Source organism: Indicator indicator, chromosome 23 (genome assembly GCF_027791375.1).
Source record: "Indicator indicator isolate 239-I01 chromosome 23, UM_Iind_1.1, whole genome shotgun sequence".
NCBI lineage: Eukaryota > Metazoa > Chordata > Aves > Piciformes > Indicatoridae > Indicator > Indicator indicator.
In genome coordinates this window covers 7005767-7143062 of record NC_072032.1, presented here as the reverse complement: position 1 = coordinate 7143062, position 137296 = coordinate 7005767, and the positions used below count along the sequence as shown (strand labels likewise).

The following is a 137296-nucleotide window of genomic DNA, read 5'->3' as shown; positions in this document are numbered from 1 at the left end:
TCTCCGTCCCAGGTACCTCCATAAAGCACAGAGACCTCACTGCAAAGTCGTAGTGCCACTGCTCTGGTGTACATAGCCCTCTCTTTCTCCAGGCGTGAGGTAACGTAGCGATGCATCCACCATAGCGCAGAAATCTTGAATACTTGAAACGCCGTCTGCAGTATTCCACACACCGGTGAAGTAGAAATTCACACTCGTCTCACCCTTACTTACTGGTCAGTAGTCTTCAAAGAAGAGGTGTGGTGGGGGACAAGCCTCCCCCTCCCCAGCCTGCTTGCTCCACTGCATGAAGAGGACAGCGCGCTGCACGCCTTCCGATACAGCACTCCACCACCACCCCAGCGTTGCACTTCCTGGGTTGTTCGTTCTTTTGGAGATGTGCCTCGTTCTGCCAAACCTCTGAGAGACCCTGGGTGCGTCCAAGTAACCACAACTCCATCCCCCCAGCCCCTCTCCACCTCCTTCCTGAAGCCAGCACAGACTCCAGACTCTGAGCCCCGTTGTACCATAGTGTGAAGTTGAGATCAATACCCAACCATCTCCTGCGCTGTTCCGTAGCCACGTGTTAAACCTGCAGCCCTGGGCCAGACTCCGCATGTGCGTTGGGACTTTCTCTTTGCTGCCTTTTTGGGGTTTGGGTTTGGTTTGGTTGGGGTTTTTTGGTTTGTTTTTTTTTTTTTTGGGGGGGGTGGTTGGGTTGGGTTTGGTTTGGTTTGGGTTTGTTTGGAGTTGTTTTTTTTTTTTCCCCTGTTTGTTTTGTTTGATATTTTAAGGGCTTTTTGTTGTCGTCGTCGTTGTCGCCGTTCCTGGGGGTTTTTTGTGTTTAGTTTTGGCTTTAGCTGAATGGTGTCATTGAGGCGTAATGGAGGCTGCAGTTCCTATGGCAACACATTCTGCACAAAATTCATGTGCACACCAAACCCAACCGCTTCAGAGAAGCAACCTGTGACAGATACTTAGCCTTTTTTTGGGTGGGGGGAGGGGGTAGGGAGCTCCGAGGGGTTTGGGGTAGGGGAGCATACTCACTATCTTAACCAGCTGCTTGTTTGATCAATGTAGATGGCCTCACTGCAGCCTGCCATCCAAGGTAATTAACTGCTTTAATGATGTCAGATTTGTGAATTGTACAATGCAAAAAGCAATGCAAAGCAGATTCGGCATGTGTCTGTACCCGGTATGTATGTACAGTGCCTGCCAACTAAAGAATAACCAAGACTACAAGCTTCTTCTAGCCTGAGATATCAACTTTTATAACTTATTTAAACAAAATAGCAACTCTGCATGAATTAAGTCTTGGGGGTGAAAAAAAAAGGAAAAAAAAAGAGAGAAGATTGGTAGGTATGAAATTTGTGAAGCGTGGTATCGGAGGTATAGAGAGAACCCTTTCTGGCTGCACTTAATTGGGGGTGGGTGGAGGGGTTCAGCTCTGTTAATACATTGAAAGGGAAAACTCCTTTAATTTAGTTCCTGGGGGGAGGAGGGGGGGAGGGAAGTTACTATTTTATGAAGTATTAAATAGGGATGGGGGGGGATGACAAGCACCACCTCTCTCATGCTGAACTTGGGGAAAGGGTAGAGCACGTGTTAAGCAAACACAACGGGAGCATCAATGGGAGAAGCCCCAGAAGGGAGGTGGGCTGGGTGGGGGGAGAGGGGCTGTGGGCTGGACTCGGGGGAGATGGCACAGACCCACGCATGGGATGTCACCTGTGTCTCACTGGGACTGAACTGTCCCTTTTCCTCTCCAGCCTAAAGCTTTCCCAGCGCTGAGCTGTGGTGATGCTGAATGAGAGCAGCAGGGAGGAGGTCACCTCATCCCTGCCAGGGCTGTGGAGCAGGCAGCAATGCCAGGGATGGAGGAGCTGTTTGGCACAACCCCAGCAGGTCTCAGTGCTGGGCTAAGCCTTGGTCCAACCTTTCAGGAGCAGGAGGTACAGAATCCCAGTGTGTGGGGACAGAATCCCTGTGTGTGTCCCAGCAATAAGGGGTGGGGGGGAGGTGAGGATGGTGAAGGGCACTGTAGCAAGAGACCTTGAGTTTAATTAACAAAATTTGTGTATTGGGGCACTCTATTTTTAAAAGTCTTTCTATGCTGTACATTTGTCCTGAAGCTGAAAACCATGTACTGTTGGGAGGGGGGGAGGAGGGGGTTGTACAGTGTACAGAAATGGGCAGAATATTTTCTTGCTGCGTTCAGTGATTTATTAACCGAAGTAAAATAGACAAAATATAAAGTGTTAGCAAAAGCTAAAAGAAAAAAAAAAAACAAACCACAAAACAGTTTGTGCCTTTTTTTAGTTTATTTTTTCTGTTGCTATATGATCACTGCACTAAAACCTTTCCAGATAAAAAAACAAACAAACAAATGAACAAAACCACAAAAAAACCCAACAAAGAAACAAAACAACTACAAAGCCTAGGAATAGGGAAAGCCTAAATTGAGCATTTTTATTAATTATTAGGGTATTTAATTAAAAGAATATTGCTGGGTTTATTTGCAACCTGTGCCTTTGTAATCAAACTCCACATCCTGTCAGAAAAGGTAAACCTGGAATCAAGCCCACCAGACCCCACAGCTGCAGAAGTACCATCAGGTTAGCAGGATTTTACTTTTTTAAGCTATGTAAACCTCAGCTGATGATGTTGCAGTGTCTGTTCGTGATGCCTGTTGAGTTCCTGGGCCAGGAGGTGGTTGGAGGGGTGCAGCTCATGGGGTGCTGCGTTCCTCCCTGGGCACGCCGGAAGCCGGCGATGCACCGATAAGGGTTGAGTCATTGCCACTTGGCCGGTAGCTGCTGAGCAAATTTCTTCCCTGAAGCCTTCTGCCAGTTTGTGACCAGGCTCCTTGGAAAGCACCCAGCTGCTTGCTCCCAGCTCTCCAGCCAGGACAGCTCGTTTCTGAAGGAAAGGGCTGCCTGCCAAACCGGCTGTGTTTCGCCTTCCCCAGGAGGAGGAGAGGGCTTGGCAGGGTGAAACACCACTGATCCCAGCCTGGTTTTTCATTGGCAAGCCCATGTGGTGGCCAGAGCTTCATCCCTGGTAGCAGCAGTGGGGGTGAAGGATCTCTGGCATTGCTGCTTCCCCCTACAAGCTGTTCTGAATAGGATTGGATAAGGTCAGGCTTAAAAGCAGCAAGTGATGCTGCTGTTTCTTCTGCACTCATGGGAAGTGCACCCTGTGGTAGGACAAGGGGCAGTGGATATAAACTACAGCACAGGAGGTTCCACCTCAACATGAGGAGGAACTTCACTGTGAGAGTCACAGAGCACTGGAACAGGCTCCCCAGGGGGGTTGTGGAGTCTCCTTCTCTGGAGACTTTCAAGACCCATCTGGATGTGTTCTTGTGTGACCTGTGCTAGGTGCTATGGTCCTGCTCTGGTGGGGGGAGGTTGGACTCACTGATCTTTGGGAGTCCCTTCCAACCCCTAGCATTCTCTGATCCTGTGAAGTGTCCCTAAATGTGGTGGCTCAGTGCTGGAGCCAGGTTGTCACTGCTCTGCATGGCCTCTGGACCACACCAGGTTCACTCCTCGGGGCCCAGCTTGTCTTGCTCCCACTGCCTAGGCCAGTGTGCTGGTAGAGCATGGTGCAGCTCACAGGGTGGCAGGCTGAGGGTGGGCAGCCTTTGGCAGACCTGTGTCTGCCTCTTCAGGGCCTGCTTGTCAAGCAGTGCTGCCTGGAAAAGATCCCACAGCGCATCACTTGTGCCCCTTCCCAAGTGGCTTTGCAGATCCCTTTGGGAGCTTCTTGCTTCTCCTGCACCACATCGACATGGTCAGTTGGGGCCATCCCATCACCTTGTCTCCAAGCTTTAGCATCACCTCCTGACTCTTCCATCCTAGCTCAGGGGCTGGGTGGGTGCAGAGCAGCACAAGATGATTATTGGTTTGGTCCTGAGTGTGAGAGCTGGTGATCTGGACCTACTGCCAGAAATCCCTTGAGATCTTCCTTCCAGTTGCTGACTCTTAATTCCACCAGCAGTGTGAGGTTGGGGGGGGATGCTCCTGATTTATTTTGATGTTTGTGGTTTCTTTTTCCTTCCAAGGACACTTCTGGCTGGACTGTGGGACAGCTCCACCTCTTGATGTGTTCCAGCAGCACCCATCAGCAGATGCAGGGGGTAAAGAACCCTAGGGACATCTGTCCTAAGGGCTGGGACTTGGACAGTCATTTCCCCCACTGTGTTCATCCCCATGGATGCTGAGGGAGCTGGGGTTGTTTAGCCTTAAGAAGAGGAGGCTTAGAGGAGACCTTACTGCTCTCTACAGCTACTTGAAAGGGGGTTGGAGTGAGGCCAGTGTTGGCCTCTTCTCCCAAGTATTTAATGGCAGGACAAGAGGAAATGGCCTGAAATCATTCCAGGAGAGGGTTAGGTTGGATATTAGGAACAATTTATTTACAGAAAGAGTGGTCAGGCACTGGAACAGACTGCCCAGGGGGGTGGTGGAGTCACCATCCCTGAAGGTGTTCAAGTAGATGTGGCACTTGGTCTAGGGGTCATGGAGATGGGTGGAAGGTTGGACTTGATGATCTGAAGAGGTCCTTCCCTAATCTTAATGACTCTATGTTGTACTCTGTGAAGACAATGGAGGGATGCAACTGTTAAATAAACTTTAAAATGCAGAAAGGTAGTTTTCTCTCTTCCCCCCTCACCTTCCCCCTCAAATAGATCCATCCAGAACCTTGGAAAAGTACAATAATGGTGTGCTCCTGCAGGCCTCAGTAACAGGCACTCTGCACAGAGGTTGTGCTTCTCTCCCATCAAAATTCTGCTGCCTGAGTGATCATTTGGAGAGCCTGCCATTAAAAAGCATAAAAGAATAACTGGAACAGGTTCTTTGGCTAAAGCTCAGTTAAACCAACAAGCTGCAAGTCAGCATTTGGAGCTTGGTCACTGATTTGAGCACTGTTCAGAGCTGGCTTTGTGTGACTGGAGCAGGGCAGGTGGAGAGTGGACATTAGGAGGAAGTTCTTTCCAGTGAGGGTGGTGAGACACTGGAACAGGCTGCCCAGAGAAGGTGTGGATGCCTCACCCCTGGAAGTGTTTCAGACCAGGTCCCATGAGACCTCGAGCAAGCTGGGCTAGCAGGAGGGGTCCCTGCCCATGGCAGGGGGGGGTTGGAACTGGATGATCTTGAAGGTCGCTTCCAAGCCAAACCATTCTGTGATGTGACTCTATGACATGCTGGTGAGCTGAGGGAGAGACCAGGCTGCCAGCATCTACATAGTGGAAGGTGGACTTGTTGAGACCAAGAGCATAACCACTACATGGTGCATGCAGCTGTCAGTTCAGTTAGGAGCAACACATCTGGGTGCAGAAGCAGCTACAGCTATGTATGTGTGCCAAGCACAGAGCTAACCTTGCTTTCAACCTTCTTTTCCTCCAGAGTTAGTCCTTTTGACTTGTAATAGGTATCTTTTGCTTTTTTTTTCTTTTTTTTAAGAAAAACAAACAAACAAACTACAATTAGGTTTTAACAAAGCCTCAGGTGCTTTATGAGTTGTACTTATGAGAGCGTGCTGGGCTGTTAGCTTGAAGCAGTTTGTGTGCTTGTGTTATTTTATTAAAGCAAAAAAAAAATAGAATATCTTCTTGAGACAAATGAGGTAATGGGAAAGAAAAAAACACAACTTTTTTTTTTTTTTGGTAGTGCTAAGCAGATGTGTGGTATGCATTTGGAAAATGTCCGATTTCAGTTGAACAACAACAACAAACAGAAAAAACAATAACTTGGGGCTGAATTGCTAACCAGAACTGCTCCTGTTCAAGGCAGTGGCTTTTTTGTTCATGGGTTCCAATAAACTCAGATTCCCCCAGCCAGCCTCTTGCTCTGCATCTCTTCACCCCTGTACAAGACCGATGTGAGATGAGTCTTGTGTTTTCTGTGTTCAGCACAGTGTGTACTGTACTCTGTCATGGGAAGTGGCTACAAGTCCTCAAAGAAAAACCCATCCTACTCTAAAACAGCAATAATTAACCACTGGAAAGAGGTGAGCACGGGGAGGGAGTGAAGATGATCCCATCAGGAGCACGCTGGTCTCAGTGCTGCTGCTCCACCTGGGGAGCAGATTTAAGTGCTAAGAAAGGCCATTGGCACCCTGGGACTGGACTTCACCTCAGCAGAGGCTTGCCCATGTAGGATCCTTCCCTCATGGGCACTGTAGGCCCTCAGGCAGCGCCATGGTTTGAAGGCTGAGTTGCTGAAATTGACTGTTCCTAGTGGGAGAGACTCCAGAGGAGCTGTCAGCATCACACAGGAAGGTGCATGATCATTCCTGCAGTCTCACACCCCAGTGTGCTCTGCTGCTGCGCTGCTGGGGCTCAACAATGGCAGAAAATAAAATAAATGAGGAATTTTCTTAGGGAGGGAAGCAGGAGCCAGCTCTGGTGGAAAGCTGATGGGTGCCATCAAGGAACAAAGCAGTTCCTCCAGCGTGGCAGGACATGTGTGAGGTGGCCCTTGGTGTGCTTGAGGCAGGTGAGCTCCAGCCTGGAGGGTTTATCCTGCTGCAGCCTGGACTCTCCAGCTTCCATCAGGAGCCAGCCAGCTCCTGAGGGCCAGCAGGGTGTCCTTGGGCAGGGTCAGGTGAGGACAACTGACTTGTAGGTACTTCAGTTCTGTTCCTGATGGCCGCTGTAACTGTGAAAATTAACCAGACCTGCTGTGATAAATTTGGTTATATAAGGTTTATTTGGTTAATTTTTTATAAGTGAAAATTGAAAAGATGAAAGAGAATTGTAATATGAGAGCAACTGCTGTAAATAATGTACCAATAAAATCTCAAACTTATGTCCTTTTTTTCCTAACCTGCATCGCTGTCAAGTTTCTGACGCCGCGGTGCTGCATCTCCCCCAGCTCCCACTCAGCACAGGCAAGCACCACCCTTCCTCTGCTCAGGGATGAACTGGCATGTCCTTGTGGCTGTGGCATGTCCTTATGGCTGTGGCATGTCCTTGTGGCTGTGGCATGCATGTCCCTGGATTGCACTGCCACGCTGTTCCAGCTCCCAGGCTAATGCTGACAGGCTCAGAGTGCTGCAGCAAATGTGGAGCCATCTCTGGGTATTGCATTGCTGGTGCTGCCCCACACAGTCATAGGAATGGTTGGGGTTGGAAGGGACCTTAAAGGTCATCTAGTTCCAACCCCTCTGCCATGGATAGGGACACCTGCCACTAGACCACATTGCTCATAATGGGACCCTGCTCAGCTCTTGCCACCCGGCACAGCGCTCTCTGCGGCCATGTGCCTCTGCCCATTGAGAACTTGCACCCAAAATCCCACCTGAGACCAGAGATAGCCCTCAGAAATGTCCTGTTGGAGCAGAGGGCAAAATAAACTTACTTTCTATGATTCCCATTAAGTTTTGTAGCTGTTAACACAAAGATGAAGAAACCAAACCCCAAAACCAACCCCCAAATGGGCTCTGTTCATCAGGTTCTGTTTGAGATGTCCTGGGAAGGGTAGAGAGCTGAAAAAAGGGTGAGCAAATGTAAAACTGAAAAGCCTTGGGAAAAAAAAAAAAAAAAGAAAGAGGAGAGGAGAAGGAAAAGGGTGAGGAAAGAGGAGAGGGAAAATGAAAGGAAAAGGGAGAGTAAAAAGGAGAGGAAAAAGGAGAAGAAAGGGAGAGGAAAAAGGAGAGGAAAAGTAAAAATTGCCACACTGAAAACTAATTTCTACAAATGCCATGATGTGAAAACTTCCAGCAGCTGTTTTGTACACAAAATCCTGCATGGCTGGCACTTGGGCACGTTAAACTGCAGCAAAAATGCCCTTGATGTGCTATTACATTTTCAGAAGGCTGAGGTGTTTCTCGCTGATGCTTGCTCTGAACTTTTTATCAGTGCAATAATAGTTTCCTAAATGTCAGCTCATACCCAAGATTATCACACACAAACCTCTTGAGTGTGGCCATAGGGAGGAGGACTGCAGTTCCTCTTCTGCTTCAGGGCTATGCAGTGTTTAAAGCTAGCACTTTTGGATTTGGGGCATCCTGGCAAGATTCCCTCACTGTGACTTGCAGAAATGCTGCATTTAGTGGAGGCAGATGCTGGGTTTTGCCTCTCATTCTAACAGCAACACAATGGATTTTGATCTGAATAGCAACAGTCTCTAGAAATACAAAGGACATGATTCAGCTGGCTAAACATAAGGACCTACAATCATTTGAGACACCCTATGTTTAGTCGACTTGAACTGAGCCCAGGCAGACTGTGTGCATTGCTTTGGGAGAGCTAATAAGCTGGAGAGGGAAGCAATGTTGTTGTCTTCTCCTTTACTCTCACGCTGAGTCATTTAGGTTTATTCTATGTTGTGTTTGCATAGCAAAGGGGGAGCCAGTCACACAGGCAGCTTGAGCACTTGCAAGTTATGAGGCCTACAAAACAAATCTTTCCAGCTAAGGGATTGCTTCTCTCCCCAAACTCTGTCTGGCTGAGAAGCACAACTCAGTCTCATCAGAGAATCACAGAATGGCTCAGGTTGGAAGGGACCTCAGAGATCATCTACTCCATGGGCAGGGACACCTCTCAACTACACTCAGCTGCTCAAGACCTCATCCAACCTGGCCCTGAACACCCCCAGGGAAGAGGCAGCTTATTCCAGAGTCTCACCACCCTTGTACTGAAGAACTTCTTCCTAGGATCCAGTCTAACCCTGCTCTCCTTCAGCTTCAAACCTTGTCCTGTTGCTAGGCACCCTTATGAAAAGTCTTCTCCAGGCTGCACACCCCCAGCCCCTTCAGCCTGTCCTCACAGCAGAGGTGCTCCAGCCCTTGGATCATCTTTGTGGCCCCCCTCTGGACTCATTCCAACAGCTCTGTGTCCTTTCCATGCTGGGGACACCAGAACTAGATGCAGTTTTGGAGGTGAGGTCTCAGCAGAGCAGAGTCAAGGGGCAGAATCCCTCTCTTGCCCTGCTGCCCACACTCCTCTGGATGGAGCTCAGCACACAGCAGTCTTTTGCAATGTGAGGTTGATGTAGGCAGTGAAAGGATTTCAATTCCACAGTTGCCTCACTATTACTAATGTGTTTAACTGCATCACAAACAAGACAATTCTTTAAGCTGGCAGATTTGGAAAAAACAACAACAAAAAAACCCAAGCAACTATAAAAAGAGATTTTGCTGCTGCTGGGGAAAGAATGTCCTTGGGCAGAGAAGCTATGGAAGCTCCAAGCCTGCCAGTGTTCAAAGCCAGGTTGGATGGAGCCCTGAGCAAGCTGCTCTAATAGGAGCTGTCCCTGCCCATTGCAGGGGTTGGAACTAGGTGATCTTGAAGATCTCTTCCAACCCAAACCATTCTGTGATTCTAAGAAATAAAAAAAACCCATCCCTGGCAACTGTTAAGCACAGAAGAATCAATGAGCAAAAACAAAGCAGGAGGTGGAGTGGGCTGGGGAGCGAATAACACCTACTGCAAAGCTCATCACTGAAAGAACTGAAATGTAAGGAAACTAGAAATAAATTTTAAGGCCAAAAGATCACTTTTGAGTTCAGTTTAAATGCTCGCTTTTGAGTCAGAAGGTGACAAAGTGGAAGCAAGGAAAAGAAGGTGCATCCCTGTCTCTGTGCAGGCAGAAGGCCATGGAGGGGGCAGAGTGCAAGGAGTGATGCTAAATGGAAAAAGCCTTCAGCTGAAGAGCAAAAGATGTGCACTGAGTCCTACCTAGGGGCAACCACACTACAGGGACTTGATTCTACTTTCTTCTGGTTCCCACACAGTGACGTGGGAGCCAGTCAAACAGGCAGCTTGAGCACTCAGAGGTGATGTAGCCTACAAAATAAATCTCCTTTCAGCCTGTGGGAGTGCTTCTCTCCCTACACTCTGGCTGGCTGAGAAGCACAACTCAAGCACATCATTATCTCCAGCGGCCTTTTAACAGTGACATGTTTCAAACCATGCTGAATTGGAGACTGGAGACAGAGTCTGGGCTCTCCTGTGGGATATGGCCACTTGGGGGCTGGACAGTCATGCTCTTTCCCTTTTTTTCTTTCAGCATTCTCTCTGGCAGAGCAAATATTGATTAGCTGATATAGAGAAGCCAGCCCCAAGAGGCAGCAGAGAAAGCTCCTGGGCAGAACATCCTGTAATCTGGTGGTTCATGTGTTCCTGTGGATGATGGATGTTGAAAGCCTTTCAGGGTGAAAGGTTCCCTATGCTTTGAAGATAAAAGTAGAACAGCAGCAGCAACATCCACTGCTCTGGCTGCCCTTTGAAGGAAGGAATTGCCTCCTCAGCGTCAGCATGGAAAGCCACGAGTGTCACTTGTTGGGAGGTGAATCCCAGAAGGCAGCACTTAAATCCCAGAGGGGCAGAATCAATCACACCTCCCTGTGCAGTTTTTCTGTGCACTTAGGTATTCAGAGGCCTGGCCAGCACAGGGCAAGGCTCAGGCATTTTATGGAGTGCTAAGTGCATATTTGATCCTAAAAACACAACGTGGCACCAACTGTCTGCCAGCTCCTGCTTCTCCTGCCAGGCTGAGGAACACTCAGCAATCCTGATGTTAACAGCTGGTAAAACAAGGGCTCAGAAGTTCATCTGACCCAGGTTTGGCTTCTAGATAAGCAAAGATAAATTGCCCAGCTCAGTAGGTCATTTACAAAGTGGAGTAGCTCCCTGCAGGGCAAGGCTGCACACACCAAGTGCATGATCAGGCAGTGGGGTGGAAGGGCTGGGTGGGGGACACAAGTGCAGTTCATGGCCAGCCAGGAAGATGCCTCCTTGAGACTTGCAGAGGGAAGTCCCATCACCCTCAGCCAGTGACCACCCATCCTATCCAAGAGCTTTTTGACCAAGATGTGCCCCATTTCCAAGGTCCCCCTATAAAGCTTGCTCAGCAACACAGTGCTACAGGCACTGCTATAACACATTGGCAGTGAACATTCACTGGCAAGTTGGGAGATGTGGGGAGAGAAAGGGAAACAACAAAGAGAAAAGAGAGGTTTGAAATTTTTTTTTTTTTTTTGGCTTGATCAAAGGAACAAAATCCTTTAAAGATCAGTGGTGGGTCAGAAGAACACCCTTTACCAATTTTTGGCAGTATGAAGAAAAACCCCACCTGTGCTAGTTGAGACAGACTCCATCAGAAAATTCTGATTTTTCCATCCCAGTAAAATTCCAGTGTGGACTCTTTCTCTGATGAAAATTGGAGCCCGACAGTGTAGATTGCACAGCCTGGAACAAGTGGGGAAAAAAGCAGAGTGCTTCAGGTCTTCTACTGGTGACTATTGAGCTTCACAGAGGAGCTGAGGTTGGTAATGATCTCTGATGGTCATCAACACCAAACCCCAGCTCAAAGCAAGGACAGCTTCAACAAGGGGTATGGCAGGAAGCTTTATTTACTTTTACAGAGCCTGTCCAGAACCAGTGATTCCCTGGCAGCACCATTTGGCCTTAGGGATGTGAAGTGAGAGCCTGGTTTGCTGGTCTCATTGAAGAGCCAATGACACCAGCACCTTTTCTGGTGCTATGTGCACTGTTCTCAAGGCTTTAACCCCAGGAGCCAGAACTAGAGCTGGAAAAGGTCCCAAAGGGCTGCTCAGCCACTATCAGTGTCTTGAAGCAGGATCAACTAAGCATATTGTGACACACAGTTGTCTATGTATGGGCTAGAAATGTAGAGTAATGGAGATCCAAAAGCTCTGCTCAAGTCCATTCAAATGCTTCATAACCACTACTAATCTTTAGAAGACTTGCTTAACATCTTTCCTCTGCTGAAATGCTGCCATGTAAGCCTCTATCTCCTCATTCTATCTCCAGAGGACCTATAGAGCAGTTTATTGCCATCGTTATGGCAGCCCATCTCATCCTGGATCACTGCTTTTAGGTCTCTCCTCAAGGTTAAATGACTCCAGTTCCTTCAGTCTTTCCTCACAGGTGATTGTATCTACAGCTCTGCTCATCCCTGTTGCTCTCCTATGGCTTCCTCTTGCTCCACATCATTTCTGAGAGGCAGTGCTGGAAACTGGGCAGAGCATTCAGCTGAGCCCTCGCTGGGGCTGAAGAGAGTGGAAGGGTTCACTGCACCCTTCTTGAGCTCTGTGAAAACACCTGCAGTCCCCAGGTCTTCTCCTGGTGCCTAACCAGCTGTTCCCTACCTCTGGATAGCCAACTGGTTTGGCTTAGGTGTGAAGCTTTGCACTCACATCCTAACTGAACATCTTTTTTCCCCACATTATTATCCCACTGTGTTTAAATCCCTTTGAATCATCAACCAGTTGGGCAGAAGCACTTTAAAGCAAGATTTAAACTCTACAAGAGCAATGTAAACCAGACTGAGAAGCTTCCCAGAGTAGAAAGAGATGACTCTTGATCAGAAAAAAACCCTTTGTTTTATCGTGCAGTTATCAATATCTGAGCAACGAGTGGCCCAGACTGGAGGGGTGAGATGAATGGAGGAGGTTTGCTACCAACCTGATTGCCAGGGAATGGAAAGAGCTAAGGGGTATGGAGGATGCCAGGAGAGGGTTAAGGTTTAGGGCACATATCAGAAGTGAAAGGACTAAAACCAATCAGCTCCAAAGAGAAATCCAATCTACCATAAACCATAGCAGCAAGAAACAGCACAACACTGCCAGAAAATCTGACCAAAACCCAACAATTACAAAGCTTTTCTGACCTCATCTGTGACCCACAGAAGCCCCAAGAGAAGGTGCTGGCTTCTCCCAGCTCATGTGTTACAAAAGCTCATTATATTTAAAGGGAAACCTCCCTGGGAAGCTGATTTAATTTAACCCCACAGCTGAAGGGGATGGATGGGAAGACAAACAGAGGTGGAATTGCCTGCAGGAGACCTGGGTGTCCCAGCTGTCAACATGCTGCACAGTTTATTCCTCTTGGAGAAGTGATGTTCTTGGAGGTGTCCTTCACATGCAGTTTGGAGTCAGTCACCACTCTGAGCTGGCTTTGGGGCACAGCTTAGAGTTAAAAAAAAAAAGAAGGAAAAAAACAAACTTCTGGCAGAAGCCCTGAGGAAACCTGTCTTCAGCTAACCAGGTACCAATGAGACATTGAGGATGAATCAGCAATTAACTAATTTCTGGACTCAGCTGGATGTGGACTGATGGATGGGTGCAAGGAAGCCAAGGTAATCCAGGGAGATGTTTGGTTTTGCCTCAGCCAATTACTCTGTAGAGAAGTGCAGTGGAACAGGCAGTAGCTGCTGGGGGTAGGGGGATGGAGGCTGATTCTCAGGAGTTTAGTTCTCTGCTTGACACACAAATTGGAAAACGGGATTGTAATCTGATGCATGACATTGCTGAATAATTAGAAGTGAGAAATTCAGTGTGCACAGCAGAGGAATCTGCCAGAAAGGAGAAAAAAAAAAAAAAAAAAAAAAGAAGGGAGCTGGTGGGGGGAGGAAGGGATAATTTCTACAGGCAACATTTGATACCATGAAAAATGGAGCCTGAAATGAGCAACTACAGTGAAAATGCAGTCAGGCAGAAGATGCCCAAATGGAAGCAAGCTGAGGGTACAGAGGTAGGAGGTTTAAGTTGGATACTAGGAAAAATGTCTTTGCTGCAAGAGTGGCCAGGCATTGGAACAGGCTGCCCAGGGAGGTGGTGGAGTCACCATCCCTGGAGGTGTTCAAGAAACCTGTGGCCATGGCACTTTGGGAGCTGTTTTGATGGCCATGGTGGTGGTAGGTTGATGGTTGGACTGGGTGATATTAGAGGTCTTGTCCAACCAAAACAATTCTATGATAGCTTGGTCTTCAAAATGTTTCCGTTTTTCTCACTACCTATGAAGAGGTTCTGGGAGAATGAGAAGCAAAAGTCCTCTTTGAAGTGCAGAACCCTGCAAGAGTCCTGATCAGGGAGAGTGGGAGATGGCAGAGTAGATGGGGAGAGGGGAACAGCTGCTCTGCTGAGCTTCAGTTGTCTTTCATTCACTGATTCTCTGAAGACAGTAAAACCCCTTTTGAACTGATTTGTGCCTTTGGGCTTTGTTTCAGTTGTGCCTTTGATGGCCTGGATCTTCCCTTAGATCATCTGCCACCTGGAGCAGTGGGGAAGGAGCAGTACTGGGAAACACTTGAACTCAGTGTCTGTGAGAAATGGAACAGCACAGCTGTTTGATGGCACTTGCATGGGCATGGCATGACCACCCCTCATCTGCTCAAGACTGTAATCTTTTAATGTCCACACACCACTGTGGAACAGCAGGACTCTGATCTTAAACATTGGCCCAACTGGATAACAGCCATAGTTCAAAGGCTGGGCTCAGATCTTATGTGAGCAAGACTCTGTAATTGTGAGGGGAAATAAAAACCTTTTGGGTTTCGAACACTGAGAGAAGCTGAAGAGAATTAATCAGCTAAAGCAGACCCAGGACATCATCTGCTTCTGGTTTAAAAAAAGCCCTCAAAAGGAAACCCATCTCAATTTTGGGTGTCAGCAGAACCTGTTTGGGTCATTTTCTTGTTTATTCTGATTCAAAAAGGAGGCCAAGGAACGGGCTGACAATGCCATCCTGATATATTTCCTCTACTATAACAGGAGGAGAAAGTTCTTCATAGAAAGAGTGATCTGACATGGGAATGTGCTGCCCAGGGAGGTGGTGGAGTCACCGTCCCTGGAGGTGTTCAAAAGAAGTTGGGATGTGGTGCTTGGAGCCATGGTTTAGTTGTCAGGAGGTGTTAGGTATTAGGTAATAGGTTGGACTTGATGATCTCTGAGGTCTTTTCCAACCTTGTTAATTCTATGATTCTATGATTCTATCTCACCTCACTTCACCACTAGACAACCAGTCTGGATAAATCCCTCAGTGACCAGGTCTTGACCTCAGACTTACCTTGGACTAGAGTCCTCCTGAGGTCCCATCCAACCTGAATTGTCCTATGATCCTGTGTCATTCTTCAGCTGGACAGCAGCAGCTGCCTGGTTGAAAGACAAACAAGAAATTCCCTCCCAGTGTTCTACTGTTCCACATTAAACCACACAGTGCTGCACCAGAAGCAGCCCCAGAAATGTTTTGGGATTGGATTCCTCCTTCCCACCTGTGTTGCCTCACTCAGTGCCAGCATTTACTACATCCCCTGGCTCCCTGGCATGCTTCCTGTTGGTATTAGCAGGTTGTCAGAGACATTCCAGGAGCAGAAAGGAATCGGCTCTTCTGCAGCAGCTTCAGTAGGCAGGCATCTGGGGTTGATGTTTCAACCACGTCCTGCTTTTCCCTTCCTGGGAAACTTCCCCAGCCTGCTCAGCTCATCTCTGCTGAGAGCAGCAGCCTACAATCAGCTGGTTCTCCTGAGACTCTTTTGAGATGCACTTCTACCCCACACTTTGGTGAGACCCTCTGATGCTGTCCAGGCTGTCTTCATTACCCACTGCAAGTTCAGGTAATGTGCTGTCCACTCTGCATGTGTTTGGAATTCTGGAGGTCCAGCTTCCAGCCAAAGTTTACACATTTCTGGTGCATTGTTCCATGCCACCTTCTCCATTCAAGGCTTATTAGTCAAATAATTTTTAGACACTTTCTTCCTCAGCTTTATCTACATAGAATCACAGAATGGTTTGTGTGGGAAGGGACCTTCAAGATGATCTCCAGTCACCCTGCTGTGGGCAGGGACACCTCCTGCTAGACCAGGCTGAACACAGCCAGGCTTGGAACCTCCACAACTTCTCTGGGCAACCTGTTCCAGTACCCCACCACTCTTACAGGGAAGAATTTCTTCCCTCCATGGCAGAGGGGTTGGAACTAGATGGTCTTTAAGGTCCTTTCCAATTTAAGCCATTCTAGGATTCTATGGTTCTTTATGTTGAGTGTGTGATTGTTGTTAGGCTGAAGTGTATCCCTAGTATTGCTCAGGGCTTTTAACAAAGCACATTGTCTATTTAACTTCAAATTATGCCTCTTAAGGAACATACCCAAGGTGGAAATCAGATGGGACACGTACAAAATACTGTTGACTTCTTCCATATATAAGTACAGGCTTCTTGAAAACAGTAGGAGTGAAACAGATGAGAGAACAGAGCATTCCACACTTACCCACTGCCACTGCAAACAGGAGGCTTGAAAATGGCCAAATCCAGAAGGAAATTTGTGCAACCTCTTCTCAGCTGGAAAGGTGGAATCAGACTTTCTGCTTGCACTGCCTGGACTGCAGGCTGGACTCTCCCCCAGCCCAAGAGCTGCCCCCTCCGGTTAATATGTAGAAAGTTCTGACTTTATTACTATCAGGACTGACTCACTTCAGCTGACAGATGACCTTAAAAGTCCCTTCCAACCCAACCCATTCCATGTTTCTATGACAGGTGACCTATGATTAATATGCACCACAGGAGAACAAGGTTTGAGAGTTTAATGCCTTTAAGAAAATGCAAAATTGTTTAATGATACAAGTTAAAACTGCAGTAAAATCCCTGTAACTACACACTTCTAAACTTTAAATGGCATTACTTTGATCATTTGAGGTCTAACACTGGAAGATAATGAACACCTCTTAAAAGTTTTATGCTTGACTTCTAAATAATTAGTAGACTTTGAGGACAGTTTCATCTTTCACAAGCAAAGAGATAGAATTTGGCAACCAGCAATGTCGTGAAACAAACTCATTTAAAGAGCAAATTCAGCACAACCCCAAAATATCTATAACAAATCCAAACATTAAGCCTGAATCCAAAAAGGGATGAGGTTGAACCCTCACATTTAGCTAAGAGCATTTAACATGACATCAGTAATCAAATAAGAGAGTAGGCAAAACTAGAATGCTTCCTCTGATGTATGCTGAGTTCAAACTGAGCTTGCAATGAGTTGAATTGACGACAATCTGATTATTTTTAAGGCACTTAGGCCCTAAAAGCATTATAAACAACAACTTTGTTCACCTGTTTTGCTCCAAAATCCTAAATATAAATGAAGTCATTTGTTTCCAAATAACTCTCTGGAAGGTGACATTTAATATGTGACACAAAGCAAGCAGCTGCCTTCTACTCACCAAACACAGAGTATCTGAACACAACAATTACAGCACTTGCTGCATCTCAAATCCTGCCAGATCAGAGGTATTTTTACACAGGCACTTCACAAAACATTTCAGATGCAAGTCTGAACATCTGTATTTGTCACGTTCCCAAAGGGTTAATCTCGTCTTGCTTCATTTCTTACTTGTAGTAATTTAGCTCAGAACAAAAGCAGCTCCCTGCTGGTTACCTTGGCTAAAGGAAACACAATGAACTGGTAAAAACCAGTTTTATCTCACTGCTGTTGCCTAGGGCTACAGACAAAATGAAGTAAAAAAATTCACATACAGAGTATTAGGTGCTTATGAAAGATCCAGCAGCGCTGTTGCCTAGCGATTGGGGGAGGAATCAGCACAGGCCAATGTGGTGTATGGGGACTGAATAACATCCCTGATGACTGCTTTACAGCTCCTGCAATTCTGTCATACACCCCCATGATTTCCCAGTGGTGAGAATCACTTTCAAGGGAACCTGTCAGAAAAAGGGAAAAGAAAAAAAAACAAAAAGACAAAACCCATAAAAATTTAAACAAACACATCCCATACAGCACAATCCCTGGTTTTGCTTTTCCCTTTGGATGCTGATGCTGCTCTAGGTTACAGGCCTGCCCAATGTGAAATGTTCTGCATGCCTGTTAATACTTCATTAGCACTACAATGTTGATTAAAATACCTGAACAATTAAGGCTGACCTTCAGTTCTGCAACTGCAAGTAAGGTTACTGAGTTGCAAAGCAAAATGCATCTCACCACACTTTTCAGAAGTGCTGCAAAATCAGAGTCTTTCTAGCCTGCAACTTTGTCAGTAATAGAAAGAAACTAGGAGGGGAGGGGGTTACCAGTTTGGGGGTATTTTTGTTGTTGCTTTGGTTCTGTTTCAGTTTGGTTTGCAGTTACAGCTGCTCTGTTACACAGTAGACTTTCTGACATGAAAGCTGCCTCATTAGCAAGGACCTTATTTTGGAAAAGAAGCAACTTCAAAGATAAGGCCTCCCTCTCCTCAAAGAAGAAAAAGAAATCTCTCCCCATTAAGACTCTGTGTGTGTGTGTGCTCTACTTTAGTGACATTTTTTTTCCCTCTGTATTAAAAAAATAACATTCATAGCACATAGTACAGATGGGGGTGAAGCAAGTGTGCTGAAGGGGAATAGGAGCATTTTACAGAATCATGGAATCCTGGAATTGTTTCAGGTGGAAAATACCTCTAAGATCATCCAGTCCAAGCATCAACCCAACACCACCATGGCCACTAAACCATGTCCCCAAGAGCCATGTCTGCAGGTTTCTTGAACACCTGCAGGGATGGGGACTCCACCACCTCCCTGGCCAGCCTGTTCCAATCCCTGACCACTCTTGCAGCAAAGAAATTTTTCCTAATCATCTCCAACCTAAACCTTCCCTGGCACAATTTCAGACCATTTCTTCTTCTTGTCCTATCACTTGTTACTAGGAAGAAGAGACCAACCCCCACCTCACTCCAACCTCCTTTCAGGGAGTTGTAGAGAGCAATGAGGTCTTCCCACACATTCTTTTTCTCCAGGCTGAACACCACCAGTTCCCTCAGCTGCTCCTTACTAGACCTATTCTGCAGATGCTTCCCCAGCTCTGTTGCCCTTCTCTGGACAGGCTCCAGCCCCTCAATGTCCTTCTTGGCGTGAAAGGCCCAAACCTGAATACAGTGTTCAAAGTGTGGCTTCCCAGTGCTAAGTACAGAAGGACAATCCCTGCCCTATTCCTGCTGGCCACATTTCACAGAAAGCTTTTCATCTTCACTGCTACAAGACACATCCTCACTGGACAGAAGGGTAAACCACATCCACAAATTAACAGATTCTTTTGAGTTTAAGTATCACTCTCGATTTCTTCCCTGAGATCAAGCTGTTGGTTCTTTATCTTTTTTGTTTGGCCTCTGCCATCAATCAATTTGTGCTGCTTCAGAGGAAGACGAAGTATCTTCATGATGCATGTGGTCTGATGTGCAGTAGGAGTAAAAGTATGTCATGACTCCTACAGCAATTTGCTCAGGAAAAGGAGAACAAAACAAGGCTACTAAAAGCCTCCAGATACTTCCATTGCCTATTCCAAGTCCATTCTACAGATCTCGTAGTTTTCTTTTCCAGTCATTTCCATTAGTGCAGGTCTGTGTGTTGTAACCATGTCTGAAACAAATAAACAACTTTCTGTCCCTGTAACACTGATGAAGGAGTGATCTGGCAGCACCAAGTACTCCATTTCTCAGAAAACTGGGAATCCTTGGACTGCTGCTCACTTGATAAGATTAGGGAGTCCCAGGAATCCTTTATGAAGCAGCAAAAGCTGAGCAATAGGCTAGGGTGAAGGGTACCAGTCTTGTAGAATCAGAGAATCAGACAATTAAGAATTGTTTGGGTTGGAAGGGACCTTCAAGACCATCTAGTTCTAACCCCCTGCCATGGGCAGGGACACCTCCTACCAGACCAGCTTGCTCAAGGCCCCACCCAACCTGCCCCTGAACATTGCCAGGCTTGGAGCCTCCACAGCTTCTCCATGCAACCTGTTCCAGTGCCTCACCACCTCCATGGGGAACAATTTCTACCTCATATCTCATCTCAATCCAGCTTCTCCCAGTTTGAAGCCATTACCCCTCATCCTGTCGCTCCACACCCCTGTAAGAAGCCCCTCCCCAGCTCTCCTGTAGCCCCTTCAAGCCCTGGAAGGCTGCTCTAAGGTCTTCCTAGAGCCTTCTCTTCTCCAGGCTGAACAACCCCAACTCTCTCAGCCTATCTCCATAGGCAGAAAAATACAATTATTTTATGAAATAATTATAGTTAGGTCCACTGCACAGCTAGAGCCAACAGCTGTGTAGCAATCACCCACTCATTTTTTACAGATGATGTTCTGGTAGATGATGTCCTACACTTTAAACAGTGACCAATGATTTTGTCTGCTTTCTGTCTTAGGCACTCACATGAAAACATTAAAGAGACCAATTTTCTCAGTGAAAATTACTGAAGAAAGATGTTTTGCAATAATTTTTCAGCACTAATGAATGCCTGGCACATTTAGAAAGCCTCTTAGGGGCACATATTTCTCACTCTACCACACCCAAGAGAAACTTCATGGCAATGAATGAAATAGATTTTAAAATCCCCACATGGCATCGCTGAGACAAAGAGCAGAGGCCAGCCACACTTTCCAAAGTGGAAGCTCAGTTTCCTTTAATTATTCTCCTTTAGAATTTTTATAGTCATTGAAAAAAAAAAAAAAAAAGGCAATTACCTGCCAATATGAAAATGAAACTATTGCAGTGAAAGGCAAAATAAGTTGCCTCTAGGTTGCTAACATGATGATGTACAAAGCTAAGTATGGCTGAGACAGGAATGGAAATCCAGAGTTATCCTTACCTTTAATGGCACCTCCATAGCTGTGGTGTGCTGCAGGGACTCCATTGTTCTTTTTACCAGGGCTGCAAGGTAAATTTGAAACCCTTCAGCTTGATTTTCCATGTTGGAATTGTTAGAAAATAAACAGTCACATGCTTAGCATTCACAGAATCATGGAATGGGAAGGGACCTCCAGAGATCATCCACTTCAACCCCCTGCCAGAGCAGGGTCACCCAGGACAGGTCACACAGGAACACATCCAGATGGGACTTGAAAGTCTCCAGAGAAGGAGACTCCACAACCTCTCTGGGCAGCCTGTTCCAGGGCTCCAGCACCCTCATAGCAAAGCTTTTCCTCATGTTGAGGTGGAACTTCCTGCATTCCAGTTTGTGTCCACTGCCCCCTGCACTGTCACAGAACAACAGTGAAAAGAGCCTGGCCCCTTCTTGACACTCACCCTTCAGATACTGATAAGCATTCCCCTCTCAGACTTCTCTTCTCCTGACTGAACAGCCCCAGGTCACCCTGTTATACAATGCTTTCATTTCTACATTAAAGAAACCCCAACATTTACAGTTTCTTCAGATTTATTTTAAGTTCAATTTTATCCCTTGTGGAAGGTTCAAATCCATATTTTAAAATGAATTTTAGAATGAAATGTGGAGGATTATTTCAGTTCTACATCCCATAAATACAGAAGCACAGCACTAATATGTTTTACAGAGAGGCACAGCATCTCTGAGTGCTGTATTTCTCAGCTCTTAAGGTCAGTGCTCTTAACTATATGCTTCATGACATTTTATAGATTTTTAACTTCCTTCTGCAGCAATAAAACTCCACCTAAAAATGAAAAAGCAAGGAAAAAATATCCTAGGAGTCTGGATTGTCTAAAATACATTATTCTTCAAAGTGAAAAGATCAGAGCCAAACTGAAAATGAATTTTCCCTGTGGGATAGAGGAGTTACCAAGAATTAAACAATTAAACTTCAGAATGATTTATGGAACCTAACAACTCACCATGCCATAACACCATGGGCACTGCTACTGGGAGAAAGCATCTATCATTAGTCCAAATCATAGAATCACAGTATCCTAGAATGGCTCAGGCTGGAAAGGACCTCAAAGATTATCTGCTCCAACCTCCCCACCAAGGGCAGCATGAACACCTCTCAACCTGACACAGCTGCTCAAGGCCTCATCCAGCCTGGCCTTGAACACCCCCAGGAAAGCTGCAGAGAGACTTTTTCATAAGGATGTCTAGCAATAAGACAAGGGGCAATGGTTTGATGCTGAGGGAGAGCAGGGTTAGACTGGGTATTAGAATGAAGTTCTTCAGTGTGAGGGTAGTGAGACTCTGGAGTAGGTTGCCCAGGGACATTGTGGATGCCTCCTCCCTGGGGTTGTTCAGGGTGAGGTTGGATCCTTATCCAACTGCTGAGTGTAGTTGAGAGGTGTCCCTGCCCATGGTGGGGAGGTTGGAGCGGAGAATCTTTGAGGTCCCTTCCAACATGAGCCGTTCTGTGATGCTATGATTTTATGAAGTCCAAACTCTGGAGTAAGTCCCAAGATCAGCAGCTGAAGTGCCAAGGCTGGGGAAACTGAGATGTTTGTTGACACACCTATGGACAGCCACATCTTTATACCTGCTTCAATTAGACTGGAGGGAGCGTATGGTCCAGTATAGGACACAGCATCGTTTTCAGAGAGCAGAAACAAACATTGCAACCACAGATGGTGAAAGGGGAAGTGTTGGCCTAAATAATTATCCATTTAAAATCCAGTCCATGCCAACATGGCTATTAATAGACAAGTGTTGGATGGCCTCCATCTCAAGAAGCCCCAGACATCAGGGCACTCCACCCAGGTGGCATGGCTTCAGAAGGCTGAGGGGATTGCCAGGCAGGCCCTGGGTAAACATTTTTTCTATCTGTAAGCTCCTTACCAGGCTATGACTGCACAAAGCTTTTCTGAGAACATAACACCTGGATGTTACCAGCTCCCAACACAGAAGGACATGAGTCTGTTGGAGAAGGTCCAGAGGAGGCCACAAAGATCATCAGAGGGATGAAGCACATCTCCTGTGAGGACAGGCTGAGGAAGTTGGGTCTGTTCAGCCTCGAGAGAAGAAGGCTCAGGGAGGACTTTACAGCATCCTTCCAGGATTTGAAAGGGGTCTACAGGAGAGCTGGAGAGGGACTTTTTATAAGGGCTTGCAGTGACAGGACAAGGGGCATTGATTAGCTTAGACAAGGGGCAGAATGAGATTGGCTCAAAAATACCCTCCAGGAAGAGTAGGAGAGGAAAGTAGGAAGGAAAGTAGGAAGAAAAGTAGGCAGAAAAGTAGGAAGAAATTCTTCCTCATGAGGGTGGTGAGGCACTGGAACAGGTTGCCCAGAGAAGCTGTGGAGGCTCCAAGCCTGGCAGTGTTCAAAACCAGTCTGGATGAGGCTTTGGTCAGCTTGGTCTAGATGGAGGTGTCCCTGCCCATGACAGGGGGGTTAGAACTAGATGATCATTAAGGTCCCTTCCAACTCAAGCCATTCTGTGATGATTCTGTGATGATGATGATCTGACACATCTCATGCAGAATCACTGATCTCTGTGGACCTACCACTCTTAATTTCTTGTTTCTTTCCTAAGATTTAGACTGGAGGCTTTGGGGATAATGATTATTTCTGTTCACTCAAGTCTATGTAGGGCACATAAATTATTAATTTGGAAATGTTCCTTTGCAGCCAGCCATCTACTGCAATGGCATCTGTAAAATGCTCTTCTCCTAACCTCTGCAACTTCTCTCTCAAAACCCAGAGTCAGCAATGATGAGATTTGTTGATTATCCTCATCCTAGAATGCTTTGTAAAGTGCTAAGTATGTCGTGTTAAAATATTAGGTATTAAAAATAAGCCCTGGTGACAGCAAAGTGAAGAGCTCAGAGAGGAAGTGAAATGTGAACATATGTTTTAACATATATCAGATTTTCTTGTTACTGGCCAGAATAAATATGCTCCTGGGAAGTGTTGTAAACAGGAGCAAAGCAAGGCCATGCCTGCCTGCTGGGGAACAAAAGCTCATTTGTCCCTACCACACCAAAGACATTTTTCCAGCTCACTCACCTATGAAATGATGACTCCAGAAACATGTCAAAGCTGGCCAGACAGATGAGCTATGAGAGAGGGGGTTTGCATGTTGAAAGCTGTCTGGAGGCATCTTTAGTTTAGGCACCAGTGTTTCTCAAGGTAGAAGAAGGCAGCTCAGAGGACAGAAAATGCCACTGCTTTGTGGTCACTTGAGTCTCCTTTTGAACACGACCACTTTTTTATGCAGCTGCCTCAGGACACATGAAGTGGAAAATTGCAGCAGAATCAAATGAAATTTCATAGAAATTGTACATGAGCCAAATATTTGTATCAGTAGATTTAAAAAATACCTAAGATACTGTTCTTTAGGTAGGAACAATCTGTGAGTGTGCCCTGGCAGTGTTCAAAGGCAGGTTGGACAGCCCCTTCAGCAACCTGGTCTAGTAGGAGGTGTCCCTGCCCATGGCAGGGGGTTGGAACTGGATGATCTCAAAGGTCTCTTCCTACCCAAGCCAGTCTAGGATTCTATGAATTGATCAGGTCAAGGTGATTCTTCCCCTGTACTCTGCTCTTGTGAGACCCTCACCTCAAATAGTGCAGCCAGTTCTGGTATCCTCATCACAAGGGGACAGAACTGTTGAAGCAAGTCCAGAGGAGGGCCACAAAGATGATCCAAGAGCTGGAGCATGAAGCTGAGGATCAGCCCAGGATGTGGTTAGCTTTCTGGGCTGAATGTTGTAAAGCAATACAAAAGAGGCACTTCCATAAGGGAAATGCTGTTGAGAAGGCTTAATGTTCTGTGCTGGGATCTAATTGAAATGATCCTGTTTAGCTTCATGTTCTTCATTTATAGGTCTCAAAAGTATTTTGAAATTTTCTATCCATTCTGCAAATGAGAAATCTGAGACACGCACATTTGTTGTCACTTCCCTGAAAAAGCAGATCAGAAGCATGACTGGAATCAGAATGCAAACATGCTGAACAGGAGGCCACTGCTTCTTGGATCACACTAAATGCAGGAGACTAACCCAACGCTGAACTGAGTCCATTAAAGCCATCAAACACCACTCTCTAGCTTTGAGTCCACATCCCTCCCTTTACTGAGCTTTGTGACTGGACAACTGAGATTTCTCTCTGGATCATTAAGCTGCAGGCTGGAAACTGCAAGTCAGCAGATTCTGTAATGTAAAGTTTCTGAATGGGCAAAAGCTCATTAGACATGTAAAGCCAAAGCTGACAGCTAAAGAATATCAGCAAATAAAACTAAGAGTAAAGGCCTAAAAAAGGGAGACAGAGCTTTGGGTCAAGGGATGAAAACTGTCTTTGGAGTTTCAAAGCACTCAAGTGATGTAGGAACACATCCTCCGGTTTCAAACTAATTTGTTACCTCACTTAGCAGCTCCTGAATTAATTGGAAAAGATTAGGAGGAAAGAGTCTTCATGTTTAGTTTCATCTGAAAGGAATCTAGGTCAACCACTCTCAGACTGCTCTGTAACGTGAGGCATGGGCTGGGGACAATAGGGAGATGTGCTCCACCATCATACTCCTGACTGGAAGTCCCATGCTAGTGCAGAAGCACCCTTTGCTGCCTGTTCACATCAAGCAAATCCTCATTAATGAGACTGAAAAAAGAACCAGCTTCAGACAACCACTTCTAAGACAACTTGGATTAGTTCTTTTACCAGCAGCAGAATTATTTGCAAAACACAGAATGGCTGAGTTTGGAAGTCTTGAAGGTCATATGGTCCAACTCCACTGCTCAACAGGGTCACCTAAAGCCAGTTGTCCAGGACCATGTCCAGATGGCTTTTAATTATCTCCAAGGATGGAGACTTCACAGCCTCTCTGGGAACCTGTGCTCAATCACGCTCACAAGAAAAGAGTTCCCTGATGTTCAGAGGGAACCTTCCATGTTTCACTTTGTGACCATTGCCTCTGTTCCTGTCACTGGGCACCACTGGAAAGACCCTGGCTTGATCCTGTATGCCTCCTCCCTTCATGCATTCATGAGACCCCCTTGAGCCTTCTCTTCTCCAGGTTGAACAGCCCCAGCTCTCTCAGCCTTTCTTCACAGAGAAACGCTGCAGCTCCTCCATCATCTTTGAGGCCCTTTGCTGGACTCTCCCCAGTCTGTCCATGTCTCTCTGATAATGGGGAGCACAAAACTGGATGAAGCACTCCAAGTGTGGCCTCACCAGTGATAAACAAAGGGAAAGAAAATGAATGAATTGAGAAATCAAGATGGAAATTAATGACTTTGGTTGGTCTTTAGCATTAAGTAAAAGCCATTTTATCACTCTTCTGTTCTGAGGTAAAGGAGTTTAGCTGAAAGTTACTGTCATGCAGAATTTCTCTCTCAGGGCAAAGTAGAGATAAATCTGAAAAGCAATCTTCAACCAGCAGAGTGATACAAACTTCCACCCTGAACACTCCAGCTTGGCAGCCTATGGTAAGTGCAGTGGCAACTTCCACGGTATCTCAGACCTGTAGATTGCCAAGGTCCAGTGCAGAGCTGCCTGGGCTTAACACAAACTGATGTAAAATAAGATAATAAAAATCCTTCTCTGCTGTCCTCCAGATCTCATTGCACTTTCTGACTCTGAAACCATGGCACTTTTAGAGAGTGGTCTTTTCTGAGCTGTCAGTGCAGTCTCTGATAAACTGTATGGAGGGGGTTTTAATTTAAACCAGATTTGAACTCCTGTATTGAGAGGTCAAATGTTAATATATTAACCTAATTCATTGCATGCCCCTAATATACTGAACTTCAGTATTTCCCAGATTCTTTGTTTTGATTAGATGGAGGTTTAATGTTCTCATTATGAACTAATACTCACAAGAGGGATCAGTGATGAAATGAGACTAAGGTGGCAAATTGTACTGTTTAAATGAAAGCAAGACAAAAAGGTGAAATTAACTTTTTTCTTAGATGATTAGGTTAGAATGGAAGATAATAATTATTTTTATTGGTTCAGTTCAAATGTTTGTGACACTATGCTAAACGGTTTAGCCAAAGGTATTCCTGAGCTGCACTCAAGACCATAGTTTGTGAATAAACATTTGGTACCTACAGGAGTAAATCCTGGGGAAGAAACCCAACAGCCTCCTGTGTGTCCTCATTTCCTAACTAAATTTGTACCAGATGCTGAGACAACCTCTGATTTAGGAGATAATGTCTGGAAGTAAGCCAGGTGACAGGATAAAAATCTAGGCAGCAACATTTACTAACCCTTAACCTTGAAAGGTCCATCATAAGGGTCTCTTAATATTAAAAAAAAGGAATATAAAATACTTTAGAAATGACAGAGCTTTATATTCTTAAGAAAGTCATACTTCTTTATGGAGCCAGCCCCAGTCAGAAGTATTTAGGAAGCTTATGAATCTTAAGGCAAATTCTATCCTGAGCTGCATCAAAAGGGGGGCAAAAGAGGGGATTCTGTCCCTTTATTCAGCTCCCGAGACCCCACCTTGAATACTGTGCCCAGTTCTGGTATCTTCATCGGGAGGAGGACACAGAGATGTTGGAGTGAGTCCAGGGGAGGACCACAGAGATAATCCAAGGGCTGGAGCACTTCTGCTGTGAGGATAGGCTGAGGGAGCTGAGGTCCTAGGGAATACTTCAGGGGGATGTCAGAGCTGCCTTTCTCCAGCTACCTACCTGAAGGGGTCCTACAGGAAGGCTGCAGAGGGATTTTTCATAAGGGTGCCTAGGACAAGGGGGAACGGTTTGAAGCTGAGGGAGAGCAGGGTTAGATTGGAGCTGAGGAAGAAGTTTGTCAGTATAGGGTGGTGAGACTCTGGAATAGGTTGCCCACAGATGCTGTGGCTGCCTCCTGCCTGGGGGTGTTCAAGGCCAGGTTGGATGAGGCCTTGAGCAGCTGAGTCTAGTTGAGAGGTGTCCCTAGGGGCCCATGGCAGTAGATGATCTCTGAGGTCCCTTCCAACCTCCCTGCCGTTCTAGGATTCTATGAAGTTCCTTTCCAAGTCATTCTCTTTAAGCTGGTTTATTTCCCTCTAAAACTCTTTGAAACCTTGGAGAAAGCTTTGCAGTTTAGCTTCACATGATTCACACATTGGATGAGGGAATCTTGATAAGAAAAATAAATACAAATCAGCATGGTGATGAACTCCAGATGAGGACTGCATCATGTTTTATCTACATAAGAGCCAGTGGTGGAAAACAGTCAGAGAAATCTGCTTAGTATACATTTTCTTAACAATGAGAATCAATGTGCTTCTTATTGCTAAACTAATTATTTATCCTCTGAGAAATCACAGGTTATAGGGAGAAAAAAATGGGATAGGGGAAAAAAGAATAAGAGATTGTATTTACCTGCAAATTCCTGGATTTGAGAATCCTCTACTTCAAACAACAACTCATCATGAATCTGGGCAATTAACCTGAAAAATTCCAGAGACTTTAGATACCACATGCAAGAAATTTCTGAAAGCCCTTTCAATTCATGTCATCAGCTAAGTGTCACATGCACAATGGATATGGAAAAGTAAAATAACCACCCTAAGAAAACGAAAACATCATGAATGGAGTTAGAAGGATTGCAACTCCACACAGACTGAAAACATAAATGTCATAACCCCAGCCTGTGCTTGCCAGCTCATAAAGATCAACCAAGGATTTGATGTGACTAGGTGTTACCTAAAACCAATGGAATTTGCAGAAAATGGCAAGAAATCAGAGAGACAGGCTGTTGGTTTGTGCAGGTTGAGCTGGGATAAATGTGGCTGCAAATGGTTGGGTTTACTAATGCAAATTAAGTCAGCAGTAAGAGTAGTTGGCTCACTGCTATACCAAGAATAACTCCTAGTTGGCCAGAGGGTGGAATCCTTTCCAGGAAACAATTTTTTTCAGTTGAGGGCAAAGTTGGTGTCCTCACACTGACATGGGACAGTTTTAAGAGTGCTGGGGTTTTAAGGGTGCTGGGCCAGCTCATTTCAACTACACTATCACCTAGAAAGTCTGGACATTCACAGCCTCCCTGAACAACCTGTTCCAGTGTCTAACCACCCTCACTATAAAGAATTTCTTCCTAATTTCCAGTCTAAATCTCCCCTCTTCCACCTTCAATCCATTCCCCCTCACCCTATCACTACAAGCCCTTGTAAAAAGTCTCTTCCCAGGTTTCTTGTAGGCTCCCTTCAGGTGCTGGAAGGCTGCTCTAAGGTCTCCCTGGCACCTTCTCTTCTCCAGGCTGAAGAGCCCCAGCTCTCCCAGCCTGTCCCCACAGGAGAGGTGCTCCAGCCCTCTGATCATCTTCATGACCTCCTCTGGACCCACTCCAGCAGTTTGATGTCTTTCTTGTGCTGGGGGCCCCAGAGCTGGATGCAGCACTCCAAATGTTGAATCAAACCCACAGCAGAAGAGATGAAATCTCTTCTGAGAATCCCTGAGTGTAGCTCTCACTCAGGCAGGAAAAAGAGTGCATGTCTGATTAGACTGTATTCCTACTAGGATTAATTTATTACTTCTTTAATTACTGTAGGTAGGAGCCTAAATCATGAAGCAGTACCATCTATTTCCAAATTGCTTTGCAGTTTGTGTCTAACATTTAAATCAAATGCCCAGTGCAGACTTTCCTTAATACCTTCCAGTTATTCCAGTAAATAATTCCTTACAAATGGCTGCAACATCCAGCTGGCTACTACTTATAACTGTTCACAGCTTTCAGGGAAACATCCTAAGATAGTTTCACGCTGCCTGAAATTACAACGTGACATTGACTAACAGTGTGGTGAGCTCTAATAATAGATCTTAAATTATTAGTCACTTACAACACAGTCAGCAGCAGAGTGAAACAGATTAACATATTCCTAATAGGAAATTGGGACACAGGATACAAAAAGAAAGAGATGAAAAAACCAGGATCAGATGTAGCAAGAGAATAAAGCTACATGAAAAGTTTCTTTCTAATGCAAGTAAATTAATTAAAGCAAGAGATTCCTTGTAATCATTGAAATGACACAGAAGAAGATAAAAATCAGAAAGAACTGGAGACATGAAATGTGAACATACTGTGAGTCAGTGGAGTAAGTGAAAATAATTGCTTTGATCAAACCAGTACAATAAAACTGTGATAAAACGGTGATTACTTGCAGCAGAGTAGTGCCTCATGCCTTCAGTCAGGGTTAGAGCACTGTGGACTCTGAATATTTCACAGATTCACAGAATGGGTTGGGTTGGGTTGGGTTGGAAGGGACCTCAAAGATCATCTAGGTACAACCTCCCTGTCATGGGCAAGGACACCTTCCACTAGCCCAGGTTGCTCGAGGACCCATCCAACCTGGCCTTGAAGACCTCCAAAGAGGGGGCATCCAAAACCTCTTTCAGTATCTCACCACCCTCACTGTCAAGACTTTCTTCCTAATATCAAAGTCTTTCTTAGAAGAATTTACAATATACATCATTAAAAAATTCATCATAAATTTATGGTGTGGCCTCACCAGAGGAGGCAATCTCTTCTCTGGCCCTGCTGGTCACACTGTTCCTGATACAGACCAGGATGCTGTTGGCCTTCTTAGCAATGATGAGAATTAAATTGTAACTGAACCAGAGATTTTCTAAAGCAAAGAATTATCTTTGGAGAAGGAGTGAAAAGGGTGAGTTATTTGAAATCCATCATAGCTTATTTGTTTGAGTAAAAACTCTACTGAAAAAAAAAGCAATCCTATCAGCAGAAGACAATAAAAACAGTTAAATTCTTCTGTAGGTACAATAATAAAAAAAAAGTATAAGCATTTTGAAAGTTAGTAAAAGCACTTTGCTTTTAAAAGGCTATTAATGATCCCTTGGCAGCACAACAAACATCTAGAAATAAAGAATCCCTCATTTTGTATTCACACATGGGTTTCTTATTTAAAACAGCACCATGTCCCTGATCATTGAAATTCATCCCATGCTCTGATGCACCATCATCAGATCCTATATCCCAAATATTCTCCTTCTCTGTCATCCCTTTTTTGATGAATAAAATAATCATCCAATTGATAACATCATGTTTCACTTGGAATTTGAAACTTCTAATTGCAGAATAAGGAGAGGTAGGATCTGAAATCTGCCCTGGTGAGGCTGCATCTGGAATCTTGTGTCCAGTTCTGGGCCCCTCAGTTTAAGAAGGGCCTCAGGGAAGTGCTTGAAAGCGTCCAGCAGAGCCACAAAGATGCTGAAGGCAGTGGAACATCTCCCTGCTGAGGACAGGCTGAGGGAGCTGGGGCTCTGCAGCTTGGAGCAGAGGAGCCTGAGGACCTCATTCATGTTTATAGAGATGTGCAGGGCAGTGTTGGGAGGATGGAGCCAAGCTCTGCTCAGTGATATCCAATGATATCCAATGATAGGACAAGGGGTAATGGGTGCAAGCTGGAGCAGAGGAGGTTCCATGGGAACATGAGGGAAAATATTTTCAGTGTGAGGGTGACAGAACACTGGAGCAGGCTGCCCAGAGAGCTTGTGGAGTCTCCTTCTCTGGAGACAATCAAAACCCACCTGGATGTGTTTCTGTGTGACCTTCTCTAAGTGACCCTGCTCTGGCAGAGGGGTTGGAGTGATGATCTTTCAAGTTCCCTTCCAAACCTATCCTATGATAATGAGAGACTTCAACATTGCAGATAGGAGAGCACATGGTTAAAGCTCTGTGTGTAATAAGTTACAAAAAATTCCCCAAAGAGCATAAAAGCTGTTATATGTCTACAAGGAAAAACACTAAAAAAAAAAAAAAAAGAAAGACATTTTGAAAACAGATAAATAGGAGAATATGAAAAAAAAAACAACAAAAAACGAACACCACAACAAATAGAAAGATATTTATGTTTTGTAATGGAAAAGTAAGAACTTAATGACTTGAAAATTTGAGAAATTGGTACTTAATAATTTAATATTTAACAAATTGATACTTAATAAAGTAATATTTAATAAATTGGTACTTAATAAAGTAGTATTTAATAAAACATTGGGTTTTAAGTCATCTAATGAAATGCCTCACCAGCAAAAGCCAGAATGTTTGCTTCTGTGACAAACACTTCTGTGGATTGCAAGAACATTTAGCAATTATGACATTAAATGATTTGGGAGGGAAGACTTTTAAATCTTCTGTGACAGAACTTAAGACTTATTCCTACAAGATGAAAATCTGCAGACTGCTATCCTACTACAAATCTTACACCTTCCTCCTGAAGCATCTGCTACTGGCCACACTCAGCCATAATGGACCAGATGGATGTTGGATCTGATTCTTCTTACAAATCTCAATGATCCTACACTAAAACTGTGTTAATCTTTGCTGGTACTACTAATCATAGAATCACAGAATGGCTTAGGTTGGGAGAGATCATCTGCATCACCCCTCCTTGTAGCAGAGGTGTTCATGAGGACAAAGAGCTATTGGAGTGAGTCCAGAGGAGGCCACAAAGATGATCCAAGGGCTGGAGCACCTCTGCTATGAGGATAGGCTGAGGGAGCTGGGCTTGTTCAGCCTGAAGTAGAGAAGACTCTGGGGGGACCTCAGAGCTGCCTTCCAGTACCTGAAGGTACCCTACAGGAAGGCTGCAGAGGGACTTTAAATGAGGGTGTCTGGCAACAGGACAAAGGGAAATGGTTTGAGGCTGAAGGAGAGCAGGGTTAGACTGGAGCTTAGGAAGAACTTCAGTACAAGGGTGGTGAGACTCTGGAATAGGCTGCCAAGGGAGGTTGTGGATGCCTCCACACTGGAGGTGTTCAAGGCCAGGTTGGATGAGGCCTTGAGCAGCAGAGTCTGGTTGAGAGGTGTCCCTGCCCATGTCGGAGAGGTTGGAGTAGATGATCTCTGAGGTCCCTTCCAAACTGAGCCGTTCTAGGATTCTATGAAAACTTCAAACATTCACTGCTATTGAAAAGCAGCTGGGACCAAGAAAATAAGGCTGTGACTTCTCCTTTTATTTGCTGGTGGCTCCTTTCTGGATCATTCTTTTATATCTGGCCTTTTGCTGAGCTTGTCTCTTTAAGTAGACTCCAGACATGCTGAGAACTAAAGCTGTGTGTTTGTGGCACAGGTCCAGTGCTGGAGGAACAATAAATTGGTGAGAAAGCTGAATTGTTGGATTCACACCAAATTATTCAACAGTTCTTTAGACTTGTTAAACTTAATTTGCATGTTTTTGGGATGTTGTAACCTGTAGTGACTTTCTGAGAAGCCCATGTAGGGCCAGGTAGACTTTGGGTAACATCAGTGCATCCTCAGCTTGAAAGTGATAATTTTACAAGAACTGCTACAGGCAGCATTTCTTCCACAGTTTTTTCCAGCATCCTTCTTTCTTACAAGTTTCTGTGTCTGCCACTGATGTTTTAAATACTGAATATAACTACAACTGTCCACCTGAGTTCACCAAGAACCTTTCCACACTCATCAATTCCATAAACTTTTCCTTCAGCTCCTCCTCTATGCCTTGATTTCACTTCAGAAGTTTTGTGGGTTTGTTTGGGGTTTTCTTTTTGTTGTTTTGTTTTGTTTTGCTTTCTTGTCATCTGCCTTGCAGGAAACATTGTGTGGAGGTTCTGTAAATTGGAGCAGACAGGTAAAAGCTAGCACTTGGATAATTTATGTCAGCAGCACATTTTCAGTAAGCAGCTTGGCCATCAGCAGTAGAGCAGCATCTGAAAGCCCTAGCTAATGTGGAAGAAGTCTGAAGACATCATGTTGATTACTTGTCACACAAAATGCAGAGCACTGATGCCAGCAGATAACCTACACTAATGTCAGTTCCTTATCACACATACTGCATTTCATAGAACCATTTAGGTTGGAAAAGAACTTTAATACCATTGAGTGCAACCATTCTCTAACTCTACCAAGGCTGGGGCTACGCCATGTCACTTAGCACCACAGCTCTGCCTCTTTGAAACACCTCCAGGGACAGGGATTCAACCACCTCCCCGGGCAGCCTGTTCCAGTCTTTGAGAACCCTTTCAGGGAAGAAGTTTCCTTTAATATCCAACCCAATCCTCCCCTGGTGCAACTTGAGGTCATTTCCTCTCATCCTATCTCTTGTTACTAGTCACAGTGGACTATACTATTTCATCAAGAAGGCATCTCTGCTGAAGAGTCATGAAAATGTAACTTGAGTACCTTTCCCTGAGTTCCAAATTCAGTATCAGATATGCCAACAATCACTGGAAATCTCCTGACCACTACAATGACTGAAAACCTCCTGACCACTAATTCTACAAAAAACAAAGCCTCACACTGTTGGGTCAGGGCTCACTGACAGCTGAAGAGCTTTCAGAGTATGAAACATGGATGCAGTGCTGTCAGTAGAGAAGATTACAAACACACCTGCACACTGAGACTAAAACCTCTAAGATGTTACCTAGAATGTCCTCCTTTCTTAAAAACTTTCTTTTGAAGGTAAGGAAGACAGAATGCTGACTGTTAGACACTGCTTGGCTGTGGCTAACAGGACACTGTCTCCCTGTGTAAATCTGGGGTTCAAAATCACTTCTAAAGCACACGCAAAAGACATTTCACTTTGCTATGCTGTTCACAGTGAAAATTCTGCTTCCAAAATTAGAAGTTTAGAAAGGGGGAAAAAAACAAACACAAAACAAAACAAATAAACAAAACAAAAAACCCAAACCAACCAAAACTTAACAAGGGGGTGAAGATGTAAGCAAAGATAGTAGTGTGCTATCTTTGGAATGAACATGACCTGATGTGTTGGCAACAAGAGACTGATTGTATTTCTTATTCTGGAAGAGCTGCTGTGCATTCCTACTCTTACCAGAACAGCACCACTTGTGTACATGCTTCCTTTGAACAATATTTATCAAAGCACTGTACAAAGGATGTTAGGATCATTATCCTGACATGACTGATAAGAAAATCAGGGAACAGACCAGTGTAAAAATAACTGAGTGTCACCTGGCAGACAAGTTTCAGTCCCATACTCTTTTGGCAGGACCACAGTGATACTTTCAAATGCCATCATCCATCCAGGTTCACAAAATGTGTAAAGGAACTGATGGTGCCTTCCTGACAAGTTTGGCTTGTAAGTACCTCCTAAATATTACAGCAAGGAGCCATTAGTGACTATGAAAAAGCTCTCCTTTAGCAAAACCATGAAGCTGTTAATGGCTGGCAGGAGTTCAACACTCCAGTTTAAAACAGTCTGTCTCTTTTAGATGTCTTTGCAGGCTTTGTCTTTCCCAGCTGTGACATTTATGATATGAGTTAAAGCCAGGCAGTGACACTTCCCTGATGTCTAGCCTGGCCATTCCCCTCTGCTTCCCCAACACAAGGAAATTTGATGTGTAAAACTTCAATACTTCTCTGTGTTCCCTCCTTGGCCATTTGGTGACACTGCTTCTTTAAAGAGAGAGTTTTGAGAAAGGACAACCCAAGAAAACTTTTCTGTTGAGAGAAGAGAACGTTCAACAAGCTTTATGAGACACAGTATTAGTCACAAAAGTTCGGCTTTCTCAAACTTACAAACCTCACTGAACCTAAAGATCTGTGTGCTAGGTAGGAACTGCAGAAGGGAGAACATCCTTTGCCCTCTCACCTCCTCCACATGCCTCCTCCATTAGACTGTTGGCTGCTTGTTAGGCAGCTGCTCTGTCACTCACTTCACTCAAAGTTAAACTTGCTAAAGACATTTTCAACCAGGCCACAGCTGCCATGTTCTGGTCTCCTTGCACAACTCAGGCAGCAGAAAGAATTGAAATAATGAACTCAAAGAATTCTTTTGGTTGGGAAAGCCCTGTAGGATCATTGAATCCAGCTATTCTTTAACTTTGCCAAGGCTGGGGCTAAACCACAGCCCTCAGCATCACATATTTGCCTCTCTGAAACACCTCCAGGCATGGGGATTCAACCACCTCCCTGGGCAGCCTGTTCCAGTCTTTGAGAACCCTTTCTGGGAAGAAGTTTCTTCTAATGTCCAACCTAAACCTCCCCTGGTACAACTTGAGGCCATTTCCTCTCATCCTATCACTTGTTACTAGGGAGAAGAGACCAAACCCCACCTGGTTCCAATCTCCTTTCAGGGAGTTGTAAAGTGAGAAGGTCTCCCCTCAGCCTCCTTTTCAGTGAGAGAATCTCCCCCAAATGCACCGTGCAGTATGCTACAGGCCATGATCCAACATTTCAGGCAGAAATGGATGGTTGAATGCCTGCAGTAGAACCACTTCCCATTTCAGATTTGCACTAGCAGACCACTCATTTCTTGGGCTGTTTTGTAGTAGTTCAACAGCATTTTGCCCAAAACCTTTCAAGAACGTTTAGAACAAGCTTATTTTGGGCGCAGGAGTGACTCCCCCTTTGAATTCAGCACCTGCAATTTATATTTGTAACTAGAAATGACATTTTGAAACACTGGTCAAAAAAGGAACACAAACACACACAGGGGACTGGCTGGGTGAGATGTTACACCTCATGGCAAAGTCTGTTTGGAAGGCTGTTACTTTGCACTGACCTAAACTCCCACTGAAGTCCTCGAGCCATGGCTGCTACAGCTAAGGTTTCATCATTTCCTCTCCTCAGAAACACTGATGTTCTGCACTGCCTGCTAACTCTGCTTTTATCTGACCTTCTACTGCAAAAATTCTACAGAAGAATACTGCTGGATGGTTGAGCACAGCATTACAAAAGATGAGAATCCACTTGTTTGGGTTTGTTGTTTGGGGTTTTTTTTGTTTGTTTCTTTCTTTTCTTTTCCTGCATGTTTGCCTTCAAAGTCTCTTTCTATAATAATGCTGACTGGCTAACTCTGCACCAGCCCCTCCAGCCTTCAGTCCAGGAAAAGCAGACTTCATTATTTCTGCCAGTAGCACAAAAATCTTGAGGGCATTCTGTGATCTCCTACCCAACTATGAGCAGTCACACCAGAAAAAAAATCATGATGACCTAGCTTTTCTTTAGCAAAGGAAAGCCATCTATACAAGAACAAAAAAAACCCAGTTCATTTATTTTGCTTGAGCACTGGTTTCCTGATTCCTGGTTTTTTTCCCAGCCCATTGAATGTTCAATTCCCATTGTACAATGCACTGAAAATAGAGGAAGGATATGATCAGAGGGCTTGATTTCAAAGCTGTGGAACTACCACTGAACTGGATCTGACTGAGATTCAGTGGCCCCAGGGCACTTCATTGCCTTGGGATGGATTTACAGAGCCAACCATTTAAGCACAAAGATACAACCTTGAATGTATAAAACCGTCCCACAAGTCCTTACTTGTTAAAAGATTCAGAGGCACACATGATATTCCTACAGCTGTTTAAAATGCCAGAAACGTTCATTGCAATGATTGTGGCTTAAAAGTAAAGAGTTTTGCAGTCGTAGAAACACAGAATCATAGAATGGTTTGGGTTGGAAGGGATCTCCAAAGGTCATCCAGTCCAACCCCCCTGCAGTCAGCTGCAGTCCACTAGATCAGGTTGCTCAGAGCCTTGTCAAACCTGACCTTGAACATCTCCAGGGATGGAGCCTCAACTACCTCCCTGGGCATCCTGTTGCAGTGTTTCACCACCCTCATGGTGCAGAACTCGTTCCTAACATCCAATCTAATTCTGCTCTTCTCTCATTGCAAACCATTGCCTCTCCTCCTGTCACTGCAGGCCTTTGGAAACAGTTCCTCTGCAGCCTTCTTGTAGTCCCCTTCAGGTACTGGAGGGCTGCTCTAAGGTCTCCCTGGAACCCTCTCTGAAAGTTGAACAACCTGAAGGTTGCTGAACAACCCCAGCTCCCTCAGCTGTGCTCAGAGGTGTTCCAGGCCCTGATCATCTCCACAGCCTCTTCTGGATGTGGACCACCACATCCATGTCCTTCCTATGTCGAGGTTTCTAGAGCTGGAGGCAGTACTCCAGGTGGGGTCTGACCAGAGTAGGGTAAATCATTCACTACTAACCTGGCTGTTAAAGTCGGAGAACTGACAACAGAGGTAAAAATCTCCACCATAGCCATCTTACAGAGATCAGCTGCAGAGCCTAGGAGAGAAAGCAGTATGCTTTTAATTTAAAGCATGTGAATGGAAAATTCTGTTCTTGGAAATATGGCAGAATAATGACAAATACCTGAAGATTCTGAATTGCAATTTGCAAAACCGGTGGATTTGATTCATGTCGTAGATCATACGATTAATAAACAATAATTACAGCCAGAAAACAGTAATTAAACTCAGAAAATAACCATATAAAATTATGTGCTAATTAAAGGTGAATTTGTCAGTCATGGCCACGAGTTGACAAATGTCTTTTTATTTAAAAGTCTGAAATTATCTAAATAGGAATTAAAATTTACCTCTAAATCCATTCCAGTTTCATGTCACAAAAGGTTAGAACATTGTTTCAGTGCTGCATTGCCATTTGGAAAGCTGATTTTATGCTTTTTCATTTCCATGTGTAGGTAATGTATACTCATTACACTCCAGTGTTAAGGGGAGTGGTGCAGAAAGCAGTCTCATGTTACAGAAGAGATTTCTGGTGATCAAGAGGCAAAATGATTCCCCAGGATGGCAGTTTGGTGAGGGGCTCTGCTCTGAGCCATACAGCAGGGGCTTAATACATTTTACATAAAGATTTATCAGATAAAATGCAGAAACAATCTTTTAAGTAAGCATTGGAAGCCACAATCCTCCTGTCCCATCAGATATCCTACATTTCCTAGCCCATAGACATCTTCCTAACTCAATGAATCCTGAATTCTTTCACTTTCCAGAGTAGGGATAAAAACCAGCCAGGTAGGCAAAGGGTAAGGATCCTCTGCTGGGAGATAACAATATATTAGATATAATTATAAAGCACATGTATTAAATCCAGCTTAGCAGACTGTGATAAAATGTTTTAGCATAATTTAGAAAGTTTTTTTCCAGTCATAAAATATTATCTCTTAGCTGAAATCCTGAAATTAAAAGCTCATTGTAGTCTAGAATGAAATTGTAATTAATTTTAAGTTGGGAATACTGAATCCTTCAGAGTTTTGGTTTTTTTAATCCTTGCTTCATCACACCTTCTAATATGACATGTTTAGCATAACAGTTTCACTATTTTTCAGCAGATCTGTCCTCCACTGTTACTTGAACTGATAATGAAATAGGATAATCTTATGAATGCAGGTACATGGAAGTGTTTGGTGGGCAGTCCTCTGATAGCTCTGCCAAGCTCTCTGGACAGATGGACACAAGCAAGTGCTGCTCAGGAGCCTGTGTGGCTTTATTAATGCTGCACTGTACACTCAGCAGGACTCAAGCATTGTGCCTTCACCTGGAGAGGGCTGCTGGCCAGCTGGATGGAAACCAGGCTGGCCTGGACACAAGGCTCTGGATAAGGTTGTGCAGACAAGCCCAGCGCTCCAAACAATCTGCTGCACATTTTAGAAGGGTGTTTTCCAATTCTGCAGTTGGGTGCCTGTAACACCAAGGCAGCCATCGCTTGAGCACAACTGTTAGTCAAGCAACCCCAAGCACAAATCCAGGCTGGGTGAGGAGTGGCTTGAGAGCAGCCTGGAGGAGAAGGATTTGGCGTGTCAGCTGATAAAAAAACTCTCCATGACCCAGCAATGGTCACTGGCAGCCCAGAAGGCTGGGCTGGGCTGCATCAAAAGCAGTGAGAGCAGGAGAGCAGGGAGGGGATTCTGGCCCTCTGCTCTGCTGAGACCCCACCTGCAGCACTGCATCCAGTTATGGTGCCCCCAGCAGAAGAGGGACAATGAACTGCTGGAGTGGGTCCAGAAGAGGCCACAAAGATGATCAAAGGGATGGAGAACCTCCCCTCCGGGCACAGGCTGAGAGAGTTGGGGCTGTTCAGCCTGGAGAAGAGAAGGCTTCAGGGAGACCTTAGAGCAGCCTTCCAGTACCTAAGGGGGGCTACAGGAGAGCTGGGGAGGGACTTTTACAATGGCTTGTAGTGATGGGATGAGAGGGAATGGATTGAATCTTGAAGAGGGGAAATATAGACTGGAGATTAGGAGGAAATTCTTTCCAGTGAGGGTGATAGATAAAATATACAATTTCTATAAATATTCTAGTCTGTTCCATTCCATTCTACTATTTCTATAGAATATATAATAACTTCTCTTTCACATCAAACTCCTGCCTCAGTGATCTACTACAGTGGACACCTAGAATATTCATTCATTTGAGATTACCAGTAAAGCCAAGCACAAAGAGCTAGGGAGGTAAGTAGGAAGGGAGGGAGGAAGATGTTTTTTACCTTGAACAACAAAATTGACAGCCTGCCTCTCTGCCTGAGTGCGTAGTTTATAATCCTGGGCATTGATATTAGCCAGGGGTCTCCTGCGTCCCATCATGGAAACCACATAACCTGGTAGGGTTGTAAAGAGAAATTAGTGTTCTTAGAGTCATCTAAGGTAAAATTTCCACATTTATCTTTGAAGATGGCATGGAGTTTTGTAGTTATGTGCTGTCTGAGTCCATGGAATACAGAATCATGGGATTGTTTGGGTTGGAAAAGCCCTCTAAGATCATTAAGTCCAACCCAACACCATCATAGCCACTAAACCATGTCCCAAAGTGCCATGCACACAGGTTTCTTGAACACCCCCAGGGATGGTGACTCCACCACCTCCTTGGGCAGCCTGTTCCAAAGTATGAACATTCATTCCATGAAGAAGTTTTTCCTAATCTCCAACCTAAACCAACTCTGGCACAATTTCAGGCCATTTCCTCTCCTTCTATCACCTGATACTAGAGAGAGGAGAAAACCCCCACCTCACTCCAGCCTCCTTTCAGGGAGTTGTAGAGCCCTCTGAAAACATTCAGAGCTTCTCATATTTCAACCTTTAATACTTATTGTGTTTTTGGACTATGAATTATTTAATTCAGAGAACTGGTACTTGCAAGACAAGGAAATCTTGTGTTCTTTAAAGCTCTAGTTCCATCAGGAAGGTCTGCTTGAAACACCAGCAAACTCTCTCTGTGGGAGCTGGAACTATAAATACCTAGCAGAATTAGCTATCTATTAGCAGCCATAATTAGAGCTTTCCATGCAATGAATAGTTTACTTGGGAATAGCAGAGGAAAAAAAAAATCAATTTGTAGGGTAATTATATCATTAACGAGTATTTCCCCAAATGATCAAATAGGTTGGGGGGAAAAAATAACGATTAATAAATGTGTTAGGAAGAAGTTCTTCAGTACAAGGGTGGTGAGACTTGGAACAGGTTGCCCAGGGAGGTTGTGGATGCCTCCTCTCTGGGGGTTTTCAAGGCCAGGCTGGATGAGGCCTTGAGCAACCTGGGCTAGTGGGAGGTGTCCCTCCCCAAGTCAGGGAGGTTGGAGTAGATGATCCCTGAGGTCCCTTCCAACCTGAGCTATTCTAGGATTCTATGTAATACCTTACTAGATATGTTTGGCTTAATTGTAGCTAAAAAATAGATTTGCAGTCACTTCATTTTTCTTTAGTAATATTAATGAACAAAAGAATGCAACTACATGACAATAGGTCATGCTTCCAGGAAATTTTTAAGACCTACAAAGTAGAAAAAAAAGTATTATCCATTTTCATCACTGAAAATTCTATATTTCTATTATAACACATACCATGATGGGTAATAATATATTAGAAATTTACTATTTCTACAAAATGCCTTAGAACTGTCTACCCTTATTAAGGAACAACAAAAAAAAATTGATTTTGACAGTTCTGCTAATTAGCTGTTAAAAGACAATATTTCAAGCAGCTATATTTTTCTCTTCTCTAATTACTACACTCCTAGGATTCCCTAAATATAAATGAATATGTAGACTAACAACAAATTTGATGCAAGAAGAGTTTGCAGCTGTTGGCTCCAAGAAGCACTCTGCACACATCTGTCACCCCAGATACCACCTGAATTTCAAGAACATAAACTCTGACTGATGCAAAAAGAAAATGTATTTTTAAAAAATGGGCTCTGTAAATTGACTCTTTGACTGACTGGCTGAACTTCCATGGTCCAGCAGCCACACAGGATATTTATTCAGGAAAAGATTCCTTGGGCTTTTTTCTGTTGGAGTACATCATATGTCAAAATGATGCAGTGTGACTTGACATGAAGTAGGGTTCACTCAGAGAACAGATGTCTTATTCTGTTAGCATCTTTCTGAGAAAGGGCAGACAGGTTTAAGCAGCTCCGCTTAGGATCAAAAAAGAGAAAAACCCTGATTCACCAAGAAATAAAATCCCCCCTTTTTATTTTTCCTTGTCCTATAACTGAATCTGGGTTAAGTTAAATCTTTGCCTCCCCCACTGATCAGTAAACAAAACCATGCTTACGAACTTTGGCTTACCTTTGTTTCTGCATTCTTCAATGATTCTCTTTGTAAATTCATGCAGTTTCTTGTATTTCTGCATAAAACTCTCTATAAATTGGCTGGCTTGAAGAGGAGTAATTCCCAGGCGGTCAGCAAGACATTCCTTACCTGGTGGCAAAGAAATTAGCTTTATCAGGTAATAAAAGCAGAACAGAAATCACAGAATCATAGAAATCACAGAATCATAGAAATCACAGAATCACAGAAATCACAAAATCATAGAACAGCTTAGCCTGGAGAAGAGAAGACTCCAGGGGGACCTTAGAGTTGCTGTCCAATATCTGATGGGATCCTACAAGAAGGTTGCAGAGGGACTTTTCATCAAGGCAGGAGAAGGGTGATTGGTTTGAAGCTGTGGGAGAGTGGGTTTAGGCTGGATCTTAGGAAGAAGTTCTTCAGCACAAGGGTGGTGAGACCCTGGAACAGGTTGCCCAGGGAGGCTCTGGATGCCTCCTTCCTTGGGGTGTTCAAGGCCAGACTGGATGAGGCCTGGAGCAGCTGTGTCTGGTTGAGAGGTGTCCCTGCCCATGACGGGGAGGTTGGAGTAGATGATCTCTGAGGTCCCTTCTAATCTGAGCCCTTCTGTGATTCTATGTTGGATCTAAGAGCATTGATCAGAAAAAGTGGAAAAAAAAGCTGAAAACAGTTTTCCAGAGTGTGAAAACTTCACCTAAGAGATACTCTTTAAACACGTTTATGAACCAAACAGATCCAGCAAAAATAAAACGCACGTCGGCATTAGCCACAGGAGGTTTGAAAGACAGAGGTATTTATGTCAGCTGCACAGCAACACAAACCCTGCACTGTGTCTGCACAAGAACATAAGCTGAGGGGCGACGTCTCAAGGCACCAAAGGCACAGAATAGTAATTGTCACAGCAAACCTGTCAAGAAAAATTCCCTCGCGTTTTCAACAAGAGAAGATTTCAGCCACCTAAATGCCATCACTGTCACTCTGATGTGCACTGCAGAACAATTCTGGAGCATTTTGTTCTCACTCATGCCAGGATTTGCCCTGAGCTTCAGGAACACCAGTCTGGACAAAGTACTAGAAGAAAGGATTCAAAAGACATCCAGGGTGACTCTTGCTGAGCTATTTTAGGTCTGTATTTTTATTTGACATCTAATTAATTTGGATTTTCTTCCTGGGTCAGCAGATGACAAATCCATCTGCTAAAGCACATATTGGTAACAGCTAGGAGATGGCTGTGGCTTCCTTAGAGAGCACTGTAACATCCAGGTTTGACATTGTCAGCCATTTAAAGAACTGTTTATATGCTGAACAAAAGTATTGCATAAAATAATAGGAAAATGAAGCTATCATATCAGTAAGGAAGTCTGAAATGTTCCAGGGAAACGCAGTTCCTGGAAAGCAAAAAGTGGGGAATGTACAGCCTTGTAATTACATCAGATCTTGTTCCACAAGGCAGGAGCTCTGGACTCAGGAGTGGCCTAAAGCTTCCCTGAGCACTCTCCTGGAGTTATCTGTGCCAGGGGAATCATTAGGAGCAGCCTGTGTGTTTCAGTGTTCTCCACTCTGTAATGTCATCTTCCAAAACTAAAAATATAATTGCTTCCTCTGCTTTTCATTTCAACACGTTGACATCCCTCTGTGACAGTTTAGGGCTTGGACATACTGCTATGAAATGGAATTGATTCCTTATGCATGTTTCTAAAGACAGTTCCTCCTTACAGATGTTTAGGTTGCCTTAGTTTTGCAAGCTGACTGAGGCGAATTGAGGTTGCCTTAGTTTTGCAAGCTGACTGAGGTGAATTGAATTGCTCCAAAGAAAGCAAAATACAGCAGCTCCTCTCAATATTTGGTGTAGATATAAAGTATAGACTCCTAGACATAATGAGACTCTTCTTTCTTTATTTTTTAACAAAGAATCATAGAATGGTGGGGATTGTGGAGTCTCTGTCCTTGGAGACATTCAGAAGCTGTCTGGACATGGTCCTGGGCAAGTGGCTCTAGATGTCCCCCCTTGAGCAGAGGGGACTGGATCTGACAACCTTCAGAGGTCACTGACAACCTTCAGAGGTCACTGACAACCTCAGCCATTCTGTGATTCTATAAACATGTTTTGAGACTATATCAGAGTTTGTAACTTCATTCCAGTGAATTAAATCTCAGTTATTCTCAACTATATGTATCTACTGCAAAATCCACTCAAAATGAAATTCATTTTAGACAAATACAACTGCTTCAGTTACACCAGCAGCAAATAAATCCAAACATCAGAGTCAGCTTTGTCTGTGTCAGTGTGGCTGTACTAATTGGATCATTTTGGATCATTTAATAATCCCTGATGAAAAGAAAGTTGTAGTATTCTGTCCAACTTGTATTCACCTTTACAAATTTGCTTTTCTGATATAAATTCTGTAGAAAGTGTGAATCTGTTGCAGCTGGTTGGGGATTTTTTTTTTTTGTCTGAAAATGCCTACCTGCTCCATAAACCACAGAGTACACGATTCGCTTTGCTTGCTCTCTGTCTGAGTGTTTCACTTCTTCAGGTGGAATCTCCTTCCTAAGCAAACAAACAAGAATCACACACTTTCAGTTAAAACTTATGTCAGTTGTCACAGAAAATGTATTTAAAGTCAATAATCATTTAATAGCTACAGACTTGTAAGGTAGGAACAGGAGCACTTAAGGGATTTTGTCTTTGGCCAGGAATCACAGACTCATAGAATGGCTTTGGTTGGAAAAGACCTTTAAGATCATCCAGTTCAACCATTCTCTAACTCTGCCAAGCCTGGTGCTAAACCATGGCCCTCAGCACCACATCTCTAACTCTTTGAAACACCTCCAGGGATGGGGATTCAGCCACCTCCCTGGGCAGCCTGTTCCACTTTTGAGAACCCTTTCAGGGAAGAAGTTTCTTCTAAAATCCAACCTAAACCTCCCCTGGTGCAACTTGAGGCCATTTCCTCTCATCCCATCACTTGTTACTAGGGAGAAGAGACCAACCCCCACCTGGCTCCAACCTCCTTTCAGAGAGCTGTGGAGAGCAACAGGGACTTTTTTAGCCATGGAAGATTGACAATCTTTGAGAACATGACATATTTCTCTGTATCTTCTTGGAGAAGAGCCTTTCACCATAATGATGATATTCAAACACCCTGAAAATCAGCAGAGGCACAGATTTTTCCTTGCTTGGCCCATACACTAATTTTAGCCAAGCCTATGCAGAGTGCTGGTGTAATAGATACGATACTCTGAATGATAAACAGACAGACCTTGAGTGCAATCAGATTTAAGCAAATCCTTATGGCAGCACAGGGTTTCTGAAGAGGAAAAATATAATGGAATATGGTTTCAAACCTTCAGTGAGCATATAGTCTTTGGGTTTGTAGAAGCTCACACTGTCCCTTTGGATAACACGGACTTTGCACTGCTCACTATAGGATAAGAAACAGAAGAAAAATGGATAATCTAATATCTAGTCATGAAGACTATTCCCATTTAATTCAATCATTCTGGTCATTGAAGACTTTTAGAACTTGCCTTCTTAGTTATGCCAGGTCAAAAGTTCATGGCTCTTTTGAATTAAGATTCCTTAGTGTACCTGAATAAGAGGACAAAGTGGCAACTGGAGATGATAAATTCAGAATTAGGAAGCTGGATATCATAAAGGATTTCCTAAAGCCACCTCTGGCAGAATATCTGCAGGAATTTCCTGAAGAACCTGGCAGAAAGCTATCCACACCCTTGAGAAAGCATCTATCCAGAACCAGGAGGGAAAAGAGAATCTGGTAAGAGAGCAGGTCTTACCTTCCTGAGTTGAAGAACTCAGACTGAAGAATGCAGAAACTAAGGAAAGAATACAAAAGACAACACTGCCTTGCTGCTGCTGCTGCTGCACAACTCAAACTAGAGACCTGGAGAGGCAGAAGATGGGAGAACAGCAAGGATTTGCTTGCAGATTTACTGACATCTGAGGCTAGAGACACTGAGAGGCAAGGGGTCACCAGAGGATATGTTAGATGCTCACTTCTCTGAAAAAGAAGGATTATGACAGACAGGACACAGTGAGATAGAAGCCATGAAGATCTGCAGAGGAAGACACATACTTATCGGATCATGGTATAGAGGCAGACACAAGACAAGAGTCTTGCTGAGAGGGACTGATGGTTCTAGAGAAACTTGAACAGTGACAGAAGAAACTAGAACTCCAACCTGTGCACATAACCAAGGGCTAGGATTTTAAGGGTGTTTGTGCATTATCCAAGCCTAAACTTGAAAGCACTGATTGGGAAAATGGAGGAGAATCCTGTGCTTCAGTTGTGAGCAACCCAAACAGAACCTTGCCTGGTGCAGTTATCAGCTCTCCATGGCTAAGGTGATGATCACAACAGTCACTTAGCATCCCCTGATCACAAAACACATGAGAAGCAAGTAAAATTTCAGAGCTTTATGACAAATATTTCTTTTCATGTATCACCAAACCCAAAATGGTTAGTCAGCCCCTCCTGGGGCGGGCAATGTGAGCAGAGAGACATTACAGCTAGCACTGCAGGTCTGTTAATTTATGTTGCACATTCAGATTCTCGGAATTCTGGAATAATAAAGTGTGAAATTGCCATATAAATCACAAGTGCTTGAGCAAACAGAAGTCATTAATCAAAATGATCCTTTTTTTTTTTTTCTCTAATAATAAAAATGTAGGGGTTTTTTTGCTTGCATGGACAATGATTGTTTTCTGCTCTGGATGTTTGATTCCTTCTGAAATGCAGAGTGGCATTGCTGCAGTCTGAGGTGAAGACTATTTATCCTTTGAGCAACAAAATGAGGAGGGGGAAGGCAATTTCTCAGAAACACATTAGCCACATTAGAAATCCCCAGTGGGCTTTCTTCTTCAGCCTGTTTCCTCTGCAAATAAATTGATATTTCTGATAATTAATTGGTTTTAATGGGTACTGTGAGAATTAATTTCAAGTCAAAACTTTCACTTTGGCTTTGGATTCTTAGAGCTGCCTTCTAATACCTGAAAGGATCCTACAGAAAGGCTGTAGTGGGTGTCTAGCAAGAGGACAAGGTGAAATGGTTTGAAGCTGAGGGAGAGTAGGCTTAGACTGAATCTTGAGAAGAAGTTCTTCAGTATGAGGGTGGTAAGACTCTGGAATAGGTTGCCCAGAGAGGTTGTAGATGCCTCCTCCCTGGGGGTGTTCAAGGCCCCAGGGTTGGATGGGCCTTGAGCAACCTGGTCTGGTGGAAGGTGTCCCTTCCCATGGCAAGGGGGTTGGAACTAAATGATCTTGAAGGTCCCTTCCAACCCAAACCAGTCTGTGATTCTATGAAGGCCTTAAAATATATGAATACCAGGTTTCTTTTTATCAAAGTAAAATATGGCAATCTTATCTATAATTTTAACATCTTAATTATAAACTACAAAACCAAATCAAATACAGAGCAGAGCTGTGGATGATTTTCTTTTTAACCTCTACAGCACTGAAAAGAAAGAATTAACACAAATATTAATACAGGGAAATGAGCACAGACAGCATAAAGCACATGACCACAACACACATCCAAGAGGCCATAGGGCATAAAGTGTGAGCAATGCCAAAATAAAACTCTGAGAACAGGTAGCACTGGAAGGAAATCAGCCTCCAAAGGAATGTGCCAAGGCATTTCAGCCTTTCTGGGAAAGGCTGCAGGGTGACGGAAGTCGTCTGTTTATGTGCAGGAAAAGGCAGAACAAACTCCTCCAACACAATATCTGGCAGACAGAAACATGTTGCCTTGAGCTGGTCACATTCCAGACAAGCCAAGCTCAGGCATAACAGCCACAAAGTTCTTAGCCACTCTTCTGCATCTGCCAATTAATCCAGGTCCTAGCTGTGAGCTGTTGATGAGGGAGGTTCTCCTCCCACTCTACTCTGCCCTGGTGAGGCCACATCTAAGAGTACCTGGTCCAGTTCTGGGCTCCCAGGTTCAAGAAGGACAGGGACTTGCTGGAGAGGGCTACAAAGATGCTGAGGAGACTGGAACATCTCTTCTATGAGGAAAGACCCAATTCTCTCAGTCCTTCCTGGTTTGCATAAGTGAGATGTAAGGTTACAGAATATCACCAAGAAACACCTCACCCAAAGGCATGCACTGATAAATGAACCAACGAACCAGGGCATTGGGATATCATCATTAGTACACCAGATGCCTCACATCTCCTTGTCTAAAGGGCAATGCACAGGATGAGACCCCACATTTCATGTCTATTTATTCCCCCTCTGGCATCAGAAGAGGCAGAGCTGGAAAATCTCTGGCATGGATCTCCCACGTAATTTAACGGGGAGTTTAAATTTGTGTGCTATTTACTTTAGATGATTGTACGAAAGCTCTTCGTTGTGTTCCACTTCTTTGAATGAAAGACTACAGCACCAAGAGCTGGAGGTTTTTAAGGCCAGGCTGGATGTGGCTGTGAGCAACCTGATCTAGTGTGAGGTGTCCCTGCCCATGGCAGAGGGGTTGGAACTGGATGATCTTTGAGGTCCCTTCCAACCCTAACAATTCTATGATTCTATGAAATCTTTCCTAGGTCAGCTGTGACACTTTTGTCATTGTGTCTCTTCTCCCTCATTGTTTGCCACCCAAACAAACAGCATTTTAGTTTTTTTTATCTCTATTTGACACCAAGAAAAATCTTTTCCAACCCCTCTAAAACTCTTCTTGCAAGTCTCCAGAGACATTTTAGGATTTTAAAAGTCCTTCCTATGATTAATCATAAAATAATTTATTTTGTCTGAGTAGCCTCTATAGTCCATTGCATGAAGATTTATTTCATTAGTCTTCAACCTTCTTTTAAAGAGCCTGAGATCTGGCTCTCTTGTACTTCAGACAGATAAAGACATGTCTCTGCAGTTTGCTCTGTGGGCCAGAAGTCTCCTCATGCTGTAGGTTAAAGTAGCAAAGAACCAGATAAAGAAATTGCAGCAAGGTCATATTGCAAATTGCAGCTGTCATCAGTTACAATCTGTTGGGAGATGCATTTGGGAGCAAAGTGATTCATTCTGTCTGTTAAGATATTTACCTGCATGTTAATGTGCCAGATATTGGATTCTGAAGTGAAATTAGAGAGCATTTATTTTCAGTGCTCTTGGCAAAGAAAAGACCACATAGAGATTTTGCCTTAAAAATGCACAATTCTGGGCAGCTTTCAGTTAGAAAAGAGAGTCCCTGACGCTGATGAACGTGATCCTACCATGCAACCTTCAACTATTCTCACCTTCACTCTGAAGGAACAATAAAAGGGGCTTTCTTCCCACCTTTGTAGTCTTTCTTGCCCAGTGAATGACATGGGCAAGGGACTGTGCCCCTGTACTTGGCTCTGCTGAGGCCACAGCTTGAGTACTGGGTTCAGTTCTGGGCACCACAGTATAGGAAAGACATTTTGGTGCTGGAGCATGTCCAGAGAAGAGCAACAAGGCTGGTGAGGGGTTTGGAGGGCATCATATGAGGAGCAGCTGAGGGAGCTGTGGTTGTTTAGTCTGAAGAGGAGAAGGTTGAGGGGAGATCTTACTGCTCTCTACAACTCCCTGAAAGGAGGCTGGAGTGAGGCTGCTGTTGGTCTCTTCTCCCATGTAATCAGCAACAGGATGAGAGGAATTGGGTTTGAGTTGTGCTAGGAGAGGTTTAGATTGGACGCTAGGAAAAAATTCTTTAGTGAGAGAGTGGTGAGGCACTAGAACAGGCTGCCCAGGGAGGTGGTGGAGTCACCATCCCCGGAGGTGTTCAAAAAATTGCTTTTGCAATTTTTTTGCAAGCTTGTCACTAAAGCTAAAGTTAATTGAGTTGAATCAAATAAACACAAACATTTTATGAAGCTCTGGAGTGTGCTCATAAAATGAAGAATTTTATCAAGGTCACTCTAGAAGGTGGTGAGGATTTGGGGGTGGCTTTTCATACACAAGCCATGAAATTAGCAAAGCCAAATGTGAACAGACACCAGAAAACAACTGAGGACTGCCCAGTCTTGCTTACTCTCCCCTTTGTGTGTTAGCTGTAGTGGTGGCAATTCTAACACTCTATTTTACATCTATTCCAGAATGCTAAGAGAGCATTTAATGTGCAATAATCAGCTGCCAATGTGACAGAAAGTTAAGCTGTCTGGTTAAACTTGTTGTTAACAACCTGGTTTATTTAAAGCTGTTGTTTAGCTCTTCTAAAAACAAAGGGCATGAAGCTTCCTGAAGACTTTATTCCCTCTGCTAGTCTAAACAAATGTCACAGCTGCACTTCTCCAAGGGACTGTAAACTACAAGGTGAAATTTCCCCAAGCTGCCACACAGCCAGAGTGTTAAATTTCATTAATATCAACTATTGCAAGGGAGCTTTCAAAACAGAGAGAAATTGCTGTGCTGCAGAAATAAAACTGTTAAAATATTCCACACCAACCCCCATGAGGTGCTGCACTTGGAGCTTAGAGTGTTTTAAAGCCCTGTTTCTGAGAAGGCAAACTGAGCATCCTGCCTTTTACTACATTTCAGCATTTACAGGATTTTTATTTTGGGGGGTGCTGGTGGGGGAAAGGTGTGGGGGTGTTTGGGACAAAGGAGTAGAAAGGAGTAGGTGGAAAAAGTGCTAGCAAATGAAACCACTACATGAATGCTCTTTGGAAGACCATAGTGCAATAATTAAACACCACAAGCCCAAACCTAGATCTGTTTCCTGTATCTCATCAGAAAGTTCAAACACATCTACAGAAATACATTGAAACCCTCACGTGTGGAGGCAGAGCTACCTAACAAAGCTATTCCAAAGGCAAAGCAAGGATTATCACAGCTCTCACACATGCTCTATTTGCAAATGCCACAGTTTTCAAGTGCCTCCTGTCAGTCTTTTGAGGAGCACCCATCAGTACAATCCTTAATGCAGAATTGTAACAGCTACTACAATCATTCATTAGGGACCAGGTGTGTTTCACAAGTGATGCTTACGGAGAGAGCGATGAAAATCTCAGCCCAGCACTTGGTCTTGCTGAACCTCATTCCTTTGAGCCCATGGATTTAACCTGTCCAGATCTCTCTGCAGAGCCTTTCTCCTCCTGAGCAAATCAGCACTGCCACTTAACTTAGTGTGGCCTGCAAACTTGCTGATGGTGCCCTGCAGCCCCTCATTCAAGTCACTGAGAGAGATTAAACAGAGCTGGCCCCAACACTGAGCCCTGGGGGACACCACTTGTGACTGGCCATCAGCTGGATATATTACAGAATTGTCAGGGTTGGAAGGGACCCCAAGGATCATCTAGTTCCAACCCCCTGCCATGCACAGGGATACTTTGCACTAGACAAGGCTGTCCAGAGCCACATGCAGCCTGGCCTTAAAAACATCCAGGAGTGGGGCTTCTACCACCTCCCTGGGCAACCTGTTCCACTGATATGAAGTATCCTAAACAAAAAGACAGTGTTTGGCTGAGGCTTTAACCTATTTGATCAAGAATGTGTTTGAAACAGGGCTGTATAACACATCTATGGGCAAATGCCTGTGTATTTAGTCAGCACAGCACCAAGCATGTGTGCACACCTAACCTTATCTTTTCCCAACAGACCCAGTGCACTCTCCTGTTGTATAATCTTTGTGTATCTTTTTGTATAATTCAGCCAATGAGGACTTCTTTTGATTTATTTCAGGAATAGCCAAAATACCTCTGCTTATTTCCTGTGTTCTTCAGAACTCAGCAGGATATCAACAGATAGAGCTATTGTCAGGAAGTATCCCCAACTGCCAAGTGGCTGGATAAACAAGAGTCCCTATTTTGCCCTAGTTCCTGCTAGACTAACTGCCAGTCAGCAACAGTTTGCCCCCCTCCCTTGCCATTATTAGATATCAGTTCTGTGGGTCCCCTGCTTGACAGGTGGTAAAGAAATAAAATTTCCCCACTTCCTGGAGGAAGACAGCCTGCAAAGAATAAAACAAACCTTCCTGCACTGTGGGCTTCCCATTCAGCTCTGGTTCAACTTACTGAAAACAAAATGCTTTTGTCCTTCTGATAGGGCAATCCCAAGCAGTTCTGTGCTTTCTTCCTCTCTAGGCTTTTTCTTGAGCAATTTCCAAAATCAGCATGTCTGCCTCTCACCAAAATGGTTCACAACAGGTATTACCATGAGCCCACACTGACATCAGCTGAGGAAAGATGGTCAGCACATTTTACAAGCAGCCTGCTGTGCCCAAGATGATTAGAAATCAAGTGTTCAGGTTGCTCTGATTCTGGCAGGGACAGTGTAAGCTTAAGATTCTTCCCTGTCTTCAAGTGGCAGCCAACCAAGCTCGTACTATAAAAACAGCCAGAAATGTTTTTCAAAATGATTAGCAGTGTATTCTTTATATTCTTTATTCTTTATTCTTTATAAAGAATTTATAAACCCCTTGGGACTCCATGATAGCCAAACATGTCCTTATTTGAGATAGCAATTGTCATTGCTACAAAGAAACAATGAGCTGTGCCTTCTATTCTGCAGCCATCTTTGGTAAGTCTCTGAAAGTCAGATAGACTCAGATGAACAATTATGGTGTCCAGTACTTACTAGAAGGTAAACTCAATACTTGGAAGAAGGCACTGGAACAGGTTGCCCAGAGAAGCTGTGGAGGCCTCAAAGCCTGGCAATGTTCAAAGCCAGGCTGGATGGAGCCTTGAGCAAGCTGGTCTGGTAGGAAGTATCCCTGCTCATGGTCTTGAAGGTCCCTTCCAACCCAAACCATTTTGTAATTCTATAATAGATTCAGCAGAAAGTTACTTCAACACATCAGCTTTCCTGAAGCTCAAAGGAAGAGTCAGCAGAATCATTATGTAATGATTTTGTAGACACACCATGACACTTCTGTCTGATAAAAATATTTGCCTGTAATATTTCATTAAATTTAAAGTTCCTGTGTAGCAACTCTAAGAGGCTGACGGCTGCCAAGAGCTCTGAGGTTGCTGAATAGAATGGGATTTCTGGAGCCTTGCCCAGACCTGAGACAAAATTTGACTCATCTTCATGCATACATTTGCAACATACCTCCAAACTAAAATAAGGATCTAACTCCATCACGAGGTTTCAGTGATATCATCTTAGAGCTAAGAATTTATTAGAATATCCAGAGAAGCTGCTAAGTGACTCTAAAGGGAAAGGTGCTCTCTTCAGAGCTACATTTATTGGGATGTTTGTGACCCTGAGTCCTGCTCTCTCACATGCCTCAGGTGCTGATTCAGATCTTGGTAGCAGAATGATTATACTTTGAGCTCCATTTTGGTTCTTTGTACACTTCAGCCAGCCATGGTGCCAGCTCATGGTGAGCTGCTCATCACCAGCACCCCCAAGTCCTTCTCCTCAGCACTGCTCTCTACCCATTTTCCACCCATCCTGGATTTCTGCCTGGGACTGCCCCAACCAATGTTGAACTTAATGAGGCTGGCATTGGCTCACCCCTCCAGCCTGTCCATGTCCCTCTGGACAACATCCCTCCCTCCAGCAGCACACAGATTGGTATCATCATATCAGTAATCTTGATGATCAGAAATATGGGGTTTTTTTTAATTACTAAAGTGCCATTTTTTTCCAGCTATCACATCATCCATCAGAAGGTGGAAGTACTAAAACCTATGACTTCATAAGTAGGACACAGAGCTGTTTGGGCAAGTCCAGAGGAGGGCCACGAAGATCACTGAAGGAACACCTCTGCTATGAGGACAGGCTGAGGGAGCTGGGCTTGTTCAGCCTGGAGAAGAGAAGACTCCAGGGGGACTTTTAGAGCTGCCTGCAATACCTGAAGGGATTCTAGAGGACAGGCTGGAGAGGGACTTTCCATAAGTGTGTCTAGCAAGAAGACAAGGGGGAATAGTTTGAAGCTGAGGGAGAGCAGGGTTAGACTGGATCCTAGGAAGAAGTTCTTCAGTACAAAGGTGGTGAAACTCTGGAGTAGGTTGCCCAGGGAGGTTGTGGCTGCCTCCTCCCTGGGGGTGTTCAAGGCGAGGCTGGATGAGGCTTTGAGCAGCTGAGTCTGGTTGAGAGGCATCCCCAGCTTTCAAAAATGCTTGAACTTATACTAAAAAAACCTTTGCTCTGCACTTTTTTTTAAGCTATATAATCTACTGAACTGCTGCTCTGGCTTTTTAAAAGGAATTGGTGAACAAGAACACAGTGAGAAAGTTCTCAGCATGCACTGTTCACACTACATTATTACACCAGCTTTAGTCACAAGGCTCATAGTGGTCAGTTGGATTCCAACACTAGTGACATGGCCATTACCACTGGCATGTGGAGGAGACAAGGTTGAGAAAGACAGAAAGGAGTTGTCATTCGTGGTGTTAAAGCAGTATGCTGCCTTTTGTAAACACGGGGCAACAAGAGTTGAAGTTATTCTTACTGTTTTGTCTAATTATTATCCCCCCCAAAATGCACCATTTACTCTTACCACTGAGAAGCCAGCGTGGAAAAGATATCAGTGGTTTCAGGCTCTTGGAACAGCTTCAAAAGCTCTGGTTCAGAGGATAAGTCAGCAAGGATCCTTAACTCAATGTGGGAAAAATCTAGAAAACAGTGTTCAAATAAATCTATTGTTCTAAAATAAAAACATACCTGCATTTTATCCAAACTGTTAGAGATTAAAATGCAAGCCCGGACTCTCCAGTCATTTCCTCATGCTCAAAAAAAACACAGATGACTGTAAAAAGCTCATCCTGAAGATGTTAGATTCCAACCACAAAATCAAAAAGTGTCTGATTCCTTCACTGCATCCAAAGATTAATTAATCTTATTAGCTCTTTGTTACTACTTGATAAGGTTTATGGATCAGCCACTTCCAAAGCATGCTAAGGAGAAAAGGAGGCTGAGGGGAGACCTTCTGGCTCTCTACAAGTCCCTGAAAGGAGGCTGAAGCCAGGTGGGTCATGGTCTCTTCTAGCTACTAACAAGAGACAGGATGAGAGAAAATGGTCTCAAGTTGCACTGGAGGTTTAGGTTGGACATTAGAAGAAAATTCTTCCCAGAAAGGGTTCTCAAAGACGAACAGGTTGCCCAGGGAGGTGGTGGAATCCCCATCCCTGGAAGTGTTTCAGATGCAGAGATGTGGTGCTGAGGGCCATGGTTTAGCACCAGCCTTGATAGAGTTAGAGAATGGTTGGATCTGATGATCTTAAAGGGCTTTTCCAAGCAAAATGATTTTATGATTCCATCAGTACACATCATACAACAACATTAACTGATATAAAGGGGTCTGACAGCCTTGTAAAACACACATTCTAAAGGAGAGGGGGAAAAAAGAGATGACAGAACTTTGAACATTAATATGCATGAGAATGACAATTCATACTATCTTACCTGCTGCCAAAAATGTACAGCCTTTTTTGGAAATAAACAGTGTTCTTGGGCAAATTGTTACTATTTCCTCTTCTTTTCCTAGAGAGGAGATAGACATTTAAGTCCCAACCCTAAAACGTTGTGATTCAAGCCATAAGAGGCTACTATACCCACAAACCATGGCCACAGACGGCAAGGAAAATAATTTAGCAGAGCACCAACAGCCAGCATCATAATGGTTTTACTCTGTGGGTCATGTACAGCATCTTTACCTCTGCCATGCTTGCAGTATAGAGAGGAATACCTAGACTGAGAGAAAATGGCCTGAAATTGTACCAGGGGAAGTTTAGGTTGGGTATTAGGAAAAATTTCTTTCCTACAAGAGTAGTCAGGCTTTGGAACAGGCTGTCCAGGGCGATGGTGGAGTCACCATGCCTGAAGGTGTTCAAGAAATGTGTGGCCATGGCATTTTGGGACATGGCCATGGTGGTCTTAGGTTGAAGTTTGGACTAAACCCTTCCCAAAACACCATATAACATCTACAATAACTAACAGTACTCACGGACCACTTAATAAAAATAACATCCAGATAGAGAAGGGTCTATAGAGACGAACTAAAAATACATTTTCTTATCTTAGAGCACGCAGCAGCAAAGTGTTAATAACCAAATTCTGAGTTACAGGTGGTAGGGGAATACCACAGTGAGAATACAGAACTGATACAGGCATCTAAATTCTAATCCCCTGTAATATCACAGAGAAATACATTACATGGAGAAGGGATTAGAAACTCAGTGCACCCTGAGAATACCACCTGTCTGGGTGTAAAATGAGATGGTGCTTTGAAATACAACAGAATTATCTGATCAGCATAAATGTGGGGAAAAAAAGTCATAGAATCCTAGAATGGCTCAGGTTGGAGGGGACCTCAGAGATCACCTGCTCCAACCTCCTCACCATGGGCAGGGACGTCTCTCAACTACACTCAGCTGCTTAAGGCCTTATCCAACCTGACCCTGAACGCCCCCAGGGAGGAGGCAGCCACAACCTCCCTGGGCAACCTATTCCATAGTCTCACCACCTTTGTACTGAGGAACTTCTTCCTAGGATCCAGTCTAACCCTGCTCTCCCTCAGCTTCAAACCATTCCCCCTTGTCCTGTTGCTAGACACCCTTATGAAAAGTCTTCTCCAGGCTGAACACCCCCAGCTCCCTCAGCCTGTCCTCACAGCAGAGGTGCTCCAGCCCTTGGATCATCTTTGTGGCCCCCCTCTGGACTCATTCCAACAGCTCTGTGTCCTTTCCATGCTGGGGACACCAGAACTGGAGGCAGTATTGGAGGTGAGGTCTCAACAGAGCAGAGTCAAAGGGCAGAATCCCCTCTCCTGCCCTGCTGCCAACACTCCTCTGGCTGCAGCCCAGCACATAGCTGCCTGCTGGGCTGCAGGAGGGCACTGCTGGCTCCTGGGGAGCTCCTCAGCAGCTGACACCCCCAAGTCTCTTTCTTCAGAGCTACTCTCAACCCACTCTGCACCCAGCCTGCATTTGTGCGTGGGCTTGGCCCAACCCTAGTAAGTGTGTCTTGATACAGGAATAAGAACCTTATTCTATGATCATTAACCAAATTGATTGGGTTGTCTCCAGAAAGGCCTCAGTGCCACAGTGATGCACAGCAGCTCAGTCAGCCTTCCACAGCCTCACTGCTCACAAAGTTTGGTTTGTGGTTTTTTTTTTTTTAATAACAAAAATACCTATAAAAATGAATCATGGAGATAAAATGAAACTGCTGTCACAGTTTTACATGGTCTGCAACAGTCTCCTGGTTGATGATCTGTGTTATTTGAAATGCAGAGAGCAAATAGCTGTGAAATCAAGTCTGCCTTTATCTGACAACCAAGCGCAACAGCTGAGCAGCATTTCCCAGCTCTGCCTGTAGGTACTCAAGGAGAGTTGATGCTGGCAAATCTCTCTCCTCTAGGAGTCTACCATTATATGTTTCTGTCTTTATCATTGAGCCATGCTTTTCTAGACTTCACTTTGGTTCTGAATCATCTGCCTGAAATTCACTCCTGTTATCAAAACCAACACATCCAACCCCTACCCACATTCTGTGATCTGACTACTTACTGGTGTTCCAAGTTGGATTAAAATGGACCCAACTTTAATCTCTCCTCAAGAAAAGCTTTATGAGGTGAATGCACACAAAGTCATGCCTAGGATATCTAATGGAGTTAAGATGCAGGTCTAGGGATGTGATTGCCCCCCTCTACTCAGCACTGCTGAATACTGGGTTCAGTTTTGGGCCCCTTACTACAAGAAAGACATTGAGATGCTGGAGCATGTCCAGAGAAGGGCAACAAAGCTGGTGAAGGGCCTTGAACACAAGTCTTATAAAAAGTGGCTGAGGGAACTGGGGTTGTTTAGTCTGGAGGAGGCTGAGGGAAGATCTCATTACTCCCTGAAAGGAGGTTAGAGTTTGGTGGGTCTTGGTCTCTTCTCACATACAACTAGTGACAGAACAAGAGGAAATGGCTTGAAGTTGTTCCAGAGGAGGTTCAGGCTGGATATTAGGAAAAAATTCTTCACAGAAAGGGTTCTTAGGCACTGGAACAGGCTGCCCAGGGAGGTGGTGGGAGTCACTATCCCTCGAGGGGTTTGAAAGAGGCATGGATGTGGTGCTGAGGGACGTGGTTTACTGGCAGTGGCTTAGCAGCAGCAGTGGGATTGTGAGCTGAAGGTGAGTGGTTGGACTTGATGACCTCAAAGGTCTCTTCCAACCTCAGCAGTTCCATGATTCTATGAATTACATCTGGAGAAAGGAACAATGAGATAACCAAGGGAAACAAACACAAAAATCTAATAGTTTGTGACTATTTAGATCAGTGCTGAAACGGAGATTTCGTGGAGGAACAGTCAGCAAAAAGCAATTGGTTTAAATGCTAAGGTGTAACTCAGCATCAATAATCTTCCTTAGTGATGCAGATATTGATCTGCTTTAAAACAGAACTCAGACCCATCAGTAGACAAAATTGCCTCTTCATGTTAATGAAAACACAGCTTACCTTTTATGTACTGCTTCCTTGCAATGTTAACTGGGTGTTTAGAGATACCTTGAATGTTCTACAAAGAAGAACAGAAATGCTTAAGAGTTTATGAAAACATGGGCACAAACAGTTTACAAGCAGCATAAAAGCCATGAGTGATCCTGATGGCAACAAGTCTTTTCTCTCATGTAATGAATAAGATGAAGCACTTTGCCTTTCAGAGGCATCTTCACAGCTGGGTAACTACAGATACTTCCGAATATTTGCCCTTTCTTCTAAACAGGAAGCTTGTCATGATTTCTCCCTGGCAGCCTTCCCAAACCCTGGTCTCTGGATGCACCACAGGACACTATTAGGAACCCAATAAAAAATATTATCTTCTTATTTACACCTATTTTTAGATAGGCTGCATTACTGTAGAATACAAATAGATGTGAAGCCAACCTTAAACCAACACTATTAGTGACCCAATAAAAAATATTTTCTTCTTATTTACACCTATTTTTAGATAGGCTGCATTACTGTACAATACAAACAGATGTGAAGCCAACCTTAAACCAAGGAAAGAGCTTCTTTAGAGTGAGGGTGGTGAGACACTGGCACAGGTTGCCCAGGGAGGTTGTGGATGCCCCCTCCCTGGTGTTCAAGGCCAGGTTGGATGGGACCTTGAGCAATCTGGTCTAGTGGAAGTGTCCCTGCCCATGGCAGGGGTTGGACTAGATGATCTTGAAGTTCCCTCCCAACCCAACCCATTCCAGCACATTCTGTGGCTCGAGCCATTTTTCTACTATCTCTTGCCACTTTTTTTTTTGAGATGCATGATAAAATGGAGGAGATTGTTGTTAGCCACAGCACATCAGAGAAGGTTAAAGTGACAGCTAAGTTTATGACCAAACACACAGGGCTGGGGAAACCAGCAGATTTTTTTTTAAAGGTCTGGGTTGATACAGCTCCAGTAAAGCATGAAAGATGACACACAAGAGCTTCCTTCTGTTATTTTATGTCATTATGCCTCTTCATCTGGAAAGGTAACAGATGACAAGAGGTAATGGATATCAAGCTCAATCTGTGTAGCTCCACAGAATGAATTTGAGAGTGGTTTAAGAGTTAAATGAACACAATAATATTATTGGATGCTGTGAATTCAGGAGTTGGGAATAGTGCTAACTGATTTCCAAATCAGAATCATCATTTTCTATGTAATTCTTAACTCACATTTGTTATTTTAAACTTAAGGGGGGGGTGTAAGCAGACTGCCAAAGCCATGAAATTTAGAGCAGAAGTAAAAGAACAAACCATCCAAACCAGAACAATGTCATTTCTAGTCTTGGGATCACCCTTAAATATCTATAGTTAAACTGGAAGAAGCTTGATATGGATGAGACCTGAGGAAGAAATTGTTCCCCATGAGGGTGGTGAGACACTGGAACATGTTGCCCAGAGAAGCTGTGGAGGCTGCTCCAAGCCTGACAGTGTCCAAAGGCAGGCTGGATGGGGCCTTGAGCAAGGTGCTCTAGCAGGAGGTGCTTTCTTACAAAGCATTCAGGCCTTGCAGAAACGATGGTTTGAAGAGGTAATTTTCAAAAATTTTCTATTTATTGGGTCAATAAATAGAGGAAACATGAAGATCAACAAGGTCAGCGCAGCAATAGCAGCCTGCATGCATGTCTACACCCGTTCCTCAAATCTTGGCTTGTCTGCAATTGCCACCTAGTGGCCAGTGAAAAACCAAAGACAGCTATTTTCCTTCAAAATCGTGAAGGCTTCTGCCAAAGGGCTTCCTCATTTTTGGTACTAGGAGGATGCTACGGTACATGGTGTCAGAGGCCTTAGAAAAATTCAGGTGAACAACATCCACAGCCATTCCCTCATCCACTAAGAGGGACCCTCCAGATAGACCAGTTTGCTGAAAGCCTCATCCAATCCTACCACGATTGGAGCCTCCAGAGCTTCTCTGGGCAACCTGTTCCAGTGCCTCACCATCCTCATACCGAAGAAATTCTTCCTAAGATCCAGTCTAACTCTGTTATCCCTCAGGTTCAAACCATTCCCCCTTGTTCTGTCTCCAAACACCCTTATGAAAAATCCTTCTGCAGCCTTCCTGTAGGATACCTTCAGGTACTGGAAGGCAGCTCTAAGATCCTCCTAGAGTCTTCTCTTCTCCAGGCTGAACAAGCCCAGCTCCCTCAGCCTATCCTCATAGCAGAGGTGCTCCAACACCTTTGTGCCCTTCTTATGATGTTTTTGTTGTTGTTGTTGTACCTGACTTCTCACTTTAGCTGACTTACACTGATTGTTAGCTTTAATCACTCCTTAAGGCATTGTAAAACACAGTTAAAAAGAAACTACCTCAGCAGATATTCAGCTTCAATTTGCCATAACAAGCTAGGAAATGCAAAAATAGCTACAATATTTATGATTGCTGGCAAGAACATTCCCAATCCTTTAACACTTTGTAAAATGGCTGGGCACTGCCATGCATCTTCTGTATCAATCAGTGATTCAGAAACAGATGGTATCGGTTCCATAAACATTTCACACAAAAAGCAGCCATGCCAATGCTTTTCCTTATAAGGAAAAGAAAGCCTTAGGCAACCCTGGATGCTAACTTCAGCAGCATTATTTTGGAGAAAAACAACCTTTAAGAAAAGTAGATTTTGTGCCATTTTTAGCATAATGGGCCAAAGGTCACCTTGTGCTGGATGTGGTTGTTCAAGACAGCTGTCGGTTCAGCTCCATCTTGAAAATGCCCATGCACCACAGCTGAAGAGTTAACTGGGACCTTTGTGCTCATCTTTTCCATCCTGTCCCACCACTTTCCCCATCTGGGTGCATGAGAAGTGGGAGTAACACTCCTCCTTTCCACTGTTAATTCAGAATCCTATAGCCACTCTGTTTTACACAGCAGAAAGCAGAAGCACTTCCTACTAGTTGATGCCAAACTAAACAGAAATAGGTACCACAGGTAGGGAGGTATGAATGAAACCTGAACTGCCAAGACAGGTGAAAGAAAAGCTAAGGAAGTCACCAGTACTGTGAGAATGAGAACCTCCTAGGACAGCTTTCTGATAGAACTCCCAAAGTCACCACACCAGTCAGGACTTGCAAGGAGACATCTGACCCCATCCATGCAAAGTGGTCACAACGTAACCATTAAGTCTAACATCTCTGCTCCTGGGCAGAGCTGTGAAGTCATAGATTCATAGAATGGTTTGGGTTGGAAAGGACCTTAAAGATCATCCAGTTCAAAGCCTCCTGCATGGACAGGGACACTTTCCACTAGCCCAGGTTGCTCAAGGCCTCATACAATCTGCCCTTGAACACCTCCAGGAGGGGGCATCCACAACCTCCCTGGTCAACCTGTTTCAGTCTCTCACCACCCTCACTGGAAAGAATTTCTTCCTAATCTCCCCTTTTCCAGCTCAAAGCCAGTGCCCCTCATCCTATCACTACAAGCCCTTGTCAGAAGTCCCTCTCCAGCTCTCCTATAGCCACCTTCAGGTATTGAAGGCTGCTCTAAAGCCTCCTGGGAGCCTTCTCTTCTCCAGGCTGAACAGCCCCAACTCTCTCAGCCTGTCCTCATACAGGAGGTTCTTCACTCCTCTGATCATCTTCATGGCCTTTTCCCTTAAGCCTGCAGAAAGGTTCTAATGCCATTTGTAGCCATGAAGCTCAAGGCCAGTGCCTACACAGACAGACAAGCAGCCCTCAAACCTGCATGAGCAGGAAGGAAGTGACAATACTTTTGGGCACAAGTTAAATGGGCAAGAGCCTCACGGATTCCCTCTAGCCTTCAGGAGCCAAATCCCACTTCTGCTTCTATCCTCCCTCTCTCACAGAGCCAGAGATCAGGCCATCACTGAGAAATGCAATGATTCAACCAAACAGAACCTTCCTACAGGTAGTTTGTCACTACTTTGCAACTGCCATTCCTACACCTATTTAATAAGCTTTTTCTGTCCCACATTTGCATATAATACAGCAACTGCTAGACTTAGATGAACACAAACAATTCATGTATTAAAAATTATGTATTTTTCATAAATGATATTAGTTTTCAATTCTAATTCAAACCTAAGTCCTCTAACAGGCTCACTTACTGGATGTTTGGCTGAAAGTCTGCCAGTCACAGTTCCTGTCTGATTCCATGTAGAGGAAATAAATCCCTGTAGTTAAATAAAGGATAATAACAACTTTCTGTAATGCAAGTACCAGTAAATAGAAACTCACTGCAATCAGGACTACAAAATGAGAAAGAAACACTTCATAAGAATGTCCATATAAGTTCTTAAACTGGAAACACCACAATCCCTTCACATCATTTTAGGACCTATTTAAATACTCCTTTTGCTATCTCTACCTTTCTCATGCATGTTCGTAGTCCATCCACATAAGTTGATTTCATCTTATGCACCTGAATTACAAAAAAGAAGTTAGATAAATGCTTGTTTATAAAAATAAAGAGATATTGCAAATTAAAGATCTTTATTTCCAAATGCATCTTAACTTGCTTTGCATACTCATGTTACAAAACACTTTCATCAAAGTAAACAATGGCTGTATACTTGTCTTCTATAAGCATAAGTGAAGTGCTTGGCTGTGCTCTAAAGCCAGTTCCTTGCAGCTGCTTGTAAAGGAATAAATTTCAGTAGATCATTTACATCTCTGGAGAAAAGGAGACCTTCTCACTTCCTACAACACCCTGAAAGGAAGTTGGAGCCAGGATGGGGTTGGCCTCTTGTCCCTACTAACAAGTGATAGGACAAGAGGAAATGATCTCAAGTTGCACCAGGGGAGGTTTAGGTTGGACAATATAAGAAACTTCTTCCCTGAAAGGGTTCTCAAAGACTGGAACAAGCTGCCAATGGAGGTGGTTGAAACCCTATCCCTGGAGGTGTTTGAAAGAGGCAGAGATGTGGTCCTGAGGGACGTGGTTTAGCACCAGCCTAGGTAGAGTTGACTTTGCATCAGTGCAACTACATCATGTGAAAAGTATCAGCTCACCTGCCGGTACTCTAAAATGATCTTGGGCAAAGGATGAAGATCTTTCAACTTATGTAGCTGCAAAACAAAGAATGTGAACTATTGGTATACTTCTCTCTTTATTTATATGAGGACATGCTGAGGGAGCCCATCTCCTCATCTCACCACAACTTCTGAGGTAGACACAAGCTGTTGTATTTCAGTCCTGTGGAGTTTCTCACACAGTGTGTGCAGCTTTAACTTTTCAAATAGTACCTAGAGTAAGAAAACACAGAGAAGAGAAATGTTTTGGTGTTGGCAGGTACTGAAACAGAAAGGAAAAATATGTGGTGTCTGGACTTAAGTCTAGAAAGCAGATTTGAAGGAGAATAGAGCATACTATAGCAAAGAGAGCTGTCACAGGATGGTGAAGGTCAAATCTTTATTTTTGAGCTCTTGAAAAACTAGTGTTTACTAAAATGAAATACACCATTTCCAATAGATATCCAATTTATATCCTATATATATTTGGATATAAATATATCCAAACACCGATTACCGTTAGAGTTGTGAAAAGCTGACAGGTCCTCCAATAAAATCAGAAAACAAGATCATTAATATAGAAGGAAAAGAATTCTGAACTGCAAGGACAATTTTATATACTTCATAATTCTTCTGTATCAATAACAATTTACATGAGTTACAACTCACATGCTAACAGTAGTACCAATACTACCTCTCTGAGCTGAGTGCTGCTGGTCAAAAGGAATCGCTCTCCAGCAACTTGGTGAGCTTCCTGCTCAAGCTCTTTGAGTCGTAACTAGAAATGGGTAAATCAGAATTATTTTGCTTACATGATTATTTCTTTCACTATCTGCTGCTTCCTCGCCTTACAAGTATTTTGGACTTCTATTTACAAAGAGGGTGCTTGATTAATGTGTAATCACTGCTGACTATCAACATTTGGGTTAGAAGATGCTTATATGCTCTTTAATCTATAGTTCTTCATTATCTGAGAAGGGGATTTGCTGTAGTAAAGAGTATCTAATTTTGCAGGGAAGTCATTTAGGTTCCTATATCATAGAATCCTAGAATGGTTTAGGTTGGAAATGACCTTCAAGATTATCTAGTTCCACTGCCATGAGCAGGGACACCTCCCCACCAGCCCAGCTTGCTCAAGGCCTCATCCAGCCTGGCCTGGAACACCTCCAGGGAAGGGCATCCACAACCTCCCTGAGCAACCTGTTCCAGTGTCTCACCACCCTCACTGGAAAGAATATCATCCTAATCTCCAGCCTAAATGTGCCCTCCATTGCCCCTATCCTATCACTACAAGCTCTTGTATAAAGTACTTCCCCAGCTCTCTTGTAGCCCCCTCTTCAGGCATTGCAAATGTAGAGAGAGCTGTGAGAAATACTCTGTGATTATCTAGTCAGATTTTATGCTACAGAATAGGAAAGAATGCTATAAAATACAGGAGGAGGGAGGAAGGGAGGAAGGGAGGAAGGGAGGAAGGGAGGAAGATCATCACAATATAATAATATAATAAATTAATTATATAATAAGTTAAATAATAAATTATCAATAAAACAATAATAATTATAATTATGATCAGGATAATGTAATAATAACATCATTAAAATAATAATAATAAACAACAATAATGAATTTTAAAATAATAAAAATACTGGAAACCCCAAACTATCATGCAACCTGGGAACAGACAAAAAGCTTCCTCTGCTTTTCGATCAACTATCCTCACTAAAAGCAGGACGATGATGCAATACAACTTCCAAAAGGAAAAATAAAGACAAAATTTACCCCTAGAATCTCTGATGTTTTTTTCAGCTCCTGTTTGTTGACATGGACTTGGTGTGTTTCCATCACTGTAAATACAATTGCACAATGAGAACACTTACAGCTGACAGTTTTGATCTTACTTGCTTCTCAGACTGCAAAATGGAAACTCAACTTTGCACAGCTGTTAGGAGGAGGATAAGATCACATTTAAGATTCTGAGGTGTAACTTTCTACTTGAGCATAGTCAGCAGCTGTGTGAAAATGGAATCATAGAATTCTAGAATGGTTTGGGTTGGCAGGGATCTCAAAACTCATCCATGTCCAACCTCTTGCCATGGGCAGGGATCCCTCCTACCAGACCAGCTTGCTCAACAATGCCAGGCTCAGAGCCTCCACAGCTTCTCTGGGCAACCTGTTCTAGTGCCTCACCACCCTCATGGGGAACAATTTCTTCCTCATCTCATCTCATCTCAGACCAGGTCCTTCCAGTTTGAAGCCATCATCCCTCATCCTAAACAGCAAAACCCCTATTTTGAACTAACTTTCATACCTGCCAGAATTTTGAGGAGTGGAAGCTCTAATGTGCAATACAATTTCCACAAACCTTGAGCCTGGAAAGCAAGATGCAAATAAATTCTTCAGTATCAGCCAAGTTTTATGTGAAAACATAAAGTAATGTCATTCTGTGGATCTATTTTCTAGTGTCTCACTTTCTGTATAGTTCCCTTTTTATATGGCAACATTCTATGATTTAGTGTAAATTATAATATCTAAACACTGCAGCCCATCATCACTTCATTTTGTGGGGAATAGGAAAACATTTTTTAATAGCAATCATTTGGTACAGGAATAAAGAAATAGACATCACTTCCCTTTCTAAATCGTTTCTTCTCAGAGCCAGCTCCATTTTAACAGGACACAGCAATCCCTTTTTCTTTATTCACTTGAATAATTAAGCAGCCATTCAGAACTCATAACTTGGTTTTCATTAAGAAGAAATTAAAAGATGACAGGGTTATGTACCCAATTTAGTTACAAAGCACAGGAAGTCTGTTTTTTCTCTACCCACTGAAAGCAACTGGACAGCAACACTTGTCCAAAAACTCTGGCTCTCAGCATATCTGTGCCTTTGGTGTTTCTCTGTTACTTTTCCTCAGATTGTCTCATCATACTGCTGGGTCACTTAGATATCCAAATTAAGCTGACATGAGTCAACAGTGTGCACTTGCAGGCCAGAGGGCCAATGGCAGCCTGGGCTGCATCAAAAGAAGCATGGTCAGCAGATGGAGAGAGGTGATTCTGCCCCTGTGCTCTGCTGAGCCCTCCCCTGGGGTATTGCATCCAGCTCTGGGCCATCAACACAGGAAAGATATGATCATGATGGAGAGGGTCCAGAGGAGGGCTACAAAAACGATCAGAGAGCTGGAGCACCTCTGCTATGGGGACAGGCTGAGGGAGATGGGGGTGTTTAGCCTGGAGAAGAAAAGGCTCAAGGAAGACCTTCCAGTCCCTGAAGGGGGCTACAAGAAGGCTGCAGAGCAACTGTTTGCAAAGGCCTGACAGGATGAGAGGCAGTGGTTTGAAATGAGAGAAGAGCAGATTTAGATTGGATTTTAGGAAGAAGTTTTGCACCATGAGGGTCAGGGAACACTGCAATGTGGGAGGTAGTTGAGGCTCCATCCCTGGAGATATTCCAGGTCAAGCTGGAACAAGGCTCTGGGCAATCTGATCTAGTGGAGGATGTCCCTGCTGACTGCAGGCAGGTTGGACTGGATGACCTTTGGAGATCCCTTCCAACCCAAATCTATGAATCACTAACTCTCTTTAATGGATGATAATCCATACAAGGTTGTATCTGAGTAACTACTTTTTGTATCTTACCTTTAAGTCCTGAGCAAGATCCATCATGACATTATAAAGCTTCTCCAAGTCCACACCTAAGTTCTGATACAAATACATTTTAAAAATCAATAGTTTTAATGCCTACAAAAATATTTGTAATACTGCCTATTTTTAACTAGACAAATACTTTTTTCTGCATGTCTCCTGTTATATTTGACAAGGTTCTCAGACCTCTGACAAACAATTCACCAGCAGAGCAGTACAGATCATGGATATTCAAGAATTTAGCTGTTCCTTTATTTGCATTTTGCACAGACTGAGTCTGGAGAAATAGCATCACAGCCTTTGACATTGCAGTCAGAATTCTATTACTACTTGCAAAATGAGACAAAAATCCTCTGCTTCCTCCTTTCAGTACGGCTGCTCCTTGGAGTTTATGAGAAGGTATCTCTGGACAACTTTTCCCACCTGAATAGGGTTTTCTGCAGGAATTACTCCCTGAACTAGCTGCCATTATCTCCTCTTTGGCTTCAGGATGACTCTCAGAGCCTTCTGGTTCTGTTTCTAGAGACTGAGGGTAGGCATGGACTGAAACACTGGAATATCTTCCACATCTTATCCCACACCCTCCCAGTACAAGAGTCAGCTACAAAGCAAGGAAACAGACTCCATCCTCTAAACAGGCTACAAAAATCACTCTTCTACACAAAACTCATGATTCTGGCCTACTGTTTGCAAACCAGCCCCATTATTTGAAGAAAAACAAAAGTCTAGTACCAAAGCATTGCAGCAGATGCAGACTGACAAGAGCAATTCTTCATTCACTATTTGATTTCAACAGAATGCAGAAGGAATCCAAATTGCTTGTTGCTGCTCAAACACAATAGAGCCAGAGCAGGCTGAAAATCAGTTTCTATTAGGACAAATGATAACACATTATTGTTACAGAGGCCTGCACTCTGGTGCACAGCTGGGGAAGAACCATCAGGGGAGATTTATCATAATTCTCCAACTAATTTTTAAGAGAATTGTCAACTGTAACAGAAGTGTGGGAGACAGCTGCTAGTTACAAGAAGTTATGGTTCATGTTAAGCCCAGAATTATCCAAGTTTTGGGGTAATCTTTGCTGCAAACACATCCCATAAAACAGGGGCACCAGTGTTGCAGGCATTCAGAACGTGCTTATGCTGGGCCATAGTTGTTTTTATCTTGAAATGACCACACGACTCAAGATAACAGCAGATAAAACTAATGAGATCCTATTTAAGTTGGTGTCTGTTAGTGGGAAGCATGTCCCAGCAAAGCCCCAGCAGTAGAGTGAAAATGGGGCAATGAATTCCACTGACAGCCCATGCAGGCTCCCCATCTGCTCAAGGGCTATACATCTTCAGCTCAAGCCCATACAACTTCACACTGGTCATCTGTGAGTAGGCAGCATGGACACCTGCTGTGCAGGCTTCCTCTTGCCCTGCAGCAGACTTGAGCACTGCAAGGCTGAGAAGCAGAAGAGGACTTCTCTCTGCCTCAGAAAGATTAATTTAAGCAGGCCCATAATCCAGTAAAAAGCCATTGGCCATCCATAGCTCCTGGTTCTGGAACATACAAGCTGTCTGTGAAGTAACTGTGCTTTCAGCAGCAGGCAGCTTCCTCGGGCCCATTCTGGGGGCACAAGTAAGCCTAATGAGAGGCTTCAGTTGACACTGAGATTCCTTATCAGCAAATGCAGCAAGGACAAGAGCAGGATGGTGTTCAGCACTTGTTTCAGCAAAGATTTTAAGGCATCTGGACTGTGACTCCTTTTGCTGAGCCTTCTGGCACAGTATCCAACAGAGACAAGCAGCAAGCAGCACAGATTCTGTGCTAGAGTGGTGTGTGGGTGAGTAGCAGGCTACAGAATAAACCAGCATCATTCCAAGTACTGTGCTGGGTGGACAAGGCTAGCACAATACAGGGGGAGATAAACTGAAGAAGTATGGCACAAGGTATGACATGTCAGTCCCTTGGGGAGGGCTGCTAGGATCCTACCAGTAAAGCTGGAGCAAAAAGGCTGAAGGGAGAAATCCGTTCATAGATAGAACTGGACTCAGGAAACAGAGAAGACAAAAAGAGTCCAGGGAACAAATTAATTGCATAAGTAATGAGGGGGAATAATGACAGGATATTAGAGGAGGCATTAACTAAGACCTGGGTGAACAAGTCAGCATAAAGGCACTGGAAATGGCTGGGGTAAGGAAATAAACCAGACCTGAAGCAGGGCAGGAAGGAAACAAGGCTTCAATATTGAACTGAAAGCTGGGAATCAGGATGCCAAAGTTGACCATGACAACTAAGAATAGATGTGATATATGAAGAACAAAAGGCTGAGTTAAGCTAAGGAAAGAGACAAAATTAAGTCTGCTGACTCACAGGAGGGGATATCACACACAGAAATAACAAAGTTCATAGCTTCTGCCTCTTTCCCTGTCCACTCCCCACACTGACAACTCATGGAGTAGCTTCTCAACAACTGCAGTTTGCAGCTGGTGTTTTAAACTGGCTCTGGTTTCCTCAGAAATGTCTGTACTAGTGGGTATGTGCTGACACAGCTGACCTCTGTCCACGCTAAGCCCACTTGGCATCTGTGGATTTGTATCCTAGAAGCCCTGTAACCATGTTACAATACTCACATGTCAAGAAGTGAAAGGTTTCAAACATCACCTAGGTTGCTGCTCATTCTTTTTATCAGTCAAACAAGCTCTGAGGGCTAATGTGGCCAAAGTATCAGAGAGTCAGAGAATTGTTTGGGTTGGAAAAGACCTCTAAGATCATCAAGTCCAATCATGCACCACCACGGTAAAAGCAATTCTTTCATCATTTCCTTCCCCCTTTAACCCAACCACAAGAAATGTAAACCAAACTACTTACTGCAGTGTTTCTCAGAGTGCCTGCCTCTATATTTACTCCTCCCACAGAAACAGGCTTTTCAAAATACTTCTGTGTTAGACTCTCAAAAGAGGGAACCGTGTCGCTGGGGTTTATCAGCCACGCTGCAATCCGGGGATCTAGCACCACACTATCTGCAACTACAAGAATAAGTTATTTCTGACAATCAAAATATTTAAATTACCTCCCACACTGAGAAAGGCCTGTAAAGTTTTACCCTCTATTTTTTCTGTAGACACTCACAGAATCACAGAATGTTAGGCATTGGAAGGGATCTCTAGAAATCATTGAGCCCAATTGCCCTGCTAAAGCAGGATCACCTAGAGCAGGTCACACAGGAACACATTCAGATGGGCTTTGAAATTCTCCAGAGAAGGAGATTCCACAACCTCTCTGGGCAGCCTGTTCCAGTGCTCTGTCACCTTCACAGTAAGCAAATGTCTCTTCCTGTTGAGGTGGAACCTTCTGTGTCCCAGCTTGTACCCACTGCTCCCTGTCCCATCACAGGGTGTTCTTTTTCATGGTACTGAAACTCTCTTACCCAACACATCACTTAACCACCAATCTAGTTGCTTCTGCACCTAGTGATTTTAACAGCAACATCAGTAGCACAGAGACTACAGGATTAGATGACAGATTAGATCATTACCTTCTCTCCAGCTAATTTCATCCCCATAAACTTGAAGCAGAGTCCTCAGGAAATCTTTTGCATTGAAGCAAATAATGGGAACTTTGCACTGGAGCATTTGAAACAACACTTGCCTGCACAGAAATAGTTTGTCAATAAACACTAGACTGCCACCAGTGAATCTGTTTATTTTATACATTTAATTAGCACGTAATACTAAACAATTAATACATTTCTTTATTCCTGTGGGGACAAAATACTGTATTTGAATACTAAATTCTCAGTTCAGTAATACCTGACACTTCATGCTATAATAAATGAAATATCCTAGGAGATATGCAACCTGGTCCAGTGCCTCACCACCCTCATGGGGAAGAATATCCTTCCCATGTCTCTAGGTCATCTAGTCCAACCCCCCTGCAGTCAGCAGGGACACCTCCACTAGATCAGGTTGCTGAGAGTCCCATTAAGCTTGACCTTGAGTATCTCCAGGAATGGGGCCACAGCTACCTCCCGGGGCAACCTGTTGCTGTGTTCCATCACCATCCTGGTTCTGAACTTGTTCCTAACATCCAGTCTAAATCTGCTCTTCTGTCATTTCAAACCATTGGCCCTCGTCCTGTCATTGTAGGCCTTTGGAAACAGTCCCCCTGCAGCCTTCTTCAGGTACTGAAGGCTGCTATCAGGTCTTCCTGGAGCCTTCTCCAGGGTGCTCCAGCCCCCTGATCATTTTTGTGGCTGTCGAATAGATCCACTCCATCAGGTCCTTTCTGCATTGAGGACTCCAGAGCTCCAGAATCTACTTCTGCAGGGCTGTAGTTAAGTGACACACTGGGCCCAAAGGAATACTCCAGTCTTATTTGATGTCTATTAACCCAGGCCTGGCACAGAACCAAACCAGCTAATATAAAATTCAGTGAATTTTATATTAGTCTAAAGTTGACCCCACGCCATGTAAGCAACACCATTTTGGCTAAAAGCTCCTGTAAAGCAAACAGTTTTTTCCTACCAAGCAAATTTCTTGTGAGCCTGTTGTTCTTTTTCCCAAAGGGATGATGATTCAGTTTTTAAATAAATTAATTTATCATTTTCATTAGCAGCTTTCCAAGTATAGCCAGCTGGGGAGTGAGTGGGAGGGCAAAGGTGATCAGTCTGATTCTTCACTAGCACAACAACTCCTTTCACAGCTGAGGTTAAGGCCTGTTAAGTAGAATTAGAACAGTGTTTCTTCTGACAGACTTTATGCAATCCCATAAAGAAAATTATATTTCTATTTTACAGTGTAAAACCTGTTAGTGCATGCACCCCTGACACAGCAGAAGAGCATGCAAGTATTTCAGCTTGAAACAAAAATCCACAGTGACAGAGCAAAAAGGAGGAGGAAAATATTCTAATGCAAACAGTCTTGCTTTGAGTAACAAATTCCCATGTAACCCAAGTGGTTTTATTTTGTTTATGTTTTGCTTTAGTCAGAAGTATTAAGGTTTACCTCATTTTACATTTTGGCAAGCAACAGCATACAAAAGTGGGTCAGATTCTAGGCTCCCAGTGAACATGGGTTTGCGTTTATCAGAGTTACATGCACAGTTCAAATGGTTCTGCAAATGTAACTCTAAATAAAGCACATCACAGAATCACAGAAAGGTAGGGGTTGGAAGGGACCTCTGGAGATCCTCAAGTCCAACTCCCCTGCCAAGGTCATCTAGAGAAGATCACACAGGAACATACCCAGGAAGGTTTGGAATGTCTCCAGAGATAGAGACTCCACCATCTCTCTGGACAGCCTGTTCCAGGGCTCTGTCACCCTTCAATTAAAGAAGTTTCTTTTCATGTTCAGATGGAACTTGTGTCCAAGTTTGTGTCCATTACCCCTTGTCCTGTCATCAGGCACCACTGAAAAAAAAAACCTGGTGCCATCCTCCTGCCACCCACTTTTCAAGTATTGATCAGCATTGATGAGATGTCCCTTGGTCTGCTCTTCTCCAGACTAAAAAGCCCCAATTCTCTCTCAGAGATGTTCAGTTCCCTAGTCATTCACTAACCTGCTCTGAGCTGAGCTGTGAAGAACCTTCCTGAAACACCATAGTAGTTACAAAAGCCACTGCCTGTCTTTAGCTGCAAGCATTCACTAACCTGCTCTGAGCTGAGCTGTGAAGAACCATCTTGAAACACCATAGTAGTTACAAAAGCCACTGCCTGTTCTATAGCTGCAAGCAATTCTCTTTTCCCCTCAAATCCCAGCTTCCTGGTATCACAAGGATCCTTTTCAGAAGGCACTGTTTGTCCACTGTTGTGTCTTCTTTCATGTATCTTCATCTTTGCAGGTAATCTCCTTGCTTCCTCTGAACATGCAGGCACATCCTGCTTTCTTTTCAGGGGAGCAGCTGTCTTCTTTTCACCAGCCTTCAGGTTTTTTGCTTCCACTGAAAGATTTTTTTCTCTGGATTCCCACCTTGGCAAGTCTAAATCCTGACGGTAGCTCACTTTTTTGGTATCTTGAGTACAAAAGATTTCATCAGTGTGGACTGTCCTGACTAGCTGAGCAGCTGTGGCTTTTTCAGGGCTGGCAGATGTTTTTAACAAGGTAATCGTGGAATCATGAATCCCCTGGAAAAATGGGGCATTTTTAGTGCACCAGTTAGGAGAGATGGACATACAGGAGTTAACATCTGAGTTAAGCTTTGAATGAAATGATATTCTGTGAATGAAATGCTGGTACTAACCAAACAAAGAGTCAGCTTAGGGGGAACCACTACTCACCATGGGCACCCACAACTGCTTGTCGACCTATGAGCCACTCTTGTTTGTACAAAACTATCCCAGCCCACAGGAGAAAGCACTTTTCCGTATTTTGAGTGGCCTGAGTTGACTTGCTGAAGTGTGCAGCTGAGACAGGAGTATGCTTGCAGCATCTGCAGCTTCTCAGTCAGCTCCACAGATCTCACAAGCACAGCCTGAGCTGTGGCTGCTGCAGTTACCCATTCCCATTCCTGCACTAGCACTCACTTGCAGCCACATAAAGCCAAATTCAAAGAGATGATTAAATCAAAACTTAAACTTCCTGATACAGAGCAGTTTTTCATATGACAGCTCACTCAATAATTACGTGGTAGTGACGTCTCAATGACAGAGGTCTGAGAACATTTTTAAACCCTGGTAGCCAGCTAAACGTGGCAACCTCATCGAGTTCTGATCAGTCTGTCACAAAAGACAAACTTCCTCTAGCAAGGTAACAGAAGTGGGGCTAAGACTCTCAAAAGTAAATAGAGGCCAAGTGAATAATAAGATGCAAGAAAGTTATGTGAACCTGAATGTGTGAAAGAATCTGAAAGAGCCAGTCTCTAACCAAACCTGCTAGAAAGACTGTTCTTAGTCATCTTCAATCTTACAACGTGCTTGCCTTTGCATTTCTCAGATGTGCCTCCTTGTCACCTAGTTTGTTTTCCTTTGTCTTCTCTAAACCTTTAAAAAATAGAAGGGGAAACATTTTACAACACAAAACTTGAGAGCAGTGCCTGTAACTCAGGTGACAAACCTTGTTACATTACTGACACTTTTACCAACCCTAAAACAATTGCAAGAAACTGTTCCATGACAACCATGTTCCTTAAATCAATAACACTCATGCTTAAAAGGGCCCTGCAGGCTTCTAGATACAAAAGCATACTCTGTCCTCATCAGGCAAAAATTAGTTCACATAAGCATTTTCCATAGTATTTAGAAGAGGCAGTACTATAATAGCATAAGGAGGGGTAGGTCTTCTTTCAAGGCAAAACATCCCAAAGCAAAGCTGGGAACATGGACAAGAAGGAAAAAGAAATAACAACATAAAACAAACTACACACTTCACAGTTTAACTCTTTTCCTGGCATTAGGTAGTAAAACAGTACTTGCAGATACAACTTCAGCCTGTCATGCCGTGCTACTGCACGACCACACAAAACCAGACAGCTTGGGTTGGAAGGGACTTTCAAGATCATACAGTTCCAACCCCCCTGCCATGGGCAGGGACATTTCCTACTCAACCAGCTTGCTCAAGGCCTCATCCAACCTGCCTTTAAACACTGCCACGATTGGAGCCTCCACAAATTCTCTAGGCAAGCTGTTCAGTGCCTCACCACCCTCCTGGGAAAGAATTTCTTGCTCAGGTCTCATCTAAATCCAGCTTCTTCCAGTTTGAAACCATCACCCCTCATCCTGTCACTTTATGCTTTTGTACAAAATCCCTCTCCAACTCTCCTGTACTCCCCTTTAGACCCTGGAAGGCTGCTCTAAAGTCTCCCAAAGGCCTTCTCCAACAGCCCCAGTTCTCTCAGCTTGTCTTCATAGCAGAGGTGCTGCAGTCCTTGGATCATCCTTGTGGCCTGCTCTGGACTTGCTCTAACATTTCCATATCCTTCCCCAGGAAACTTCAAACATTCTAAATTTGGATTTCTTGCCAATTCCTACAACAATAAAACTATAACCCAGGAATGACAGTAACCAAGTTCACATTCAGTGCTTTGACTTGTTTCACAGCTAGAGATTTTTTTTCTTGATAAATTGATCCTCCAGAGATGATGATCAGGGTTACATATCCCTCCTTCAGTACCCAGTATCTTAAGTGCTATGCAGCCTCAAATTTCTGGTTTATGAAAAAGGATCACCAGATGGCAGCAGAAACCCATCATAGAATTGTTTTGGTTGGAAAAGACCTCTAAGATCATAGTGTCCAACCATGAAACTAGTACCACCACGGCACTAAACCATGTCCCCGAGTGCCACATCCACACATTTCTTAAACACCTCCAGGGATGGTGACTCAACCACCTCCCTGGGCAACCTATTTCAATGCCATCCTTGCCTTCAAATTCCTTAAGCCTGGATGGGACTGCTGCAAGCTGTGGTGCAGAGGTAAGTTCACCTGTTAGTTCAACGCAGATTTGTCCTATTTGAACCTAATATATATCTTCTAAAGATAAAAGTTTTTCCTGTAGGTAGAATTTAACCAGTTACATGGGGCTTGGATGTGGGTGGACCTAAAACTACAAAAAAATCTTTAAAGATCTATCAATAAAATACAAATAAACCGGGTCTGAAGCACCCTCAGCAAGTTTGCTGGTGACGCTGATCTGCGTGGTGTGGTGGACATGCAAGAGGAAAGGGATGTCATCCAGAGGAACCTGGACAGGTTGGAGGTGGGCCCATGCCAAGCTCATGAAGTTCAACAAAGTCAAGTGCAAGATCCTGCAGCCGGGTCAGGGCAATCCCAAGCAGAAATGTATGCTAGGCAGAGAACAGATAGAGTGTGTTGAGGAGGACTTGGGGGTGCTGAGCTAGCAATATCCACTTGCAGCCCAGGAACCAGGCATGTCCTGAGCTGATCCGCAGCAGAATGGGCAGCAGGTGGAGAGAAAGGATTCTTATCCTCCGCTCTGCTGAGACCCCAACCTGAAGTCCTGTGTCCAGCTCCGAAGTCCCCAACACAAGGACAAGGAACTGGAAGAGCTGGACCACCTCTACTGTGAGGACAGGCTGAGTGAGTTGGGGTTGCTCAGCATGGAGAAGGGAAGGCTTCAGGGAGACCTTAGAGCAGCCTTCCAGGATTTGAAGGGGGCTACAAGAGAGCTGTGGAGGCTCCAAGCCTGGCAGTGTTCAAAGCCAAGTTGGACAGGACCTTGAGTAAGCTGGTCCCCATCATGGCAGGAGAGTTGGAACTAGATGGTCTTGAAGGTCCCTTATGATCCAAACCATTCTAGGACTTTGAAACAGTTTGAAACAGACCCGGGGAGGGGTAAGGGAGGTGAACTTTCTCCTCTTCCAGTCCACACCAACCAGCTAAGTCTTTACATACAGGCAATTTTCTAAAAGCAATGAAAATAAATTTGGGTTTAAGCCTGTAAGCTGGGAACAACTGCAATTCCTACAGGGAAAACAAGAGCAGCAAATCGGGATTTAGCAGCACTACAAAGAAGACAGCAAGATAATCTTCCAGGATCTAGTTGGAGAACAGCCAACTGAAATTGAGCAGAACTCTACCTTGAGAGCATAGATCCCATCCCTGCTATCCACAACTTTCTGAGCAAGATTTGCTCAGCAGAAAAAAATCTGCTGAGGCACTTTTAACATTACCTAATATGCTCTAGCACTGGGACCTCTGTTCACTCTTCCCCCTAGAATTTCACAATCAGTGAGCTGCTAATGAACATCTGGTATAAAGGACAGACAGAAGCCTGGAGAGTTCACAGGCAAGTTCCCTGTACCTCTAATGATCCTTAAATATCTAATCCACAGTCAAGTTAACACATACATTTACTTCACAGTATTAGTTAATTAACAGTTTGAAATTCTTATCTACTTCTATACCAGATACCAGGAATAGGAAGAAAAAGCCCAATGAAATTGAGGGTGCTGTTAATATCCTAGTTCCTCACACCCACATAGCATCATTTAATCAGGAAAGTCCCAGGAAGTGTCAGTTTCAGCTTAGTTTCTTTTCTAAACCTGGAAACCTAAACTCTCACTTTTGTTTTTTATTTTCCCATCTTTTCAAACAGAGACTAGAGCTTGACACTGTTTGTTTGGGTTTCAGGTTTTCAGCTGAAAATAGAAACAAATAGATTGAGATTTACTCACTCTGGTTATTCTCTCTGCTAGTCTGAACTCCTACAGGAACAGACTGCAAAGCTGTCATAATCCTCTGAGCGATATCAGACAAAGGCACTTTAGAAACCTCACATCCTATGTATGTGTCCAGTTCCATTTGGAAGATTAAACCTAAACACAGAACACATGCAAATCATGCACTGCATCGGGGCCAGAGAACAATCCCCACTTACACTCTGCTGTAATTCAAGGCAAAAATAAGAGTGAAATGTTCAGCCATTCACCCTCCTCAGGAAAAGCAGAGAGGCAGAAGGGCTTTCTTCTCTCTGATGTTCCAGGACCAGAAGCATTCTTCTGTCCCCCCCAACCCTAACAACTCCTCCTAGCTTTGATAATTAAGAGCAATGCCTTTTTTCCTACAGGGGTGAAAACATCCCCTGACTTCTCCCAGAGGGAAGCAGCTAACTTAAAGCCTGAAGGGGCAGAAGCAAGTGAGAACCCATCAGACTCAACATAAAAGAGACACTTTGCATGAGAATGGGCCTAAAACCAACACAGAGTCACCATAAATATTGACAACACTGAACTGAATTGACAAAGTTTGGCATTTAATAATAAACACAACATATAGAGTTAAGTATAGAGTTAAGACGTATGGATTTACAGCCAACCTGTAAAGTAATTCAACATCTAAAAATAAATTATACTCCCATAAAAGTTAGAAGTCTGCTACCAAAATAGTTTTCAGACTAGTTATTGAAACTAAAGCTAATTTAGTAACTTTCATCAGTATGTACAATGCCCAAAAGCGACAGCAGCTGATCCCAGCAGAACACAAAAGACTGGAAGTTCTCATACTGTAAAAGCCTCTTTAGGGCCATTGGTACATTGGGAAGCCACAGAAAAGGTTATCAGCAGCCTAGCAAAGCCCAATGAATAGCAATATGAAACTGAAATGCTCATCATTATCAGTTACAGAGCAAACTCAGGAGTCCAAAAGCTAAATTTATTTTTTTCCTTTGCAGAGGCCAGCATGAGGATGGTTTCAATAGAGAAAGTAGGCCACAAGTTACACTAAGAGATATCAGAAGGGTCTCAAACCAGATGGTCTTGGTACTTGAAACAGATTCTGGTACAGATTCCAACACATTTCTAACAAAGCCAAGTCTTCTTAGGAGAACTGGAAAGGAAACAATCAAAGAATATCTGTCTTGCAGAACCCTCCTCTTCAGAATGAGCACATCCCCTCAATGTTCCAAAATCTGGAATGCCTTCTCTGCTTTATTTTCCAGTTCACATATCAAAGGTTCTTAGCATGCAAGAAAACTTATCCCAAGAGTGTGAAATGTTCCTTTTTGTGCTAGGCACTGTGTGGTGGGAATCAACAAACAGGCTGGCAGAGAGCAGCCTGAATGTAATTCATTCCAAAAACTAATGGATTACTTCAGAGCAAAGAACTGACAAAAACTGAGATTTGGAATCAGCAGGCAGATGCCAAGAGCCATAAAGCAGCACACAACCAAGGCTGGTAACTGCCAGCTTAACATGCATTGCAATGACAGATAAATGTTAGCCTTGGTAAGCTAACACTGGTCATTCCATAGACAGTTTACATCAACGTCTTTTCCTTTAAGGGGACACAGAAGTTTAATCATTAAGAACTCCACTGGCAGTGAGGTTCTGATCTTCCAGACCACTGGTTTTCGCCCGAGACTGCTGCTCAAGCTGCTCCACCATCTCTTTCAAGTGCTCTTCATCTTTGAAAAAATACACATACAAGTCTCTTTCCATCTGATGGAGCTTGTTGGACTTCAGAAAGTCTCTTTTGGACTTCATATCAGCAATCAGATCCATAAGGAGTTCATTTAGTTTATTTAAATCAGCTTCTAGTTGATGAAACTGCTCAGTAAGTTCCTGACAAAAAAAAACACAATATTAAAAAACAAAATCAAAACTTTATATTGTTAACACACCAGCTCACTAGAAATATGAAAGTTTTTCCTTTGGAATCCACTTATGTTCGCAACAGAAATGTTACCACAAAAACCCCAGAACCTCAGGTGATAAAGGGATTTCACTCAATATGCAACTTTTGAGCTCATGGAATGGTACTCACAGCAGGTTATGAAAACAAGATTCCATTACTTGGCTACTAAACCAGATGAGTTCAGACCACAAAAATCCAGCCTCAACAAGATGGCTGAATGACGTTTTCAGTCAATTGCAAGTCTTCAGACCTAGCCAAACATTAAAAGGGAACCAAAGAAAATCCACAACTAAAAACCTAATTCAATTTTAAAACTGAATCATTAATTACCAGTTGCAACTTTACCAGCTGTCACTCTCAGGTCAGTGTAAGCAGGCTGCTCACCTACTTGCACATTATTTCTTAATTAAAGGAATTACTTGAGAAATGGTAGCAATAGAAAGACATGTCACTATGGTTTAAGGTGCAACTTGAATCAACAGAAAGGTATTGGACTGATTTAATAAGGAAGAATCCCTGCATAAGTATTGTTCCAATTACAGAGCTTCATTTAATAGAAACTGTTCTATATGTTGCAAATTAACTTGACAGATGGACGTGCTAAATATATTCTTATGTATTTAACCAAGGCTGTATTATGTAACACAAGACTTCCCTCAATCCACTTCTGGGATATCTGAAGTTACTTAACAAGCTGCATTTAACAACCCTATTCCCATCTAAAAGAGGCTCTAGCACAGCATCTGGGAGGTCTGTAGGATTGTCCTGCTATAGCTGTCCTTCAAAATTCTGATGTTCTTAGGTTGCACAAATCAGTCACCCAGAGAATCCTAAAATGGTTTAGTTTGGAAGGGACCTTCAAGATCATCTAGTGCTATCTACTCCCTCTGCCATAGGCAGAGATACCTCCTACTAAACCAGGTTACTCAAAGTCCCATCCAACCTGCCTTTGGACACTGACAGGCTTGGAGCCTCCACAGCTTCTCTGGAAAACCTGTTCCAGTGCCTCACCACTGTCATGGGGAAGAATTTCTTCCTCATGTCTCATCTAAATCAAGCTTCTGCCAGTTTGAAGCCATTACCCCTCATCCTGTCATTCCATGCCTTTGTCAAAAGTCCCTCTGCAGTTCTCTTGGAAGCCCCTTTCTAATACTGCAAGGCTGCTCTAAGGTAAAATATCCTATGGCCAAACCATTCTCTTCAGATATTGCAGGTAACAAGGCAAAAAAACCCCAAATAAACAAACAAACAAACAACAACAAAAAAAAACCCAAACCCAGTTAAAATAAAGAGAAATTTCAGTGAGTTTTCCAGTGACATCATTTCCACACCATAAACTTACAAGTAATACAGGACTCTCTATACCTTTGACAGAAACTAAGCCAGGTGCAACAATCTGCTCAGAAACAAAATCTTATCACCTGCCAACATGTCCAGAACTGAACATTTGCTAAGGATCTAAATACTGCTCCCATGGTCATTATGCTGATGAATGTGCTGCTGATGTGGCAGTCAGTTTGTGTGCTTCCAGCCTTCATACTACATTCTGCTCAGTCAAAGAACATGACACACATTAATGTAATAATTTTAACGATCGGGCAAAGGCTTACCGGACTTCTGAGTTGTAGCTGATTTCCTCCATGATACAGAGCATCCCAAAGGGCATCCACATCACCTTCTAGCTTGGACAACTGGAGAGCCTGTTCCCGAGAAGATGCTGCTAGCTGATCCTGGGCAGCATCACAGTCCTGCTTTAACTTCCGAGCCATCTGCTCCAGGTTTTCATATGTTCTAAACAACCGGGGCTTTTCATTGTCTCCTTCCAGAGCCTGATACAGCCTGTAACATATGAATGGGACACCAAAGCCTTTTGGAGTCTCCTAAGCACTCCTGTCATTATTAGTCAAGAGAAGATCACAGAAACATAAAATTGGTTTGGTTGGAAAGACCTTGAAGATCATCCAGTCCAATCCTTCTCTAACTCTACCAAGCCTGGTGTTAAACCATGTCCCTCAGCATCTCATCTCTGCCTCTTTGAAACACCTCTAACACCTCTACCTCCCTGCACAGCCTGTTCCAGCCTTTGAGAACCCTTTTAGGGAAGACATTTTTCCTAATGTTCAACCTAAACATGCCCTGGTGCAACTTGAGGCCATCTCATTTTGTACTATCACTTGGTACTAGGGAGAAAAGACCAACACTTACCTGGCTCCAGCTTCCTTTTAAGTAATTGTGAAGAAACAAAAGGTTTCTCCCCAGCCCCCTTTTCTCCAGACTGAACAACCCCAGTTCCCTCAACTGCTCCCTACCCGATCAGTTCTCCAGACCCTTCACCAGCTTCACTGCCCTTCTCTGGACATGCCCCAGCACCTCAATGTCCTTCTTGTAGTGTGGGGCCCAAAGCTGAACCCAGTACTCATGCTGTGGCCTCACCAGTGCCCATTACAGGGTTAAGATCACTTCCTTGGTCCTGCTGGTCGCACTAATGCTGATGCAGGCCAGGATGTTGTTGGCCTTCTTGGCCACCTGCTCACATTCAGTCAGTTGTCAACCAATACCCCCTGATGTTCATGTTGAAAAGCTAGAGGGCTAGTAAAGATCAGAACTGTACTACATCTCCCACTGATTTCATGATTCCATCTGTATATAGCTTGTATGAGATTAGCAGGGCTCCAAAATATTTCACCATTAAATTAACACCAACGAAATACCAAAGTAACAGACAGCAGGCAGACAATGAATGCTAACAGAAGCTTACAGTGTGCTTTTGCCAGCTATTTCCTGACACAAGGACTGCAAAGTAAGATATCACTTTTTGAAGTGCTGAAAACCAGCAGACTTCACTGACCAATGAGAAATAAGAGTAATTCTTGTAGGGTCCATAACTCTTTCAACTGAAAAAAGATAAAAAAGCATAATTCCTGTAAGTACTTCAACTTCAAAAAAAGAAAAAAGTTAAAAACTAGCCAGCCAACATTTAGTGATTTGGAGACTTAATAAACCTAAACAAAAATATTACAAGTTGACAAACACACAATGGGAACAAAACAACTGCTGTCTGATATTTGCAGTTATTCATTGTGAAAGACCATACTCAACTATCACTTAAGTACTACAAAACACTTAAAGCAGCACTGGCAAGGAAGAGGAAAAGCCAGACATGAACACACCATGTTGTCCCATTTGTCCAATGCATGGCATCAAAAGGTTTAGTCTTGAGGCGACAACAACACAGCACATGTTCCTAAGGCACCACCTGAGCTACAAGCAGACTTTTAGACAGAAAAAAAAAACAACTTCCACATGGGTGAGAGGACACTGAAGCCAGATGGCAAATCAAGCAGTAAAAATCAGCTGTTCCTCCTCCTCTACCACACGGGGGGGGTTTTGCAGGCTAAGCTGATGAGGCCGTGCACACCATCTGGGAAAGCACTGTTAAGAACAGCTCTCTGCATCTGTGTTTACTCTAGAGTAACTTCCAAGAGGTCCTAGATCAAGGTATCATGTAAGAAAGGTTTGGCTTTAAATATTTAGTATGTCCTGGATCTTGCTTGGGAATGTTTCAGCAACAATAACAAGATTGAAAATTGAACAGTTTTTCCTCAGGCAAACCTAAAAAGAACTTCAAAAGATAAGCAAGAGGCAAGGCTCAGATCTTGAAGGTTTCATTCTGAAGAATTCAAGGTACTAATTAAAGCAAGGAACTAAGGACTCAGCAACAGAAAAGGCTGAGCTGGCCTAAGCCTTTTATCTCCCCAGCATTATTTTAAAGTCAGTCCAAGTTCAGCAGTGACTGTAACACTTACCTGCAAGGGAACCCATCCTTTGAACTGATGGTGCTCCTTGGCTTTGCATGCTGAGCTCTCTCAGTTATCACCTGCAGTCTCTGCTCCAACTCATTGCTGCTCTTTTTCAGAGACTCCACCAAACCCTCCAGGTGAGAGTAGATCTTCTTAAGTTTCTTCATCTCCATTTCATAGGCTAGCTCAAGAAGTTCAAATGATGCTTTCTGTCTGATCAAATGCCTGCATACTGCATCCTGTCTGGAAGCATAACTCTCCTGCTGAGCAATCTGATGATCCAAGCATGCTTTCACCACCGGTGCACACAAAAGCTGGGCCTTCTCTTTCAGAAGGGGAAGCAGCTCCTCATTGTTTATCCGAGTGATGTCTTGTTTAATTCTGGAGATTTCATCATTTAAACTCCGTATTTTGGCATCCAGGTTTTCCCGCTTCCTAGGATCCTGCATAAAACAAAACAGCAGTGAATACCTTCATGGTTGCCTTTATGTCAGATATTTCTTCAGTTCACAGAAGATTCATGTATTTAAGTGAATCTTGGCACAATCTCCCCCACTGCCCAGGGGTGGCTCAAGATACCAGGCTGTCACACATTCTTAAATTCCAGTAGCCATATCTGCTTGTCACCCACTTCTTGAGACTGGGGAGGTTGGAGTAGATGATCTCTAAAGTTCCTTCAAACCTAAGCCATTCTATGATTCAATTATCAGATCCACTTAAGTGGCACAAATAGTTGAGCTTCAAAAGTCAGTGAATTACAGCTTTTAGTTTGCTACCGAACATAAACAGGAATACATTTTGCATATTAGCTCCACAATACCACAAAACTCCAACCAAAATTAAGTTCTTGTTTGTTGTACAGACAACAGAGAGCCAGTTATAGTTTGAAATGCCAAACTTAATTAGAAAGCCATTCCTTTTGCTAGATCCTATTGAACACAGCTGCCCATGTAACAAACCACTACTTTTGCTGCTTACCTTGTGTAAGGACTGCAGCATGTCCTCTGCACATCTGAGAGCCAACTTCCTGCTCTCCTCTTTCGCTTGTATCTGGATGAGCTGATGTTGAGCACAGATATATGCTGTCTGGAGCCTGGCTATCTCTTGCCTCTCTTCACAGACTTCATCAGTCTCATCACAAGTGACTTGGTTGCTTAGATCTGCAAGCTGAAAGCTGCCTTTGGGGGAATTTTCGAGCCATTCAGACATATCTTGATGAAAATGTTTTTTTACATAGGAGATGATTGCTGCAGTGCTTTGTTCTTCCTGAGCCAAATACTTGTCCAAAGAAAGTTGGGAAAAAAATACGGGATGCAGGCCTGACCCTTGCTCTGCATCTGGAGCAGTGAAGAAAGAGGCAAATTTCTTAGCTGCTTCCATAAGCAACAGCAGTTCACTATTAAGCTTATTATTTGCTGCAGTAAACACTTCCAGTCCTCCTTTCAAATCTCTACGTGCTTCTTCCTCTTGGCTTTTTAATGTTTGTAAAAAATGGTTGTTTGCAGAACTCATAACTTGCAGCTTATTATGCCGATAAATTTGAAGGTTCTTTAACTTCTGAAGGGTTCGAAGCTCATCTTCTAATGTCTTCATTTCCTCTTCTTTCTCCTCCTGGCTACTGTTCTTTGAATCCACAGGCTTCAAGGTTTTAAGGACTTCATCCAGTGCATTTCCTTCCAAAATGGGCTTCCCACACTCCAAAAGCTTATCGCAATCTTGCAGTTCTTTTTCAGAGACCACATACTGCTCATTTACATTGCCACAAAACCACTCCACAAAGGCTCTGTCTTCCAAAGACTCAAAAAGCCAATCAAAATCGTCTCCATTAAGTGAATCAGCTTCTGGATATCCAATTCTCTTAAGAGTTTCCACAAAATCTTTCCCACAGCTCATGATTCAAACTTTTTTTGTAAGCAGAAAAGATCCAAATACATTAAAAAAAAATAAAATATGTTGTACTATTTCCATTATATTTTTTTTGTCATTTAAAATTAATATTTAGTATTTTAATTAAAAAATCTGCATAGGAAAAAGAAAGTGTCAGATCACACCCAAAAAAAAAAAAAAAAAAAAAGCTGTTCTGGCTTTGAGTGGCTATTCAAAGACCAGAAATCAATTTTTACTTCAGGGTTATCTTAATATATTTTGTCCATCAAATCAGGACACATTTTAACTTCAATTAAACCCCTGGCCTTTGCAAGCACTTCTGTTTTTCCTTAATTCCTATAAATTTTATTAAAACAGAATACTATCATTAATTAAAAATCAACAGATGTAAATATTGAGTAATTTTACTCACATTCAATTAAAAAAAAAAAATCAACCACCCACAATTATTTTAACTCTTCCAAAATGACAGGGGCTTTCAGCTTGTCCTAAAAACAAGACTAGAGTGATGTTTTTTTTCCTACTTCAGCAGCAAGTAGAATCTTGTCTTCAAAACCTTCATTGAAAAGTTTCCTCTGAAAATGCAACAAGAAATCCTTTAGCATAAAAATATCTCAACATAGTAACTGATCTGAAGCCTGCACTGACTTCAGCTCAATGTAAACACTCTCGAGAAAACAGAGAAAATAAAAGAAAAGTAAGTTTGCTGTTTCCCAGGAAACAAATCATCAGTTTTGGGATCCTACAGTGAGTTCAACACACAGCAAAAAGTAGGATAAATTACTAAGAAAATCGGGAATCCTTGTCTGCAATGCTCTAGCAATATCCAGAGGGTTTTTTTTCTGAGTTTGGTATGACCTAATACCTTGCTTTTAGAACGTATTCCACTAGAAAACGCCTCTTTGCCAGCCGGTCTGGAGGACGTAAGTGCTGAACACGGAAAAGCATCCTGTTAAAACACTGTGTGCATTTTAAGAGTTGCAGGTTATACGGGAAATAATTTGTTGTGCAAGTTTCACACCACAGGGCAGCCTTCCAACTGCCTCCTCTGCCTTCCACGGTTCAACGAGGGCCATTCTCAAAAGGAAGAAACGAAACAAAACAGCACAGAGCCATATGTAGATGTACGCAGACCGTGAGGCCTGCTGACACCGCCGCCTAAGACGCCAGCAAACACACACACACGCTTCGGACCCCTGAGGAAGCTGGCCACGGTCCCCGTCCCCAGCCCGAGGAAGCCAAATCGACACGAGTGGGACCCTCAGAGGTCTTTCGATCAACCTCTATAAGCTCGAAGAGCTGGCGGCTGGGTCCCAGCTACGGGGCAGCAGCTGCTGACGGCCACAAAGGGATCGTGGCTAGGAGCCGTCCCGCAGCATGACAGGGCAGAAGGAGGAGGAGAGGAAGGGGAGAGAGAGGACGAGGGACGCTGCGGCCGTTACTCCCCTCCCGGTGCAAGCAAGCTACCACCCCGCACTGCCCGGTACTCACCGCAGCGCTCCGCCTCAGCCACTGCACGGAGACGAAAGAAGGGAGGGCGTGACACAGAAAATGGCGGGAAGGCTGAGGAAAGGCTATGGGGACGATGATGGGGAAGGCTGGGGAAAAAGGAGTCTGGCGGGAAGGCTAAGAGAAGGCTGGGGCGAGGAGGAAGAAGGCGGGAGGAGGAGGTAGAGACAGCGCCTCAGCAGTGTTCCCGCCCGGGATAGAAGCTGAGGGAACCGGAGCAGAGCGGCGCCCAGAGGGGGCAGGATCGGCGCCCAGCCTAGGGCTCGAAACGCCCGCCACGCGCCAGTCTCGCGCGGCCTGCCCGCCCCCTCCTTCCGCCTCGCAGACCGCGCATGCGCGCCTCCCCCGGCTCGGGCCGGTGGGGGACGTGACGTCAAGGGGCGGGGCCTCGCTCCCCTCTGGCAGGGGTCGGAGGTGTTGTCCCGGTCGTCATCGTCACGGTCTTCATCGTCACGGTCTTCATCGTCCCGATCGCCATCGTCCCGTTTGTTGAGGCGGTTGGTTAAGCCCGGCCGCCTCGCTCCCCTTTTTAACCTACCCTGCGATGCTTCTGAGGCCCAGCGTGTGGCGAGGGAGAGTGTGGGGAAGACTTGACTGGGATTTAATGCTGCTCAGCTTTGACGGGGCCCCAGCGGCGTGTGTCAGGCCACTGCACAGTAGCCCAGAGGCACGGCTGATGGTGGCCACCACTCTTCTGCACACAGCAGTTGCTGTAGCAGCGAGTCACCCCTGCCTAGGTCTCTAGGGATTTTTTTCATGGACTTTATGCCCGGTAGTTTGTGTAATCCCTTTTTTGAACCTGCCAATAAACCCAGAACTTCACAAAGAGCAAATTACTAATTGCTGCTTAAAACAAAACCCACAAATCCCACGAAAGACTTCTTAATTTTTTAACCCATCTCCACGTAAAAAGACCCTTAGCAATGGCACTGTGGCACTGCAGGATTTGTTGACTACCACCTCTGCATTTACCTTATTTAGGACCTTTACATCAATTTAGAAACCAGCAGGACATTTCCCTTCAGCTCTGGCCTCTCCAAAATACTTGCTCTGTAAAGCAAGTCTCCACTTCCTCCTCACATTTCTACACCTTTTACATCATGACTGCACCTTGTTGGAGGTGCAGAGACAAGGCTGCACCTGCACACAAGTCCTCAAGGCTGCACTAACGCTTTCTATGAGATCCTTGTTTCCAACACCCTTCCCTACCATGCTGTCTGCTTGGCTTTTGGGCTGCTGCTGCCCGTGGAGCCACCAGCAGGCTCCCAGCAGTGACTGCAGGACTTCTTCTGCACTGTGAGGGCTGGAGCTGAGTCGAGCATCATGTAAACTCTTTACTAGCACTTTGAGCATCCTTCATCAGCCACTCCTCCCATTCAGCTGTCTTTGCTTCCTGTTTACAGTGCACATGCCACATCTTTTTGGGCTTCCCTGCTCGCCTCAGCAGAGCCTCCTTTCTCACTGAACCATGCCAGGGGAACATCTGGGCCATGGTTTTCTGTTTGTGTCAGACATTTTACCCGGGTTTCTAGTGCAGTATTTTTAAAGCCTTCTGGGTGTTTGTGGGCTTCTTGCTTTCAGAACACTCTTGTAGGGTTTCCTGGCTTTTTTCCCCCAGTTTTCCATAGGTCATTTTCTTAGAACTGAGCACCATTTGCTTGATTTGTCTTGCTCTCTTCTTACGATATTAAGCTTAATTATATTGTGGTTGCTACTATGGAGCAGTTCACCTACTAATGGCTCTTGAATTAGGTCCTATGCACTGCAGAAGACTGAATTCAGAGTGGTGGTGGTGTTTGTTTGGGTTTGTTTTGTCTTGTTGTTTGTTTCCTAGTGGTTTCTAAGGCCAATCATTTTTAAGTCACTCACTGCATCCAGAAATGTTATCTCTGCGTTTCACCCTGACCCAGTCTGTGGGTGGCTGAGCCCTCCTACTACAAGTCCTAGATGTGCAGCTTCACTAATGTGACTTAATGCAATTCTTGAAATGAGTCAACACAGGGAAAGGAGCAACCTCGCAGCTCACCATGTCTAAGACTAACTCCCATGAGGTGTTCTAGGTCAAAACCAACACTTCTGTGGCTGCAAAGTGCAGTATGCTGATTGCTGGTATTACATGGTCTGTGCAGGGCATTTTTCAATTAATCAGTTCTCATGGGTAAAAAGAGCTGTAGAGCTGAATTCCTCCCCATCAGATTACAGCCTGATATGCAGCTGCAATTCAGCCTAGCTCAAGTTTTCAAATCATCTTGCAGATAGGGTTCACTGCGCCTTGCTGACAGGGAAGGAACAAAAGCACTCACTAACTGATTTCAGAAGATTGTGCTGCTGCAGTTCAGTCAGTTCCTTGCACTAAAATCAGTTTGTCCTACAGGAATATTTTGGAGACTTGTGTGTCAGTTCCTTGCACTAGTATCAGCTGGTCCTACAGGGGTATTTTGGAGGCTTTGTGTTTCACAGTATTGTTGTCTTTTCAATTTCCTAAATATCAGTGTTATTCATGTAAAGACTACCTGAGTAAAAGCACATTTGCACACCTAGAAAACTTGCAAACACTATTCTGTCCTGAAAGCAGCTGAGCTCTGTAACTGAAATCCACATCTGAGATGAAAGAAGACACATCTGATAAAAGATTGTTTATCTTTTGTCTATCCAATCAGCTGTCTGGATTGCTGCAACTAACACCTTCCATTCCCTGCATGGCCACTTCCTCTCCCTCTGTCCAAACACACACATACAGTGTCCCACCTCCTTCATGACTTTCCATAAAAATTACATCCCCATCTGAGGGCCTGAGTAATGTGGGCTAGTGGAGGGTGTCCCTGCCAATGCCAGGGCCACTGCAACTAGATGATCTTCAAGGTCCCTTCCAACCCAAACCATTCTAGGATTCTATGATCTGTTTAGCTGGGCTGTAGCTGGTTTAGAGCTACACTTGTGCTGGCCAGTAGCCACCTCTGCAAAGAGTGAAGAGCTCAACTGGGCCAGCCTTGGGGCATGATCAGTGCAGGAAACAATTCATTCCTCTTTCTACCCAGACATGGAATGTTCCTGGAAGTTTTCACTGTGGATTATCATTGCAGCCTCTCTGCTTTGTCAAATTTGGTGAAAATTAGCCTGAAGGTTCAAAAATCATCAAGGAAAGGAGGAGAGGAACAGATGGACAAAAGAGGAGATGGCAGACAGCATGATCTCATAATCCCTGCTGGCATTGGAATTCAGGCTGGAACTGAAATGTTTTAGGTCAGAACATTGTGCACCTAAATTTCTCGTTTTGAAAGAACAAGCCTCTGATACGAAACAAATTTTCATTTGCTAGAACATGGACCGGCTTTTAGGGCAGAGATTAAACACCAGCCTTCCCCTGCAAACATGTTACAGACACATCTTCAACATTTCTCATGGTCTCTTTCCCCACCCAAACGCAGCCCTGTGTGTCAGTGTTTGCTTTTGCACCTCCCTATGGGTCAAGATTGTTTTTCTCTGATTCATTTTTTCTTGGTTGTGTTCAGTCAAAACATAATTAAAGGCTTACCTTACCCTTTTTTTCCATCCTGGGAGCAGTTACTTTGCATTTGTGTCCGAAAAACAGCGAGGCTGCTTAGATAGCATATTGCTTTTACAAGCCATTTTATGGTAGATTCCAGCAGATTAAGACATGGACATTTCTGGAAGAATGTCTGCAAGCTCTGCACTATTCCATCGAAGCCACGTTGCCTTTGTTCCACTGCAAAACATGACATTGTTGAGCCTGGTACCTCAGAGAGAAGCTATCAGTTACCCATTGGCAAAGGCTGGGGGAAAATAGCCACGGAGTGCAGTTGCCAACAGGTAGGCACCACAGCTGGCCAGGATCACCCCTCCCTCTGGGACACATCTGCCAGATGAAAAACTCTTCATTCTAAAAGTGGTTTGCTTATCACTGCTGCAGGGTTTGGGTTGGTTTTGTTGTGTGAAAAAAGAGAACCACACAGAGAAGAAACAAGGGTTTTAGCTGATGAAGTGTGACTGTGTAGAAGCTTTTTGCATCATACTGCACATCTGCAAATAGCAGCGGGATGGTGAGGTCCCTGCTGCAGGCTGCTGGAGTAGCACCCACTCTCTGGAAGCACCCTAAGGGGTAACTCACTGCCTTAAGCAAACTTAAAGGTTAGCCCAGATGATCCTTGGGGTCCTTCCAACGTGGCATTCTGTGAGTCTGAACTAAGCACAGCTATTGAGGTGCTGTGTGAACTTTTATGACAGTAAAGTCAGAAGACAGAAGTTTGGCACCAGCTCGCTTCCTCTCACCAGCACATCTATCTGCTCTCTAGAGGAACAGCAGACTTCATTCTGAGCTCTTGTATTTCCAGAAAAGCAGGTCAAAGTGATTTGTTTTCTTCAGCTTTGTTGGATTCAATGCCATAAATACAACAGAGGCACCTAAACATTTGGGTTAACTACTCATGCATCAAGGCACATGATGGAAAAAGCACTTTTTGTGCTAGAAAATTGTTTGATTGCTCTTCTGACTGTGTTCTGGGACTGCTACACAAACACACAAACACACAAACACTGAAGAAGTTAAAAGAAGTGAAAACCACAACAAAAAGGTATCAAAAGTTGTGTTCATATTATGAAGAGATGATGCTGCAACACAATACACTGTGGAGTACTGCTCCAGTACTGTGAGAAATACTCACAGGAGGTTCCACCTCAACATGAGGAAAATCTTTTTCGGTGTGAGGGTGCTGGAGCCCTGGAGCAGGCTGCCCAGAGAGGTTGTGGAGTCTTCTTCTCTGGAGACATTGAAAACCCACCTGGATATGTTCCTGTATGACCTGCCCTAGGTGATCTGGCTCTGGCAGGGGGGTTGGACTGGATAATTTCCAGAGGTCCCTTCCAACCCCTCCCATTCTTTGATTCTTGTGTGCCACAGAATGCAGCAGGCACAACGTGCATGTGTAGAAAGGAATCTACACACCTCACAGGCTCCCACCCATTCCTCTGGCCCTGGCACCCAGTGGCTCTGGCACGGAACATGCTTACTGACACCTTCAGCTAACAATTTGCCCAGCAAGCAGCAGCAGGGTTCCTGTCAGTGCCTCATGTGCACCAAAATTCCATCAAAAGTCCATATTGCGCAGACCCTTTCAGTGACATTAGTCATCCAAAACCACATTTTATGTCTACATATTAGTTTGCCTTTCTGATTCATAGCCCAGGCTCATGGCACTCATTAGAGTGAGAAGCTCTCTTAAAATAAGGCAGAAGGAAAGCCAGAGGTAACTGGTGAGGGTGAGCAGCACAACCCCAAACTAAGGGAGCTGCTGTCAATAAATGACTTCAGGGTTGCACAATTCCTTTTGTGCAAAGATTTGCTGCTGACTAATATCCATGAATGATTCCTAATAGGAACCTGATTTACTTCAGGTGATCCTGCTCTATCAGGGGCAGTTGGACTGGCAGAGGTCCATTTCTAACCCCTACCATTGCAATATTCTGTGAGAAAATGGAAGGTAGAAGCTCTGAGACTGAAGCACCTGGACTCTACTTTGCCAGCAAGCGAGTTTCTCCCTGGATGTGCCTCCCCAGGAAGCCTTTGCAGGGCTCAATTCACAACACTTCAGGTAGAGACAGCAGCCAAAGTGACCAAATGGTTTCTGCTCTACTCTAGTTCATGCATCCCCTGAATTTTCCTTCCCGGTGGCTGTGAAGCACTTGGGGGGTTCTTTTGCAGCTACCAATGATCAACAGTGCATTTACTCAGTCCTTGAAGGACCTTTAGGCTCCTTTCATTGCTGGTGAAATTTCTGATGTTTTTACCACACTGGTATTGGTAGGAAGTGCAGCTCCCCCTTCTAGAGCATCTAAAGGGATTCAGAGAGTCCTTGAATCACAGAATCCCTAAAGAGCATCTAAAGAGATTCACAGAATCCCTGAATCCCAGCTGGTGGGGACTGGAAGGGACCTTTGGACATTATCCAGTCCAACCCCCATGTTCCAGCAGGGTCACCCACAGCAGGTTGCCCAGGATCTCAATGTCCAGGTGGGTTTGGAATCTCTCCAGAGAAAGAGACTCCACAACCTCTCTGGGCAGCCTGCTCCAGGGCTCAATTCTCCTTCCGTTCTGGAAAGTGGAAGTTAGTGGATTAAGTATCACCCCTGTGACTGGCTCTAACAACACACAAACAATGGTCTCTACTAGTTAAGTTAGGCGGTTTCTGAAAGAAAAAAATATTTTGCAGACATTCTCTTATCAACACCATCAGAAAATGAAGTGCATGACATTAATTTGACTCGATTAAAAGATGATGTGGTTCCTTTCCAAAATGTGTTTCTTTTCCAAAGGGCTCATTTGCAAGGATGAAAAATGTCACTGCTAATTACCAGTCTGTTAGAAAGTTGGTAACATGGTGAAATAATTACTTGTCCAAGAAAAGCAGAGGAACATCCTGCAGCTAAACACACCCCGGGGCTTGGAACGGGAGCAGGTCTGCAGGCGGAGCTCAGGCACATGCAGCTTCACCTCTTCCTGTTTCCCACTTCTGCTGGCATTGCAGTTCATCCTCTGGAAGGGGTTATTCAGAGTGCACACCCAGGTGCTCAGAATGCTGCCATTTCTCACAGTCCTTGCTCTGTAAATCAACAGAATTAACTTCTTTCTGAACACAAAATCACTTTAGGCTCTGTGTGGTACAGCTGAACTCACACCCAGCTGTGCAAAGGGCAGAATTCTGACCATTTGGGGGCAGAAAAAGTCTTAATTCTGTAAGTTAGTTGCAAGCTGTATTTGGTTTGAAGAGTTGATTTTCCACTGCAGTTCTTACACCAAAAATTTAAGGCTAGAAACTCACCTATAAACACTAGATAAAAACCTGTTCTCATGGATTTTTGAAGCCTTTTAATTTTTGTTTTAATCTGGTAGAACTCACTCTGAACTCAATCTGCTTTTGCACAGGACAATGCAGGAACCAGGCTCTGGGTGACAAAGGTGTTGCAGAGTTTCTGCTGGCCAAACCCTGCTCTTTTCAGAGAGAAATAAATCAGCTTCTGGGCCTGGAGGAACTGGTTGGGCACAGAGAGGATGGGTGTAGGGAGGATCCCAAATGCGGTGCAGAATCTGCAGGCACAGCTGGCAGCTTTAGGCTGTTTGCTTCTGCCTCTCCCTGGTGGTGACAATGCACACATGGAGCTGAAAAATTCACCCAGGAGTGGTGCAGAGGCCTGTGCCCTCCTAGCACCTGCCCGCTGCAAGGGAAAGCCCTTCCTCTCTTCTCCCACCAGGAAACACACCAGACCTCTAGAGCTCCATAAAAAGACCTTCTCGATGACTTCATCTCTCCGGAGCCTTTTCCACAGAGGAAGGGACCTGGCAGCCCTGTCATTTTGTCCCTACTCCTTCTTTTCCTATATGGTAATTGCAGAAAAAATAGCCTGAGAGCAGCAGCATCTCCTCAGCTGCTAAAAGCATGGGCATGACAAAGCTGGCACAGCTGCTGCCAGGCACTGGCAGGATTGCATCTCGCAGCAGGCAGGATGCTCTCTGCAGCCACCTGGTCATGATGGATACAAACGGACGTGCAGACGGATGCACCATGGAGCACACCCATGGAACACACACCCATGGATCACGCACCTGTGGAGCACACACACAAGGAGCACACACACAAGGAGCACACTCACCAGTATCCAGCTTTTAAAAATGAGTAAAAATAGAGCACTGAGGCATTTCCTCTCATCCTGGTTACTAGGGAGAAGAGACCCCCACCTGTCTCCAGCCTCACCCAACCCTGCTGCCTAAAACCCACCTTCAAACGGGCTGCAGTTGATGGGAGGCCACAGAATCACAGAACCATTTTGGTTGGAGGAAGACCTTTAAGATCGAGACACTTTTTTTTCTCTTTATCAGCATAATATCCCCCAGCTGTAAGAACTGTAAAAGCAACAACAAATGAACCCTTTTGATTTCCACTCAAGATTATTCGAGTAATTTTTATTGAAAATATAAGATCTACAAAGCCATGGATACCCAGCGTGGAAGAACTCATTAAGTTAGCACATTCATCTTTCAAAGGAAAATTTCAGGTCGACCTAAGGTACAAGAATGTTCAACTTCAAATCTCGGTTTGGTTTGGTTTTCTTCCTGTAAATTTTTCAAATCTCTTTTCATTAGGAGGTTCTGTGCAAGAGCTGCTTGTCATGAAAGGAAACACTTTTGACAATTCACAAACGTGTTCATTAGAGAATAAATGAACAGCAAGATACGAAGCTTGGTTTTGTGTCTGGTTTTTTTCTTGTTAACAGTCATGTGTTAAAGTAAACTCTTAATTTTTGTGTGTTGTTGTTTTTTTTTTTCTTGTTTTCCATGATTTGGAAATTAGTTACATATGCACCAAAGGAGCGAGTAATTTCTGCTGCTTGTCAGCTACACACAAGGAGTATATTGCTGTGTGCTTTCCCCAACAATGAGGAGTTTAGTAAATGCAAGGTGTACAGAACGTAATACCAAAACCTGCATCACAGAAACAAACAGAAAAAAAAAAAAAAAGGTTAATTCGATGTTTTCTTATTCAGCTGCCAGAGTTTATAACCTTGGGCCTGTCCCCAGAGCCAAAGCAGGGGTGGCCGTCCACTAGGTTATGTAAATTAAATGTCTACGTTCTCCTTGTTGGCAAATTCCAAGCAGTAAGCGAGAGTGCAAACAAGGATCTGTAAGCTGCCACAAAATGGATTCATGTTTCTACTCCGTGTTGTAAGAGCCAAAGGGAGGACACGAATGTCAGATGTTGAAAGAACAACTGAACCTTTGTTTTTGATCGTCATGGTCAGTCTGTCATGAGGTCTTGTATCCCAGTGCTAAAAATGGCACCGCACTTGGACATCCCATAGCCTTACACAGCACGTTTGTGTTTCCCTAGCCACTGAGCGCTGGTCTCACAGAGACCCTGACTTGATAAGCTAACAAAATAGAGATTTGGGTGCTGAAGAATCCAAGAGAGGGTTTGCACAGAGATGGTTCACCCTCACACCAAAACCTAATCGTATGCTGTGACTTACAGCCACGCTGACTCAGCTGTGAGAGGGTGAAGGTACAGAAGCACCTCTCTGCTTCATCCCTAAGGAGGTGGACAACTGACCATTCCAAAAGAGGGTCTAGAAACAAAGCTTAGTTGTCCTTTAAACAATGGAAAGGAGAGGCATACATAAATGGTCACCAAGGCACAATATGACAAAGGTGAAGAGTCCCTGAGACTCTGGTCTGGGTCTGTACCATTCCCCTCCCTATACAAGTAAATGAGAACATTTAGGAAAATATAATACAAAATCTCTTACAGGAAATATAGACTACACTTGCTAAAATCACTTCCCTAAAAGTGTTTAGAGCTTTTTTCTTTTCTTTTTTTTTATCTTTTTTTTATTTTTTCTTTTTTTTTTTATTTCTCTTTTTTACTTTTTTTAAAAGACCTTCTTTAAACAGAGAATGCAAAGAACTGGTCCAATTGTTTTTCTTACCCGGCAAGCCAAGCTCTAATGACCTCACTAAGCAGAAGTTGTATTAAAATACATCTTCAGAGTATTGCTACAATTTGGGTAAATATGTTCTGAACAGCTTGATGAGTACTAAATAAACTTTGCTGTCTTACAGCTTACATTTCTCTTTTTTTTTCCTCTTTTTTTCACTTTTTTAAGAATAGAAAATGCAATTATAATGTGCAAAAGAAAACAAAATTAATTCTCTCCTAGCTGAATACTGTAATTGTAAGCCATGCCCTCCATAAAAATGTATTGACATGTGTAAATAGAAGAAAAGAAAAAAACAGAAATACAAGCAAACAGAGATTTCAGTTCCTTGCAAGGAAAGATTAACTATCACCAAGTGGAGCACTTGAGTTCTGTGTTCTTCAGCCAAAGAAATGAAAGGAACAACCCAAAAAAAGCCACTGAAATGCTTCAGATGTCATCAGTTCCACAGTAACAGGTTAAACTTGCAGTGCTGCTCCCGTTAACATGGAGAAGATGATTTGCTGCTGGTTGGATACTGAATACAAAAAAAGCAAAAGACAGTTGAGATCATCCCACATGAAGTCATTACTAGAGCTGGCTTTTCCCCCGTGTTGAAGTACAGCAGTGACTTGTAAATATGACCTTTGCTAAAGATCAGCTGCGATTTGAAGTCTGATCTGCCTGCTTCACCCAAACAACAACTGCTGAAAGGATTTACTCTGTGGAGACCTCTACACAGCATTCTAAACGTTTGGGTTGTTTAGTTTGGGTTGGTTTTTTCATGAAAAAAAATACCAGAAAAAGTAGTTTTAGGTTGGTTTGGTGGGTTGTTTTTTGTTGGGTGTTTTTTTTTTGGATCTCTGAATCACTAACACACTGTAGATTCCATTTATCCTTCCATGGCTGAAAATGGATTCTGCAAAAATCAAAATAACTGTCAAACTCCCCTTACACCATGCTTCCAACAGGTTGAATTTAATACTTCTTGAATGGAATGACATAATTTATTGGTTTTTTTTCTTTAAATTTGCAGTATGGCTACATCAAGCTAGCTTTAAGTCACAACTGTACCTAACCACAGTTCTCTGCAGCAAACCCAGGATTTACAAGATCTAATATCGTGGTTACAGTGCAGGGAACCGTGGGTAAGAAACCTCCAGGTCAGAGTACTGTGGTTGGGGTTTCCCGGAAGAGTGGCAGTTGACACCTCTGGAATATTTGTATTTAAGTGCTTCAGTCAGATGGTCCTGAGCTGGGTGGGTACCTCAGGCACTAGGAGAGCCTGGCGTTCAGTCTGCGGGAATGTGTGTACCCTCCGTCGCTCGAGCCGCTTTGCAAACTGTAGTGGTCTTCAGCGTCGCTGGCACTCCCAACACTGTCCATTTCCCCTGGGGTGAACTCCATCCCTTCAATGTCTACTTCTATAGGAAAGACAAGAAGGCACATATTCAGAAAGGCAGCAGTGGCAGCAAGGAGTGGTGGGCCACTCTCAAGCACTCCTAGCTCATTTTCAGTCACGGAATGGCTTAGGCTGTAAGGGACCTCAGAGATTAGGTAGGAAGGGACCTCAGAGATCATCCTCTCCAACCTCCCTGCCACAGCAAGGACACCTCTTAACTAGACTTGGCTGCTCAAGGCCTCATCCAACCTGACAATGAGCACCCCCAGGGAGGAGGCATCCACAGCCTCCCTGGGCAGCCTATTCCAGAGTTTCACCCCTTTTGTAGTGAAGAACTTCTTCCTAAGATCCAGTCTAACTTCTTTCCCTCAGCTTCAAACCATTCCCCCTTGTCCTATCTCTAGACACCCTTATGAAAAGTCCCTCTGCAGCCTTCCTGTAGGATCCCTTCAGGTATTAGAAGACAGCTCTAAGGTCTGCCTGGAATCTTCTCTAGGATGAACAAGCCCAGCTCCCTCAGCCTATCCTCATTTTATGTAATTAAAACCTAAGAACTGGCACAGTAGCTTCTGAGGAAAGGATCATCTTGTCCACCTGAGAATTCAAATCCCTTCTGTCCTCATCCACATAAATATACTGCATGACATCAATACCAAATGCTGGCCCAGAACTGTTCCAACCTGCTCACAGACACTGATTGTAAAAGTCCTCCAAGGCTGCAGGACTGCTCCTGGTAGTTCCAGCCCATATGGGTGTCGGCTGGTGGCCACCATGGTGTGGCCATCTGTCCCCCAGGAACTGCTGACCACCAGCTCAGCTTCCCCAGGCCCTGACAGAGGCACAGCCTGTGCCAGTATTCAGGCACAGGGGGACTTTAGATGGGAAAAATAAGGCACAGTGAGAGGCAACCTAAGAACCAATTTTTAACAAATATGTCACAATTTCACAAGAAGTGCTGCAGAATTCATTTAGCCTCACGATTAATACCAGTAAGATCTCTCTTTTTTTTACTGCCTTACTAATAATTACACTAAAAATGCAGACCATGAAATGGTGATTGTTTAAAAAAAGAAGCAAAACCACAGGCAGGGTAAATAGCTTTAAAACCCACCTCCAGCATCAATGCCTTCCAAAGCTGATTAGATAAAAGAACCTTTTTCCAACCATGTGCCAAAGATGCAACTGGGGGGTTTGTCCTGCAAATCACAGAATGGAGCAATTCTCACAGAATCACAGCATTGTGGGGGGTGGAAGGGACCTCTAGAGATCATTGACTCCAACCCCCTACCAAAGCAGGGTCACGTAGGGCAGGTCACACAGGAACACGTCCAAACAGGTCTTGAAAGTCTCCAGGGAAGGAGACACCACAACCTCTCTGGGCAGCCTGCTCCAGGGCTCCAGCACCCTCATTACAAAGGTTTTCCTGATGTTGAGGTGGAACTTCCTGCATTACAGTTTGTATCCACTGCCCCCTGTCCTATCACAGGACACCACTGAAAAGAGCCTGGCCCCTTCTTCTTGACATCCGCCCTTCAGATACTGATCAGCATTCGTGAGATCCCCTTTCAAGTCTTCTCTTTTCCAGACTGAACAGTCCCAGGTCTGCCAGCCCTAAATTTTGCCAAAAGCTTGATTTGAGCCCCAAATCTAAACTGTTTTGTCGCTGCCCTGCTGGCGCAGCTGCCGTGAGCAGGGCTGGTGCAGTTACCTTGCTCAGAGTCAGTGGATATTGTTGATCCCATGCTGTCGGTGCGGATCCGCTCCATGCCCTGCACGGAGAGCTGCTCCAGCCGGCGCTTGAGGTAGCGGTGCTCCCGCTGCAATTGTTCTTTGATGTTCAGAGCTTTCCGGTCCTGCTCTTCCAATTTCTTAAAGGAGACAGACAGACAGACAGTAAGCTGGCAGGTCCTCCTCACCTTAAAACATGTGTAACTTAGGAACTTGGCATAGAACCATAGAATTCTTTCTGTTGGAAAAAACCTGAGTCTGACCATCAACCCAGCACCACCATGGCCATTGAACCATGTCCCAATGTGCCATGTCCAGAGGTTTCTTGAACACCTCTAGGGATGGTGACTCCACCACTCCGTGAACAGCCTTACTCCAATGCCTTGTCATTGTAAAGCACTTAAAATATTTTAATTAACGTAGACAAAAATTGAAATAAATTTAATTTGCTGTTGGCTTACAAACCAACCTTGACTGTCTTTACCTCCTCTTCAGCTGCAGAGGTCATAGAATCATAGAACAGTAGGGGTTGGAAGGGACCTCTGGAGATCAGGTCAGCACAGTTGGAGCAGCCAAGGCCAGAGCTATCACTGGTAGCCATTTAAAAATACTTGATAATTAGGAAAGAAAGTGTTAGAAGTATGATGGCATCAGAGATAGGACGGCCACACAAATCCAAACACCTTACGTTGTTTAATATATTACATTAATTTATATATTATGAGCCAGGGTATGCCCAGGTAGCCAAGAAGGCCAACAGCATCCTGGGCCTCAATCAGCAAAAGTGTGACCAGGATAGTGATTGACTTCCTGTGCCCAGCACTGGTCAGGACAGACCCTGAGTACTAAGTTCAGTTTTGGGCCCCTCACTACAAGAAGGAGCGTGTCCAAGGAAGGGCAGTGAAGCTGGTGAAGGGTCTGGAGAGTAGGCCTGCTTAGCAGCAGCTGATGGAGCTGGGTTTGTTTAGATTGGAGAAAAGGAGGCTGAGGGGAGACCTTCTGGCTCTCTACAACTCCGTGAAAGGAGGTTGGAACCAAGTGGGGGTTGGTCTCTTCTCCCTAGTACCAAGCAATAGGAGAGAAAATGGCCTCAAGTTGCACCAGGTTTAAGTTGGACATTAGAAGAAACTTCTTCACTGAAAGGGTTCTCAAAGACTGGAACAGGCTGCCCAGGGAGGTGGTTGAATCCCCATCCCTGGAGGTGTTTCAAAGAGGCAGAGATATGGTGCTGTGGGACGTGGTTAGAAACAGACCTGGTAGAGCTAGTGAAGGGTTGGACTGGATGATCTTAAAGGGCTTTTCCAAACAAAACAATTTATGATTTACAAAGCCCTGTCTAGGTGATGCAGTAAATTACAGACTGTAGCAGTGAAAGCTCTGATAAGCAAGGCCAGATTTCCCTGTTTACACCACCACTGAGAGTCAGGAGATGTACAGGGAGTGAGCACAGCTGCTGACCCTTCCCTCCTGCCATCTGAGACAATCTAAGATGGGTTTTTGGAGGAGAGCAGCCTGGGGCAGTGCACAGCAAACCAGAAGCCAAATCATTTGAGGGATTTTGCTGGTCAGTGCAAGCCTGAGAGTGGAAGTTTTTATCTTTGATACAGTAATGGACACTGTGAACAGAGCAGTTGCCCAGCTGAAGGGAAGTGAACTTCTGCAGCTTCATGTCCAGGCAGCACACCACATAGATGTACGTCACAGGGGGATACTCAGTGTTGTAACAAGCAAAGGGCTTGGCACATCCATGCACACAACAGACCAAAATGTGCCCAATTGATCAGATTTCCTTTTCCTCTCTTTTCCTGGCTGCAGTCCCAAACTCTTAACTATTTTAGGAATGAACTCAGTGATTCATATCCAGGAGACTCAAAAATGTCCAATCTTTCAGAGAAAGTTTCAATATATAGAATTTTAGAATCACAGAATGGTTTTGGGTTGGAAGGGACCTTCAAGATCATCTAGCTCCAACCCCAGGCCATGGGCAAGGGACACCTCCTACTAGGCCAGGTTGCTCAAGGCCCCATCCAGCCTGGCTTGGCTGGATGGGAAAGGTGAAAGTTCAGAGGTATTGACAGTGTTAGACATGGCAGACAGGCACTGGCATGCTCTGGGTGACCTGATGATGAAGGGCAGTAATGAAGTGGCAACTCAGTTAGGGTAGGTCAGTTAAAATTTTAAGAAGTTCATCTTCAGTTTCAGTTCTCCAAAGATGAGAACTTGGTACAATGCATGATGGACATGGGAAGTATCTGCCCCTAGCTGTCTTCAGCAGCAGCTGAAATGGGAGCTCCGCAACTTGCCACTTGTAAAACCAGGTTTGCAGATTGGATGCATAAGGCCATGCCAGGGGGCAGCCCAACATGAAACCCCCACACATTGCCTTCAACACTTAGCCTGAACTACACAGGAGAAGCCCAAATCTCCAGTGGTTAGCCCAGGGGTTGTCCAGCTGGAGTGAAGATGCTTAGAATAGATGAGGATGCTTACAAATATGAGAGGTGGGTGCCAGGAAGATGGAACCAGACTCTTCTCAGTGGTCCCCAGTGATAGGACAAGAGATAACAAGCATAAACTTAAACATGGGAAGTTCCATGTAAATATGAGAAGGAACTTCTTTACTTTGAGCGTGGCAGAGCACTGGAACAGGCTGCCCAGAGAGGTTGTGGAGAGTCTCTTTCATTGGAGACTTTCAAGACCCATCTGGATGCGTTCCTGTGACCTGCCCTAGGTGATCCTGCTCTGGCAGGGGGTTGGACTTGATGATCTCTGGAGGTCCCTTCCAATCCCTAAAGTTCTGTGAATCTGTGTCCCTGTGAAAGTAGCTTGGTAAACTTGCCCACGGAATGGTTTTGCTCAAACTGATCTTTAATTCTTGCTATGAATTACAGCCATTTCTGCCAGCACAGTGAATCTTTGAGCTGCACAACAGCAGGCTGCTCTCCAAAACATTCCAAGATTACTGGCAATGTACAGCCTCTCTTGACACCTTTTTTGACCCGTTTCCTTACAACACTGAAAAAATGCCAGAGGAGTAATTATAGTTCTGGACACAGCAGCAGAAACCTGCTCTTTAACTTGCACATTGGAGTATCTGCTCATCTGATTTCTATGTCTAACCCTGAAAATACAGCAGTGAAATGGGAGTGAAGGTCTCTTTGGATAAAGAAGGCCTGAAGGAGTCATTCCCTTGGAACTGCCTGTGCAAATCACAGGATTTTAGGGGTTGAAAGGGACCCCTGGAGACCACTGAGTCCAATCCCCCTGCCAGAGCAGGATCATCTGGGGCAGGTCATGCAGGAACACATCCAGATGGGTTTTGAATGTTTCCAGAGAAGGAGACTCCACAATTTCTCTGGGCAGCCTGTTCCAGGGCTCCAGCACCCTCACCATAAAGAAGTTTTTCCTCATGTTGAGATGGAACCTCCTGTGTTCCAACTTATACCCCATGTTCCTTCTCTCATCACTGGGCACCACTGACAAGAGCCTGGCACCTTCATCTGACACCCACTCCTCAGCTATTGATAGACACTGATCAGATCCCCTCTCAGCCTTCTCTTCTCCAGGCTAAAGAGCCCCAGGTCTCTCAGTCTCTCTTCATGACAGAGATGTTCAAGTCCCTTCATCAGTCGTGTGCAAAGGCACAAGCTGCACTGCTGCAGGAACACAGGTGAGAGTTTGGGCTGGTTTACGTTTTCAATTTGTTCCACCCATGAAACACACACAGGGAACAGCAACTAACAGGAGATGGCACTTCATTTGGGGTCAGTGCTCCAGGGTCTGCTCATCAAGATATGGGATGGGGATAGGCTTGCTGATAGCTGTAATCCCTTTGATTCCATTAGGGAATCAGGAATGGGATCTTGGTTTTTTGATCATGAATGGACCCGATTTTTTACTTTGAAATCACAGCAGATTACAAGGGAGACCTTACAGCTGCATTTCAGTATCTGAAAGGGACCTACAGGAAGACTAGGGGAGGGACTCTTTAGAATTCTAGAGTTTGTAGTGATAGGAAGAGGGGCAATGGTTTGAAACTGGAGCAGAGTGAGTTTAGGTTGGACATTAGGAAGAAGTTCTTTACTGTGAGGGTGGGGCAACACTGGAACAGGCTGCCCAGGGAGGTGGTGGAGGCCCTGTTCCTGGAGACATTCAAGATCAGACTAGATGCAGCCTGATCTAGTTGGAGGTGTCCCTGCTGACTGCAGGGGGGGTGGACTAGATGACCTTTGAGGGTTCCTTGCAACCTGGTGCAAGCTGTGAATCAGTACAATGCTACTTTGCTCAGTCCTTATGTATATATATAAATCCAAGAACAGCTTTCATACATATATATATGTAAGTCCAATGTAAACCATTAGTAACCCAGCAGAAATCACAAAATCACCATTTATGTATCTGAGATTTCAGGGTAAATTGCAAACCACAAAACCTTGACACTGTGACTGAAATCCTTGCAACTAATAAGGTCAACACAAGCAGAAGATTGGATATATGGATTTTGTGTGAGAATTCGTTCCCTCTCTCTGGACACACATTCTGGAAGATTCTGCTTTAAAAAGAAATAAAAAAAGGGATGTTTTTACCTTGATGTGCATCTTGGCTCTTTTCAACAGACTTAGAGTGGTGTGCCTGGTGCTGTCTGGCCCAAGAGGCACGAGCTGCTTGAGCTGTTCCAAATATAGCCGGAGTTTAGCCCGCCTGAAAGAGTCCAAACCAAGAGCCTTGTAGTAAAGTTGCACCCCAGCAGCACATCCTCTATGCAAACACCATCTGTCTGCAGGATCTCTCTGCAGAACTCCATTCAATGGTGGTTTCCTTTCCCCTCCCTTTGGCAAGGTTTCAGACCCAAAGGTCACTTGAAACGCAGTAAGGCTGCTTGGCACATGCAGGCAGTCGGCTCACACTGATATTCCACAGCCTGCTAAGTCCCATCTTAACCAAGGGGGGGATCTGAGGAATCCAGGAAGGGCTGTACACAGGATCCATGGCTGGGTAAGGAATTAAAACTGGGACTTCACTCCAACCCAGTGATTTCTGCAGGCAAAGAGGGAGCTGTGGGAAGGAGCAGGGCTGCAGGCCCCAGCTCCCATCTGTCCCCTTAGCCCTGCTTGATGGGGTAGGACACAAGGCAGGAGCATCCCTGCAGCCTGCACAGCCCAGAGATGCTTTCAGCCAGGGTTTATCAGTATATTCTAAGAGGGAGGTCCTGATGATCCTTCTCCTTTCATCTACTGACCCAGAGTATCCTCAGGCATCCCTGCAGCCCTGCACAGCCCAGAGCTGCTTCCAGCCATGATTTAATCAACATGTTCTAATAATGAGGTCCTGATACCCCTTTTCCTCTCATCTACTGACCTACAGTCACCCCAGCTAAGGAGGAGACACTACTCCTCCCACTGTATAGTCAGGACAACCTGTATTAACAAAGACACAAGAGAAAATCCTTCCAGCCATACTAGGTCCTGCTTTCTCTGTTACTCCTTTGCTGCTCTCTACCTTCTCTCCTGTACCAACACCATTAAATCTGCCAGTAAAAAAAGGACACACAAAGTGGCATTTCTACAGCTATTTGGTTTCCAAACTTTATCTTTGAGAAAGAAGGTGGCAATACAATAGTCCAGGAAATGGTTGCTCTAGTTACTCAGCACAAGAGCTTGCAAAGCAAGGAACAGCGTGTGAGGGTATTTCAGCAGTTAAACCCAAAAATCTCTCCTGGTTTTAATGCAGAGTTACTGAGCAGGAATCCATCTAGTCTAGCAATACGATAGAAATGGCTGCAGGAGCCCTCATGTGAGCAGCTCCTCTAATACCTTCCGTTCTGCCAGCCTGTTACAGACTGAGCAAAGCCATGACCTAGGGCATGCAAGATCCCCCATGCAGCAGCACTAAGAAGCAAAGCAGATCCCAAGTATGAGATGAAAAAGTCATCTTCTCCAGATCTGCTCCATGCTGCAAGAAGGAGACGAACTTTGCAGGAAATGTAACACTTCTGGTCAACTGAACCATCAGTTGAGAAGCAGAATTCAGCATGAGCTGAAGAGAATTTGCTGTGCACTGACTGACAAATCACATGTGCGCAATCGGAAGGATTAGTGTCACGTGAAAACAACCTGAGAAATGGGGAAAAAACCCCACACCAAGGCAAAATAAAAATACAGTACAACGACTACACACTCACACATTTAGTTCTGGCTGCCCATAGATCAGCAGTGTGTTAGGCAGGAAATCAAAGAATACTCCTGTTAAATTGTTCATTCTTTCTTCAAAGCCACTCAGGGAAAAATACTGGTGAGAGTGTGACTCGCAAGAGAAAACTGATGACAGGTTTTTGTTGCTGCTGTTTAGGCCTGGAGTTTGTTTTTAAGTACAAGATTGCAAACTTAACCACCTCAATGCTTTTATTTAAACAACTGCAACAAAGATCGGGGTGAATATTCACAGAAAGAGCCCTGTCAGACCACAGAGTGCCCCTAGAGTGGGACTGGAATTAGGGACTGCTGGTACTTAGACAGACAACCTTCATCAGGTGGACTTTCATTTCTGTGTCTGTCTCCTCCGACAACTACCTGGCTGGGTTGGAGGTTTAAATTTATAAACCCAAACTTGCTTCAGGGCCTGAATTAAAAAAATCTTTTTGGTTTTGAAATGTCCTCTCAACACACACAGCCATCTGTGTCACCCAGCACAACTTGGATACAACTCTATTTAGACAGCTGACAAGAAAGGGGCTGAAGAGAAAGGGGGATGTGGCAGGGAAGAGGACAAGAATAGCATCCAAGTAGTATATTGAGAGTTCATACATTGAAATGGAATGATCAGTGCACTTGGAGTAATTAAAAGCCTGAGAAGGAACAAACAGAACTGTTGATCTGGGAGGTACTTAATATCAATCCTGGAAAGTGTTCATGAAACCCAACTACACTCTGGATGACTCTGCTGCTTGGCTATTTGAAGGAAGACTGCTGACCACAGGGAGAGAGTAAAGATTTAGTGCACTGCCTTACCATCAGCTGGACAGTTCACAGAAACATAACCCAAATCCAGAGGGTCTTTTTAAAGCACTAATTCCTTTATGTCAGCTGTCAGGTAAAGCAGGACATTGCAGAAGTGCTGTGAAGAGCACAGGGCTGAAGAACACAGGACTTTACAGGAGAGCTGTGAAGAGTACAGGAGTGAAGAACACAGGACTTTACAGGAGAGCTGTGAAGAGCACAGGGGTGAAGAACACAGGACTTTACAGGAGAGCTGTGAAGAGCACAGGAGTGAAGAACACAGGACTTTACAGGAGAGCTGTGAAGAGCACAGGAGTGAAGAACACAGGACTTTACAGGAGAGCTGTGAAGAGTACAGGGCTGAAGAACACAGGACTTTACAGGAGAGCTGTGAAGAGCACAGGAGTGAAGAACACAGGACTTTACAGGAGAGCTGTGAAGAGTACAGGGCTGAAGAACACAGGACTTTACAGGAGAGCTGTGAAGAGTACAGGGCTGAAGAACACAGGACTTTACAGGAGAGCTGTGAAGAGTACAGGGCTGAAGAACACAGGACTTTACAGGAGAGCTGTGAAGAGCACAGGGCTGAAGAACACAGGACTTTACAGGAGAGCTGTGAAGAGTACAGGAGTGAAGAACACAGGACTTTACAGGAGAGCTGTGAAGAGCACAGGGCTGAAGAACACAGGACTTTACAGGAGAGCTGTGAAGAGCACAGGGCTGAAGAACACAGGACTTTACACAGAGCTGTGAAGAGTACAGGGCTGAAGAACACAGGACTTTACAGGAGAGCTGTGAAGAGTACAGGGCTGAAGAACACAGGACTTTACACAGAGCTGTGAAGAGCACAGGGCTGAAGAACACAGGACTTTACACAGAGCTGTGAAGAGCACAGGAGTGAAGAACACAGGACTTTACAGGAGAGCTGTGAAGAGCACAGGGCTGAAGAACACAGGACTTTACAGGAGAGCTGTGAAGAGTACAGGGCTGAAGAACACAGGACTTTACAGGAGAGCTGTGAAGAGCACAGGGCTGAAGAACACAGGACTTTACAGGAGAGCTGTGAAGAGCACAGGAGTGAAGAACACAGGACTTTACACAGAGCTGTGAAGAGCACAGGGCTGAAGAACACAGGACTTTACACAGAGCTGTGAAGAGCACAGGAGTGAAGAACACAGGACTTTACAGGAGAGCTGTGAAGAGCACAGGGCTGAAGAACACAGGACTTTACAGGAGAGCTGTGAAGAGCACAGGGCTGAAGAACACAGGCCTTTACACAGAGCTGTGAAGAGCACAGGGCTGAAGAACACAGGACTTTACAGGAGAGCTGTGAAGAGTACAGGGCTGAAGAACACAGGACTTTACACAGAGCTGTGAAGAGCACAGGCTGAAGAACACAGGACTTTACACAGAGCTGTGAAGAGTACAGGGCTGAAGAACACAGGACTTTACAGGAGAGCTGTGAAGAGCACAGGGCTGAAGAACACAGGACTTTACAGGAGAGCTGTGAAGAGCACAGGGCTGAAGAACACAGGACTTTACAGGAGAGCTGTGAAGAGTACAGGGCTGAAGAACACAGGACTTTACAGGAGAGCTGTGAAGAGCACAGGGCTGAAGAACACAGGACTTTACAGGAGAGCTGTGAAGAGTACAGGGCTGAAGAACACAGGACTTTACAGGAGAGCTGTGAAGAGCACAGGGCTGATGCTAGGAAGAGTAATTCAACTAAACTCAATGTGAGGTCCCTTCCAACCCATAACATCCTGTGATCCTGTGAGAAGAATTTAAATAGTAACAAAAAATACTTTAAGGCATTCTCAGAAGCAGCAATTGTATTAAAGGTAACAAAAACACTTGCTAAAGAACCTGCTTTTACTTCACCTTTTGGGTTTTCTTCAAGGGAGTCTTTCTTTCATTTAGTTACTCAGCAGTTAGGAATCCATTAAAGATTTTAAAGCATAAGCTTTATGTAGATCCTTACAGAAATGCTCATGTGTTTATGTGGCTTATTCATGCATCATAACACAACAGCATAATCCATGCCATAGATTGTGAAGGTAAGAAACCCCAGCCTATCATTATTGCTATGCTTCTGGAGTAAATATCCCCACGTCTTTCATTTTGCACATCTGATCAAGAAAAAAAAAAAAAACAAACCAGAAAACACAAACCCTCTAAGAATGCAAGAAAACATCTTAGGCATGTTATGGTAACAGATCACACCAGCAGGAACAAGGGATTCCAACTTCACAGCAGAGAAGCTGTCACGTACAGACTCTGCCAGCACTAATTTCTCTCATTTTCTGCAGGGACCTGACAGCTTTCGCTTCTCCTAGGCTGACTGTGACCCTGGAGGAGGGAAAGGCACTCACGGAGGTGATCACAGCCAGAGCTGGTTTCTGTTATGCAGCTCACGCCTTAAATTCCACCTAGAAAATAAGCAAAAAAAAAAAGAAAAGGGGGGGGTGGGGGGAAGGCAAAGCAGCCTGGTCTGGGAGTAAGGAGGTAACAATCCCCATGCATGAATTGTGGTTGCAGCTGGGTAATTCTACTCTGCTCCAGCTTCCAAACCCAGCTGTGACACTGTTGCCCACACAAAGCATGGTGTCAGGCCAGGACACTGCTGCCTACAGACAGAGACACCTTTCTCACCTCATGTGGATGCAGGGAAACATCCCCCCTTGTCACTGGTGCTGAAGTTATCAGGGAAAGTAAGGATCTGAAAATAAAGCCATCCAAAACCTGAGTCCTCAAGCCTCCAGCTCTCCATTTGGGGTACCGCCATATGCACAGGGAGAGGTACAAGGGTGACTCAGCTCTGATTACCACAATTTCCTTTGTGCCAGATGATTACGGGGCTCCAGACGTTACAAGACTTCAGTGTTTCTTCCACAAGCAAGCTCACCATGTGGTCCTACAAATCTGCATTACAGCTCTTCTAAAAGGCCACAGACTTGGTCAGTGTCCCTCACGGTGGCCGTATCTAGGAGCAGTCAGGTGGTCCATGATTTTCACACAAAGGAGGAAACACCTAGCTGACAACTAACACAATGGCAACCAGCTGGGATTGCCTTGAAGTGGTCTGGAATCCATGCAAGCCATGATGGGCAATAGTGGCAGATCTTACAGCAAGAGGAGCCCTGGCGCTGCACACCCTGAGGGACAAAGCAGCAAATGGTATTCTCAAGAACTTCCTTGTAGTATGAGGACATCCACCAGAAGCTCATTTGAAGATCACTCACTGAGTGTATTTCTCAGAAGCTCCAATTTGCTCCAGTGCTCAGCTATGAAAAGGCAGGAGCAATGCTGGCCAGAGGAGCTATGCTTCACCCAAGGGACTTCTCACACCACACTGAAGCATGTGTGGGCATGAACCAGTGCTTGCCACACAAGAAGGTCCTAGCTGTGCTTCTGCAAGATGCTTTAATGCTATAAATGCTTGTGTGGCTGGACATGTGCCTCTATTGCAGAGGTCCAAAACTTAAGTCTACTGAACCAGCTCTGCGGACAGGAGGCTGACATACTCTCAACTCAACTGCTAAATATAGTTGTTTGGTGGTGTTCTGGAAAGAAAAGGACACTACAGATCAAACAACACTGCAAATGGAATCACTGAAAGCCACAGGAGTGAGAACAACAGAGAAATGGATACAAAACTTAAAGATTTCTCTTTTCTCTGTGTTAACCCTTTCAGTCCAAACCCCAGACAGCCTCAGACCCTATCACAAGGCAAATTCAGTACAAAGTGAACACAAACAGAACCCCTACCTCAAGGAATATAAAGCTCTAGAAGACATTACAAAATGGACAGAGCTAATGAAACATTTCAGCTTCCTTCTCTCACATTTCACTCTTTTTTTTTTTTTCCCCCCACAATCAAACCTAGCCTGGTCCTGGTGCTTGCAATGAATTTAACACACAAATGCTTAAATATAGAGCAGTTGCTGAATTTTTCATTGTGGTATAATGACCATGGAATCTGGCTTCATAATGTAAATAGCATGAAGTCAGGGATTTCCTGCAACAAAAATTCACTTCTGGAGTCAAATGTTTTCCAGGTACATGGTGAACCAAAGTGCAGTCTGGGCTGAGCCCACCACTCTGGGTCAGAGAGCTAAAGGTTGTCTTTTCTCCCTGAAGAAAGGTGATTGATCTCCCCAACAGCCATGAAATTCAGCACACAACACTGAAGTGAGCTCACTGCAGTTGTAAAATACTGATGGTTTTACAGGAAGACTCTTCACAGTTTATTTATGAGATGCAAATACCTGCACACAGGGACTGCTCCAGTTTTAGACAGAATCAGCAAACAGGAGCTCAGGACCCTTTGTGACATGCGCTGGTCAGGATAAATCATAGAACGGCCGGCCTGGTTGGTCTTCAAGTCCAACCCCCCTGCACTCAGCAGGGACATCCTCCACTAGATCAGGCTGCTCAGAGCCTTGACCTTCAATGTCTCCAGGGATGGGGCCTCAACTACCTCCCTGGGCAACCTTCATGGTGCAGAACTTGTTCCTAACATCCAATCTAAATCTGCTCTCCTCTCATTTCAAACCATTGCCCCTTGTCCTATCACTGTAGGCCTTTGCAAACAGTCCCTCTGCAGCCTTTTTGTAGCTCACTTCAGGTACTGGAAGGCTGCTCTAAGGTCTCCCTGGAGCCTTCCCTTCCCCAGGCTGAACAACCCCAGCTCCCTCAGCCTGTCCTCATAGGAGAGAAAGACACACAGCAGTAAAAATTTCCTTGTTGCAGCTTCAGGATTCACCTGCCACTGAGGTGAAACCAGAGAGAGGACCTCTGCCTGCCTTGTGACTCCCCCATCAACCCTTTCTTTGCAGAGCTTGCCACAAGCAAGTCAAGATCTCTTAAGGGCTCCAGCTCCTTTTACTTTGTGCACAGTCACACATGAGCAGCGACATACTTTCGCTGCAAATGGCTTTGATGGTAGTGAAAACCCAATGCCTTCAGATTGTTTTGTGTATTGCTGGCTATCATTGCCTTACAGATAATGTAGGTAAAGATGTAATTGTTTTAAACCAGGACACCCACTCTACTCATTCTAAGTTGGTCCTCAAACATAGCTGCCACACTCCTCCTGAAGCTAACACCTCTTTGTGTCAGCACAATACTTTTGTAAGCTCCCAAAGAAGATTCTGTACTCATTGAAACACACTTGTTTACAAGAGCATTTTAAAAGATTGTGCATTATCCCATCTTAAAAAAAAAATCATAGAAATTTAGTCATGTACAAATGGTTCTAGAGAAACCTGTTCATTAATGGTCCAGACAGGAGTGAGAGATCTTCAGCAAAATATTAAATACAACACAAGATAACAACAACCCTCTGCTGAAGTATTAAATCCTGTCCCTTCCTTATTTCTTTCAGTGAAAAATACTTTCAGTACTTTCTGCTCTACAAATATATTTTCTTTCCCAAAGAGGCTCTAGCTCATCCTTGAATGGCACAACCTATTTCAGCTACACCACAGATTCACTTTAGTGAAAAGGCAGGAAAACCTCTTAGTATGAAAGCAGTGTACCATAGCAAGGCGCCCAGTGTGCTGATTGCTACAAGACGTGTGAAATGCTTGCTCACAGCTGAATGCCTCAGAGCCAAAGCCACAACATTCAGGAGCACCCTTACAAGGAACCTCTTGGCTGTTTATTGCCAAAGAATCATAGAATTCTCAGGTTGGAAAGGACCTCAGAGATCATCTACTCCAACCTCCCTGCCATGGGCAGGGACACCTCTCATCTAGACTCAGCCTTGAACTGGCTTTGAACAGCCCCCAAGGAGGAAGCATCTACAAAGTCAAAGCCAGACAAACACAAATTCTTCCAACTAGAGAACAAGTCTCATGAGGATCAGCTGAGGGAACTGGGGTTGTTTAGTCTGGAGAAGAGGAGGCTGAGAGGAAACCTCATTGCTCTCTGCAACTCCCTGAAAGGAGGTTGGAGCCAGGTGGAGGGTTGGTCTCTTCTCCCAAGTACCAGGTGTTAGACTTACAGGAAATGGCCCAAAATTGTGCCAGAGAAGGTTTAGACTGGAGATTAAGAAAAATGTATTGACTGCAAGAGTGGTCAGGGGTTGGAACAGGCTGTCCAGAGAGGTGGTGGAGTCACCATCCCTGGAGGAAACATGTGGACATGACACTTTGGGACACGGTTTAATTGCCATGGTGGTGTTAGGTCAATGGTTGAACTCGGTGTGTCTTGGAAATCTTTTCCAACCAAAACATCCTATGGAAAAGGAATTTGTTTCAGGTGCCTTCTGTTTTTAGCCCTCTTATCTCCTGATTATCTTTGAACGTTCACCTCTCCAATGTTTTTAAGCGATAGCAAGAGAAGTACCACCAGCTCAGCAGCACAGAGTACCCACCTAACACAGGTGAGATGAACAGCAGTCCTTCATGTGGAAGTACCTGAGTGATGGAACTACCCTTCGACACACTTGAAAACCTGAGTCCACAAAAAAATAATCAGCCATGCTTTTAATAAACTTATTTGATACTTCGTTCACCCAGCATTCCACCTCTTTGTTTCACACATTAAAATGCAGACACTACTTAGTAGTCCTCCTAAATTAGACCTCTCAAACCCATCTGTATCACTGGCACTCAAGTTTCTTAGATTAGCCTTAAGGCTTTAAGTTTGTCTGTTAGCTCAGAATGGTGTCAGATGCAATTAGATAAGGAAAGTGCCATTGCAAGATCACACTGTCCCAGCACCAAGCAGTCTTAATTCCCACTTGGAGTTAGATGGGTGCAGACACATGCTTGTACACTGCCCACTGAAAGCCAAGAGTGGGTTAGGAGCCCTCCCTGCTGAGATAGGTGCAGTAAGGCTCTGGTCCTTGCTGCTGGTGGAACACTGTGAAGCAAATTTGCACAGCAAATCCAAAGCCACACCACTTGTCTGCAGTTCTGCAATCAGTGTGTTTTCCTTCACCACCTCTCCTGGTACTCCTGCAAGGAGTTTGCTGAGGGCTGCAGAGTGCAGGGCAAAGTGAAGTGCTTTTACTAAACAAGGAGAAGCTGCCTCATGACAACAGGTTTGTGCTGGGTTTACCTGCAGAAGGGACCAGGGCTGGAGCACCTCTGCTATGAGGATAGGCTGAGGTTGTTCAGCCTAGAGAAGAGAAGACTCTGCAGGGACCTAATAGTGGCTTTCCAGTACCTGAAGGGAGCCTGCAAAAAGGCTGCAGAGGGACTTTTCTTAAAGGTGTCTAGCAACAGGGCAAAGGGGAACGGTTTGAAGCTGAGGGAAAGCAGAGTTAGACTGCATCTCAGGAAGAACTTCTTCAGTACAAGGGTGGTGAGACACTGGAATAGGCTGCTCAGGGAGGTTGTGGATGCTTCCTCCTGGAGGTGTTCAGGGCCAAGTTGGATGGGGGCTGTGAGCAACCAAATCCAATTGAGATTGGCAGGGGGGTTGGAGCAGATTATCTCTTGGGTCCTTGCAACTTCAACCATTCTATGATTTTCCACAATTTAACCATTCCCCCAAAGGTGCTTGAAAAGGATGCAGTCAGTCTGCCCCACAGGTAGCTCCAGGGAGTGTAGATGTCCCTCTCAGAGGGTGCTTCAGGCACAAGGTGCAGCAGGGCTTTGCACACACATACGCTCCCCATTTATCAGCTGACAACACCCCAGAGCAAGCCACTGCTCACAAACCAGCCCAGGGCTTGAACCAGCTCTAATTATCAGACTGTTTCCCCACATCAAAATGCTAAGCAAGAACATCGTGTCTCAGGACAGCTGCCAACAGGAAGGATCTTTAAAAAAAAAGGAGGGGGGAAGACTACAATGCTTAGAGAAGCCTAGAGAGGTGCTGTAGCACAGCACTGAGTGAAGAGAGCATGGCACAAGCCTAGTCAGTTTTTTCTGCCTAATTTTAAACCTCCCTACAGACCCCAGCTATTTTATACATCTGTCAGATGAGGGGTGAAGTGGGTTCAAGATGTTTGTTGTTTGGTTGGTTTTTACACCACTGTATGATGTCAAATTAAAGGAGAGGCAAGTCAAGCTGAATTATTTTAGCTAAATTAAAACCATGCATTGCTGTCACACACGGAGTGCGATGGCAGACGGATGGAATGCAGCAGCCTTTTCCTGCAGCAGGTTAAATGAGGAGTGTGAGCTATGAATAGCTGCAACACTGGAGAGCTGGCACTGAGGTTTACTGCCTATTGTACCCCTGCATCCAAATGACAAGTAAATGCCAAGCAGCCAAGATGATCAGAGGGCTGGAGCACCTCCCTCGTGAGGACAAGCTGGGAGAGTTGAGGCTGTTCAGCCTCTGGGAACACCTTAGAGTAGCTTTCCAGTACCTGAAGGGACCTACAAGAAAGCTGGGGAGGGACTTTGGACAAGGGCTTGTAGTGACAGGACAACAGGAAATTGATTGAAGCTTGAGGAGGGCAGATTTAGACTGGAGATTAGAAAGAGGTTCTTTACAGTGAAGGTGGTGAGACACTGGAACAGGTTGCCCAGCAAGGTCATGGGTGCCCCTTCCCTGGTGGTGTTCAAGGTCAGGCTGGATGAGGCCTTGAGCAGCCTGGTCTAGTGGAAGGTGTCCCTGCCCATGGCAGAGGGGGTGGAACTAGATGATCTTTAAGGTCCTTTCCAATCCAAACCATTCTATGACTCTATGAATCCAATTTATCCAAATGCTGGAGAGAGTCCACATTCCCAGGTGCACGAGGCACCAGAAGAAACAAGTTTTAAAACTTAGTCAGAGTTAAGACCATACTGTCTCCAGTTCAGCACCTTAAAATACCTTCCTCATTCTCAGAGGCCAGAAGTTTTAAGCTCTGACTGGGAAATCAGGTACTGGAAAGGGATGCTCAGTGCTACATCTTACTTCTGGCTTTGCTTCTGCTAGCACTTCCTCAGCACCTGTACCCAGCGAGCATTTGTGGCCATCTTAGAGGGAGCAGCTAATGGTGGCAGCTCGAGCACACACCAACGAAGTCAGCTGGCTTTGAGGGCAAGGAGGTGATGGGTGCTGCTGGTTTTTACCACTGTAGATACTTGAGATGTCCCCCAACAGGACAGCTGGGGGTATCCTGGGATGAAAGCAGGGTGCCTGCTCCAGCCAACCAGAATCTGGTTCAGAGCACAAGTGAGAACACGAAAGAGAAGAAGAAAAGAAATCACCCTGAAGTAATTATGAACCCATGTCCCTAAATGTCTTGCTGTATGTCTAACTCCAGCACTGAAACCTTGTAATTAGAGGTGCATAAAAAAGACTGAGTGAGGTGTATATATAAACAAATTTGAGGGCAGGATTAAATGCACTGAATATAATTACAGATGGTCTCTTCCAAGGCTAGAATGGGTACTCTTACTTTCTCATAAATTCAAAGCTAAGCATCACTTGTGTAATATTCTGCCTCAAACAGTGACAAAATCTGGCATCAGGGGCCAGTGGAGAGCTGCAGGTATCTGACAGTCCTGCCTCAAAGTTTAGGTTTAGCTTGCCACAGCACAGATAGTGCCTTGTTTATAATTTAATTTCCGTCCCATTTCCCTTTCCACAGAGCAGTACAAAGCTGGTTGTCTCTGTGCCAGACAGGGTACAGTTGAGCAGAATCTGCAAATGATCCATTTGGGGACCATAAGGTATGGAACAGCTTTTTAAAACTCTCCTCCTTTTTCTTCCCTTCTTCCCTACAGCCCACATTTCTTATATGCAACGTCCTGAGGTTATCTGGCAATGGAAGGAAGAGCTTGAAGTTTGGACCCACTTGCCATGTGAGTATGTAAAGTCAGGCAGTGGGAACCAAGACACCTGACAGCCTGTTTCAAATACCTGTGAGCACACAGCCCCAATAACTGCTTCTAGCCAAACACACACAACAAGCTCCCAAATTTCCCTAGCAGAAATTATTTGCTCCACCCATACAGTTCATTTCAGCAGGCAGCACAACAGCACTTCCCAATGGGGATTAAGTCAGCTTTCTTGGGGGAATTACAGGGTTTGCTACCTTTATGTTTGCTAAATGCCAGCTAATGCGGTCTGTGAGGCACGGGGTGTCTGTGCAGCCAACATTTGAACACTCTGAGGAGACTTCCAACTTCAATAGGAGCTGCTGACTTGTGGCAGCAATTAGATGCCAAGCAGGCCCCTTGTTTAGCACCTCATAGCTTCATTTAGTTACCTAAATTGAAACATCAATGAAAGAAAGGCAGATAAATTTGTTGGGAATTAATCCCAAGGTGGCAGTTGGGAGAAGAAGACTCCCAGGTACTTCTCCAGCTTTTTAGAGACGTTTTACCACATTCAGATGGAGACTTTGTTCCCCAATTCTTCTGCTGCCTTGCTATAAGGTGGAATCTAAAATAGGCTTTCTTAATGTAGGGCATGTAGCCTGTAACTGGAGTTACTAGTTTTCAAGTTAGAAGCACTGCAGCAGATGACCTCATGCACATGCAGTCAAGCCCACACCTCTCTCTGCTGGCTCTGCCAATCTCCATGCACTACACAATTAGTTACACTAATTGGTAGAGGAAAAAAATTTTCAACCATAAACAAGAATCAAACACCAGTATTAGCCACTTGATATCCTCTGACAAGCCTGGAAAAGGCTCTGGGGAGACCTTAGAGCAGCCCTCCAGTACCTGAAGGGAGCTAAAAGAAGGCTGCAGAGGAACTGTTTCCAAAGGCCTGCAGTGACAGGAGGAGAGGCAATGGTTTGAAATGAGGGAAGAGCAGAATTAGATTGGATTTCAGGAACAAGTTCTGCACCATGAGGGTGGTGGAACACTGCAACAGGAGGCCCAGGGAGGTAGTTGAGGCCCCATCCCTGGAGATATTCAAGGTCAGGCTTGACAAGGCTCTGGGCAATCTGATCTAGTGGAGGATGTCCCTGCTGACTGCAGGGGGGGTTGGACTGGATGACCTTTGGAGATCCCTTCCAACCCAAACCGTTCTATGAGTCCTGTCACTCGGCTCTGTCCTAGCAGGATGTGTACACAGCTCAGTAAAGGCATTTCAGTTTCTGTCCATTCATAGAATCATAGAACCATTGAGGCTGGAAGTGACCAAAAGTCCAATAGCTCACCTAGACCTCACAATCCTACCACTGCTGCTAAGCCACTGCCACTAAACCTCAGCACCACATCCACACGTCTTCTAAACCCCTCTAGGGATGCTGACTCCACCACCTCCCTGGGCAGCCTGTCCCAATGCCTGAGAAGAAATTCTCCTAATATCCAACCTAATTTTTCCTAATAACACTTGACCTGTGAAGGAATTGTGTGTAGCAAATCTAAGCACAAGTGTCACAAAGGGGAAAAACAGGCAAGTTCACACTGTTCCTTACATCCAGAAGAGACACTCTGAGTCTGAGACCAAGCCACGGTATCTCCAATACTCAAAGGGTAAGCAGCCCTTGGAAAGGCAAGCTCAGGATAAAGCTAGAGATGCAAACACAGCATGGAGGCAGGGAGAGCAGAGGACAGGTGAAGCAACCCATGGAATATAATCACCTCCACCAGTCTCACGGATCCCTTACTGCCTGCTCCAACCAGGGACACTTGGTCTTTGAAATTTTGTTCTCATGACATACCTGGGAGAAGATAACCCAGTCTCCTGCAGCTCTGAGCGAATGCTGAGCGCCAGGCCAAGCCTGCCTGTAACAGCTGGCTGCTGCACTTCCTTCTTTCAGGTGCATCTGCCACCTCCTCAAACCATGGCAGGTACCCACTTCTGCACACCCCATTTTCATCTGTGGGCTTCCACAGACTTGACTGGTTAGGATTCAGACAAGGATTGCTATCCTGTTATGTAAGCCTCGTTCCAGAAGACAGCTTCTTAAAGCCCATTAGCTGCCTTAAATGCCTTAAGAAAAAAAAAAAATCAAGTTCCAGCTCACTCGCTCAGATGCAGCTAAGGAAGCTTAAAATTAAAACATTCATTTTTAATACCTAACTCAACAAATCTTTTTCTCCTCCAACCAACTGAGCAGCCACCACCAGGGATCTCTTCCTTTATTTGCAGGGGATCAGCATTTAACTGCTGTCTGTATGGTCCTGAAAGCACCTGAAACTCTGGCCCATCTACCTCCATTTTGCACAAAACCAGCTCAGTACTTTATCATGGTGGATAAGAATTGGCCAGGTCAGTTAGCACATGCTGAAAACATAAACCACCTTTCACATAGTCCATTAGAGGCCAACACACAATGGACTTATGTTTGGAGAGAGGGATGAACACATCCAAGTGGAAAAAAATGCAGGCACTTGGGCTCTCGCCCATCTGCTTTCTGCTGGCTGCTCAGCTGGCCAGCAAGTACATGGCTTTCTGGAGCCCAGACCCAAGACTGCACTTAGGTCCTGCACTTCAAAGCAGACCTCAGCAGGAAAAAGGACATCATAACTTCCTCAAGGCTGTACTTTAGTCCATTTTTCATTGCTGAATACAAGCTTTGTCCAAAGCATCGGGACATGTACAGCTCTGACACCTGGAATTTAACTTCCTGAGCAGATGAACTTCACAGCTTCATCTGTTGAGTACAATCCTGCTCTCCACACCAGCAGTCTAGGTGGGAGGAGACTTGTCTTGGGAGTGCACAGCCAGGTGAGCTGCTGTGAGCATTGAGAAGACGGAAGTTCAGCGCAGGGACATTTACAGTAGCTATTGCAGCAGGTAGAACAGGACAAGCCACAGGTCCAGACCCCTTCTGACTGCCTGGAGGTGGGAAAAGGATGAGCAATGAGATGATCCAAGGACTGGAGCACCTTTTCTGTGAGGACAGGCTGAGGGAGTTGGGCTTGGTCAGCCTAGAGAAGACTCTGGGGTATCTTAGAGCTGCCTTCCAATACCTGAAGGGATCCTACAGGAAGGCTGCAGAGGGACTTTTCATAAGGGTGTCTAGAGATAGGACAAGGGGGAATGGTTTGAAGCTGAGGGAAAGAAGTTAGACTGGATCTTAGGAAGAAGTCCTCAGTACAAGAGTGGTAAGGCTCTGGAACAAGTTGCCAAGGGAGGCTGTGGATGCCTCCTCCCTGGGGGTGTTCAAGGCCAGGTTGGATGAGGACTTGAGCAGCTGAGTCTAGTTGAGAGGTCTCCCTGCCCCTGTCAGGGAGGTTGGAGTAGACGATCTCTGAGGTCCCTTCTAACCCGAGCCATTCTAGGATTCACAGATTGCACTGGGTTGCAAGGGACCCTCAAAGGTCATCTTGTCCAACCCCACTGCTGTCAGTAGGGACACCTCCAAATAGATCAGGCTGCACAGGGCCACATCAAGTCTGATCTTGAATGTCTCCAAGGATGGGGCCTCAACCACATGCCTGAGCAGCCTGTTCCAGTGTTTGACCACTCATTGTGAAGAACTTTCTGCTCATGTCCAACCTAAATCTCCCCTGCTCCAGTTTCAAACCATTGCTCCCTGCCCTATTACTACAGGCCCTTCTAAGCAGTCCCTGCCCAGCCTTCCTGCAGGGCCCCTTCAGATATTGAAACACAGCTCTAAGGTCTCCATGGAGCTTTCTCCTCTCCAGGATGAACAGCCCCAGTTCTTTCTGCCTGTCTTCACAGCAGAGGTGCTCCAGCCCCCTGGTCATCTCTGTGGCCCTCCTTTGTGCTGGGGGCCCTAGAGCTGGACACAGCACTCCAGGTGAAGTCTCACCTGAGTAGAGCAGAATCACCTCCCTGAGATGTTGTTGGCCACCTCCCACAGTGGTTGTCCATCTCCTATGGTGGCTGTCAGCTCACAAAACCAAGGCAGCCTCTTAAGACATTCCCTTGCTTAAGCAGTGCAAAGGTGTGTTTATTGCAAGTCACTTGGATGCAATAAACCACTTCACACCAAGCAGCTGCTGTAAAAGGTTCCTTACTTGATGAGAAAACCAGAGGCAGCAGCTGTGACGTGGAGGTTACCTTCTGCTAGCAGGATGAGATGGTTCCCTCATTCCCAGCCACCTTATCTAGGTGGTTTCTGTCTTATCTGTACACATCCTAGAAATGGCAGCAGTTCTTAAAGACCCATCATAACAAGATCACTGCACTCTCCATGCAGCAGCAGCCAGAACTGGATGCTTAGGAGAAGTATTAAACTGACAGAGGAGTGAACTGTACTGGTCTATACTGGAAATTAATACCGACACTCACTGAAGTGATCCCATCCCCTCCCTGTACCTGTGACAGTGAGCTGGGTCAGGAGAATGAACTGGCTTTTCCCCTCCCTCCTGTGCCAGCAGGAAGCAGGACCCAGCAGCAGGCAAGAAGCCTGGGTTAAAGTCCTGATGGAAGCACAGCAATGAGACACACACTGGGTAATCCTTCCCTGGGAGCAGTCTACCTCCAGCATCAGTCACGGGGTTTCCTCAGCTCCTGGTGGCACTGTAGCCATTCAGATCAATTCAGTTAAGATCTTTCTGCTGCACCACAGTGCTAACTTCGATGGAAAGGTGTCATTTTGAAAAGGCAGCTCAGAATCAAAACAAACTTCCAGCATTGTTTTGGCACATTGTTATTTCAATGACCTTTCAGTTCTGTTTCAAAACTTCCAAGTTGATCAGCAACTGGCAGTTACCTGCTTTCCATTAACCCTGCAATTTACTAACCACCAGAGAGGGAATTTCAAGGCATCCACCCAGGCACTCTCTCAGCTTCCATAAACTTTAAACTCCACCTAAGTCTGATGGGGGAAATTAATGTAGCAATGAATGGGACTGTGCTGCTTGGCACCTGCACTTCCCTCGGGAGAAAACTATCTGTTCCTAGTTAACCTGCTCAGTTGACCTCATCAGTTAATCTTGTATACCACAATGCTTCCTTCAAAAGATGTATTTTTCATCAGAATCTGTACAGATACCTGCTTCATACACATGATGATGCAATTTAACAGCCTTATCCTGGCAAGATTATAGATTTAAGGACTACACAAAGCGCTACCCAATCTCTGGGCAGCATTACAGAGTCAGAGAATGGTAGGAGTTGGAAGAGACCTCTGAAGATCAAGTCCAACCCCTCTGTCAAGGCAGGTTCATTTAGAGAAGATCACACAGGAACATGTCCAGGTGGGTTTGGAATGTCTCCAGAGATGGATACTCCACCACCTCTCTGAGCAGCCTGCTCCAGTGCACATTACCCCTTGTCCTGTCACTGGGCTCCACTGAACAAAGCCTGGACCCATCCAGTGCCACCCACCCTTTAAGTATTGATCAGCATTGATGAGATCCCCCCTCAGTCTGCTCTTCTCCAGACTAAACGCCCCAATTCTCTCAGCCTTTCCTCCTAAGGAAGGTGTTCCAGTCTCCTCAGCATAGAATAAGAGAACTGCTGAAGTTGGAAGAGGTCTTTGAGATCATCAAGTCCAACCACTCACCTAGAGCTCACAATTCCACCACTGCTGATAAGCCACTGCCACTAAACCACTTCCCTCAGCAACACATCCACGCATCTGTTAAACATGATGACTCCACCACTTCCCTGGGCAGCCTGTTCCAATGCCTAAGAACCCTTCCTGTGAAATAACTTTTCCTAATATCCAACCTGAACCTTCATTCCATGAAGATCTACGTCTGTATTTGTCACTAGTTACATCTCAGTGCCATTCTGCTTGATCTGGCTGTAATTATTCAAGTATCTTCTAGAAGCTTGTCTGTCCTTAGGACAGAAGATTTCCTGCCTTCCTGCTTTTTCTTTAGGGGGTTTACTGTTTCATGGCTCTGAGATGAGAACTATAATCAGACAGGCCCAAAGGAGGACTGCCATTAGAGGCACAAGTCCTTACAGAGTTTCACTATAATGAACATGCACTGCAGTTCTGAGCAGGGTAGTCTGGTGAGACTTGAAAAAGCAGAGAAAAAAGGAATTTTCTGTATGAATTGCTGACAAACACTTCACCATAATTGTAGGCTGAATTCTCTCATGTAACAAGAGGTTTTGCTGGAATTATGTCTCTGCTTCCGTTTGTCTCCCTCTGAGCATCCTCTCAAGAGCACACAGAAAAGAGATCCCCCAGCAGAAAATGCCAATTAAAGTGGTGGTGCCAAAGAGCTGAGTCTGCAACACCCAGAGACCAACTACTGCCATTCCCACCCATGTCAAAGCCAAGGAGAAAGCCTCTTGTGTGCAGCACCAACATTGCAGCTGAAACAGCCCCATGTATGCAGCTCCTCTGACTTTCTGCTTAGGGGCAGCTCTGGCCACCCTCATCCAGAACACAAAAGTCCTGCAAATGAGGAAGCCATTTCCCTGCCCTCCAGTGCTCATATCAGCCCACAGACACCACGTGAGGGACTGGGCAAGGAGGAGGATGTGAGCAGCCATCTCCTCTCTTCCTCCTTGAGGAGCTCCTGTGAGATAACCAAGTGTGCCTCAGCCAGAAGCATCATGGCAGTGGTGAGTCAAAGGCTCTGGTCCTGGAAAGGCTAAGCCTCCAAAATCAACATCCAGTGCTTCACAGCTGGCAGGGCAGGGCTGCTGTGGGGAGTGGCTCTGCTGCAAGGACCAGCTGCCACAGGCACACTGCTGTGAATCTCCCATCAAACTTTGCAAGGTGCTTGAAGGATTTTAATTCAACTTTAGTAACACTAAACAGAGTGAAACACTCAACAGAGTGAAAAACAGAAGCATGGGTTTTATCAGCTCATCCACCCACACTGCTGGAGAAGGGCTGTTGAAAGAAAACGAAAATTCCAAGAGTCCTTTGCACAATACATCAGGTAACTAGAACTGTACACACCTCACCTAGCTTTTGTGAGCACCCCTTTGCACATGGGAGGATCCTGCACCAATCTGCAGATTCTCACCAGGATTAGTTAACAACCTGGCTTCAAGTCCAGTCTAACTGTAGGAGGTACAGCAAGCAGCAGCAGCTACAAACCACGGCTGTATAACAAGACATACCTTGCACTTCACCTATTTTGACCTTGAGATGGCAGAGAGAAAAGGTAGCAAGGCAAATACTCTATGGGCCAGCTACTACAAAGATACAACACAGAACTGAAAGTGAAAACGGAGACTGAACACTTCATAGACCCTTCCTCTGCCCCTGCATCTGCTGCAAGTGTTGCTGTGCCTCCTCTACTGTGCTGCTTAACATGTGAAGGCAGAGCAGAGGGAAGAAGAGGCAACCCCATGCTTGGGGTATAAAAATGAGCGTAAGGAAAGAATAAAAATCATATACACAGTTTGGATGTCAACAAGTCAGCAGTGATGGAGTAGAGGAAAAGGAAGAAATGGAACTATCTAGAGAGGATGGAAAAAAAATGAGAGTGAGAAAGAAGCACAACTGGGGCCAAAGATTCTTTTGCATTTTTTTCCTTTGAAAGAAGTGTGACCAAAGGACAGAATTTTCATTATTTCATTTTCCTGAACACTCTGTCAGCAGAACCTATGCCAGCTGAATTCATTGCCTTAGCCAATGCACCACGGTCTACAGCCCAGTTTGTGAGCTTGACCCTACCCCAGTTTCTATCATCTCTAGGATGACCACGTGGCTATTAAGGCAGGGCTATAATTTACTCATATTACAATTAAACTGCAGGAAAGCATGTAGGCACGCAAAGGGAAGTGATGGTCTAGCTGCTACACAACTGCAGCCACAGAACAACACATAAGAAAACACCCCAGAGAGTTCAATCATCTGCCATCAAACACGTTTCATATATTTAGGAGCATGCAAATCCATTTAACTCATGTTCACACACAACCCCCTTGCTTTCTTTGGGTGCATGAAACCCAAGACCACAAGCTACACAAAAAGAACACAAAGCTACCCAAAAGAGAGTTTGTCCTGCTGCCTGAATGGTAAAGGAAAGGTGAGGGTCCTGCAGTGAGGGTGCCATGGCTGTGTTCAACTGGGGAACCAAAAGCCACAGTGAGGACAGGCACCTTCTACCCTCAGCAGCTATCTGTGTGCACCTTCAGAGCAGGGTACCCCAGGAGACTGCCTACAGAGAAAAACCCTTCTGCAAACAAATTTTGACGAGGTACAACAGAGGTAAACACTGCCTCCAAAACTGCCCAAGCAGGGATTCTTTCAAAATTCAGGTCTTCAGCCTCCCATCAATGTCCTCGCTAAGGAAGCAGAGCTTTTCACAGCACTGGGTACGCAGAACCTGCAGCTCAGGAGGTGGTGATTTATAGCCCACACACAGCTCTTTGGACAGGACAGGTACCAGCAAGGAAGCACATGGAGGAGAAAAATTAATCTGGACATACTTACATGCAAGATGGAAATTAACTGCACTTTAGGCATACTTTAAAAAACCCAAACACAGACTACCCCTGTGTGACACACTGCTCCCCAAAAATCATCCACCTTAACCACAAAATGTCCATGCAACGATGTGCCTGCTACGTGCAGGGGTTTGAACTAGCTGGCCTTTAAAGCCAAACCCAAAGCATTCTATGCATTCTATATGCTTCTAGCAAACAAGGGCTGCAATCAGAGTCTTTCTTAGTGACAGTGTGGCTACAGAGTTAATCAACCCAAAGCTAATTATCAGAGGTGTTTCAAAACCAGCATACCAAACAACAGAAAAAAAAGGCCAAATAATGTTATACCTGTTAGGTCTGAGTTGATAATCAACCTCCCCTTCAACTTAATCAACCAATCAGTGCAGAAGCAAAGTAATTGGGACAAAATACTGTTCAATAAGCATGGGTGATTCTAATGTCAGGCACACATCTTTTCATTTGCTTTTCTCCCAAGACTTACCTATGCTTTTCTAGTTCGTTGTGTGATGACCTATTAAAAAAGAGAAAAGAAATATTAGAGAAAAGGAAAAATACACCAAGATTTTAGAATATTTAAAAGCCATTTTTGCCTAAGTTGCAAAAGAGCTCTCTGAAACATGCATTATAAGGATTATGAAACAGCTTCACTGTTAAATTAGTTCACTTTTACATCCCTTAGATACTTCAAGGTATCAACTTAATTTCCATGAGTAAACCGTGGGTTTGGGGCAGAATTATAATAAATTTGCATTTATTAGCATTCAATAGATTCAGAGACAGAATTGGACATTAAAAGACTGAGCAGGTTAGTAATAAAAACAGCCCACAGGATTTTTATCTGTGAAGAAAAATTATGAGGGGGCAGAAAGCGTTAGAAGATCTAAATGGTAACAGGTAAAAGTAAAAAGCACCCCAAAAAACAGCTTTCAAGCCCACGGAGAAGCACAAAAAAAACCCAGCAGCTAACCACTGCTGCCACTATTGACATCTTAGTGGCTAAAAAGAGAGGAATCCTCTTAATTCTTCTGAGTCTATGAACAAGAAAAAAATAAATCACAGCCCCTGAACTGACCACATCAGTATCTTACTGTCTTCCAATCTTTTCTGTATTCTGCCCAAGTGATGCCTCAGGGTTTTTTTTGCCATTCGAAGGCAGCCCCAACTTCTTAGTGGATTTTTTTTTTTAACGATTCAGCTGGAAATATTAATTTTATTTATTTATACAGCTGAGATTAAAAACATCCCTAAAATGGGAGTTATTGTCACCACTTCAAAACCAGCCACTTCCCGGACTTTTAGTTTTATCCCACTGAAAACATGCCCAGTACACAAGGATCAAAAGACACAAAGGCGGGGGCAGCTTTTACAACCGGCCGATTACGTCAAAGCAGCTCTGCTCCGACGTGCTGGAACCCCTGCCTGCATCTGGGCATGACATGCTGGCCCAGGTGGCTTTCTGGAGCTGTCAGTGCACAGGGAGAGCAGAGACATCACAGGGAGAGAAAGTCTCCTGCACAAACGCAGAACCTGCCTGGTGGTAAAGCCTCCTGCCTCTCCCTGCACACACAGCTGGATGCTGCAGCGTACCTAGGTGTTGCTGAAAGCACCTCTCCAGCCACAGAGAGAGGAAAAGGGAAGCAAAGATCCTGCAGAGAAGGATCTTGTGAATCTGTAAACAGCTGCAACCTGTGAATCCAATCAACAAACCCACAACAATTGATTTCAGGCTGGTGCAGCTCCTGATCCTGCAAGGATCAGTGACAGAATGAGGGGTGGTGGTTTCAAACTGGAAGACGCTGGATTGAGATGAGAGATGAGGAAGAAATTCTTCCCCTTGAGGGTGGTGAGGCATTGGGACAGGTTGCCAAGAGAAGCTGTGGAGGCTCCAAGCGTGGCAGTGTTCAAAGGCAGGTTGGATGCGGTCTTGGTAGGAGGTGTCCCTGTCCATGGCAGAGGATTGGAACTGGATGATCTTGAAGGTCTCTTCCAACACAAACCATTCTAGGATCCTGCAATTCTATGAGTTAAGCAAACTCCCCATCTGCAGAGCAAAACTCAAACGCTTACTACAAGGTTCAGCACTGATGCTAAGCCACTTTCACCAGAAAGCATCTCAGTGTTGTTATCAAGACATCAACTACGTCAACCATCACCTGGTACTTCTTTCCTGCAGAGCCTATGAATTCTTTCTTTATCTGTTTGCTCAACTTCTTGTATCAAATGAGTCCAAATCTGGTAAAATCTGTATTCCTACAGTGCCACATCAGTGCTCCTGAGCAGTGCAGCAGGTGGGCTGGATTTTCTGTCATTTACTGCCTTTTCTACCATTTGACATTAATCAGGGGATATTTATTTTTTACTCCTATGCACATAGAAAGAGATCAAACTTTTTCTCTACAAACGTTTCTCCACACCAATATTCACACAAAGTGACAAACACTATGCCAAGTCCACCACATTTACAAAACCAAGCAGAAAAGTTCAGGAGGGAACCATTCTCTCCATACCTCCCCTGTGGGCCTGCCCAAGGCACAAAGCGACTCTTTAAGAAAGGAAATACTGGCAGCTCTGGATTTATCCCTGCCTGATCACCTCATGGATATTTTTGGCAATTATATGATTGCTGTGAGTAGCCAGTTCTGAGCAGCCTGCTGCAGTGGAGCTCACAGCCAGCTCTGGTGGGCATACATGGTGACTGTGGCACAGTGAGCACTGCACGAGCTGCAAAAGCACTGGCCAAGCAATGCAGCCTGCAGAGTATTTTGTTGGGTTAAGAGAGGAAGCAGTGAGCAGCTGGAAGTCCTTCTGCACACAGCACACCCACAAGCATCTCTAGTTCATGGAGGTGATCCCAGGATATGTCCTGCCAGACCAGCTCTGGAGGGGCAGAGCTGCCTGCCCTGGCTATGCCAGCTACCAAATGGAGCAGCAGCAAAACTGTGCCAGTTTGCAGAGTTCCTCAAGACACAAAAGCCTGACTGACACCTGCAGTGTGCAAACACGGGCACCAGCCACACATTTCAAGAGGTACAAGGAGGCCGAGCAATGTCTCAGCTCCTAGGCCTTATCCAGGAGCCAAAATGGGGAGTTTTGCTGTTGACCTGACCACTACTGCAGCTACAGAAGAAGTTAAATGCACTACTACTAGCACAACGGGGTTTTTTTGTTGGGTTTGCTTTCAGAAGAAATGAACCTCTCTCTAAATATAGTCTATTCTCTCTTTCACCATCTACAGCCCCTCTTTCCCACCTGGCCTTGAACATTTCCAGGGAAGAGACATCTACAACCCCCCGGGCAACCTGTTCCAGAGTCTCAACACCCTTGTACTGAAGAACTTCTTCCTAAGATCCAGTCTAAATCTTCAAACCATTCCCCTTTGTCCTCTTGCCAGACACCCTTCTGAAAAGTCCCTTGGCAGCCTTCCTGTAGGATCCCTTCAGGTATTGGAAGGCAGCTCTAAAGTCCCCCCAGAGTCTTCTCCAGGGGCTGAATGCCAGCTCCCTCGGCCTATCCTCATAGCAGAGGTGCTCCAGCCCTTGGATCAACCTTGTGGCCTTCTCCTCTGGACTCACTCCAACATCTCTGTGACCTTCTTATGGTGAGGACACCAGAACTGGACGCAGTATTGAGGTGGGGTCTCAGCAGAGCAGAGGGGAAGAATCACCTCTCCTGACCTGCTGGCCACAGCTATATATTGATATAAAAAAGACAGATGTACAACTGTGGTTTGCAGACAAATGATCAGTGGAACCCTTCAAAAGAGAACCCTTGCAAGAGAAGCAAGACTTTTAGTGTTTAGCTTCACTTCACTGTATTTGGGTTGTATCTCCAGCAAAATTTGGGGAACTTGGGGGTAGCAGTCATGAAGGAAAGGTATCATTAAAAAGGTTCAGATAAAAATAAAGGGAATAAAGCCAACAATGATCAGCAAAATCATAGATTCAGGACTATACTGTTGACCTGAGACAGCCCTGCTAATCCCTTTTGTAAATGCTGAGCAGTTCACCAGCTATCAAGGAACAGCTGGATTTTCCCTGCAAATACATTGTCAAAAGGAGACTTGAGAAAAGAGGGAGAAGCCAAGAAAATGCTTATGTTGGTTTGCAAGATGCTATACCACTTCAGACAGCACATCCTCTGAGCTTCCACCACGCTCCCTGCCTTAAACAAGAATTCTAGCTATGGGATTGAGCGTTTGGTTGATGTGACATTCAGCAGACACACCTAAGCAATCAGGATGAGTGCTAACTGAGGTGATTACAGAGAAAAGACACATCCCCTCAAAGCCTGCTTTCTACCAGTTCATATGGGAAGGGCAGGAAGTGCCCACTATCATTTCCTAACCTTCAGCAGATCAGTGCTCCCTTCCTGCTTGGCATCACCTGCAAACTTACTGAGGGTGCCCCAATCCCTTCATCCAGATCATTGATAAAGATTGAAGAGAACTGTCTCCAGCACTGAGCCCTAGGGAACAACACTTGTGACTGGCTGCCAACTGGATTTAAGTGCAATCCCCACCACTTTTGGGCCCAGCCATCAACCAGTTTTTTACCCATTGAAGTGTCCACCCATCCAAGCCATGAGCAGCCAGTTTGTCTGGAGGGACAGGGTGTCAAATACTTTATTAAAGTCCAGGTAGACAACCCACAGCCTTACCCTCATCTACTAAGCAAGGTCAGCTTGCCATAAGCAAGGTTTTGTACAACCCACGTGCAGAGGACACAACTCCACTAAGGCTGCACAGCACTTGGCCACCTGCAAACTACACAGCCTGCACTTCACCTTTTGTCCAGACCGAAAGAACAAACAGAGCAGGAAGTTTTACAAGGTGCTACATGCTGAGGGTCTGCATCCAGTTCCAATTACCCAGCCTGTCAGTGTGCAAGAGCATGCAGCTCACACACCCACAGTCTGGCCTGGATGTGGCTGCTGCACAGCTTTTGCCTGGAAGGATCCTGATTTACTTCCAGGGAATTCCCTCCCCAGATCTATAATCTGTTGTGGGAAGCACGTGGAAGTATTACAACCCACCTCCTGAATCACCAGAGATGAGGAGCAGTGCAAACCTGAGCGGTGAAACCTGAATGTAAGCACGTGTCCTGCCCAGTATTCCCTGCTCCTGAGTGGAAAAAAATGTCTTTTTCCATCTGTTTTAAACTCAAAGCGTCACTTACAGCCTGTCAAAGAAATGACTTGGATGGAATTAATCCACTAGAAATTACTTTTGCATTCTCCTCATCGCAAAACTGAACCAGCCCTGCAGATTCAGCTGGGATCTGGGAACCAGGCATCCTGGCCCAGCCTTGATGCAGAGCTCTGGCTCCCAGTTCAAGTTTGAGCTGCCACATGTTTGCGGTGGTGAGGTCCAGACATGCTTCTAACACGGTGGCAATTTGTTTTCCTCAATTGCATGAGCAGTGCAGCTCCCAGGCAGTGCAGACCTACTGCAGCTCCTCAGGAGTGACAGACTCAGTTGGTGAAATCTGTTATACTGGGACCAAAATGCATGAGATTTAAAAACAAGGGTGGTGGCATCCGTTGCTTTAGGAAAGCAAGCCCAGAGGAATCAGAAAACCAGGCAGAAAAGCAGGGGATCCATGTCTGCACAGGCTGGTGTGCAACGTTTTAGTCTCAGCCTCCCACAAACAAAACAAAACAAGGCAAAAATAAAAGAAAAATTAGGCCCTGATCCCTAAGCTGCTTCATGTGGGCACATAGTAACATCTGCAGAGAGCAAGGGGCTTGTTCTGCAGGCCACAGGTTGACCCTCACCATGAGCCAACATTAACGGAGGAACTTGGACATTAAGCTCTGTTTTTATTTGGAATGCCAAATGCAGCTTTCATCTTTTTCTAGATAGAACCTTTTGTCAGAACACAGCACAAAGTACAAGTCTATTTATATAACGTATGAGCAAAAAATATTAATTAATAGATACAGAAGACGTATTTTAAAACTGGCATTTATTTTGCTCCCCCTCCTTCCATAAACAGCTCCTAAATGAACAGGCCAAACACACAGCACCACTAACATCCAGTTCCCTTCTCTGCAAGGAAATTTAAACGTGACCTCAGGAGACTGGCATCTAACACTGAAATTTTGCTTTTTGGTTTACCATATTTCTGACCCTTTCGTCGCAAAGCAGTTGCCTGATCTCCCCCATGGACATCCAGAAAATACACCTCAAACCAGAAAATACACCTCAAACCCCACGCGCAGCTCGAGCCACCCCACACCCGAGGAGGGCCAGAAGCAAGCCAGCTCTCTGCAGGCTAGCTGCTTTCCTGCCAAAGCACCCTGCCTCGTGAGCTAACGTCACCCAGTTCCAGGTTTGTGTCGTATTCCTCCTCAGCACATCACACACGTGTCACCTACCCCTTGCCTTGGATCAAACAGCAAGCTTGGGGGGTGCTTTTCACTGTTTGTTATTAATATGTCCAAGGCACAATTGCACTAAATCCAGCTGGTTTATGTCTTTAATTTCAGCTATGTTGTAGCATGCATTATCTAGACTGCAAAACCACTACTCTGTCAAGAGGAGACATTTATAATACTGCGGTCAAGTGCCCGATCAGGAACAAAAAGGTATGACCTAGCTTTACCTCCCCCTCAAAACACCATCTTGAGCCTTTTTCCAATCTCTTGTCCTCATCACAAAATAAGAATTCAGTTTCATTTGTCGAAGGATTTTGGTGAAGACTACTGGAAGGGAACAAATCTGAATCTCAGCTGAGGAGCTGGTGCAAACGGAAAACCAGAAAGAGAGAAAACAAAGCAGTTTGGAGTTCGGTTTGTGTGACATGAAAGGGCACATCATAGGACACTGAATGAGGAGAAAACACCTCAAATCAAGACAATTTCATGTTGACGTGAAAAAGAAATAGCTAAAAATATTGTCTGATTGCTATTAATAACCTCAAGAATATTCTTTAGCAGCACACTGCTAGTGACCACTTCCAATCCAATTCTGATCCAAAGCTATCTATCAGTGGACAAAGCAAAACCATGAAAATTCTTGGGGTGGATTGAAGATTTCTGGATTTCAGTGAATGAAATGTAATTCTGCTGGTGTTTTTGCCTGCATGAATCCAAATCTGTCAAAATTACTTCTCACTTAACTGCAATTAAGAAACCAGCAAGCTTTTAGCCCAGACCTGAGTATCCCAGCCAAAGAGGGGAAAGCCTTCCAGCCTTTTATCCTCTTGTGGGTCCAGCCCTTACCAGTCTTCAATGAGAGAGAATGGAGGTCTCAAGATGCCATTTCTTACATGAACATCACCACCACCATGGCAGAGCAAGGAGGTGTCCACCAGCACCCTCGCTGAACAACATGGGCAGCTCTAAGCCACCCCTGCCTGGTCCTCCAGCCTGCAGTGGCCAGTCAGCACACCTGTACTGGGTATACTGGGACATGCTCATCCCCTTCACCAGGCAAGCTACACTGGGGAGAGATTACAGAACAAAGAAGAAGGGTACAGCACACCAGGCTTCCTCACATCTGACAGTTTTTCTCCTCCCCTCTTTTCTGATTTTCCAAGAATGAGGAAGATGTTTTTCATGCTTTTCTGTATCTATAGCTCATAAAACATGAAGAAAGCCACCCAACATACATATATATGTGTCACTTTTTAATCTGATCAGATGCTGCAAGCAGCAGGATGCAAAAATAGATAATGAAAACAACAACAAAGCCACTGCAGTTCTGAAACGTGCAGTTATCTGCTCCTTCCCTACTCCCCCATCCTTGAGTACCTATTTTTATATGCAAGAAAAAGGAACCCAATAATAAGGTGCACATTTCAGACATGGATGCAATCACGCCTGCCTGCATCCAGTGCTCCAATCCCAGCATGTCTGGAAAATGGTTGAAGTGGAACAACATGGTCAAACACTTTGGCCGGTGGTTCACATCACCCACGACCACTCCAGATCCTCTGAACTTTGGCCAGTTGTCTCCCTCTGTTAATCTTTGAGCTGCTCAGGGAGATGTTACTGTGTTATCAAAAATTCAGACTCTAGTCTGGGGCTCGGACCGTAGAGCCTATAAGCTCTGAATAATAATAAAAGTGCAGTGCCAGTGCACCTCCTGCATTTTGGATTGGATTTTCAAGTGTAAGGAGAATTTCTCCTCCTCAGATCTGAGCTCACAGGCAGACTTGAGCAGTGATGGCTAGATATGGGTATGGAGTTGGTAGGTACCATGCAGAGGTGCCCACCTGGCCTTGCTGCACTCCTGTCCCTGTGAAAGAGCACGGTGCTGCATTAGAGCAATGCGTCTGTTTTCCACCTCAGCCAGCAAGCCCAGAGTCCCTGCTGAAGCAGGCAAAACACCATCCTGGTGGTGGCCATGGCCACCCTTGAAACCATTTCTTCACAAGCCTGTCCCACAACACAAAGGACTCACCCCTAGCCTAATCACTGCAACTAGAGGAAAAGAAAAGTGTGAGTAAAGGTATAGATTGCCTGCTGCAGGATGGCAGTTTGGGAGGTTGCTACTGCTACGGAGTAGTAATCAGAGGACACAACTGAGCAGGTAAACATAACTCCAGGCAGAAGCAGAGCAGCAAGGTAACTGAAGAGCAGACCTGTATGCCTCAGCTTTAATAATGCCAGCAAATCTGTAACCAGAAATCTTTTAATTCTGCTGTATTTGATAGATTACAAATCCTCTCCTCAAAACTCCTAAAAGCAGCTTACAGTTCAGACAAATAACTATTTTGCAGCGGATGACAAGAGACCTAAGAACGGAAATGATGGAATAATAGCTCTGTAAGTAACATGGATTTCTTGAATAAAAGAGACAGAAAAGAAGAAATCCATACGATTCCATGAGCAGTTTACAGCTGGAAATCCTCTGAGACCTGCTTAGGTTCACAGTGGATTTTTTTTTAAAGGCAGAAAGCATACTTTGTAAGAAAATCACTAAAAATCTCCAGGAGTAAAGTGTCTTAGGAAACAAAACATACCCCCAGCTCCAGATTACTTTCCTTTTCAAAATGAACAAACGTCTTCTCTGTGCTCCAAGCTGAGACAAAGAATTCAACTAAACCCCAAAAACATAGCAGTATTGCAATTAACATCCCCCCCCTCGGCCCCGCCTCAAATGGTTGCCCTGCCTGGAGCAGGGCCATAGGGGAACAGTTCTTTTCCCCTCCGTTATCACCGAGACGCACTGCTCGGCCATGTAGACGTGAGCGGAGTGCTTTTGTTTTTCTCAAGGAGAGAGCTCGCCAGCTTTTCATTTCAGTTTGCACCTCTACTGCCCCACGAGCACCACTCTGTCCCACACCTCCCCAGTGCCAGCAGCCCCAGCTGCCCACTGGAGAAGCGAGGGCAGAGACTCCCTGCTCCTTTGGAAAACAAGTCACGTGCGAGCCGAGTTCATTTTAGGCTATTCTACAGGAGCCACCATCCAGCACCACCATGCAGAGCATCGCTGCTCCGGGCAGACGCAGGCCCAGCGCTGAAAGAGCACAGCAGAGCACTGTAGGAGCTCCCAGCCAGGGGCCGGCACTGTCCCTGTAAGACAGCCTCCTGCACGTACACAGCCGCTGCCCCAGCAGCAAACAAAGCTGCAGAGAGCCTGCGCACAGCAGCTCCGTTCATGCCATCGCTGCACAGGTAGCGACTGCGGGGAAAACAACCAAACCACCGCCACAAACAGGCGGATGATGATCGCGATAAATAACAACCGAGTCATGCACTTGGATGGAGCTGCATGCGGCGGGCGGGTGGACGGGCTGGCTGGCAACACAGCGGTGCAGCAGAAGCCCCAGAGAGGTCAAGTTCACTCCGGTACCTTCTCACTTAGTACCTTCAGAAGTTCAAGTGCTTGGGTGGGTCGCACCCCGCAACCCCTCCACATGCTTCCCCTCCCAGAGCCCAGCGCCTGGCTGCAACCAGAGGCTGCATCTGCTGGGGCTGCGATGGGGGAGGCGGGCGGATCGCTGCCTGCGGTTTATAAATAAATGCTTGGGAGGGGTGGTGGGGGGGTGGAAATTAGTGCCATGCAAAGAGAAGTCTGAGTGGCGATGATGGTGTTGAGATCTGCGGAAAAAGCCGCCGTCGGTGAGCGCCGAGCAGAGGGAGCGATGAGGGTGGATGGTTTAGAAGTGCAGTGAGTACTAAGGAGATGGTGTACGCGTGGCAGTGTTTATGTGAGAGATCAAAACAGAGCCAAGCCCATCCAGGGGAAAAAAATGGCGACTATCGGGATGGAGGAAACTAAGAGACTGGATTAGTTATTATTTTTAATAAATGTATGCACTGCACATAAGCTAAACAGACTGGAAAAGCTGCCAATTCATTCTGAAAAAGCGGTGCGTCTATTACCTGTTATTCTGGGATTTTCTGGCCATGGTGCCTGCCTTTGTTTTCTTTCTGGAATAGTCACTATCGAAGGGTAACACTGATGCATAGCCATGTTCTGCTTCTAGGGACAAAGTCAGCATTAGTGGCAATATATTTTTTCCATGCATTTTTTTCCTCCTTTGCAGGAACGCTAGGGTAAAGAACAGAATTTTTTCCGGTTGATTTGTTTGGATTTTATTCTGGCATCTCTTAAAAGAAGCGAGACCAAAAATATAGCACAACTTGATAAACCAAAAAAAAAAAAAAAAAAAAAGGAAAAAAGGGCCGAAATTAGGAGGATTATTTGAGTGCACATTAAAAACGAGGCGGATCATGCAAACCCTTGTCACGCTGCACTGGGGGAGGGGGGAAGGGGGGGGGCACTGCCATACAATTAGCGACTGCCACACACAGAGGAGTGTGAGGTACCCTGAGCGTTGCCACACACACACGCCATCCCCAGCCACAGCTTGGGAGAAAAAAGTAACCCATTATGGGGCATTTCTTATCAAAAACAGGCCAAGAGACGAGCACTGTTCCTCCCCCAGCGCGGTGCCTCTGGAAAAGGCCGGGTGAACCCCGCACTGCCCGGGCAGGTAGGTGAGGGGCTCAGGGCTGGTCCCCTCCGGCCCAGCCTGGGCCGCCCGCCGCTGCCGCTGCCGCCGCCTCCACACAACAAAGGCCGAGAGCGGCTGGGAGCGCCTGCGGGTGACTGAGTGACTGCCCGCCTGCGCCCAGTACCTCGGTCTCTTCTTTCCAAGTACTCGGCCGCTTCCAGGAGAATTAACAGAGAGTTCAATTCCATGGCTGCCTGTGCAGAGCAGAGCAGAGCCGAGCCCTGAGCCCCCCGTCGCCCCGCGTCGCGCACCGCGCCGACTTCACGCGCGGGGGACTTCCAAGCCCCCGGTTATAAGGCACCTCTCTCTCAACCTACATTTGACACACAGACGACGGGCAGCCGGCCCCACCAATAAAGCACCTCGTTTGGGCGCGAGGGCGGGATGCAGAGAGGTAGCCGAGCCAATCGACAGCCAGAGCACACCCCGCGCACCCCCCTTTTCTTCTGGCTGGGGCAGGGAATGTTGACAGATCCGCATCGCCGCCTCCGATTGGCTGGCCACTATAGTAACAATTTAGAAGCCGAAGCTTAGCAACAGCACGTGGTGGCCCGGCCCCCACGCTCGCTGATTGGCAAGATTCTTTCATGTTAAACAGGGAGCGGTCGCCGATTGGTGGGCCGCGCGGTATGCAAATGACGGCGGGGAAGGGACCAATGGGGTAGGAAGCGCGTGCAGGGCGGCAGGGGGCGGGGCAACACGGAGGTGGGAGCCAATGGGCGGGCGAAGGTGCGGCGTTGCCGTGAGGAAGAGGCAGGCGGAGGGGCGGAGCGGCTCGGAGCTCAGCCCCCACACGCTGCCGTGTGGGACACGCTACCGTGTCCAGCCCCGCAGCGGCCAGTGCCGCCGGTACCGAACTTAACAGCAAACCGCGAGCTAGCGAACCGGGAAATAAAGAAGACCAAACCAACAGAAAAGGAAAAAGGCGGGGAGGGGGGAGTGGAGGAGCCCTAGAGCCAGGCCTTGGGAGCACTGACTCCAAGGGAGAAAAGCGACTTCCGCCATAACCGCGCCTCCTCAGGGCGGCTGCAGGCGCCGGCCCAAGCGCACTGCTGCATCCCTGCCCGGCCTGGTGGGTCCCCGGGCGCTGCACCTCCCTCCTCTGTCATTACCGGCCCGGGTCAGACCTCCAACCCCTGCGGCCTCCCCCTCGCTGGGAACGGATGGCTGCAGCAGCTCCCTCCTGGAGCACGGCACCCGGGACCACCCGCTAATGCTGCTGGGCCAGACGGGCGGACGCTGAGGCGCGACGAGGTCCCACCTCTACGGGGCGGACCGCACATGCGCAGGCCCGCGCAGGGGGGGGCGTTGAGCCGGCTTGGCCTGCGGCTGGCGAGGGTGCAGGGTCCCGATTCTGCGGAAACGAAAGTGGCGGCGGGGTAGCGGCGGCGGGGCGGTTGTGGCACGGCAGCGCCGCCCCTCGCTCCCTCCATGCGGGAGCTGCCTGGAGCAGGGCTTGCGCCGCAGCGTCGGGCAGTTTGCTCCGAAGTAGGAGCACGTTGCTCTGTGCAGGCCGTGGGGAGGGAGGCGGTGCTCGGGGTCTTTGCTAGCTCGAGGGGAGCAGGGCAGCAATGACTTCTCAAACATCATAGACTGTTTTTTGTTGGAAAACAGGTTTAAGATCATCCAGTCCAACTCTTCTCTCTACCCAGTCTGGTGCCAAAACCACGTCCTTAAGGACCGCCTGTGTCCCTGTCTTAAACACCTCCAGGGATGGTGACTCGAGGACCTCCGTGGTGAGCCTGTTTCAATGCCTGACCACACTTCTAGCAAAAAAATTTCTCCTCATACCCAGCCTAAACCTCCCTTGCTGCAACTTGCGCCCAATTTTTCTTATCCTCTTACTTCATCCTTTGGAGAAGAGACCAACCCTAACCTGCCTCCAACTTTCTTTCAAGAAGTTGTACAGAGTGAGAAAGTCTCCCCTCAGCCTCCTTCAAACTAAACACCCCCAGTTCCCTCATCTGTTCCTCACCAGACCTGTTCTCCAGACCCTTCACCACCTTTGTTGCCATTCTCTGGACCCACTTCAGTCTCCCTTGTACTGAGGGCCACAAAACTGAACCCAGTCCTCAAAGTGTGGCTTTGACAGCACCCAGAGTGCTTGACATGCATCAAGGGAAAAAAAACAACCTCCTCCCCGGACGTCAGCAAATCTCCATGCTCATGGGCATCACTGGACCAGAGTCCTTGTGCATCTTACAGCAAGAAAGGGGCTCCTGGGGGTGTGGCCACTGTGGCATTTCTCACCACCACCAGAATGTGAGGAGTTTCTTAAAGCTAGCTGACATTTCGAGCAGATTTCAATTCTGTTTCTTCTTGCCATCAGGGCTAGAATCGGAAGAATGTTGGCATATGACTACAACCAAAGGAAAAGCCTCCTGCTCTCATCGTGTGAGGTATGGCAACAAAATGAAACTGAATGAAAGGAACGATACAAATGGGATGCCAGAGATGCTGTTAAAATGCACTGGCACAGACCTCCATGTGCCCTTACAGCACACAGGCGAGACAGAGAGACAGCAATGTTGTAAAGACAGACACAGAGGTTTAGAAGTATTACTGAACTCTATACAATAGTCCAA

At 45.0% G+C, this 137296-nt stretch overlaps 3 protein-coding genes across 4 annotated transcripts; all 3 read right to left on the bottom strand.

Annotated features, from left to right (window-relative positions):
* Window positions 1-17370: 17370 nt before the first annotated feature.
* POLN (DNA polymerase nu) lies at window positions 17371-77639 on the bottom strand. The gene is made up of 25 exons (XM_054391425.1): window positions 77540-77639; window positions 76789-76929; window positions 73574-73635; window positions 72307-72780; window positions 71183-71373; window positions 70195-70307; window positions 69529-69685; window positions 66663-66732; window positions 65332-65392; window positions 64803-64867; window positions 63718-63801; window positions 63168-63257; window positions 63024-63080; window positions 62380-62433; window positions 62120-62185; window positions 58038-58095; window positions 54998-55075; window positions 54093-54207; window positions 44144-44226; window positions 41676-41807; window positions 39598-39708; window positions 37296-37374; window positions 27742-27809; window positions 20350-20411; window positions 17371-17439 (listed from the first exon to the last, which is right to left on the bottom strand). The coding sequence occupies exons 1-25, from the start codon at window positions 77637-77639 to the stop codon at window positions 17371-17373; spliced, it is 2640 nt and encodes an 879-aa protein (XP_054247400.1).
* Window positions 77640-78405: 766 nt separating this feature from the next.
* Window positions 78406-84438, bottom strand: HAUS3 (HAUS augmin like complex subunit 3). Its single transcript, XM_054391423.1, has 4 exons — window positions 83524-84438; window positions 82552-82988; window positions 80356-80584; window positions 78406-78672 (listed from the first exon to the last, which is right to left on the bottom strand). Exons 1-4 carry the CDS (start codon window positions 84436-84438, stop codon window positions 78406-78408), a joined length of 1848 nt encoding a protein of 615 aa, XP_054247398.1.
* Window positions 84439-96291: 11853 nt separating this feature from the next.
* On the bottom strand, window positions 96292-134931 carry MXD4 (MAX dimerization protein 4). Of its 2 annotated transcripts, none has more exons than XM_054391547.1 (6): window positions 134836-134931; window positions 134077-134245; window positions 124226-124255; window positions 103141-103255; window positions 98535-98694; window positions 96292-96848 (listed from the first exon to the last, which is right to left on the bottom strand). In XM_054391547.1, the coding sequence occupies exons 1-6, from the start codon at window positions 134897-134899 to the stop codon at window positions 96700-96702; spliced, it is 687 nt and encodes a 228-aa protein (XP_054247522.1). In that variant the 5' UTR covers window positions 134900-134931; the 3' UTR covers window positions 96292-96699. The 2 variants fall into 2 exon arrangements, with proteins under 2 accessions (XP_054247522.1, XP_054247523.1); XM_054391548.1 differs by having other exon boundaries at window positions 134077-134176.
* Between the last annotated feature and the right edge of the window lie 2365 nt (window positions 134932-137296).

Excerpts from the sequence above, each read along its gene's own strand:
- POLN (XM_054391425.1), bottom strand. The coding sequence starts at position 77,639 with ATGGCCCTAAAGAGGCTTTTACAGTATGAGAACTTCCAGTCTTTTGTG. Across the intron at positions 76,930-77,539 it reads CATTGTACATACTGATGAAA|GTTTAATCTTCCAAATGGAA; the intron begins GTTACTAAATTA and ends TTCTGTGTTTAG. Across the intron at positions 20,412-27,741 it reads TCAAATCCAGGAATTTGCAG|CCCTGGTAAAAAGAACAATG; the intron begins GTAAATACAATC and ends TTTACCTTGCAG.
- HAUS3 (XM_054391423.1), bottom strand. The coding sequence starts at position 84,438 with ATGAGCTGTGGGAAAGATTTTGTGGAAACTCTTAAGAGAATTGGATAT. Across the intron at positions 80,585-82,551 it reads AAGGATGGGTTCCCTTGCAG|GCTGTATCAGGCTCTGGAAG; the intron begins GTAAGTGTTACA and ends CATATGTTACAG. Across the intron at positions 78,673-80,355 it reads AGCTACAACTCAGAAGTCCG|GAACTTACTGAGCAGTTTCA; the intron begins GTAAGCCTTTGC and ends TTTTTTTGTCAG.
- MXD4 (XM_054391547.1), bottom strand. The coding sequence starts at position 134,899 with ATGGAATTGAACTCTCTGTTAATTCTCCTGGAAGCGGCCGAGTACTTG. Across the intron at positions 134,246-134,835 it reads CTTGGAAAGAAGAGACCGAG|CGTTCCTGCAAAGGAGGAAA; the intron begins GTACTGGGCGCA and ends TCTTTACCCTAG. Across the intron at positions 96,849-98,534 it reads ATCCACTGACTCTGAGCAAG|AAGTAGACATTGAAGGGATG; the intron begins GTAACTGCACCA and ends TCTTTCCTATAG.